The sequence below is a fragment of the Xyrauchen texanus genome, chromosome 16 (genome assembly GCF_025860055.1).
Source record: "Xyrauchen texanus isolate HMW12.3.18 chromosome 16, RBS_HiC_50CHRs, whole genome shotgun sequence".
In the NCBI taxonomy this organism is placed as follows: domain Eukaryota; kingdom Metazoa; phylum Chordata; class Actinopteri; order Cypriniformes; family Catostomidae; genus Xyrauchen; species Xyrauchen texanus.
The window spans coordinates 38,575,407-38,697,302 of record NC_068291.1 but is presented as its reverse complement, the minus strand read 5'-3'; the positions used below and the strand labels follow the sequence as shown (position 1 = coordinate 38,697,302).

The following is a 121,896-nucleotide window of genomic DNA, read 5'->3' as shown; positions in this document are numbered from 1 at the left end:
TGGGGGCTGCCATGTTAGAATCACATGACCAGCTGAATACTACTTGCTTAATCTCAGTAACCGTCCTGTTATTTGACACTTTCACACATTGATTAATGTAATCATGACTGACTGTGAATACTACATTTCTACAATGGCATCTGAAACTGAAAACGATTGATTTTAAATGACGCTGCATCCAGGTGTCAGTGTAAGGCTGAGATTACACAAGTTACTAAGTGCACATTTAAGTCACACTTGCATGATGTAAAATTAAGAGAAAAAAGTTGCAATTGTGAGTTTAAAATATCTTAATTATGAGATATAAAGTCGCAATATCTAGTTTATTTCTCGCAATTGCGACTATCTCTTACAATTTGTACTTTATATCACGTAATTGCGACTATGTTATTCTGCAAATTGCAACTTTTTATCATGCAATTGCGACTTTATATCACACAGTTTCTACTTTATCAGATTTGTGACTTTATCTCTTGCAATTTCTACTTTATTTCTTTACTTTACATTTGAAATAGCGACTATATCTCACAATTGCAACTTACAAAGTCACAGTTGTGCGATATAAAGTCAGAATGACCTCTTTTCTTTTTTTAATCTGTGGTGGGATCTGGCATTCATAGGGATATAAGATCTGAACTGAATGTATCACAGGAAACAAACATCTGATAAAGAAAAAACAATAGATTCAGCACTAGGTTTGTTTAGTTTTTATTGGCATTTTCTTATAGTTTAGATTTAACAAAGACATTTTGCAGATGTACATAAATAAAATGTGTGGCACTATTGTGATGTTACTTCGAACTGAATGCATGTACGGACCATGCCCATGCTGTACAGCAACGTCTACACATCGTGAACGACTTGGGTAATAATAAGTGAAAGTGACACGGCATATACATTTATGACCACTTTAGGTGGAATAATCGGTACTGCACACTGTCTAATGGCAATGGATTACAACATGGCAGGCTAAGATAAGCATCGGTCATGTGATCTCCTGCCTCTCGCTGTCTAATACTTCTCCCATCTCTAGATCAAAATATGAAGCATGGCTTATACTGAGTAAAACACGGAGCATGGTTACATAGATGACTGAAAACCTTTAAGAAATGTCATCCAAAAAATGTGTGTGTGTGTGTGTGTGTGTGTGTATATATATATGTATATAATAAATAAACACTTTAAAAAAAACAAAGAAACCAACAAAAAAAAAACTTTTTGTCCAAAACAACACACGTGAGTTCTAGCCATCACATATGCACTATGTACTGTACATTTAACCATTGGAGAGAAAGATACAGAGTAAATGTGACCATTTACTAGACTATCAGTTAAGACAGACACAGAACAACACTTTCTAGATAGAGTATTAAGAGGGTAATAAGTGCATGTGTGCGAACCGGCTGGGTGGGTATCATGGTAATAGCACATGTGCACTGTTGCAGGTACAGCGGGGGGAAGGGGTCAAAGCATTTTCGCAGAGATTTAGCCACTTCCCAACATCTTTGTGGCACGTTGGTTGGCTTCGTCGATCCTGGTTTTGTTGGAATCAGCCTGAAAGACAAAGATAATGGATTACATTGCTGGTTATTGTGAGTATTTACATTATTACATTGTTTTCATGACAGTTACACATATTTTACTCTCCAATTCTCATTACCGCAGTGGTGAAATAGATGGTCATTTTGATATTCTCATTACTAGATCTTAAAAAATGATACATTATTTAAACTGTAAAGTATATAGTCATTATAGTAGTACTCCCTTGGTATCACCTTTTGTTTTTGCTGATTTTCATTTAAAGAAACTTTTTTTAATGCAGTAAAAAATTATTGTTTCGATGATGAGAATCAACATTGAAAACAAAAGGAATAGTAAAAGTGAAACATCTGGATGTGTTACAGTAAAGAGTATTGGGGGTAAAATGTGCTTAAGTGTCTTGAAAATAATGTCACAATGCAAAAAATCGTAATAGTCCTAAATGTAGGCTTCATTTTCTTTATGCAAAATATAATTTAATATTTCTTTTTTTATAGATTTTTGGCTAAATATGACCAGGACACGCATGTGAGGGTTTGCAGTCAGTGTTGAAGGCTCTTGCATTGAGTAATGATTCAAATTTTTTCCAATTTTAAAAGGCCATGATCCTTACCATATCCATAATCCTGTCGATTTGACGGTTCTGGGTGTCGATCTCATTGCCCATGTCGAGGGCCATGTGGCGTAGGTTACCAATGATACCTCCCACCTGTTCCAGATTCTCATCCATTTCATTCTCCCGTGCGTCATTTGTTACCCTGAGAATAGACAATAAAAATATACAGTCTGGGTTTATTGACAGCACTGATTGAGACTGGCAAAATAATCAGATTTTGACATTAAAGACAACATTTTTCCAAGTAAAACAGGATATTCAATGAGTAATTTGTAGGGAGGGGCTTGAGTTTATCCATTGGGAATTGATTGGATTGTGAAAAGAAAGGAGACAAGTTATAGGAGGGGAGGGGTTAAAAAATTAGATGGATTGGTGACATCACCTGAAAAGTGAAGTCATATCAAAAGAGGAGCAATTCTGATGAAAATGTGGGATTTTTGGCTGCATACACTGATGCACATTAAGAGCATGAACATATATTAAGAAAGTTAATAGGATAAGTTGACTTTAAACTGTCTGATTAGAAAGGGCATTAGCCACATCATGATACAGTGGGCGATTCTGTTTACTCACATTACCACTCCAGTGAATTCTGTCTAGACTAGCATGGCAAAGATATAACTGTCTGAAACCATTAAGTTGCTATGGATTCTAGATGAACATCCCAATGTGTTTGTGAACTGAGAGAGGATATTTTGGGACAGCGGACCCAGAGCTGCTCAGTGGTTTCATGACCATCCGTTATGTGCCTGAAGCTACAGTCTGGCACAAAGTGAACATCCGTCTTCAACAGACAATTATATAGTTCCTCATGACTCACTGACAACTGAAGTGCTCTGCACTTACCACTCGTACACAAGAGAGATAAACAAAATTAAGCTACATTCACAAAGTCAGAGTTTGGACTGACAACTTCATAGAGAGCAACAGTGACCACCCACTTTTTCAGCAGCCTTAGATCTATCTCTTCAGCAGTATATGTAGTTCTTCATCAGGAATTTGGCTATTACAGTTAAGGCGGGTTTTTGACAGTGAAGCAGAAATTAAACAGATTTGTGGCTTCTACAGAAGCATTTATCATCACCTAACAATCTCAGAGGTCACATCTCTGTGACGAAGGGTTTATATGTTATTGTTAAAATCAATTTAGTTTAGTCTTTTCCTCACACAAATCTTCTTTAATGGTGTTTTTTGTTCTTGCTTGACAGTAATCATAATGAACTGTCATTGTATGAAGTATTTTGTGCTGCAGAGAAAAAATAAATAACCTACCTCCTTACCCTAAACCTAAACCTAACTGATAGTGTCATAAAAAGCAATTGCTGAAGCATCCACGTCATTCTTTGGGGTTTCTATGGCACTTTCGGGTCGCGTGTTGACTAGCGTGCTCTTCAGGACTTGTACCCCTGTCCTTTGCATTTCCAGTGCAGCACCATATCAGTACAGCTATCTCGCAATTTGACTACACTCAAAAAAGCTTGTAAAAGTAGTTGGTTTTGTAATGCAAACATTAACAAGTCATGCCTATAGTAAAAGTGTATAAAAAGATAGCATTGTGTGAGTAACAGGGTAAAAAGTGAGTATTTATGAGCTGATAATCTGCCCTTTTATTCATGATTTGTGTGAAAGGAAATAAATGTACTTGTTGTTTTAGCGCATCTAGAGTTCATTTCACTAGGAAACTATCATGATCTGTACAACAAGCCACATAAAAGTTTGTTTGCAATAATTAAGGTATTATAATGTGATTCTATGAGACCAAGTTGTTTATATGCACTGATTTTTTTAGAGTTAACTGACCTGCGGATAAATCCTCCACTAATGGCCATCTGCTCACGTTCATCGACCACACGGGCCGGCTGACTGGACACCACTCCATCCTGGTTATTACCCCAGGACTGTCCACCACCTTTCAGCCTAGACAACCACAGGAAGTGAGAGAGATTGAGAACTGGAATGGAGTTAAGTACCTAAAAGCACTAGACATACACTGAGATGAATGACATACAGATATGTAACACTTAGTAGTCAGGGTTATCTACATGTTTTGGACAAAACCGTAACCATGTCTTGAACATTGGGGGGGACCAAACAATTTTGGGGTGGGGGATCACGGGGGTTTGATGTATCAAATTTAATGGTCCTCTTTGGTCCTTTAATAAAGGTAAAGGTAAAAGTAAAGGCACTGAATGCCATCATTTTATGAATAAAGGCTTTAAATGCGACAACATTTTATTTTGAAAGATACATGTTTTTTTTTTTTTAAGTTTAGACAGTACAAGACAAACACTGTGTTTCAGTCATCTTTTCTTTCTTTTTTTGTGCTGTCTCAACAGTTCATATTGACCACTGCTGTCAAAGTCCAAAGAAAATTTTTAAAACATTATTATTAAAATACCATAAAGTAGTCTATACAGCACAAAGCTGTTGTATGGCCCCAGAAACATTGAATTACACTGCCTGGTTAAAAAAAAAAGTCACCGTTTGGATTTGAATAAGCAGATACTTAAGAGCCTATGATTGGATCATTATTGCAGTGATTAATATGTTTACTGATGCAGCGTGTAGTTTCTCATTTCTTAAACAACCATATCGTAAGATGTAACCCATGGTTGTGGAAAAGATGTTACTGTGTTTCAGAAGGGGCAAATTATTGGCCAACTAAGGAGATTGCTGAAATTACTGGAATTGGGTTAAGAAATGTCCAACTCATTATTAAAACCTGGAAGGATAGTGGCAAACCTTCAGCTTTGCGGAAGAAACAAAATCCTTAATGATCGTGATCGGAGATCACTAAAAGGCTTGACGAGAGTTTACAGGACTGGGACTAAACAGCTGTATGGCCACAAGAAAGCCACTTGTTAGTGAGGCTAATCAGAAAGAACGACTTCATTTTGCATAAAGACTGGAATGTGGAGGAATGGAAAAAGGCCATATGGTCTGATCAGTCCAGATTTACCGTTTTCCAAAGTGACAAGTGAGGGTAAGAAGGGAAGCGTATGAAGAGATGCACCCATCATACATAGTGCCTACTGTACAAGCCTCTGGAGGCAGTGTTATGATCTGGGGTTGTTTTAATTGGTCAGGTCTAGGCTCAGCAGTGTTATGCAGCAATAAAATTAAGTCTGACTACCTGAATGTACTGAATGACCAGGTTATCCCATCAATGGATTTTTTCTTCCCACGTGCATATTCCAGGAAGAAAATGCCAAGATTTATCATGCTCAAATTGTGAAAGAGTGGTTTAGGGAGCACGAGGAATAATTTTCACACATGAATTGGCCACCACAAAATCCTGACCTTAACCCCATTGAAAGTCTTTGGGATGTGCTGGAGACTTTACGAAGTGGTTTGACTCTCCTATCATCAATACAAGATCTCGGCCGAAAAATTATTGAACTCTGGATGGAAATAAATGTTCCATAAGTTTGTCGAAACAATGCCATGACGAATGCGCGCCGTAATCAAAGCTAAATGCGGTCCAATGAAATATTAGAGTATGCAACTTTTTTTTGACCTGGCAGTTCATAGTGCACAAGTCATATGGACTACTATAATGATGTCTTTATAAGACACTTTTATTAATGCTTTATTGTATTTGTCCTTTTTAATCTCTACAGCTCCTGCTCACTATAAACTTTTATTCTATGGAATAGAGCTACATTACTTAAACTGTCTATTTTTATGTTACAAGAAAAAGTAACAGCATAAATGAGTGAGTAAAAGTGCATTAAAATGTTTTAGGTGAACTACTCCTTTAACTGGTGGCTCATTTTTTTTATTTTATTTTTTAGCACAGACCTGACCAGAACATACTCAAAATAAAATGGTCTATTTTAAAAGAAGACTCTAAGGAGATGCTGTTCAAAATTTAGAATGAATAAAAATAGCATGTTTAGTTAGTTACATTTTTCATGACATTAACACTCTTAACCTGAAATGCTTGCTGATGCGTGGTGCTGGAATATAAATAAACCACGTGGTTCCCGCTTAGTTTCTGTCACTAGAGTTCTGCCTTCATCGATTGAATTTAAAAATCACAAATGACATTGACGAGTAGTGTTAGACTTTGTTTAGCACGCTAAAAGATATATATATTTTTTAAACCATTATGTTATTCCTGCAACAACGTAATGATAATTAGACAGCGGTGCATAATGGACTGCATTAGAACGGGGGGGGGGGGTGGACTTGTCCCCGTAAATGTATATTGTGGTTACGGTCCTGGTTTTGGAATTACATGCACTAAATGATTTAAAGTATAAATGAACAAACACAATGTACTTCCTTAGTTTAAGGATCTAACAGACACGTCACGTACAGTGGGGCAAAACAGACAATTACATACACGCTGATGGAGACGTAACAAGATAATTGGAGGAAATCAAAAAGACAATTATAAAGGTGAACAAAGAAAGAGAAGCATCCAGAAATAACATTTTCTCAATCAAGGTACAGATCAGGCCTATTTCAAGCATACAGTATAATGTGAGTTAATTAAACATTTACTGTAGATACAGTTTGTTTGATTTAAAATGAAGTCAATAAACCAACAGAAAAGATTTTATCAAAACACAAGTAACTTGCATTGCATCAGGCAGGAAAGGGGAGTTTAGACTCTCTAAGCAATGCAGTTGCTTTCCTATGGGCAATTACATTGACTTTAACCTTTTATGTAATATAGGGCCTTATATATGGAATAATTTTACTCCATTTTATGGCACTTCCTCTAATGCCACTGCCATTGTGACTACAGGAGCTGGTACAAAATGACCAGAGGCAGTAAGAATCTACCATGACCTTAATCCTTACTGACAGAGGCTATGTTTGGAATAGTATCTTTGCCTGCCACATCTCAAAGACAGCACAATCATGAATCATGCCACACAACTGCTTGTTCAGTCACATGTCATAACTAGATTGGACTACTGTAATGCTCTCATTGCAGGCCACCCTGCATTTGCAATTAGGCCACTGCAAATGATCTTCAATGCAGCAGCACGTCTGGTCTTCAATGAACCAAAGAGAGCGCATGTTACACAACTCCTTGTCTCTCTTCACTGGCTGCCGGTTGATGCACGTATCAAATTCAAGGCTCTGATGCTGGCATACAGAACAGTCACTGGGTCTGCTCCAGCATACCTAAAATCCTTTCTGCAGAGCTACGTTCCCAACAGAAGCCTGCTTCAGCTAATGAGCAAGCATCTTGTTGTACCAACACAAAGCCAAAACACTTTCACAGACTTTCGGTTTCATCATACTACGTTGGTGGAATGACCTTCCCAACTCTATCCGTGAAGCAGACTCACTCTCTATCTTCAAAAAACTGATAAAACACATCTTGTTGCACTTTAATCTGTCTGGGATACTACTATGCTGATGCTAATGAAACTTTGTAATGCAGCACTTTTCGTACTGCTGTCTCCTTAAGATGAATCGCTTATGATGCATTATTCCTCTTTTGTAAGTCACTTAGGAGAAATGTGTCTGCCAAATGAATAAATGTACAATTTATTATATGCTGTATACTGCCTACTATTTAAAAAAAAAAACATATGACAGAACGTATATGCAATAATAACAATTATAAACAGTATTATAGTTATAACAGTAGCACCTTTAATTAAAGTGTGTGTAAAAAGCTGTTAACTTCAGGCAGTCCAAACAAATAATAATCAAGACAAAGATGTTAAAAATCGTGGCTGACATTACTTCTGCTATATTCGTTAAAATGTAAATGGAAGGTCAAGTTGAGCGCATTGTGTTGTGAGATACAGTACTCAGCGCAGTGTTCTCTCTTGTATACTGCATATTTTGTCAAATGTAGTAGGTCATCATATTCAATGCACACACTACAAACAGTATGCATACTGTACACTGCAAAATTGGTAAGAGTATTATGGTAGTATACTATTCTGAACATAGCCAGCAATTCAGGTGTGTATATGTACATATTTAAGTTGTATGTTTCTCTGAATAAAAGATCTAATGTAAACAAAAATTCTTTAAAGGGATAGTTCACCCAAAAATGAAAATCCTCTAATCATTTACTCACTTTCATGCCATCCCAGATATGTATGACTTTCTTTCTTCTGCTGAACACAAACAAAGATTTGTAGGAGAATATTTTAGCTCTGTAGGTCCCTTCAATGCAAGTGAATTGTGACCAGACCTTTGAAGCTCCAGAAATCACATAAAGGCAGCAAAAAAGTAATCCATACTACTCCAGTAGTTTAATATATGTCTTCTGAAGTAATGCAATCACTTTGGGTGAGAAACAGATCAACATTTAAATCCTTATTTACAAAAAATATTCACATTGTATGTTGGTCCATACAATTCAGAATTAACTTGCACTGAATGGACCAACAGAGCTGAAATATTTTTCTAATAATCTTAGTTTGTGTTCTTCAGAAGAAAGACAGTTATACACATCTGGGATGGCATGAGATTGAGTAAACGATGAGAGAATGTTTTTTTTTTTTTTTTTTGGTGAAGTATCCCTTTAAGTGTTGTTTCATTCACCTGTGTATGCTTTTAAAATAAAATAAAAAATGTATATTTAGTGTTGTTCAACCCCAAATACATAAAAGGAATTATAAACTACCCAAAATTTAACATTCATAAATACTTCATCAAACAACTGGCATTTGGCAATTGGCTGTATTAGCACTCTTTTCAGCCAGTGATAGTTGCTCACATGAGTATTTATGCAGTGCCTGCATACCATCAACATAATATTTGCAACTCATGAAACAGAATAAAGAAAACCAATATGTCTCCCCACTTGGATAGTGAAAACTGAATGTGCTTGCTGAAAACATTTCCAATTTCATGATTTAAAGGTGCACTAAGTCATTTTTTTCACTCTGAAAAGATTGAGATAAAGACTCAAGTCATATCAGTGACTTAGAAATTTTAATTGTATTGTACATAAGGCTTAGTCCCTGCTCATGGTTGCATTTTGAGATCACAAGACCAGCTAAATACTACTCACTTCATCTTGGTAACTTCCCTATCAGACCATTTCACTGTGGAATAAATTAATTGCTAACTGAAAACGTTTACTTTTGCATGATGCTGCATCCACACAGGTAGGTGTCAGCAATGCTTGTAAAAGTCAATAGAATGCTCATTGAAGTCTGACTTCCAACGTATAACTATATAACTACAATTTCACTGAGATGTGGTTGTATGATGGGAGAACACAGACAGTGAATGATAAACATTTACTTTAAAGCAAGTAAAATATATCAATTAGCCATTTGAATGCTTCTGAGAATGGGTAGAAGCAGCTCCAGTAGCATTCATGCTAGAACAAATTTCAGTACATTATGACTACAAACCGTTCCCGGCCTGGATTTCTCAGCACGCTTGGATAACTGTAGTCAGTAGAACCATTCTGGTGGAACGTCCATAGTGACATGGCTACTCATAATTGATCACTTGGTCAGTCAGTTAATTCTTATCTTGAGTTCGCAGCACCAAAGTGGCAAAATCAATTGTAACCGTGTCAGTGCGCCCGGATTGGAACAGAGCGGTTCAGTTCTGCAACAAGTTTGTTTGGCCCGATGGTGGAAATTACAATAAGTCATATTCCTATAATACAATGATAATAAGACCAGTTTAGGCAATGTTTGCAGAGATAGATAGATTAAAAAGAGTATACGATCCTCTCGGTTGATGATAGTATACAGTTAGAACAACTGCTATCACTGTATATTATCATTTATCCTCTGCAGTTTAGTTGCTGGGATACATCTTTGTGGCTAATTTAACATCTGCAAAGCTAATAGTAATGTTGCCATTTTTTTGTTCTGTTGGGCAATGGAACGACTTTCTCTGAGATAACGGGACTTTGAATGGAACACAGCATAAAACCACGACAACCCTTACCTGGTTGTTTACTGTAGGAAAACGGATATAAGTCAGTGAAACGTAAACAAAAAAATACTTAGTGCACCTTTAAGGCTGTCAAAGGGACAAAAAAGTCCATAATAAACTCACTTACTGAGCAATTGGCTGTACTACTGTATAACCATTAACGTTGGCCATTTGACAGGCCATTATAACATTTTCAACCATTTTACCAACATGCATTCTCATGTGTTGCCTTTGAGGGAATCCGTTCAAAAAGCCAGCACTGCCAGCCATTTGTAAATAACCTGTGAATTTAGAATCTGTGGTCCACATAGTTATTTAAAAGAGTGAGGAAAGTAGCACATGCATATCAAGCAGGCACTTAACATTTACGAACAACAGTCCTTAACAAACAGATCAGTGAAGCATAGAGCCCAGCATATTTGTGCAATCAGCTGGCAGAGAGCAGGGCCTAAAGCTACAACTATGGGTTAACCAGTGCCGCAGCAGATGGGCTTAGCATGCCTCCAGCTAGCTCTACCACCATCCCCATGCACATAGGAGCAGTCCAGGCAGAGTGGGGAAGTCTATGAAGCGAGCGAGCGAGCAAACGTGCAAACTGGCCATTGTACGCTTCTTATTTGTCAGGTTCAGGCAGGCAAGCAGGCAGGCAACAGGCATCACCTACTTGTTACATGGACATGGACATAGACCACAGAGATTTCCTAGATCCGTCAAATTCTTTTCTGCTTCTTTCATGTCCTTATTGATTTGATCCATTCCCTCTTCGATACGCTCCAGTTGTTCTGATTTAAACATTAATCAATAATGCCCCCAAGAAATAAAGAATGTGGAAAAGGGGAGAGAGAAATAGAGAGAAAGGAAAAGTAAGGAGGAAGAAAGGGACAAAAAGAAAGAGAGAGACTTAAACATTCACAGTGACATGAGACAGTCAGACAGCAGCACACAGGTGACGGCCTCGGCCCTTCACCGGTACCTACTTGTCGCAGGGACATACAAGTCCACAGCATTTGCCTACATCTTTTAAACTTTTCTCAGCCTCCGTCATGTCTTTGTTGATATGGTTCATACCATCTTCAACACGTTCGAGTTGTTCTGGTCAGGACAAAGGGGTGACATCAATGAAATGAGATTTTGCATTCTTGCAGACAAACTGTGATGACAAATGAGATCTAAGCTGTCCAGAAACACATCTACGCAAAACGTGAGACATTTAAAATGATTTGGTAGGGGGATTTGATTAGGTAATGTTGAAAATATAGGACATAGAGTACATATGTAGTGTAAGTGTCTTTTGAACCCAATGCATAGTGTTCAAAGTACCTGTTTCATTTGTGATCTGCTTATCATTGCCAATGTGCTTTGGTTAAGATACAGGCAGCAAAGATATTACAGTATAAGACACAAAGATATTACAGTAAAGATATTTTAAGGGTGCAATACAAGTAAAGCTCTAGATAAATTAAAAAAATCACACAAAATGTATTTTTATAGCAATACACTTACAATGGAAATCTTTAGTGCAGTTTTATTGCACAAGGATAAATGTTAAAATCCCTTATATGTTAAACTTTATACATGTTAACCCAAGACTAGCATGATAAAATCACTTACTAAACATCTCAGTGCAAAGTACTATACAATTTTAACTTGTGCCATAACCACATGCAGCAACACCAGAAAAGAACAAAGAAAAATCATTCTACAACAAATAACACATAACCAAAGGTTCATCCGCATAGAAAAGTAGCACCATCCTTAAACACACATTTTATAAAAATTCTAGCTGCACATTGCTGCTTTTAAACTCTTCAGAATGACTTGCGCCCTGGACTTCCATTGTAAGTGCAACTGTAAACAAGATTGCTTTAACCAACTGAGGAATGCACCATTGTCTTATTGTCTGTGTAATCAAAAGCATTCTGCAGATGCTGTCAATATAGCTTAAATTGTTTTGAACACAGAAAATATTTTCAATATAATGAAATATTGATGCCATTCCTAGGCATTAAGACAACCGATGCCAGGGTTTACAGATTGTAGTTGCTATAAAGGCCTGGCATGACTGGGCAAGGGTTTGTCGTGATTAAGCAACAGAGCTGTACTGAGAGTCTCTCAGAAAATAGAAAAGGTGTGTTTGTGAACATCATGAGCCAATGGCTGAGAGAAAGAGAGAACATCATAAGAAAACGAGTAGAAACAAGAGAAAAATTGAGGGAGAGGAAATATGGGAAAGAATTCTTAGTTATTGGGTTAAATGTCTGCTTCAATGTGGCTAGGGGGGTCAATTAATTACTTGAATAGCATGGTGGATCATTCATGGATTGAAATGAACAATAGTTTGAAGGGAAACGTGCATTTATAGGGCTTTAGAAATTTGCAAAATCCCTGGGGGGTGAAAACCACATATTGGAACTTTATAAAAACACACTCCTGATTTAATCAAAGATATCCTGAAATAGTCAAATCATATGCAAAATGTATTGTTCAAGTAAAAGTCTGTTTATTTGCCCTTCTGATTAAATACAAGCGACATAGTCCAGTATGAGGTTACCACCTTATCTCTACAACAAGCCAAATGGATAATTGGACTTTCCCGCTAATCCCATGAGCAAGAGCTGTGTGACTGAGGAAAGATGGAGGAGCAAGAATGAGTGAAACATTGAGAGACTTGTTTCTTCTTTGGCTGACAGTGGAGTGTCTTCGCTCTTTTGCATCAAAGTGTAAAAACACCAGAACTGATAGTGTGATGTCACACAGAGCATTTGTGACATACGTGATGGATTTAGCAAAACAGTTGTGTAGTTATTTATCTTGAACAGACATTACAGATTAACAGTGCTATGAAATTAGAAAGGGACAGCAAATGGCCCTTAGTGGTTACTCGTTACCACGATAAAAAAACGTTTGTTTCACTATTTGCGAAAAGAGCAGAGTGGAGCAGCATGTGAACAGCATGCAGTGTGTTTGACGGCAACATGAGCACTGACACTCATGAAGTCTACGTCTGACCAGTGAGGCGTGTTTTTATGAAGGATAATATTGAGAAGGTCTGAACTTAAATAAGCATAAGCAAGCTTCCAAATGCACAAATAAGATACAATTTACCCTAGTATATTGCTGTAAAAAAAAACATTCTACACTTCAAATAAATAAGGGTACTGAAATCAGTTTTTGAGTGAATATAAGCTGTGTGAGACTCAATTATCTGGCTTTAAAAAAATAAAAATAAAAAAACATAGATGGGTTGCTTTTTAGAAGATGAAAACTTAATTTGAATTAAATTATTTTGATATTTAAAGTACTTTTAAAACCAGGTACTTTTTTTGTAAATATATTTTTGTGGTATCTGTACTTTTACTCAAGTATGGAAATTAAGTAATTTTTTGACCACTGGCAGGCTCTCAAAGAAACCTTCAGATATTACGAGTTTTCAACACCAAAATATGAATACATGACCTCTCAACACCAATCAGGAGGGCCAGGTGGTAAATGTGTTGGATTTAAGATCCAATAGCTACATGTGGGGTCAACTCTATGTGGGTTCAGACCTCACTCATGGTAACAGAGCTGTGCCACCTGCCTACTTCTAAAGAAGAGCTCTTCCTGAAGAATTTGAGACCCTTGTGGGTTCAAACCCCACTCCTGGTAGTGTAGGTTCTGGATAAAAAAAAAGTGGTAAAGAGTAAAGTGGCTTCTGAGAGGGGGAATGATCTGTTGCTATGCGTCAAGGTACTACCACCAACCAGGATGGCTGAGTGGTTAAGATGTTGGACTTAAGCTCCAATGACCACATTTGCACATGGATTTGAATCCTATTGAGGTAGTGTCAGTTCTGGATTTGAATATATCATAATTGGAAATATGGCAGCAGACTTGTGTAGAGCTCTTCAAGAATTTAAGAGAGTGTGCTAGTGTGTTGAAAACTAATACCTGAAAGCACTATATGCTGACCAGAATGGCTGAGAACTTATGGTGCTGGACTAAAGGTTGAATGGGCACATGATCTTGTGGGTTTGAATCCCACTTCTGGTAGCATAAGTTCTGGATTTGTTGTAAATGAAAAAAACAATAGGAGTAGCATTTCTTTTATAAAAAGGTTAGATATATTCAATCTTCCAACACCAACCAGGATAGCAGAGTGGTTAAAGCATTGAACTTTAAAACCCTTGTGGGTTTGAACCCAACTCCAGGTCCTTTGCTTTGATATCTAAACTGAATTGCTTTGATATCTAAACTGAATTGTCTTTATTCAAATCATCAAATTGGTTCAGATCATCAAATCACCAAACTGGGCTTTTCCCAGTATAAATAAAGATCTCTTTTATCATCTACAGATGAATGCTATTGTTATGACCGTGCTTTAGTGTAAAGTTGCTTGGTGCACTCTTGGCTGATAACCCAAAGGTTGCAGGTTCAAAATGCTTTGATTAATGAGAAACCACCAATGTGCCTTTGAGAAAGACCTTGGGTTCTTCCAGGGGTAGTATCCATTTTTTAAAGGTACTCACTATGGATTAGAAAACAAAAGCTAACTAAAGAATAATGTAACAGTAAGAAGCATTGCTCCCTCAATTTGACTATTAAAGTGAACTGTTAACTTGAAATGCAAAAAGTCTACTGAGCTCTAAGAGAATATTACATGCAGCAATTAGAGCACATCTCTACATATGGGACGTGTTGTTGTTTTGCTCTAAAACTGGAGGCAAGAAAGGTGGCAAGATCATTTAAGGCAGGAAATGTATTGTCCTAAGGCAGTGAGAGGAACACAACATCCATAATTTAAAAGAGGTAGAGGGCTGTATGTTGCCTTGATAGACTAATTAAAATTCTTCTTCCATGTGGATAGGAACTCAAAATATTTTAACTGATGCAAACACTTTACAACTGAAGAAAAGCCTCAAGCATAATAAGGGCTTAAGTTATCAGTATAGATATGACATTATTGCGATTAAAACAAGATGCGTCATTAATAAATCAATTATTGTTTTATTGTTCAATAAAATGGAGGCGTTGTTGTTTGTGGAATGAAGTATGTTTGCCTAATTATCCTAAATTTGTAATAGCAATGAATGTTAATAGCAAAGTCTTTTCCCCAGGGATTGTACACAGATATATTTCATCTGGTGAAGAGGAGAGTAGTTTGTCATTACCAGCAACATCGATCGTTCAATTTACCTCTTACATGACTCTTATTGCTTCACTTTGGACATGACGGCGTGACGTTTATGCTCATAGATAAATATATACATTGTCATTGTGCACGTATTAGTTCAGCACTGTAAGTGGAGTCAATCTGACATAGGTTTATAAACACAAGCTACATCTGTAACCACCAGACCAGTGGTTCTCAACTGGTTTTGCTTCAGAACCCAGATTTTGCAATGGACATCAAGTGGAGACCCAACACAGTACCAGATTACTTTAACATGTTTGGGTGTACAGAGTAATGTCTTTAGTTTTGTTTGATATGCCACTTTAAAAAATCCATTCTTTTGTTTTTATTCAGCGCACTGATAAATATGATGTTGTGATGAGGAGGAGGTCGCGGCAGGGCCGTGATGGAGCATGGCTGGCACTGAATCAGCTAATCAGCAGGAGAGCGAGATAAGGGGCAGCCGGAGATGCCGGTTCGAGAGCGAGAGAGACACACATGACCGCGTTGCATACATGTCTGTTTGTTTATGTTGTTTTAAGATAATTTACAACGTTGACTGTTCAGCCGGTTCCCGCCTCCTCATTGCCTGTCCTTATGCTGTTACAGATGTCCACATATGTGATTTTTGGGACATTATTCTCTCAAAAGTTGAAAAAAACATGTTAGTTATTTTGAATAACTTTAAATATGAATAGATCTGTGGGTCATTTTGCTTCATTTTAGTATAATGTTTTAAATTTTATTTTGTTATCGCTGAACAATTTCACACTGAGAATCAATGGGTTCATTCAAAATCTGAAAAAGTTTGCTTTCCGTGGATTTACAGTTGAAGACAAAATTATTAGCCCCTTATGAAATATTTTGTGATTGCCTGAGGTTGTCTTTCAAAATCTTTGCGTAGTTTTCCTTTTTCATGATTCCTTTGACCCTGATGAGATTCCCAGTTCCAGATGCACTGAAACATCCCCATTTCATTATACTCCCACTGCCATGTCTCACTGTGGGATCGGTGTTATTTGGAGTGCCTCTCCCTTCTTTCTCCAAACATAGGCAACAACTCTATGGCCTAGTTTTGTCTCATCTGACCAAAGGACACGTTTCCAGTATGCATCATTTTTCTCTAGGTTGTCCTTGGCAAACTTCAGTCTAGCTTGGAGATTTCTCTTCTTCAGAAGTGGAGTTTTTCTTGGTCTGCAACCTTTCAATCCATTCCTGTGAAGGGACCTAGTTACTGTCTTCGTTGAGACATCAATCCCAGACTTGGCTAAATCATTCACTAGTGTCTTGGCAGTTGTTCTTGGGTCTTTAGAAACCTCTCTCACCTGTTTTCTTTCCAAGGTTTTTGAAATCTTTTGCTTCCTGCCTCTGCCAGTCTTGTTCTTCACTGTGTGGGTCTCTTCAAACTTCTTGATAATACTTATCACGGCAGTTCTTGACTCCTGAAAATGCTTTGATAAATGTGTATATCCTTCTCCTTATTTGTGAGCATTAACAATTATTTTTCTCAAGTCTAAACAAATTTCTTTTGTCTTTGCCATGATGACGTTTTATATTACATCACTTTGTTTTGCAAGATACTAATCCTCAGTTTGAACTTCAATTTAAAGGCTTGGGGGAAAAATTAGGTTAATTAGGTGAGTTAGGTTAATTAGGCAAGTCATTGGATAACAGTGGTTGGTTCTGTAGCCAATCAAACAGATCATTTCTTAAGGGGGCTAATAATATTGTCCGTAGCAGTTTTTTAAATAATAATTTTATTCCAGGCAAATTGAAATAAATAAGGCTTTCTCCAGAGGAAATATATAATAAGAAATACTGTGTTAAAATCCCCTTGCTCTGTTAAACATCATTTGGGAAATATAAAAAATTTTAAATTTCATAGGGGGGCTAATAATTTAGTCTTCAACTGTATATGGAGTTAGGATGAAAATAAAAGTGCATTTGGAACTGTTCTGAGACCAGTGCAGACAGACAGCTCACTGGAAGTTAAGTTCACTAAATACGAAGCTTTATATGCAGACATAGATAGTCCATTCACTCCTAAAATCTGACCAAAAGTTCAGTTTCAGGCTACAGATGAGGTTTGGACCACTCAGCATATTGGCAGATATGGGATAGTGGGAATCAGTATACATGTAGATTCAGAATTTATAATGCTAAATGTTATTTTATCATGGTTGGCAGTGAGTGGATGATGCTTATAATTAGAATTATTTATCAGCTTTACGGAAAATCAGCCGTAATATCTGTAACGTCTCAAAAAAACATGAATTACCAACACTCCTGGAAACATATGAAATCATTTGATGGAAACAAATCTGACTTCCTTTTATTTGGTATTACTTTACAGTTCAAAACTTATGTGGACATCCATTTTTAGTAAAACTATTTACTCTAGAATACTATATTTCGATTGTTTATTAGGTGCTACTAGTTGCAAATCAAAAAGGGAAATGAAAAATGCAATTCACGCTCGGGTCTCAGGAGGTTATTGTAGTCTGGGTGGTATTTTCTAAAAGTTTTATTAATGGTTTTAGAGGATGAGAGCTTTTGCATTGAATTATTTGAATTCACCATTGTTTTTTTTTCTCCTGCTGTCCACAACCCTATCAGGACAGACCCACCAGTTGAGAACATCTGTTCTAGTCAGTTAATACTGTATCTTAAAGAGTTTAAGTTCATGTAATCAACTAAATATGGCTTACTGCACAACCTTATTAAATAATTCCATCAACTTTTTTCACCGTAACTTACCTCCCTGTTCATCCAGCATAACCAAAGTTCTGATACCAGCATCTTTACTCTATTCCATGAAAGAATGGCAGAGCAAGAAAAGAGAGGAAATAACAAATGAATGAGAAAAGCGTAAATAATTGAGTTACATATTTAGGTCAGACATATAACCTGAGAAAAGAACAGCAGGAAATAAAAGAGAATTTGAGCAGGGAACAAACTATAGCACACAGTATCATCACAACCACTGAAATCCTTCAAAAGTGTGTTTAAATGTTTGGCAGGTTATTATAAAAGGCAACGAGTTGGCACACAGCAGTGAGCTAAAATTAGTTCATAATTGTAAACAGAACTGAAAGGTACTTTAAAGGTATGAGAGCATGTGTGCGTGCAATATGGCAAGCCGTTCTCTAAGGCAAACACAGGTTTTATTGACCTAAATAGAACAGCTGATTATCCTATTCTGATTCCCACATTGTCTCATTATTTTAACTAAGCATGCTTGATCAAGCACTGCTGTGGTAAAACTAATAGTAAAACTAAGTACCTACAGGAATCCATTTATTAGCAATGAAACAAAAATGTTGTTAATTTAGCTAAATACGTTTACTTGTCAGTTAATGCTCAGTAAATGACTTTTAAATGATTAGATATTTTCTTGAATAATACCAGGTAAGTGAATTTACTCCCATTTCATCAAAGTGACATGTGGCATAATGCTGTCTGGAAGCATTTTAAATAATATCGGATGCAAGTACCAGATGTGAAAACATTTGTTAAGCATTACTGAATCTGATTTCAATCCCATAACAGGAAACCTCAGAGTGTCTTGCTATTTCCCCATGTATGATATATATTGGCCTATTTTTTTATATAACCACCAGTCAGTTGACATTAGCAAAGTTCAAAATCCTAATGAGCTGCCAACCTAGACTGTATTTTATTGCATTGCGACAAGCTCTGTAAAAAAAAAAATCTATCCAAGATGGCAGACAGAGTCGAGAGAATTATAAATATATTTAATTCAATACAGAAAAGTATTGATCAAAAATAGTCCCATCTAATTAAATATTACTTTCTTACACAGTATTGCTGTGGTTGCTGCCTATGTGAGCATTCCATATTAGCCACTTATGTGGTTCTATTTTGGTTAGGATGCTACCTTAGAAGGTACCTGTCTATAAAGGCAGTAAATAGCAAGGCATCTCACTAGGCTTTGGAGTGATTGAGTCACTCCATTCCTTTCTTGCTTGTTTTAAAAGGCAATGTGTCATGCCTCCAATTCTGTGACCCTTTAAAGAGTGAAGTTATAATTTGATCTTTATAAAAATCCTAGAATAGTCAGTATGCAATGTGATTTATACTCGTTGTCACAATAAAACTCCAATCAGGTTTCTGGTGTTTATAATGCCATATATCTAACAGCATCTTTTTTTTAAAGAGTGAGTCATCTCCACATGTGGGGTCAGGAGTGTTTGCTCCCTATTAGACACTAGAAAGATTCGTTTTCTCTCCTTTGTCTCAGCGCTGCCCTATCAGTAACACATAGATGGAGTTTTTCTGAAATCATTATTGATTTTTTTTCACAGAGCGGAAACTCTGCTATTTTACTGTCTCCATTTCTGACCTTCAGTAGCCATGAAAACAAGCAGAGCACCAAACTATTTGTAAAAAGGCCTATTTAGATAGACTGTCTATCTCTTGCACCATCCACATACAATCCAGAAGAGATGAGTAAGAAACTATCCTAATGATCAGATCTTTTTATCACTAACTAGAGTTAACCAACCTGGACCAGACTTCATAATGGTCTAAGCTGGTCTTTTCAGCCAGGTTTATTTCATCAGAAATGAGGGTGGAAAATTAACTTTACTGCCCACAGCCACAGTGCTGCATGCCCAATATCGCCAGCCAAATAACTCACTCTATATATAAAATTGAACAAATGCCCAAAGACGTCTACAAAATAAAAAAAATAAAAAAGTGAACAGTTCTCCTTACATTTAAACTGTGTTGCACATTTGTTTCTTCAAGTGCTCATTGTTCATTTTAAGCAACAGCATTTCCTGTCAAATGTCAATCAGAGACATCTTACAGATTGCCTGCCAAAGAGGCTGGCAGATAAGCAAAATTACCCAGAACTGTACAAAAGAACACACATTAAGCTGGTGGCAGGTGTTAATTTCACACCCTGTCTTAAAAGTTATGTTTATGTACTTAAATTCATACAGGGGCACGTTTCCCAAAAGCATTGTTAGCCAACTATGGTCGCAAGTTCCATCGCTACCAACATAGTTTTTACAAATTGGTGTTATACAAAATCGTAGTTCCAACCAACATTCGAAAACAGCATCACAATGTTGAATGGTTGGAACTACAGCTCTTTACCTGTGGTTAGAAGCATAGTTTCTTGTTATTTTGATGTGTGAACATAATTTTACTTCGCTGAGGCTTCTATATCTTCTATTCCATATACCTGTGTTATTCTGTCAAGACTTTGACCAAGTTTACAATCACTTAAGAAAACAACTTATTCCAGGATTTTGTAGAAAATGCATTCAAATGTCACGTAAATGCGAATGCAGACATGGGGTTAAAATGCTGTTAAGAACCACACCACTTATGTCAGAGAACATGTCTTATGTGTCAATGTTAATGCATAAGTGGTGTTTTTGAACAGTGCAAATGTACATATGTGCTCAAATGCGTTGGGGGAACCCCAAAATTTGATGTAAAGGGAAAACCCACTTTTGCAGCCAATGTATATGTCACATTTACATAGTGCACACAGCTTTCAAGCCTTCAGCAACTTTCACGCATTAAACACCTTTCTGGAGAATGTGTTAATGGGCTATTATAATTTAATATCCGCAGAAGTAATTACTCCACTCCCTGCCAAACTTAATTAACGACAGCTCTATATTGTTGAACCAGCGTTGTTTGAACAATGGATGTGCGACAGTTACAACGGTTTCGGGAAACAGTCATGACAAGCAAGTTCATGCTTTTTGTTAGTGTAGCTGTAATATTACCTCTTCCACCAACTGCAGCATACGCCGAGTACTCTCCAAAGACTGTTGAAAGAAAGATAAACATATTATTACCCCAAAAAACCCACAATAGTATGATCAGCCAATCAGTTTTTTTTGTATTATTTGTGGTGTTTGGTTGTCCATATTGCTATTTGATTCATACACTGTAAAACATATTTTTGTATTGATGAAATGGTCAAATGATCATCCTTTAAAACAAGATCAATTTAATTGTGAGGATTGTTTTTAAATAAGATTTTAAGGCTGGTTTTCTGAACACATCTTGAATGAAATGTATTTTTCTTAACTAAAATATTTTTTTTCTTGTTTTAATCATAAATCTAGTCATAAAGACTTATGCTTAAAACAAGAAAATCTGCCAATATGGTAAGAAAAAATAAGAAAATAATGAAGCTATAATTTAGCTACATGTATAAGTGAATGTATCTCGTTTTGACGATGATTAGATATTCTGACTAAAAACATTAAGATGAGATAAGATAACTAATTTATTTTATTATTATTCTTTATTTGTTTATAATTGGAATGCTATTTGAATATTATTTGAATGCTATTTTTTAATTGCACCACAACTGGTACAAGGCCATAATGTTTATATTGTCAGTTCTGACAGCATGTAACAGATGCCCGCCAAGTTCAGACTCGGCTGAATGTACAGCAAAGTCTGTTCCCCCTCCCTTCCTTCCTGCTCCTTCAAAGAAAGCACAAGATAGCATTATCTACTCATGAATATTTAATGCTCCCACATTCCAGTCCAGTGTGTAAATCCGAGCTGAAGAAATATGACTGCACAGCTCCACAGGACACTCAATAGCAGACTGGCATTAAAGATCATTATTATGATCTTGATTTTCTATTTAGAAAGCCATTATCAAAAGTCATTCCATCTATCGTATGGAAACATATACCACCTTGTCATTGTGAGGCCTTGAAGGTGAAGTGTGAATTTCTTTTTCTCCTTTCCCAGTTTAATATGCAGTGACAACTATAAATAAGCAATTCGTAGGTTGACTTCCCCGAAAAGGCTAAACACTGTGGCTCTCAAGCACTTTCAAAACATCGCACTGTTTGTTTGAGCGGCCCAACCATTGCAACATTGGCTCAACCAGTGGACAACTTCTAAAAATCAGTTTAGCATTTGAACAAAAGCCTGAACCTAAGAATTACACTTCCTGCACATTTGTGCAACAGACATAACCTCAAATCGCCCTGGCAGCTCTCTGCAACAACCTTGCTTTGTGGTGGGGCACGTTTCACAAGGACAAGCACAAAATCTAGTTACGGCTGCTTGTGGTGCATACATTACACACTCCACTCTTAGGCAGTATTAAAATGAACAAAATTATTTCAGGATTGATTTGGGTCTAAAAACAGTGCCCTCTTCTTGTGATAGTACAACCCCATAAAAAATGAAGGACCTGTCAAAGTGATGGTTCACCCAAAAATGTTAATTTTTTCATCATTAACTCATTAACACATTTTGTTCCATACTTGTTTGACTTTATGTTTTGTGTGGAACACAAAAGGAGATATGTATGTATGGGAAAAGATGCAATAAAAGTGAATGGTGACTGAGGCTAACATATCGTTTTGTGTTCCATGGAAAAAAAAGCAAGTCATATTGGTTTGGAACAACATTAGGGTGAGTCAATGATGACATAATTAAAAAAATGTTGGTGGAGTATCCCTTTAATAACGGTCCAATATGGTACAGAATTCTGATTTCATGTCAACCACCAATCTCAAGTGAACGCAGGTTAACCCTCCCTGGAGTCATATGTTTGTCAAAGTTCTGATTGTTCTGCAGGAGACCAGTGTGATTAAAGGTCAATCAAAGTCAGTGCAGGACCCCCACTTGGCAGGTGTTGAAAGGGAGGCTATTTCAGTTGGAAATGAGTGCTGTGTGGAGAGCCACTGACTGATTGCCACTGCTTCTTCCTGGTATCCAGGCAGCCTCCCCGGCTCCATGACAAATAGATGAACAGTCTTAATATAGAGTGGCTTCTTCTTACACAAAAAAAATTTATTAAAGGGATAGTTCATTAAAAAAATGTATCATTCTAGAATCCTGTATCATTTACTTCCCCTACTGTTGTTCAAAACCCAACTTACTTTCTTCTGTAGTACACAAAAGCTACATTTTTTAAGAATATCTCAGCTGCTCTTTTTCATATAATGCAATTGAAATGGGTTTGAATGTCAGGATTTTCAATGATAAATAGTTATATTTTGGTATTTTTCTACTCACACAAATCTATCAAGTGACTATGAATATAGCGCATTACTCAAATGGACCACTTATATGATACTTTTCTGTAATTCTAGAACTTGACAGTCCCATTCCTCATTCAATTTCATTATATGAAAAAAAGAGTGGCCAGAATTTTCCACAGAAGAAAGTCATATGGCTTTGGAATGACTTGAGGGTGAGTAAATAATGACATAAATATAATTTTACTTTAATTCGGAGTTCTCTGATGCTCTTTAGATAGCATGATCTGTTTTCTGCTCTCAGTCTGGATGAGTATTAAATCATGGTGTGTTACTCATTTCCTGTTCTTCTCCACGCTGGGACATGTCTATTTATACATAGAAACTGTCGTATTTAGGGTTTATTTTTAGTCCAGTGTTCCCACAGAGGTTGAAGGTGTACTTACCTCATCACCCAGCTGATCAGCCCTGGCCTGCATGTCTGACAGCTCATTGCGCATGTCGGCTTCGTCTGCCATGGCTGCTGATGGAGGGATGAGGTGCTTGCCTCTGAATGGGAAGTGTAGCTCTTACTTTGATGGCTAGAAAAAAAGAGGAACAAAAGTTTGTGTTTGATTTAGGTGATGTCAAAAAAGGCACAACAGAGAAACAAACTCCACACAGGTCAGGTTCAACAGTGCAGAAAAAAAGATATATAAAATATTCCTGAATGAATAAACAGACTCCAAAACCAACAGAGCTGTGCATCAAAGGAGCATCTTTGAGAACAAAAATTGAGCACAATATTGTGGCAGTGGATGTATTCAGACTCATTCTAAGAAACTGACTAATCAGTTCTTGATAAACATCAGTATGAAATTAAATCTTACTACATGTCTCTGGTCTTACTGTGCACAAATCACCAGTGCATGTTATTTCATAGAAAAAAAGTTATTTGTAATAACTGGCTCTGCCTTTAAAATGCCTTTCTTTTTCAGCTAATATCACGAATCTCTCTTATTTTTTTAACTCCTCCCCACCAACCAAGTCCAATATTTCTTTTTGCTGAATGCTGCAAAAGGAAAATCGGTTGCGAACACCATTTCATGTTGACTTTACAAACAGTATCAATGCAACTATACATATCACTTACTAGGGTCTTGGTTCCATACATAAATGCCACATGGTGTACCTTGCAATCATGTATTGTTTTCACTGAAACTCAAGCACAAAGATGAAGGATCCAGGCATGATTTTATAATTGAGTGCGAACGTAGAAAAGCATCGGACACTTTTGTGCAAGTAGTTGTGTAATGCTGGCTGCAGCACCGCAGCGTCTATGCCAAAGATCCTGGCATGATTCCCTTATATTTCTCATCTCCTGGCACAGAAAATCTCCCTACTGTTCCTATGACAGGAACCAATCAGAGTCATGTCAAGAGCTGCTACTTTATCACCATAAAATCTGCATTTTTGTGGAGGGTTTTTTAGGTGTTTCTGTATTTGTATACCTGTATTGTTGCACTATACTGTAGACAATTTCATAATGATATTCATTGGTTTATTAAGTGTCATCTATGTTCACAGAACATCTCTGCTTAGTTGTTAAACTCATTGAAAACAACAGTGGGAGGCACTTCTTTCATAGTGACATAAACTTGGGACCAAGTCATTTGGTGGCTGGGCGCTCCCAGGATGCCCAGAATTAACGAAAAGTTTTTCGATTGTTTCGATTTCTGCAAAAAGATCACACAAAAGAACACACAAATGGACACACTGGATATGTGCAGTAGTAACAACTTTAAGATTTGAAGCATACTTTTTATCAGATGAAGGAAATTTTTGCCAACTGATTGTAAGTTTGCTAGAAAGAGTCTAGCTGGCTAGTCAAGTCTCTAAATGTGACCTTACAGATCGTTCCCATTATAATACTGTAAATGAAGCTGTGCAAGTCACAACACACTGATGGCTTCAATGATTATAATGGTAGCGATCAAATATTCCAGACCTTTTCTGATGAGGAAATAATTGTTAGCAGCTAAACTACAATAAACTACAATCTCTGGTGTAGATGCTCTCAAGTGTCTAAAAGATGATGGTACACAACTGGATAAAGGCTTATTCACACAGAGTTCATTTTTGTGGTGTGAATGTTCGTTCTGAATGAACTTTTGACTCAGAACAATGGATTCCCATGAAGATATTTACAGCGGGTCCAACAAATCATCCGTGACAAACCAAAGATTTTTTGTAAATATTTTTTCACAGAAAGCAGGTGTTTTATCTTAATGTATAATATTTAATATGTGCCATGCCTGTCAAATTTGCATAAAATAGCACGGAGATTCTGCAATTTGTTTGCACTAAGCATGTACTAAATATCCCATAAAATACACTTTACATGCAATATTTTACTATAGACTAATGCTGCTATTTTTATCACAGGGATAATATAACAAAGCATTCCTTTTCGAACCATGCATAAAAAATGCTGAATTCGATACAAATATGCAATTAATTAAATAAAGAAAATACTATGAGCCAGTGTGTTCTTTTATATTATTTTTTATGTTAGAATCAGAATCGGAATGAGCTTTATTGCCGTAAAATTTTTCTCACGTACACCAAGAATTTATTTTGGTTTTAGGAGAAACAAGTGCACACAGAAAATTACAGTGAGACACAAAATATAAAACAATGTAACAGTGTAAATAGACCATCAAATAATAGGACATATAACAGAATGGTACATGTACATGTGCAAGGTAGGGGTATGTACAGCTATTGAATTAAGTATGGGAATTTACATATGTACATGAGATATGTATTTACATTATTGCACTATGGAGGAGTCCTGAGGCAGTTTAATTGTTCATGTGGAAAATGGCCTGAGGGTAAAAAGCTGTTCTTGTACCTGGATGTCTTGGCGCTCAGTGCTCTGTAGCACCAGCTAGAGGGCAACAGTTCAAAGAGTGAGTAGGCTGGGTGAGTGGAGTCCAGAGTGATTTTACCTGCACGTTTCTTTACTCTGGAGACATACAGGTCTTGGAGGGTGGGCAGGGGGGGCACCAATAATCTTCTCAGTATCCTGTCCATTGTAGTTTCCTTCTGTTTGATTTGGTGGATGAACCAAACCAGACAGTTATAGATGTCTACAGGACAGACTCAATGATGGCCGAGTAGAACTGTGTCAGCACAGCTCCTGTGGTAGGTTGGACTTCCTCAGCTGATCAGGCATGATGGTATTGAAGGCTGAACTAAAGTCCACAAATAGGATCCTTGCAAGTCCCAGGACTGTCGAGGTGTTGCACAATATAATGCAGTCACATTTGACAGCATCATCCACAGATCTGTTTGTTCGGTAAGCAAACTGTAGGGGGTCCAGCAGGGGTCCAGTGATGTCCTTCAGGTAGGCCAAAACCAATCTCTCAAATTACTTCATGACCATAGACGTGAGAGCAACTGGTCTGTAGTCTTTAAGTCCTGTGATTTGTTTTTTTTGGGGGGACCAGAATGCCGGTGTAGCGTTTGAAGCAGCAAGGAACTTCACACTGCTCCAGTGACCTATTGAAGATCTGTGTGAAGATGGGGGCAAGTCGGTCAGTGCAGACTTTCAGATAGGCAGGTGAAACCATCTAGGACTGAAGCTTTCCTAGTCTTTTGTTTCCGAAAGACCTGGCACACATCCTCCTCACAGATCATAAGTGCAGATTGAGTAGCAGGAGGGGGGAGGGGGTGGTTCCAGGAGGTGTTAGTGTGTGTGTGTGAAGTGATTATCAGAGTGGGGGAGGGGTGTGAGACTGGGCTTTTCAAACCTGCAGTAAGACACATTCAGTTCATCAGCCATTTCTGTACAGAGCGAGGGGGGGATGTCTTCTACTTTGTGATTCTTTTCAGGCCTTTCCAACCAGATGCAGGATCGTTGTCTGAAATAATTTTTTTTCATATTTTCAGAGTAGCTTCTTTAAGCCACACTGATTTCCTTAGTAAGTGTGTTTCTTGCCTGGTTTTACAATATTTTATACCCACTTCTGTAAGCATCCTCTTTGGCATGACGAAGCTGTCTGAATTTTCCTGTAAACCATGGTTTCTCATTAATAAATGCTAAAAATTTCCTAGTAAGGATCACATATTCTCACAGAAACTGATATATGATGTCACAGTATATGTGAGCTCGTCCAGGTCTGTGACTGTAGCCTCAAAAACACTCAAATCAGTGCAGTCAAAGCAGGCTTGTAGTTCCAGCTCTGCTTCATTAGTCCATCTCTTTATAGTCCTTACTACTGGCTTAGCTATACATAATATTTTATGATATACCTGTAATTCCTAATATACATTATTTCAAAGTTTTATATCACTGAACCTTGTGTTATATTATCCAGGCCAAAATCCAGGCATTATAAAAAGAGAAGTTAGTTTAGGACTGAGAGAATTTATGAGGGACCGACATTATTTTCTAAGGGAGCAAACTATTCACCGTTTGGCGAAATTCGCCATTTTGAATTTAAAATATGTCACGTACAGTACGTGATTCGTAAACAGAGCAGTTTTCAGCAAATCAGGGTTAAGACAAAGAGCTAATGTGTGTATATTGAAAAGGAATTTAATGAGTGGGGGCCCTGGGTAGCTCAATGAGTATTGACGCTGACTACCATCCCAGGAGTAGCAAGTTCGAATCCAGGGTGTGCTGAGTGACTCCAGCCAGGTCATGGGGTAACTGCCTCGTGGTCACGATTAGTGGTTCTCGCTCTCAATGGGGCGCATGGTAAGTTATGCGTCGATCGTGGAGCGTAGCATGAGCCTCCACATGCAGAGTCTCCGCTGTCAGAAACCTCACCACCACGAGGACCTACTAAGTAGTGGGAATTGGGCATTCCAAATTGGGAGAAAAGGGGATTAAAAAAAAGGAATTGAATGAATGTGGTAATCTGTCAGGCTTTTGAAGTTGGTTTTTAGAAAATTCTCTTCACATTGTCTAAGAATATGATCTATATAAAAAAAAAAAAACACAAAGAAAGTAGAGAATTTTTATCACCATCAGATTAGAACTAGAACATGGTAAAAACTTTGACTTGTGACTTATATAGTGCTTTTAGGTTTTGGCAAGGACAGTGTCATATATTCTTAATGCAAATATTATTAGGTAATAGTTAAAAATAAATTTAAGGTTTTCTAAATAATTTCTTTGTCTTTAACTAGTTCTGAATTTTGTACAGCATCTCACAAGAATCTTCTTTTAAAATAGACTGTTTTTATTTTGAGTATGTCCTTGTCAGGTCTGGGCTCAAAAAATGAGCCACCAGTTAAAGGAGTACACCTAAAAAGGAAAATTTTATTTTACTCACTCATTTACTCACCATTATGTTGTTATTATATAGCAAAAAAAAAAAAAAAATGATATTTTAAGCAGATCTATTCCATAGAATAACAGTTTATAGTGAGCAGGAGCTGTCAAGCTTCAAAAAGGACAAATACTATAAAGCACTATAAAAGGTTAAGTATAAAGACATCATAATAGTAGTCCATATGGCAAGTGCTGCATGACTGAAACAGGCAAATTGCTGGCAATCCAGACACAGTGTTTATCTTGTACTGTGTAAACTTTAAAAATCCATGTATCTTTTAAAACCAAAAATTATCAAATTTTAGGCCTATCGTATTTCAAGCCTTTATTCAGAAAATGATTGCATTCAGTGGCTTTACTATTGTAAAGCAGTTCAATGGAAAGGAGGAGGAGAGAACCGGCCTGGCGATATAAACAATATTTTAATGATTAACTTAAACAAAAGACAAAACACACACACGACGGACATGTCCATAAACGATCTCTCTCTCATTGCAGCACCGTCCGCAATCTGCCTTTATCCCTGCCGCTCCGCGTTTGGCCTTTTCCCTCTCATTTAAATTTTACAGTGTTTATTTTTGGGGGGTACTACACTGTTACAGGAAGTACTCCCTATTTAATTTACAATTAAATGGGAGTAATGTTTCCCTCCCCTTGTCCCCTCCCTCATCCAGGTGGTCGTGATCATACCCGGTCCCTTATCAGGCTAATCAAGCCTCCGAGAGGGATAAAGGCCGACTGCAGAGGATTGTGTGGGAGAGAGAGATAGTTTACGGACATGTCCGTCATGTGTGTGTTTGTCTGTTAAGTTTATCATTAAAACTATCTCACCTCCTCCTTTCCATTGACTGCTTTACAATGGGAAATTCATATAATTTTAATATGTCAATATACAGTATTTATGCTAACAGAAATAAAATCATAAATATTAGTTTACAAATATGTTTCCTAGATATCAATCACAGACCATTTAGTTGCTCATTTATTCACTGAATGTCCACCCTGATGCTGCCAATTTAAATGGATGAACATCTGCATTATTTAGTAAATTAGCTTGACCAGTATGACTAATACAATCTTCAATATGTCTATGTAATAATGAAACATGAAGAAACTTGTAAGGTTTTATTTTTCAAAAGTTTCAAAGCCGGAATGTAGGAATGACCCATTTACGATATGCACAGAGTTGCAGTTCTGCCACTCTCTATATGCAGATTACACAGATTACAGTAACAGTAAAGTACAGTCTATAGTAGCAGACATGATAAATTAAATATAAATAAATAGAACTAGAAACAGCATTCCAAAACCATTTCTTTCTTAACCTAATTTTCAAGAACATTTTTCTGGTTGTATGGTGCCGAGAACACAAGTACCAGCCCGTGTAATGTAACTTTAATCATGTGTAAGTTGGCATCAAGTCATGCAAATACATTGCCAGAAATCTGTTGGAATGGCTGCTGGTGCTCCGTCATTAAGCATTTCCTCATGTGCCAACTGGAAAATGTTGTAAACCTCTGGTACGCCATTGTCTCCCTTGCTGCTCTATATCTCTCTTTCTCCACCAATAACAAGAGGTCCAGGGAAAATATGAGTAATTAACTCACCCTTTTCTCTATTATAAGATAATTAAATTAAATGATCACGTTCATTCAGACTGTCAAGCCGATGGTCCAATGATTTCTGGTATGTGGACACACCAATGAGACTGGTCCTTCTCTTGACTTTTAGGAGTCCATTTTCCAGATTCAACTTTGCAGATATTTTTTTAAGATTATGATTTTTGCATGGTGGATGATAAAAGAGGCAAACAAAATCACAGATTTTCATTGAAGAAAGGAACCGAGACATTTCTAGGCACCAGAACATCAAAGACACATGGAGGTGGCTCTTTTGACTTGAGCCAGTAAGAAATCACGTACCAATCAACCAGATTAGTAGGTGATACATCCTTACTTATAATACTTCTTCCAAATAGACTAATGTGCTTTAGGTGTTAATATTAGAAATGTACATGAATTATGAGCAGCAGTGAGCCAAAGTTATAGAATACCTAGCCATTGGTAAACCTACAATCGAGTTACTACAATAAAAGCCAATGCTAATTTAATAAACACTTACTTATTACAATGTTGAGGACACTCAACAATCATCGACAACAACGAAGATTTTCTTTCTATGGATCTCTTGCAGCACTTTTTGCATGTGTTGGTCAAAGACCCGTGGCAGGTGAATCTGTCTCAGACTACTTTCGTTTTCAGGGAGTGTTCCTCCCTTTTTGCAATGCTTCACAAGAAAGGTATGCATCTTCTTCATTTTCTCAAGTGGTATGTCCGTCTCTGCACACTTTGCAACAAAATCCTCTACAAACTCACCTCTTGCATCTATTGATGATGAGGTTGCTTTGATAGAAACCTGGAGGGCTGAGCTACCGGTAGTTGATTTCGCCTTGTTCTCGAGATGGACTCTCGATTTTAGATGGTAGATGGACTTTACGAGTCCAGTCAATAGTATGTTGGCAAAACTTACAGAAAAGCTGTTGGCCAGACTCATAGTAGTCATTGAGATATTGTTCTGCCCGGTACTTGGCAGTTAATTGTGTGCTTCTTAATTTTTTTAGATGCGGTTGTCTTACCGGAGGCAAGTCGTTTAGACATGTTTCTTATAAATGAAAATATGTACATTTCGCAAATATCCGTGTTTAAAAGTAAATTCTGTTTTATATATAGATTCCGTGATTCCGTCCATGTTTTGCGCAACGCGGAAACCATAGGGCCCTAAAGATATAAGTGTCAGACTGAGATTGGCTAATGTGCTAAAGCTAGCGGCAACACATCGCATGCAGCTGAAAAATGGTGAATGCTTCCAAAAAATATAAGTATTTAATTTGGGACAATACTACACGTTGTAAATCCATACACTAGATGGCAAGTGCATAGTGTTTAGTGGGACACAGCTGAACTCTAACTTTTAATTGTAATTAATTTAATGTTATTCATAATAAACATTTTACATTAGAATTACAAGATGTTTTAAAAGGACAGCACTACATTTTCAAGGCAACACATATTCAAAACGAACAATAGATTAGACTTTATAATAATCTTTTTTCAGTCATCCTGGATAAGCTTTCCATATTTTGCTGTGATGTGCCAATGGAGGGGGTCTGATGGTTAATAAGAGAATATAAAATAACGAAGACCTCAAAAGCATGTAAATATTTGCAAATGCTGTATGACAAGACATGTGTCAGAACCATTACAGAAAGGAAATGGGTCAATCTATATATTGCAAAACATATGTCATGAAGATATGATTCCAGTTCTTTCTATAGAGATAGCTGTTATAAATTAATCATTTCCGAGGAACCTCTCACAGCCTCAAAGACAAACTGCCATGTCTCTCACGTTCTTCATCACACCAGAGACCCTCAAAAAGTTGTCAGGACTCCACAATTGCCAATTATCTTTTGTAGACTTAGCAACATAAAATTGAAAACTAACAAAGCAACCTACAGGCTATTGGCCATATAGGAAAACCTCTAACTCTTTTTTTAAACCGTGCTCACTGACAGCTTAAGAATGCAAATTCATAGCATAGAGTATATGAAAACGATTGCTCAAAAACCAATATCTCAATTTAAAAGCGGCCCAAAAGCCTAAAGCAAAGTGCGTCATATTTGTTTTACAAATGTGTGCGGATGTGGAGGTCAAGGCCATGATGTGCTATCAGGACCGGTTTCTTTGTTGCAGAGGCAGAACTGTACCGTTGGGTAAGAGCAGTGAGTTCATAACTATTTTTGCTTCAGTGACTCGCCAGATATTTAATGTTTCATGAGCATAAAACACAGTGTGGAGTGCAAAGCATGAAACATGTATTACACTTTTATTCTTCGTTCTAGTGTAAGTGTAGTGAAATTAGAAAGACGGCTTCGATGGAAAATTAATGTGGACATGTTGTTTGTTGAATCCGTCACAACATCAACGATCGCACACACACACACACACACACACACACACACACACACACACACACACACACACACACACACACACACACACACACACACATGTTGTGTTTCCATGTTTTATGGGGACTTTCCATAGACATAATGGTTTTTATACTGTACAAACTTTATATTCTATCCCCTAAACCTAACCCTACCCCTAAACCTAACCCTCACAGAAAACTTTCTGCATTTTTACATTTTCAAAAAACATAATTTAGTATGATTTATAAGCTGTTTTCCTCATGGGGACCGACAAAATGTCCCCACAAGGTCAAAAATTTCGGGTTTTACTATTCTTATGGGGACATTTGGTCCCCACAAAGTGATAAATACACGCTCACACACACACACACACACACACACACACACACACACACACTGGAATAATTATTGGAATAAACAAGAGCATGGCATTAGCATGCCAAGAAGGTTAGATTCCCAAGGAACACACAAACTGGAAAAAAGTGTACATTGAATGCACTGTAAGTGTCTGCCAAATGTAAATGTGTTAATATAGAATGTGCTGTCACAGGTGTGTGATTATAGAAATCTTTCTAAGGAATCTAATGCAGATTATTCAATCAGATTTGAAGTCACAATGACACAAATGTTCAATGAACAGCTACATTTACTTTAGAATATTTATCAGAATATACAATTATTTCACCAACTGATACAGTTTATGCTGCAGTTGCTAAGCAACATAGCAATACTAGGGGTATTAATGTAGAGTTTGTGGTCACAGATATGTGATTATGCTCTGAATGTGTCTTATTAAAAAATATCAACTTTATAATAGTTAATTTATGTCTATGCATTTGGCTGACACGCTTATCCAAAGCAACTTACAGTGAGTATACATTTATGGTACACATTTGTTTTCAGTCAATGCAATTGGGAATTGTACCCATGATCTTTCCGTGGCTAGCAGCATTCATTTCTTCAAGTATTCCACAAAATTCATTAAGCGATAATATTGAGTGTGGTAGTTCTTCAAAAGTCATATTGAGCGGCTTTTCCTAATTTAAAGTCACAACACTCAAAAATGTATACTGTTCTGAGACTAGTGCAGACTGAAACCACACTGGAGGTTAAGCCATTCGCTAATTAGGGAGCAATGGAGCATCCTATAGCTTTCCTATGCAGCCAAGTGCATTCACTCCTAAAATCCGGTCAAAAGTTCTGTTTCAGGCTGTGGATGATGTTTGGACCACTCAACATGTTTGGTATGGAACAATGGAAATCAGTACATAGAGTAACAATTCTTCAAACAAGATTGTATTTTAACATGATTGGACGTGATTGGATGATGCTGGGCATTACTTTGAATCTGATTTTTTAATACCAATTTCTGATGTATTGTCTTTAATATCTCAAAAACATGAATACCCAACACTCCTGGAAACACAATAAGAAATTTGATTTAAAAAATCATGTAGTGCAATGGAAACTGCGTCTTCTTGAGGTGATAAACAAGAAAATACAGGTCTAGTTAAAATGTTAATCTCAGCGATCTCAGTCTCCCTGTCTGTCTCTTTCTCCATTACTATCTCTTCGAGGCCGACCTAATTCAGTAATTCCATTAATAATGGACTATTTGGCAGATAAGGATCAGGAGCCTGGGCTTTCTTATTGATGAGAATTATTCTCCAGCATTTTCTCTATGATCCACTAGATGTGTAAGGCCATTGTAAATCATTGTTCCTCAAGGACGTGGCTTATCCTATTGACCGGCTGAGTTAATCCACACCCAGAGAAAAACACTACATTGCCACCCAACCATGGTAGCTGTGGGCGGACTTTCATCCTGATGGTCTACAGCTCTGGACCATCCGTGTTTCAGACAGATTTTTGGCAAGAAGTGACTCAATGCTGCATGAGCTTTATTGTAAATTATTATTTTTTTTTTAAGAATATTGAATGGTACCTGAGCAATATGACATGATCATTAATAGTAAGAAAGCTATTTTGGATGGTGCTGTGAATCATTTACTGTAACGCATTGCACTAGCAAACACCAAGGTCATGGGTTCGATTCCCATAGGAAACATATAAATACCTCCGATATCTTGAAAGGGCTACTTTACAAAACTACAAAGCATTTTATAGTAGTTAAAATGTTCATCAGAGACACTTTGCAATTAAGGACATACAATCCTTTATTGAAACCTCTTAATCATTCACAATAAGATATCATATAATAACAAGGATATAGCAGGAAATATTGTGCAATCCATAAGGATGAGGATACTGTGACAATGCATTTGTTTGTATGACCAAACCATGTGCAGTTCATATCTCTGTTTAGCATGCAAAAGATCATTTCGTTCAGCCCTTGGGCCAGTGCTGAGTTGTGCATCCAGCCCTGACAGGAAGGTTAAATACAAGGTTGATATATTGCAACTTTGACAACCTAGAACCAGGTCTGCTGAACTCAGGTTACATAGAAAACAGGAAAAGCAGTCCATGATATACAATGTGTCATCTTGCGAATAATAATTTTGGAGTACATACCTTTTCATATTCTTAAGTGAGAATTAAGGGAACTATCGTATATAGTCATACTGGGCCTCATTCATGAAAATGTCATAAACATATGAATATATTTGGAGTAATTTATGCATAAAATGGACCTTTACGAAAAGGTTTTGTACGATTTTGTACTCCATAGATTTGTTAGTAAAACGTGTGTACGTATGTTAGTGAATTCCAAACATTCATAAAGAGGGGGCGTGTGCACGTTCATTCGCAATTATCATAATCCACACACAAGAAAACACCATATAAGGAAGGCACCAGACTCGCTAGTAAATGCTTTTAACATCCATGTGGAACAGTAATTCAATAGTTTTTTGAATTAAGTGCATTCACATCGTAAAATTTAGATTTTGCAAGCACAATCGCTTTAAAGAAAGTGAGGACCTACTGTCCTTGCATGTTTTTGCTGTCACATGATGCTCTTTTGTGAATCAGAATGTAAAAATGTCCAGTTCACGCCGGGAGGAGGATGTCCACCAACATTAACCTTCTCTGGTTTAGTTTGTAGTGTATAGCCAGCATTATTTGTGAAGCATCTCAGGTAAATTGTGATGGTAACAGTGATATATTTGCAGCTGGAAGAATCTTTAGGGAAATTAACAGAATGCCTGAAGAAGACATTTGACCAAAACACTGTAAGATACTACAGAGGACAAAAAGCTGTTGAGCGGGGTTGTTCACTGTCCTTCTCTGCATATTGCTCCACCGTTTTCTGGTCCTTTCTGTATAACGCGGCAGCTCATTTTTGCTTATTGCGGTCCATCCGTTTCCACGCACGTTTCGCGGCTGACCCACCAGCCTGCTCGGTTCTCCCGATGCCCAGTCCGCCCCTGATCGGCCCAGAAGTGCATCGGCCCACTGGGAAAATGCCCGGTGGGCCGATGCCAGATTATGATGCCAGATTACCAGTCCAGCCCTGGGCTATGGTTTAAAAAAAAAAAGAGCTTTTTTTTAAGGTTAATTTCACTCAATTAATAATTAGTAAATTGTTTCATTCCTTATTTAAATTGACTTCTTTCAAAACATAGCCATGACAATTTGCCTGAAAGAGCACACTTGGATGTCTTGCCCACGATTTACGCAAGAACGGGAGCATGAATCCGAGAATTTATGTCAGAACGGCTTTACGCACAATTTACACAATTTAATTCTAAAACATGTTTTCCAGCTTCAATTGTATTCAATGTGATGGTGACCAAAAATCCGTGAATCTGGAAGATTATTAAAAATAAATACACTAGACCTGAACGAGCATTTGAATAAAAACATGGTTTAAAATTATTTTGAAGCACATCATATCAAAGCCATCTGGATGGAAAAGGACAAATAGTTTTATTTTAGCCTTAAATGACCTTCGGTTCAACACATTAGCAGATTTTGCACATTAATAAGAAATAGCTGTCAAAAAAAGCAACCCTTGAAATGAGATGCTCAATGCTAACAACAGTTCAAAACCACATTAATGACTCCGCTGTGATCGTGAACATAAAATAAGCAGAATAATTTACACTGAGTGCAATGTGACATTTTCACAGTGCATTCTCGAAATATGACAAACAGCAGCCAAGTGGTTCTGACTTTATAAATATTCATGCAATTCTTCAATATAAAATAACTCACATCTACAGAATAAATAAAGCCGAAATATCTGATAAATGTCTTCAAGAAATCATTTACACAGCTCGCACATTCTATTTCAGTGTTTACTGTGTATTTACATAAACAAGTATTTCAAGTAATGAAAATAATCTAAAGACTAATGGAATATTTTGACAAACAGACACAGCAAAATAAAGTGTTACATCTTGACTGTAAATATGAGATTGACCTCCAACCCCCAGAAAGCATAATTCATTTTTCTGAAAATCTGCACGTTGCAAGCAATATCAGGTAAATGCTGACAAAGAAAAGACCAGGTGCTCCTCCATAACACATCCCTCTACAATTCCCAAATGCACATTGCTCGCCAGGATATGTCACTCTGAACAGACAAGAATAGCTTGCAATGAGGAACCACACAATACAAAGGGTGTCTGTGTGTGATGAAGGAGAAACTATTAATTGAACATCCAACACAGTACACCTCTATGACCCCAGTCGTCTACGGACAGATGTTATCATATCTCCCACCACATCTCATAAAGAAAGCAGTGAATAAGTGTTGCAGAATTAAATGTATGTTTAGGATATAGAGAAATAGATGTAAGGGAGATAAATGAGCGTTTCAAGGAATAGACTGTCACACATTGTTATATATCCCCCAAATAATGCAGCTGGGTGGAGATTCGGTCGCTGTCCCCTCCAGAGACCTGCTGTCTGATGTGTCTTAAACTTGTCAGTCTGCATCACACTGGCCAAGCAACACAGGGCTACAGATTAAACCCAACATTCAAAGAGGATTTATGCTCTACTGTCTCTCTTGACCAGCGTTGTCCCATCCCACGAGTAGAATTCACAGTAGAGTATGAGCTCTTATATGTGATTCACAATCAACAAAATCCATACACATAACTTATTCATACATACATGTACAGTATACATTTCTATCTTCTTCTGATGTCCTTTAGATACATTCTTTATGATTATAATTATTTTTATAATTATAATTATTTACAGATTTATGATTCATAAATAATAGCATTTTCAAAACTAACAATATAGTGTCACCAAAATCTTTTCCACAACAGCTAACCACATAACAGTTACATGACCTTAACCTTATACATTATTGATAAAAACATAAGTTTGTATACTTTATATTTGGAAGGATCAGATTAATTGTTTTTCTTGCTTTTATTCAAGGGTCAAAAACTTTTTACTTCTACTAATATTATTATAATTTTATTTCATGTCTATTAGAAATTTCAGTGTGCTATTTGATTGACATTTCTTATAACATGATGAGGAGGAGGGCGTGATGAGCTGAATGGCGGGAGAGCGAGATAAGGGTGCCAGAAGCACTGGTTCGGGAGAGAGAGATGCATGCGGCCACGCTGCATGTTTGTTTGTCTTATGTTGTTTTAAGTATATGTTTCACAATAAAGTTACATTGACTTTTCTGCTGGTTCCAGCCTCCTCCATCATTTATACTGTACTGTTACAGTGTACTTGTTGACCAAGTCGACAAAAGTGTGTCACGGTCCTGTCACCTTGTCAGATTGGGTTTCTGTCTGGCGAGTCTTACTGGGATGTCAGCAGGATCAAATCGCTGCCTCGAACTGGGCATTGGAGATCGCCGAGCTCACATCCTTTGTTCAGCAGTTCTGCTGGCCCATCTCAGGATTCTTTCTTACCGGCTCCGGCAGTTCCTCTGGCTCCTGGAGGCTTTGAAGCCTGATTCCTTTTGCAATGTTTCTTGTTCTTCACATCACAACCCTCTGCTTTCCCGTTGGTGAGTGTGAAGGTGGCTTACATAATCCTGCACCTCTCCGGAAGGGCCGCTGCTTGGGAAACCACCATTTGGGACAATGGAAGTGCTTGCTGCGTGTAGTTTTTTGGCATTTGCCACGGAGCTCTGCTGGGTGTTCGATCCAGTCCTGGTGCGGTGTGATAAACCTGTTACCACCGATGCTGTCAGAGCCTGTTCCTCAGTCTCTGACAGCATCCGTGGCCATGGAGGCCATTCTCCTGCTGCTGCCAGCATCCACGGCCATGAGGGCCGTTCCCCTGCTACTACCAGCGGCCAACGAGCCAGTTTTCAAGCCTGCCAACGAGACCGTTTCTAAAGCCTTGTCCAGTCCAGAGCCAGCACCTGAAGCCTTATCCATCCCAAAGCCAGCGCATGAAGCCTCATCCGTCCCAGAGCCAGTGCCTGAAGCCTCATCTGTCCCAGAGTCAATGCTGGAAGCATCGACGGCAACAGAACCAGCTCCTGAAGCGTCAGCTGATTCATGCAAGCATACATTCACCAATAGCTGTCAGCGCTCCCGGCCATGGAGGCTGTTCCCTAGATGCTGTCAGCAGCACTCCCGGCCACGGAGTCCATTCCCCAGTTTCTGCCAGCTTCCACGGCCACGAGGGCTGTTCCCCTGCCGCTGACAACATCCATGGAGGCCATTTCCCTGCCGCTGCCAGCGACACGGCTACGGAGGTCATTCCCTTGATGTTGTCTGTGCCCATGGCCACAGAGGTCATTCCTCTGTCAATGGCTGTGCTCACAGCCACGGAGGGTGTTCCCTTTTCAATGGCTGTGCCCACAACCACGGATGTTGTTCCCCTGTCACTGCCAGTGCTCACAGCTAAGGAAGCTGTTCCCCAGTCACTGACTGTGCTCACAGCCACGGAGGCTGCTCCCCAGTCACTGCCAGTGCTCACAGCCACGGAGGCTGCTCCCCAGTCACTGCCTTTGTTCACAGCCATGGAGGCTGCTCCCCAGTCACTGCCAGTGCTCACAGCCACGGAGGCTGCTCCCCAGTCACTGCCAGTGCTCACAGCCACGGAGGCTGCTCCCCAGTCACTGCCAGTGCTCACAGCCACGGAGGCTGCTCCCCAGTCACTGCCTTTGTTCACAGCCATGGAGGCTGTCCCCCAGTCACTGCCTGTCCTCACAGCCATGGAGGCTGTCCCCCAGGCCATGTCGGTCTTCACAGCCATTAATCGAAGCTTCTGACCAGTATCTGCCTGATTTTATGCATTGCACTGCTGCCACACGATTGGTTGAATAGAGAATCGCATGAATATGTAGGTGTACAGGTGTTCCTAGTAAAGTGCTCAGTGAGTGTAAATTGTTAGCTATGAAAATGCCCTTAGCAAGACAAAGGAGCCATCTTGTTTAAAAAATTACAAAATGCAATTTTTCCATCACTGTCATTTCCAATTCTATTAAACATAGTACAGAATTTGAGATGTGGTGAAAATTACACTGTGGTGGGAATTTTATAAGGACTTTCAGAAAAACTAATTAAAAAAATTACAAATATAAAAGTGCTAAAAAAAAAAATACAAAAAATTTAATATATATATATATATATATATATATATATATATATATATATATATATATAAATTATGTATTCTACCTCTACTGAAACAACATCTACCTGAATTAAAAACTAAATCTTCCACGTAAATGGGTTCTGGATAAATGCTCTGTAAAAACACTGGGGATTATCTTCCTTTGCGTGATATAAACAGGCTGTGAACCAAGGGCAAAACTTTTTAATAATTTTCCCCAGAAAGCATTCTTTGATTACAGCAGTATGCTATCTTACATGGGCATGAGTCTAATTCTAGCCATGCCTGTTGCTTACTCATGCAGAAGTGCCTTTATGCATGATTAACAGTAGTCTCATGCTACACCAAATGCTTCCTTAATATGCACCATATTCAGATCTCATATTCAGAGAAAAACCACATCACAAGACATTCCAGCTGTGACCTCTGCCACATAAGAGTTCCTAAACTGACACTTCTCCATGTATCAGTAAAATCAAAGGTCTGTCCATTCTTTACCATAAGATGATGTTCCCTCGACATTCATTAGAGAGCAAATCCTCTTCAGTTTAAAGCTCAATATCCATGACAACCAGAGAAGAGGGACAGGTTGAGAGGATAAACAGAATAAAAATCTAAGTTTCAGTAACACAAGGGATCAAATCAAAAGAAACATTAGCTGAGACCCTCAATATAGCACTTATTGAGTTGGCAATCGATATAAAGCTATGAATCAAACTATGAGGTATGACAAATGTACAGAAATGGAAACAGACAAGACAGTCAATATGGTGGGACATCCAAACTGTAAAGACAAGTGTTGGGTAATTTACAAGTTACCAAGCAACCTGAAGCACCATCCAACAATAGAAAACAAATTTGCCTCAACCATCCCTTTTGTTCCAAACCACACAAAGAGAACATCAGTTTGACACAATTGATGTCAAACCTGCACAATGTGTCTTTGAACACACGCATATTTGAATATACATGAACTTAATTTAGATTTGAGTGCTACAGCAGAGAGAAAAGTTTTGTGAAAAATGAAATAATTTTGGACTGTCTCACACAAAGTTATCGTATGACTTGGTAAACAGTGCACAAGCTTTATGAACTATTTTGCTTGCTTGCTTGTGCTTTTTTGGCTGGACTGCCCCTTGTAAGAGTATGCTTTTTCATGGAATACAGCAACAAGAATGTCTACTTTTGTGCTCCACAGAACAACATTCAGGTTTGGAATGACATGAGGGTGAGTATTTTATCACATCATTTTTGTTTTTGTTTTTTGCATTAACTATCCATTTAAAGAATATTGCATCATGGCACCATGGAAGATGGCGTAAAGAGGTGAAAATCAACTCCATCTGAGCTCACAAGGCCCAACAGCATGAGTCCCATTCACATAATAATGAACTGTTAAATCCAGCCTATTACAAAAGCACAGCTCATCAAAATGTAATCAGCCGTTCCGACACCTGCGAGAAGACAACATTTCTTCAAGGGGAGTTGTTAGCATGCGACGGTCGTCTACGAGCATGTGACAGCCGTCTATGAACCTGTCAAAAGAATGACAGGTTCCATTTCTCAAACCGCTGTTTTGACGCTTATGCCATTAGAAAAGGTCAAACACACAGATCAGCTATAGGTGATACCCAAATGTATACATCTATAAAATTGCAGAATATATAGAAAGTTAAACCTGTAACTCCACCCGAGTTGGACAAAATCCAGAAAGGATTTGTTGACCCAAAAATTTAAATGAATCCTCTTTCTATACCGATCTGAAACCATATTACTTTCTTCCTGTTATTCTCAGTCATTATTCACACTTATGGTGACTGGTGACTGAGGCTGTCCTTCTGTCAAACACAACTGCCTTTTTAAAATCAAATTCAGGAACCGAAATGGAATTTAGAAACATTCTCAATTCAATTCAGGATGGTGCACAACTCTGAACTCCAAAGGAGGTATTGTATGTAAGAGTGGCGTGAATTGGCAGTGTTTATTTCCGAACGTCAATAGAATTTCAGTTAAAGGAGATATAATACCTCCATTTGGAAAATTCACTGAAGCACATTAATCATGCTCGGCATCTCACTTGAAAGGCTTGTAGCTGCGTCTAAAAGTAGGACACACAATCACGATCGTAGCCCTGTGAAGCAGAAGATGTCTCGTATCACTGCTCTTCTTTGTTCCAATGGAAGACATTAAAAACAATATTAAAATATAAGTTTTTAATATATGATGTTCCCTTGTGCTCTTTTATCTTACTGATTTGAGTAGAAAAGAGTTGGAATATTAAATATTTCCCATTATGCTTTCCTATCATTAAATTAGAGATCCTATACACAGACTCAGAGCATATACAGGATGGCGAAACCAGTCTGTCTAGCTTTACATGTATGTCAAGAACAGTTGAAATGTCAGAACTGCACACCGTCACATTTGTCTCTGCCCTTTAAGTGAAGACATTTACATTTACATTTATGCATTTGGCAGATGCTTTTATCCAAAGTGACTTACAGAGCCCTTATTACAGGGACAATCCCCCTGGAGCAACCTGGAGTTAAGTGCCTTGCTCAAGGACACAATGGTGGTGACTGTGGGGTTCGAACCAGTGTCCTTCTGATTACCAGATTACCAGTTATGTGCTTAGATCACTACATCACCACCACTCCATTTTACATTATTCGCCAAGAAGTATGAGGTCAAGATTGTTAATGTAATTCTGTTTTTGCGTAGAGGCTCTAAGCTGAACATAGACTTGATGGTTTCCTCTACAAAACCTACAAAGCACTTGGAATAAATAAGGCCAGATTCTGTTGGATGACTGGAAATGGTATTTAATATCATGCATCATATCTAAATATGGTATTCTTGCAAGGCAGCACTGTATTGATCATCTCAAACATTTTATTTATATTTTTGCTTCTGCGCCAATATTTAATGCATTTAATTAATCTCAAACCGCTAAACAAATAGACTAGAATTTTGAGAATAGAATAGAATTTTGATCATTTTAACCTAAGCTGTACAATCTATTCTTGTGTTTTAAATTTGATTTCCTATTGACTTGCATATTTAGACCACGTCCTCAGTAATATTTTTCGGTTGAAACCTAATTTTTCCGTTTTTTAAACGTCATTGTTTTCCAAAGTATGCAGTTTTATAGAGCATTGACGAAAGTCTCCATTTTTGGTGAAGGAAAACGCTGTTCCAATGTAGAATGTAAACAGAAAAATCTAAAAAGTTTCCAACTGAAAATTGTGGACTTAGTCAGAAAGTTAATCTCTAACCAACGATGATGTCATTGTAATATTTACATTCTGAATTGTAATTGGTCTTCTTTCTTGCATACATTTTTTTTACATACTATTTTTGCTAACGAATATTTCAGCGCTGTAGGTCAACACAATGCACGTGAATGGTGATCAGACCTTTGGAGCTCAGAAGAAAGAAAGTCATACACATCTGGAGTGAGCAAATGATGAAAGAATTTTCATTTTTGGGTGAACTATCCCTTTAAGACTCCATCAAATATCGTAAAATGTTGTCGTAAAAGTATGACTTTAGCTTTCAAAGACAAATTAGTAACCATTTGTTCCTTAGGAGATTGTTGAGAAGGTTGTTTGTCACTTGAATTAGTTTGTTTGAACTGACTTTGAGTGTCCTGTGGTTTATTGCATTTGGTCATTGAACATTTAATTCAACTGTACAGTATTTCACAGTAAAAAAAACGATTTGCCACCACAGACTGATCGCTGGACCTTGCCATGCAGCCACCCCTGTGAAAAACTCCTGGCTCTGCCCCTGCATTGTAACTGACCCAGTGATTCGAAAGACTTCACCATCCATTGATTTTCCATACTTAGAGGTATGGCTTCATTTTGAGCAATTCACTAGGAACCATCTGGTCACATATGACCATCTGGTCACATATGACCTTAAAAACCCCCGGGATATTCCTCACACATCCCCACAGGCTTATCTTCATTAAAACCCTGATCTTGGGATCAAGCAGACTCCCTCGAGCAGTTGTAGCCTGCTCTTAACTGAGAAATGTTTTCATCAGAGAGCCTGAAAACAGCATGGTCCTTTGTGTTTCATTGGAGATATTGTATCTGTAAACAAAATCTTTCATGATGTTGCAGTTTTCTTGTTATGTTTGCAGGCAGATTCACGGGAGGAGAATTGGTCCTAAATCAGTGGAAAATGGAAATAACCCAGGGCCATTTGTGCTATGAACTTTCTCTTCTCCTTGGTTATCAGAAATAAAAGTGAGGTAGAAAGGTGAAATAGAGAATAGTTATGTGTTATGATTTTATGTTGGTTGATTCTTTACTATTTATTCTTCTTTTTGCTTTTTTATATGTAAGACATTTATATGTATCAAAAAACTTTAATAAAGGAATGAAAAAAGATGTCAACACTTTGAGTGTACCAAAGGAATTATTCTTAAGAGAATAAGAATTCATATCCATATTTTAAGCTTTAATGAATAAAACCAGAAACACAACAAAAAATCTTCATTAGAGGTAGACTGCTTTATCGTTTTACTGATAATCGAGTGTTTTAAATTGAAGGGGATGCAAAGAAAAAGTGTGGCAATATGGAAACGTCTCCTATCAGCATATACTGTACATCGTGTCTCCAACTTTATATCCTGTGATTAATAATAAACGTCATCTGGTGAAATATTCTGTATATACAAAACCCTTCATCTGGTAAATATATAGGCTATAAAAAGCTTAATTTTGTTAATACTCGAAGTCTCCATCACTTCAAAATAAGAGTCCCTGGTGTTTCTTACGTTTCTGAATTTTTTCCACATTTTTCTGGTTATTATTGGGATATACATCTGGGATTTTTTTATACCCGTAATAGTAAGGACAGACTAAGAAAATTCTTTAACATTCTATAAATCGATTTTCAAAACTACTGGCTAATTAATCGGTTATCTCCTTTCCACCACCTATAGGTCCAGTATAGGTCGCCCTCTAGTCTACATCTAAAATGTATATCTGTATCAACAAATCTGTATAAAAATTTTGATATAAAAATGTGTCAACTTTATGCTCTAAGATATTAACTTTGCATATTATCAAGGATTTTAGGAGCAAAAAAACCGCATACTTTACAATTATAAGTAAGCCATTTGTAGTTCTAAACACTGTGGCGTTATAAAAACACTGGCTTTAAGTATTTATTTATTTATTTATTTGTTTTGGTGTATGGGAATAAACATAAATATACATAGTAATTGTAAATAATATATTAAGATAGGATTAAGATTATATAATTATGAAGCCAGTTTGATGATTATTAACTAGAGGTGGAGAAGGGGTACGATTAAATAAATGTATGCTTCTTACTACTCCTTTTCGGACATGTATAAGTTAATATTTTTTGTTTCTTGCTTATTATTTTTACATGTTCTAAATAAAGTTTTTCATTCATTCATTCATTCATTCATTCATTCATTCATTCAAGTAATGGCTTGAGTTTGGGCTGGAAATATGTGTTTGTTGTTGTATTTGTTCAATCCAGGTTGGTGATGCTAGTGCTGCAGAAATTACACACTTCATCTTTAATTTTAATCGTAACAACCTTGTGGAGCACAAAAGACTAATCTCATTGTACCTGTGCAATGACAGAGTATGACTTGACTCAAACTTCTAAGACTTATTCCCAAATGGCTTCAAGCCAGCATGAAATGACAACACAACATGACACAGTATGAGCAATAATGTTCATACAAGCAGGTGCTTACACATACATCACTGGATGTAACTGATTCTGTTTTACCCCGTGTTTTGCCCCATGACAAGCAGAAGCAGAGCAGATATGATACCGTTACCGAAGAACAAGCCATGAAATGTGCTGTTTTATCAAAAGACCACATGTCATTTTTAAGAAAAAAAGGATAAAAGTCTGCCCTCAGAAAATGTTGCTATTTTGGGTAAATGCCATAGATTACACACATTCAACTGACATAACCCAAAGGTTGCAACGTAATGAAACTCTGAAAATTACTAGTATAAAAAATGCATTTCAATTTCTGAAGAATTATTTAGAAACTTCACAATTATATAATCGTCACATTAGTATCAGAGTGTTGACTGTATAGTGTAGCAGTGCTCAGGAGATTCAAAGCAATCATCTATACCAGGGGGGATTACAGCTTTAAAACAAATGTTTGTGTTCCATTCAGGAAGGGATAAAGCCTAGTGTACTAATCTGATGAAGTGGAGGTAGTTTGTACGAAGCCATCCATTAAAGCCACTAGCTACATTCATTTATGTAGACTGCTAACTTTCTCTCCGGTATGACCCTATGAGAAGGCTGAACATGTTAGTATTACACGCCTAGAATGCAACATGTCACTGTAATGTGCACAGCTCACATGCAAAGAATGAGCAGCATTAGTCATCACAAAAGTACAGAACATAACGTCTAACAGATGATTTCAATGGTAACAGTTTGACATACGGAGCCGTCCACAAGCCCACTAAAGTCATGTGCACCCTCAGGAGTGTGTTATATCATAATCTCTGACTGATGTGATGTTTCTGTACACGTAAAATCAGTGTTGCACAACATGTCATGAACAAATGTATTAATTGGCAGTCTTTTGAAAGGTCTGTTATGCATAATGTCTTAACACAGGCAGACAGAAATTAATTTGGACTTTAAAGGAGAAGTGTGTCATTTTTTTCCAATGTTAAAATATGTTCTCTTTCCCCAGCTTAATATGAAAACACATGGGCAATGGCTCACCCAATTATGTGAGTTTGGGGCGGGGCTATCATATTTGTTGAACCATTGGCAGATGTATTTGGGAAACCGGTGTTGTTCTTCGTTATTTGCAATTCTATTTGGTGCCGTAAGTGGTCCAGAAATTACAAACTTCACCTTTAAAGAAAGAAGTCAAAATATCTTGCATGTCTCATTCAATTCACAGCTCTCAATCACTTCTATATTAGACCATGCTAGCACTATTGATTCATTTTTCTACATTCCTTTTGTAAGGAAAAACAATTATAGATAAAAGCAATGCTGTACCTTGGAACAGCATGCAAATAGGTAGAAGATGTGTTTAAAATATTTTCAGTGCCACCAACTTCAAGCACCTGCAATTTTTTAAAACTTAAGAGTCTATAAATATCTAATGTCTAATCTAAAAATATTGCAATGATACAACACATATCCTCCAATGTGAAAATCGAAGGAATAAACCAAACATGAATCCTGAACAAAGTGACTTGTTCAGTGTTACCAGTCTCAAAGGGATAATCTGTTTTAAGGTAATGCAAAGCAAAAAAACAAATACAAAATCATGCCAACTCTCTGGCTGATGATATAAAGCAGTAAACAGACCTGATGACAAAGAAAACACACCCTGCTCTAGATATGCAGTTACGAGGATCAGCTTGAAGAATTGATGACTGTTGGCTCATTTTCACATGGAGAGGTGTAACAAACTTTTGGCAGCATATAGCAATGCATAGAATAGCCAAAGCTCTAAAAGCTTTAATAGCCAGGACCCTATTTGTTCGACATATTATCAGTGATCTCTGTAAAATATCTGAACATCAAAATGAACATCTAGCCTGCTTATTTCCACGCATCAACATTGTTTAGTTTTTGATTTTGGTTCTCTAATTTAAAGTTAAAACCTGAAACGTGTGTTTGGTAACATGTTTTTGTATTATTGAATGCCAGCCGACTTCCATAAAATGTATCATCTAGCAACAAATTCATCCTATATTCTATCATTAATAGTAAAATGTGTTGCAGGTGTGCAGAATCAATTTGACAAATTCGAAACTGAAAAAGAATAAACAATAATAAATGCATACCAATTCAAAAAGCATTACATTTAAGATTAGCTTATACATACTATACCATCACAGGGTGGGATTATTATTATTTTTTTCTACTTGCCTGATCATAAAATACAGTGCAGAATAACCTTACTTGTTGTTTGAGTAAACATTAATTTCATAGACTAGACTAGATTCACAAATTTGACTTATTTCAATGTGCTCAAAATGTATGTAACTTAGACAAGACATAACTATAATTAATTCCAGAAAGTATTCTTGTTTGTTGAATGCAAGCTTGCTTTTCACAAATGCATTCATTGATTGTTGATCTAACAAGTTCCTTGATGTTGTAGTTTGCGAGATTTACGCACACTCGTCTATTAATCCGAATCCCCTTGACGAGCGCTGTCCGTGGTGCTTAAATACATTTCCACGTTCAGTAGCCTCATATTCGCTCGCAACAACAGGCAAGAACACAGCCCTGATATTTCTCTCTGCAAAGTTCATCGAACACAGAAGCACAAATCTAGCGCGCAAACAAATAAAAACTACAAGCAAAGTGCGCTCTGCGTCTTTAACAGTTTAATCCGACAACAACAATCCCCTCCGCGTTTGAAATGACTTCGGTGATCTTTCTTTACCTTTGAGGACATTTGCAACAGTTTTTAAAGATTGCACACAATTTTATGAAGGAAAACCTGTGAGACATATGCTTCAGAATCTCTTGTAAAAGCTATGAAAACAAAAGCAAAATACCAACCGTGCACTCGATCAACCACGTTGGAGATGTCACTATCGCCTTCAACACTGATTTAGGTCGCTTAGTCCGTGTCCACACAGCGAATGAGTGAAAGAACCTCATCAAAGATGGCGAGCCCCTTTGACGTCATAATCACCCTCAACACTATAGGGCGTGACCATACACCTCTTGATTGAGTGAGTAAGTGAGTGAGTGAGTAAAATATACCCGCCCTTTTCAAAGATGACGAGCCTCCCTGACGTCATAATGATCCTCAACACTAGGGCTTATTTGGGGATTTGTATTTGCACTCAGTGATCCCAGCTACAGCATACAAGTGAAACTCGAAAAATTAGAATATCGTGCAAAAGTTCATTAATTTCAGTAATTCAACTTAAAAGGTGAAACTAATATATTATATAGACTCATTACAAGCAAAGTAAGATATTTCAAGCCTTTATTTGATATCATTTTTATATTGAGATGTATGGACACTGTAGGTCAGGGCTTTTCAGCTACTTTCTTGGGGGGAATAGATGAAAACTTTCAGGGGGGGTCAATTTTTTTTTTAAATATTCATCTTAGCTAGCACTTTCATTGCAAGTAACATGCTACTTAAAAATAGTCACAGGGTATACTGTGTATTGAATTATATTTTGTTAACGTCTGGCCATAAATTCCTTCATAAAATCTGGCTGAAAAATAAACAGGACTTGTACTCTTAACTAACAAATAATTCTTGATCAACTTTACTTTGGGGGGGAAAAAAACTTGAAAAAAGAGCATTTTAAATTGTAATTTTTTTAGGGCTATTGTTTATGAAAACTGAGGTGGAACATTTTAGATCTGCTAAAGCCCTCTCACAATATCAACCTACTTATGAAACCAATGGTCAAATAGAAATGTCATGTTTACATAAGAATGCATTTAAATTAAATATAAATATGCATATAAATTAAATTGTGGATGAACCCACACACCCCTCAGATAAACTCTTCACCATCCTGCCGACTGGCAAAAGGTACCGAAGCATTAGGGCCCTCACGGCCAGACTGTGTAACAGCTTCTTCCCCCAAGCCATCAGATTCCTCAATACTCAGAGACTGGACTGACACACACACACACACACACACACACACACACACACACACACACACACACACACACACACACACACACACACACACACACACAATATGTGTGTGGTCTACCTATCATTATGAGGACTTTCCATAGACATAATGACTTTTATACTGTACAAACTATAGATTCTATCCTCTAAACCTAACACAACCCCTAAACCTAACCCTCACAGAAAACCTTCTGCATTTTTACATTTTCAATAAAACATTGTTTAGTATGATTTTTAAGCGATTTGAATTATGGGGACACTAGAAATGTCCTCATAAGTCACATTTATAGCATAATACCCTTGTAATTACTAATTTGTAACTTACAAAATTGTCCTCGTAAATCACAAAAACACGCACACACACACACACACACACACACACACACACACACACACACACACACACACACACACACACACACACACACACACACACACACGTGTCCTGAGTTGCACTTTAATTTTGTCACTTTATACCTGGCTGCTACCTCAATTAATGAACACTATCTCATAGTATGTTATGTTTACATTTGGCATTTTTAGAAACTGTCATCTTTTTGCACTTCTGTGTACTGGTCGGCACTGCACTGTCTCTTACTGTGCCTATTGTCCTGTTCATTTTTAGTAATTTATTGTACTGTCCTGCACATTTTGCACACACTTTATATAGGTATGTTATTTAGTCTGTGTAGTCTCATGTGGTTCTGTGTTTGTCCTATGTTGTTTTATGTAGCATCATGGTCCTGGTGTAACATTGTCTCATTTCACTGTGTACTGTACTAACTGTATATGGTTGAACGACAATACAAATTGGTGAGCTCATCAATTGATGCCTTGTTTTTATTTCCAAAATCTTTTAAAGAGAGAGAGAGAAAACATATTACGTGTTTGTTTTCTTGCCCCAAGCAGCTTCAACCCCTGATCTTCTAATAGAAGCAAGATCAGATAAAAGCACTTTAGCTACAGAGACTGACTCTCAGATAAGGGGAATGGATCAATAGCGCTTATTTTATTGTTTAATGGCTTTTGGACTTACATTATATAGGTTATTCTTCATTGTTATGTCTGACATTTGTATCTACAGCATTTTTGTGTGTGAGAGAATGTGGTAGACAAGGTTACACAAAGGAGAGTTTGATGAACAGAGAAAAAGAGAGACACCGTAGCAATAGACAACATATTATAACAAAGTGCTTTACTGCATTAAGACATATCAAGACATAAAATCTGGGTACAGAATTCAGACAGATGAAGGTCAAGACAACTCCCCAGATATAAAATACTGTCCAGTGAAGAGGCAAAAAGCTATTAGAGTGAAAAGAGCAACCTTCTTAAAGGAATACTCCAGATTCAATACAAGTTAAGCCCTGCTCATCTGCATGAATGTGTCTTTGGCATGCTGCATGGAGGCATGAGGACTGCAGATGTGGCCAGGGCAATAAATTGCAATGTCCATATTGTGAGACAAAATGAGATGTTAGGCAGAATGTTAGCCTCAGTCACTGTTCACATTCAATATAATAACAAAAAAAATGCAATGAAAGTGAATGGTGACTGAGGCTAACATTCTTGCAATCCAGGAAAGAAAGTAAGTCAGACTGGTTTAGAACAACATAAGGGTGAGTGAAAGATGACAGAATATTCATTCAATATTCAAGTATAATTTTTATAATGGGATGTGGTTTACATACCAAATCAGCTCCTTTTTGTTAGCACCAGCAGTGCAATTGCTAATTAATCCTGAATTCTTTGACACAAGCACACGTTTACACGACCCACACTGTTCCGGTTAAAGCTAATTTATTTTAGCCAAATTTCCTTAAAATGTTCCTGTCAATTAGCACTGCCAGAACCCACCCTCACAACATGTCAAAAAGAGCCCCCAACCTATGAGGCTCATTGTAAATAGGTGGGAAATCTGTCATTAACCTCGTCAATTGCCTACCATCGATGATTGCATGCTGAACTGTGAATACACAGCTAAAACAATATCCCTTCTTTGTGTAGGCTTAATCACACTGCTGCAGATGTAGATAATTATACAGAAGAAAATGAATCTGAAATAGCAAATAGATGTACATTTAAAGAGAACGACCTCTCTAAATACAATATAGCATGCACCTTCATATTCATCTAATATCTCACATACTACAACAGCATAGGACATGTGCTATTGCAATAACAAATCACAGTGTTTTTAGGAAGTTAATGATCCCTCACAAGTACCTGAAGAGGTCAAATAAGATCAACTAGCATTATACGCAGACTATCCATCCATCCATCCATATTCTATAGACGCTTGACCATGATACAATTAAGCAATTGAGGGCATTGTTAGGCACAATATTCACAATACATCACAGCCCAGAGTGCCTTACTGTTATTATTTATAAAATGATAACTAGATATATAAGATATAAAGTACACAATAAATGTTATTTATTGATTAAGTAAATTATGCCTCATTCTTCTGCCAGTATAGTCCCTGACATGTGAACTATAGTTGGCCTCTAAGGATGCTGTGCAGTGATGTCCACAGTATTTAGTTAAACAGGTGCATATTTTAGCATGACTGGAATGCTGTATTGACCTATCAGCATTCAGAACCTAAATTATGTTTTTAATAAATAGATTTTAATGACTGTCACAAAAATTACAGTGTTGTACACTAAAATTCAACTTAATAATGAAACTTGTTTTACCTTCTTAACCTTAATCTCACTCTCATTCTCGACATATTCCTCACCCTTATTTGCAGTACACCCTTGCAGTACACCTTTTTCCTGCCCCATCCTTTAAGGCTTTGTGCTTATTAAACAAACCTGGTGTGTGTTTCATATTGTAGTCAACTCATTATTTGCCCATTATCTGCCCAGATTCTGTCTGAAGAGCAACTATATTTACAACTACTGCAAAACAGCCACCTGAATTATCCTCACATCCCGTTTCAGAGTATGGAATAACATATAGAGTTCCAGCTGACTCTAGTGCATCTTCTTTCACTTAAATATGCTGAGTAAGAGTCCAAGAACAACAATGTGCAGGTGTTCTGAATTTCAGTTTGCCCATTTAACATTAATGAAAGATAAACTGGATTTTTGTTCTAGTGGAGGTAAGTGGTGCTTACCCATGCAAAACTCAAAGCCAAAATCAGTCACTGGTGGGTGCCAGGGGGTAACTATGCAGTAGCTAAGTGGTTTGTAGCACAAATATATGTGGTTGCTGTTGTGGTGGGGTGGGTTACTGTGGAGTATTTTTAAAGGTTTAGTGGACAAAAAAAAAATAATAAAAAATTTTAAATAATATATATATATATATATATATACATACTGGTGGCCAAAAGTTTGGAATAATGTAGAGATTTTGCTGTTTCAGAAGGAAATTGGAACTTTAATTCATGAAAGTGGCATTCAGCTGATCACAAAGTAGGCTATATTCAGGACATTACTGATGTAAAAACAGCACCATCACTATTTGAAAAAAGTATCAAATCTAGACAGGCCCCATTTCCTGCAGCCATCACTGCAACACCTTATCCTTGAGTAATCATGCTAAATTGTTACTAGAAAATCACTTGCATTATATCAAACAGTTGAAAGCTTTTTGGTTCATTAAATCAAGCTTAACATTGTCTTTGTGTTTGTTTTTGAGCTGCCACAGTATGCAATAGACTGGCATGTCTTAAGGTCAATATTAAGTCTGAAAAGAGCAATAAAGAAACGGCTCTCTCTAGAAACTCATCAGTCAATAATTACAATGCTTGAAACTGCCAAAAAAACTGAAGATTTCATACAAAGGTGTACACTAGTCTTCAAAGATAAAGGACAACTGGCTCTAACAAGGACAGAAAGAGATGTGGAAGGCCAGATGTACAACTAAACAAGAGGATAAGTACATCAGAGACTATAGTTTGAGAAATAGATGCTTCACGTGTCCTCAGCTGACAGCTTCATTGAATTCTACCCGCTCAACACCAGTTTCATGTACAACAGTAAAGAGAAGACTCAGGGGTGCCTTATGGGAAGAATTGCAAAGAAAAAGTCACTTTTACAAATAGAAAAGGTTAGATTGGGCAAATAAACACAGACATTGGACAACAGATAATTGGAAAAGAGTGTTATGGATCTTAACCCCATTGAGCTTTTGTGTGATCAGCTAGACTGTAAGGTGTGTGAGAAGTACCCGACAAGACAGCCACATCTATGGCAAGTGCTACAGGAAGTGTGGGGTGAAATGTCACCTGACTATCTGGACAAACTGACAGCTGGAATGCGGAGGATCTACAAAGCTGTCATTGCTGCACGTGGAGGATTTTTTGATGAGAAACAAAGTACGGTCATAAAAAATACATTTGCGCATGGAAGTACTTTCTTACGTGACAGATCGGAATCTGCTTTTGCTAGTTCAAACAAAATTATGCACCAAGCCTCTCAAAAACATCACTTCAGAACTACTAGTATCACAGCTTGGGCTGTTTCTGACAAGTTATTTGAGAAACAAGGATGTGTGTGAGGAGAGAGAGAGAGAGAGAGAGAGAGAGAGAGAGAGAGAGAGAGAGAGAGCTGGAGCGTGCATCACATGTCTCTCCCAAGCAGAGATGCTGTACTGTGTTAGACAGCTATCTGAAGATAATATAATTTTTTGTGAAATTCAACCTATTTTCTCAGTGGAAAAATAGCCATCCAAGCGGGGGTATTCCTCCCTTTTTCAAGGTAGCTGGTGCACTAGAGTCATTCACTATAGAAACCGCAATCTTCTCTGCCATTATGAACAGTACGTCCTCTCCAATGTGGAAAGTCTGGTAAGAGGTAAGCACCTTGAGTTTGTGTTGTTTGTGTATTACACTGTTGTATAATACAGAATAACTTTTCCATCTTATCTTAACTACAGACAGGAAAAGAGTATTACAGAAGCATCCTAACTTGCAAAAAACCTTAAGAAACTGTTCAAACTATAGGACAAACCCACTGGTGTCCTAACTGAAAACTTATTTGAAAACCAACGGTAACAGTCACATTACAATACTGTGTATCATAACTATAGCACTGTCAGAGAACGCCATTACATTTATTAGTGATACAAAACAAACAGCAGCGATGTTTGATGGTGGAAACACTTTTGGAAGACTCAGATGTACTGCGCTATGACAATAAAGCACTAATAAATAATTACAGACTCCCACGAAAATGCAGTTATCAAACTTTTATTTCTGCAGCATTGAAATTAAAAGCACTTTGATTTTGTTTCTCTAATTATATCTGGGCTACTCAACTTTGGAAAGTTCAGGGGCCACAAAGCCGGACCCCTAAAGTCTTGAGAGCCACCCTTTTAATTTTAGTAATTGTTATATATAAGATGTATTTATTAATTTTATAGTAAGAATTTAGTAGTGAGAGTTAATTTTTTTTAAGTGTAACTTGGGAAGGGGTGGGGTGTAACATTTACATTTTATCATGTTTAGTTAATTTTTTTTCAAAGAGGCACTTTCTACTACATTCATTGCATTATGAGAAACAGACATGATCAGTTCTTACAAAAATGAACCATGGTTTACTATAGTAATATTATAGTTACCATGACTATAGTAATTTTTTTTATTTATTTTTTTTGGCAGAAATCATGGTTTTGATACTATTAACATTGAGCTTACTACTAACTTCCCTAAGGGGAAAAAAACACAGTCCTGTGTTACAAACCAGGGCAATGAATCAGAGGATGAGCTGGGCTGGAGCGGGAAGACTCACGGGCCACTTGGTCCCAAGCCAAGTGGGCAGAGACCAGCCGGGGAACTGGAATGAGGCCTCCAAACAAGGAACAGCAGGAACAACTGGACTCCTTAAACAGGACCACTTCATGAATCATTCCACAAGACATTCGGCAACAAACTAGCACAGGACGGAGAACACAGGGAGGTTAAATAGGCAAGGACATGAGGAGGGTAACGAGGGAAGGCATGTGAAACTTGTTACCAGGTAACAAGAGAGCAGGGCCTGGATGCGAGACAGGAGAGCACATGGCAAACAAACCTGACAGAAGCCATGTGCTCACATCAAACACGATGACAAGACAGTAGAGCACATGGCAATGAAACCATCATTGGCCATCTGCTCAAACAAAAAAAAAACAGACAAGACAGGAGCACATGGCAAGGGACCTGAACCCAAAACCATGTGCTCACAAAGACGAGACATGAAGCATGAGTGTCCGGATCCCAACCCAGAAACTAAATTGAACAAGACCGAAGAGTCAGGATCCAGGCAACAGAAGAGTGCCCGGTATGGAAATAACACCCTAAACCGTGTGGTTACACAGAGAAAAGAACATAGGTATCAGGATCCTGTCACCACAATAAACATAACTAAAAAAATGGCATGATCCTTACAGTAATATTGCATTGATTTAATAAACATGGCTTTACTATAGTAATATTGTATTAACAGCTCATGAATAATCAATGGCGTGACGTCTCAACGCCATTATTGCAGGATAAACTATTAATTTTTCTGTTATAACTGTGATCGTGATGATCATGCATATGGTGAGCTATTCAAACGGGTTTGACACAGATTCGCACAGTGATTAAGGGGGCTTTCACACTAGCACTTTTGGTGCACACCCCGGTTCGAATGACGTCAGAGTTCGGTTCGTTTGGATGATGTGAACGCTGTCTTCCGAACTCGGGTGCGCACCTGCGAACCGTACTCGGGTCCGCTTAAAAAGGTGGTCTGGGGTACGGTTCATGTGAACTCCAGTACGGTTCGCTGCTGATATGAACGCAATCGAACCAAACCGCGGAAGTGAACCGCTATTGATGACGTATAATGTGGTCGTCAGTCTCACACGCGTCACTTTCAAAATGAGCGGAAAGAGTTTACTTTCGTGCGTGCGTGTGTGTGTGTGTATACACTTACCTTGACGAAAAGTGGGATTGACGCACACGCACTGCAAGCAGAGAGATGATTTCTGCTTGCCTTCGCAAAAATTGTCTTCGGCGGACAGCCCGCTGTCTTTGAACGATTTCAGTATTTTTGCGGCAGACAGACGCAAGTGTGTTTCTGTATCTTGATGTTGAAAACAAAACCAAAGGTTAAAAAAAAGAAGAACAAATGTGAACCGAGCAAGTCTATTCATTGAATTTTGACGCCTTTTCATTTCGCGCTTATCAAGCAGCACGATTACGCACCAGCTGCAGCTTGATGACGCAAGCGTACCGCGGTTCGGATACAAATATATAATGTGAACACAGTCCATCGGGGGCAGGGGGGAGGGGGGAGCAATCGAACTCGGGTTCGGAACAGGCAATCGAACCAAGTGTGAAAGCCCCCTAAGACTCTCGCATGCATGTGCATGTTTGAATGACAGAGGCAGCGTCTATACTGACCACTGCTATAATGTAATTATATCAGCTATACTAAAATATTCTTTGTTTTTTAATTAATTGGTTACATTCTTGGCAGTGTTTTTCACAATCTATCTCTTCTGCGATTCAGGGATACAGAAAAAGACAGTACATTTTCAAGAAAATGTCAAACCACAAATCATAAACATTTGATATTGAAAAATATATTTTTGATGATGTCAACATAACGCGGGAGGCAAAAAAAAAATGTCTCGAGGGCCGCATCAAAGACTTTCTAGCAAGTCACTGTCCGCCATCTTTGAAACGCACTTAAGAGGCTATTTCCAGTCATGCCAGAGCAACTCTTATTTTTAAATCAAGTTACGATTTGCTTCTGTTATATGAATTTGTGAAAAATCCTAACTTGACTGATCAGATCTTAACTTTCTAGGCTATAATACGCCCTCACATCGCAAGGACAAGCGATGCGTGAACCGAACGTATTTTTTTCACCGTCCATATTGCGCATGCTTAGCTAAATGCCCCCTGAGCAAATAAACTTCACACTTCACCAGGCTTGCAATTGATTTCAGTCCGTCAAACAGCAGCTAAACTCACTCACTCCCCATTGCACTGTCCATCCTGACCCTAATACACTCAGATTAGATCCACGTGCTAATCTTTAAATACATAACCAGATTGTTTTTCACAAATGTGCTCTTTCAATCAAAAAAAAAATTCTCCAGGTAAAATAATAAATTACAACCCATTGCCCCCTACTGGCCAATTTGATTGTTGAAAACATGCCTGTGTACATGGACTTACATGTATATTAAAATGACAGGATCACCTTCACTCTAATTGAAGTGTTACCTTGAAATATGAGACCATTCATATTTTGTCCTATGTTCAGTGGGGGCTGGTGATTTCAAGTCACTGTAGAAGCGTAAAGGAAAACGGCCCATAGAGCAGGTGGTGCTCTCAGTAAGGGGTGTGTATAGCTGTATCCCAAATGGCAATACACTAAGGTGATGACGGTGCATCTGAATGACTGACTACGAAAGATTATTTTTACCCAATGTCAAGAATAGGTATTTATGAGTTTTTGTGGTTCTTCTTTACCCATCTTTCGGATTTGCTCAAGGGATAAAAATTTAACAGTATAGGAAATACAAATTCTTCAGAAATAAAAGAAAGCTCTGAATGGAAAGCGAGTAAAGACTATTGCGCTGAGACATTTCATTTGTTTCTTCCCAGCCGTCCATCCTATTCAGCTCTGAAATGCTCCTTGTAAAGGATATCAAGTCCTTGGGGGTCTTCTGCTTGGCAAAATACTATCTTCAACCCATCTTCCTTCTCAGTGTGATGTGGAGTGTTGGTGAGATTTTTTCCCCACAGCTATAATTCAGAAAACATCCATTCAAAAGCCACATATTAATTCATAATTCTATCAATCTACAGTAGCACCAAAATGTATTTGGACATTGAAGTCACACTTTAAAATGGATGAATGTCACTGCATTAGAAAATAATGCATTAAATCAAGTACCATTTATTTAAGAAGTTAGCACAAACACTTTTCAAGCACAATATTTGACAAAAAGAAGTTTGTTAGGTTTTAAATAATGAAACAATTGATATACTGCTCCAAATGAAGACAACACATGTTTTGGGCACTGTATGGCTATCAAATGTTACTGGAACATATCCATAATGAATATAATTGAAGAAATAAATCACCTTGAGGCCAGTAGGTTAAAAGTTATCACATTGGAAAAAGGTAATTAGTCATTGTTATTTCATACAATGAAATTCATACAATATAAGTGTGGCTTAAACTGGGTCCACACTTGGCTGATCTCTTGCTGTCTTACGATTTTGGGGGCAAAGCTAATGTCAAGTTTGTTGGTGGCACTTTTTAGAGTGAACTTTGGTTTGTTGATTATAATGTTCTCTTTCAAGTCCATTTTGGGAGCAGCTGAAACTGATTGTGCTGGTAACTGAGTGTTCATCTGCAGAAGACAAAGACACTCATTGACCATTCCAGTTAATGCAAAAAGAAAGGGAGAGTTTTTAATCACTTTGACCATCTCTTGTACTGAAGAAGCTGGTTTTGAAGCTGGTTTTGGCTTTCTTTCTTTCCCTTTTCCCTTTTCCATTATATTTACTCTTTGGAAGACTGTCAAACTTGGCATTGACCAAGTCAATAATTCTGCCATCACCATAGCTTATAGCAATGTCCAAGCAAATTTTCTCTGTAACCATAAAACAGTGTACATACCTTTAGTTTATTTTTTATATACATGGGAAAACAATGTAAACAGATTAGATGGTTTAAACCATGTAAGTTTTGTGTCACTACATTCACTGCATTTATTTCTAAACCAATATCAAATCCTCTACCAGTACAGTATCGCTGTTCTTTTCTGCTATGTGATCAATATTTAAGTCCTTTTTTTTTTTTACCCTAAATCTCCACTTTCAATTTCAGATGTAAAGTAAAAAAAAAAAAAAACATCTGTTTCTCACCCACACCTATCATTTCGCTTCTGAAGATATAGATTTAGCCACTGGAGTCATATAGATTGCTTATATAATTTTTTTCTTTATTTGACTTTCGGAGCTTCAAAGGCCTGATCACCATTCACTTGCATTGTATGGACCTACAGAGCTTACCAACTGTTTATGTTCTGCTGAAAAAAGAAAGTCATACACATCGGGGATGGCATGTGGGTGGATCATTTTTGGGTGAATTATCTCTTTAAGGCAGGACTTTCTGTAAAGCTGCTTTCAAACAATATGTAATTGTTCACTGGAACAATATGAAGTCCCATTCTGCATCAAACGCTCAATCATCATTCCTGTCCCAAAGAAACTAAAAATCATAGGACTTGATGTCTACAGACCTTTCGCCCTGACATCTGTGGTCATGAAATCATTTGAGAGACTGGTGTTGGCCCACCTGAAGGACATCACTGGACCCTTTCTAGATCTCCTTCAATTTGCTTATCGAGCAAACAGGTCTGAGGAGGATGCAGTCAACATGGGATTGCGTCATAACCTGCAACATTTGGACAGCCCAGGGACATATGCAAGGCAACATATGCAACATATGCATTTGTGGACTTCAGTTTGGCTTTCAACATCATCATCCCAGCTATACTCCGGACTAAACTACACCAGCTCTCTGTTCCCATGTCTATCTGTCAGTGGATTAATAGCTTTCTATTAATGATGGACAGGCAGCAGTTTGTGAGACAAAGGAAATTCGCTTCCAGCACCTGTACAATCATCACTGGTGCCGCCCAGGGATGTGTGCTATCCCCACTAATCTTCTCCCTCTACACCGAAGTTTGCAGATGACACCACTGTCATTGGCCTAATCTGAGATGACAATGAGTCTGCATACAGAAGGGATGTTGGATCACTGGTGCAGTCAAAACAACCTGGAGCTGAACACGCTCAAAGCAGTGGAGATGATTGTGGACTTTAGGAGGAACACCCCAACACTGACCCCCCTCACCATTCTGAACAGCACTGTGGCAGCATTGGTGTCATTCAGGTTCCTGGGCACTACTGTCTCACAGGACTTGAAGTGGGAGACCCACATTGACTCCATTGTGAAAAAGGCCCAGTAGAGGTTGTACTTCCTTCACCAGTTGAGGAAGTTCAACCTGCCACAGGCACTGCTGATACAGTTGATTCTGTTCTCTGGACTTCAATAACTGTCTGGTTTGGTTCAGTTATGAAATCGGGCATCAGAAGACTACAAAGGACAGTTCGGGCTGCTGAGAGGAATATTGGTTGCCCCCTGCCCTCCCATCAAGAATTATACACTTCCAGAATTATGTAAATGGCTGGTAAAATCACTCTGGACCCCACTCTCCCAGCCCATTACCTTTTTCAACTGTTGCCTTCTGGCCGATGCTTCAGAGCTATGAGCACCAGAACCGTCAGGCACAGGCACAGTTTTTTCCTCAGGCTATCCATCTCATGAACAGCTAAAACTGCCCCATTTTATTTAATTCTTTTTATTACATTTGTAATTATTTTGTGTTATTATCTATGTCTTGTTGCTGTTTTGTATTGTTGTGCACTGGAAGCTTTTGTCACAGAGACAAATTAATTATATGTGTAAGTATACTTGGTAATGAAGCTCATTTTGATTCTAGTAATGTGAAAAGTACTATACTAAGAAACCTGACTTGACTTGAGTATTGTTTACTCATATTGATTCTTTAGCAGATAACTTACTAAATAGAAACTGATTATAAGACAAAGCATCAAATTCATGAATTCATGCATGCATGAATTCATTCAAGTGTCAAATTCTATTAAAATTCTCATACAGTATCACCTTGCTTCCTCTTTGTCTGCCATTTTCATATTGGTATGATTTTTGGCCAAAAGAGCCACAATATTGTGGTAGCCCAAGTGTGCAGCCAGCATCCAGTATGTCAGGATGGGCTCCCAGTGATAGAAGGAATCGCACTATGCCTTCATCATTGGCTACAGAAGCTAAATATAAGGCACTGTGTTCCTGCTTGGGTTCAGCGAGACATAGCAGGTTGGAGAAACCCATGTGAACCATCTTTTTTATTTGTAGTTTGTTCTTCTCTAACATACTGCAGCAGCTTATAGATTTGTAAGACCTCCAGGTTTCCTTCCGCCACCCTGGTCACACCACTATCAGAAGTCATTTCCTCTACTATAAAAAGGGAGACAAAGAATGGGAATGAAAGGTTTACTGTGTTTTCCTGGTATTTAGGACAGCATTTTTACAGTAAATATAACTACAATATTATATTATAGTTACACTTTATAATAATACATAAAAAGTGTAGTTAGCCTAATAACATTAAAACATGATTACAAAAGGCTTAACATAAAGAATATAATTTAATGTACATCCAAAAATGTTGAAATATAGGCCAATTCTTGTTTGAAAATAATGTAATTTCATGAACAACACAAACTTTGAAATGTCTGAATATGCGTCAAAATGTGAATATTATGGCCGCATATTTATGTAGGCTAACAAAATTTTTTATACATTGCAACATAAGACGTATTAAAATTGTACATGTAAACTTTGAATTGTAGTCATTGGGTAAAATTGTGGAAATCTTGTCAGTAAGCAACGGCGTTGAGGGAACTGAGCAACAAATTCAGATTTTTAAAACTGTGAACTGTGTAATATGCCTACTACGGAAGATACGGAAGAGGATTAGGGCCAAGCAATAATAAAAAAATAAAACCATCTCGAGATTAAAGTCATTATAATGCGAGATTAAACTCGTTAAATTTCGAAAAATCGAAATACAATCTTGAGAATAAACTATTAAATATCGAGATTAAAGTCATTATAATGCGAGATTAAACTCGTTAAATTTCGAGAAAAAAGTTGAAATACAATCTTGAGAATAAACTCATTAAATATCGAGAATAAAGTCATTATAATGCGAGATTAAACTTAACGAGTTTTTTTCTCGAAACACAACGACTTTATTCCCGATATTTAATGAGTTTATTCTCAAGATTGTATTTCGACTTTTTTTCTCGAAATTTAACGAGTTTAATCTCGCATTATAATGACTTTAATCTCGATATTTAATTAGTTTATTCTCAAGATTGTATTTCGACTTTTTTCTCGAAATTTAACGAGTTTAATCTCGCATTATAATGACTTTAATCTCGAGATGGTTTTATTTTTTTATTATTACTTGGCCCTAATCCTCTTCCGTAGCTAGACGCTACTTCTAGCTTTTCAAAGCTGAAAATAAATTACTGAAAGCGCTCGAGCCGACACTTTCGACAGAACTCGGTAAAAGTCGGGAATCATCGTGTCTTTGTGTCCTTCCGGCTGTACTCGGTAAAAGCCGGGAAACTTCGTGTCCATGTTTACGTTCTCTCATTCACTATGAATGAAAAAGGTTGCGAAATCACGTTATGACCTTTCCTCCCTGATTCACAGTCCACGCTTTCTCTCTACTGGGCGAATATGGGAGACAAGAAGATACTTAGCATTGGTTTGGTGTGTTTGGATATCATTAATGTTGTGGAAAAATACCCGGAAGAAGATACTGATAACAGGTGGGATCTTAAACTTCTTCACTGTACTGTAAAATATTAGGCTAATGCAGAATTAAGATTTTTGAATGAGTGCCTGATGCTTTTGCATTAGCTTTCCAAAAGCATAAACCGCTTGAACATTTACTGTAGTCTAGATGATCCCACTAGCCTACGTGTTGCAGTTAATTCTGCAGAGGTGTTTTGATTGATGTGCAACTGGATTACAGGTGTTTGTCACAGAGATGGCAGAGGGGAGGAAACGCGTCAAACACGTGCACAATTCTGTCTCTGCTTGGGGCCCCGTGTGCATTTATGGGGTCTTTAGCTCCTGGACCGGTAGCTGAGTAAGTGTTCTCCTTCAGCTTACTTGCTTAATGCAACAGGATCTTCTGAGCTAAGCAGTAAATACGAATCAAGTTGTCAAACATTAAAATGTATCTGCTAGGGGTGGCAGGACATAGGATAGATAGATAAATATATAGATATATGATAGATAAGGAAATATGTAATGCATGTTTAAATATAAATGACATAAAAGGAAAACAATTATATAGAAGTAGGATGTATAGTATACATACTGGATATACTGAATGTGTGTAATTCTGAATACATGATTTCAGGATTTTTTTCATCTTTTTGTTAAGTGGATGCATTCGTTCCTTTATTAACAAAGTATTATTTTGTGTGTGTGTGTATATAACACTGACGGCCAAACGTTTGGAATAATGTACAGATTTTGCTCTTATGGAAAGAAATTGTTACTTTTATTCACCAAAGTGGTATTCAAATGATCACAATGTATAGTCAGGACATTAATAACATGAACCGTTACTATTACAATTTGAAAAAAAAAGTTCAGAACTTCAAAGAGTTCATGTGCTGCAATGACAGCTTTGCAGATCCTTCTAGCTGTCATTTTGTCCAGATACTCAGGTAACATTTCACCCCCACTTCCTGCCGCACTTGCCGTAGATGTGGCTGTCTTATCAGGCACTTCTCACACACCTTACAATCTAGCTGATCTCACAAAAGCTCAATGGGGTTAAGATCCATAACACTCTTTTCCAATTATCAATTATCAAAAGTGGCTTTTTCTTTGCAATTCTTCCCATAAGGCACCCCTGAGTCTTCTCTTTACTGTTGTACATGAAACTGGTGTTGAGCGGGTAGAACATGTGACATGTGAGGTGTCTATTTCTCAAACTAGAGACTCTGATGTACTTATCCTCTTGTTTAGTTGTACATCTGGCCTTCCACATCTCTTTTTATCCTTGTTAGAGCCAGTTGTCCTTTATCTTTGAAGACTGTAGTGTACACCTTTGTATTAAATCGTCAGTTTTTTTTTTTTTTTGGCAATTTCAAGCATTGCATAGCCTTCATTCCTCAAAACAATGATTGATTGACGAGTTTCTAGAGAAAGCCTTTTCTTTTTTGCCATTTTTGACCTAATATTGACCTTAAGACATTACATACTGTGGCAACTCAAAAACAAACACAAAGACAAAGCTTCATTTATCAAACCAAATAGCTTTCAACTGTGTTTGATATAAAGGAAAGTGATTTTCTAGTATCAAAATAACAATTTAGCATGATTACTCAAGGATAAGGTGTTAGAGTGATGGCTGCTGGAAATGGGGCCTGTCTAGATTTGATAAAAAATGACTTACTAAAGTACCAATTTCCTTCCGAAACAGAAAAATCTGTACATTATTCCAAACTTTTGTCCATATATATATATATATATATATATATATATATATATATATATATATATATATATATATATATATACTATTACTTCTGTAAGGTTATTATCAAAGGAAATAGCCTACTCATCTCTTTAATGACGTTCCATGAGTTACACTTCATTTCTTAGTTTACATTACCTACACAGGTATTGTTCTGTATGAGTACTTTGTCTTGAAAATGTGTTCCTCTAGCTTCATCTTGAATGACTTTCAAATGTACAAGATTGACATCTCTCTTCTTCTGGAGCATGCTGAATGCTCCTTTCCAGCCTCTGTAGTTATCAGCAATGTGAAGACAGGAAGCCGCACTATTCTGCACATGAACAGGTTTGTGTGTGAGTTTGTGTGTATTATGAAGCTTTCTCCTAACAGATGCCAAAGTAAGGCTATCACAGATGAGGTGATCATTCTTGATCACTTCAAAATGAGTGGAAATATACTAACCGCCCAAAGGGGTAAAGTTTTTTTTCTTCCTTTAAAGGGTGCATTTGAAGTGCATGCTTCAGCATGGCAGCAGTGTCAGTAGTGCCAGTCAGTAATGCATATGGGTCACTATTATATATGCCTATCTGTTTGCTGTGGTAGTTTCATCGTGGGGGATTTTGCACAGCGTGGGGTGGACATTTCTGGTGTGGCTTGGCAGCAGAGGGGTGAGACCCCATGTGCCTGTTGTGTGGTGTGTCCTGCGACTGGCTCCCGCACTGTCGTGCTCTCAGACACGTAAGAGGAGCATTCAAGGGCACGATAATCACGTGACCATAATTACGCTTTAATATGGAATGCCTGGGTCCACTGCAGGGACTTCATCACTTCCGTTGGGAAGTAAATCAGCTGGGCAACATTTATAAATCTTAAATGCTACTTTACATTGGAATTTGATGCATGGAATAGGCTATGCATGAAATAACAGAACATAGTCCAAGGTCAGAGTTTCATGGGGGGGGCCTGGCAAATATCAAGATCACATTGTTCAATAGAATTTGGGAGAATAATAGAAGTTTCTCTGCAGTGGCACTATGTTAATTTAAGATAATTTAGTCTTAAAAGTAGCTGCCTTTAACAAATCATTACAAGTTGACTTTGCATGCATTAATTGAAATGCTGATTAGTTTTAGTTTTTAATTTGTTATTGTGAATTTTTAATTTTCCAGTTAGATGTCTGTTTGTGCAAGATTGTTTTTTTTGAACCATTTAAAACAACACAACAGTGCACATATAGAAGCTAACAAAGCTTATAGAGTAAAAGTCTCATAATTTTTTCCATAGACTAATTGATTTTCAACGATAACATTTAAACCTTTAAAGACAGACCTACCACGAGCTCCGATGGTATATTCTTCCATTGAAGCATCAGTCTGCGTTATTTCAACTTCACTGTTTAAAAATCATTTGATAGTGGAATTCATGGTAAACAATTACATTATCCTTGGTCCAGCAGAGTAAGCTTCACCAATCAGAGAACCGCAGCCAAACAAGTCCACGAAATGTGCCTCGGAGCGACCGCCAACTCCCATAGCGCACTGTGAATGAAGCAATGGAGTCGGTGTCTCCTCACCCTAATATTTCTATACTTAAAATCAACAACCTAAAATCAATAGTTTAATATATTCCCCAATTTTTTTATTCATTGACTTAATTCACGATGCTTCATGGGACTGAAGTTCATGCCCTCATGAAAGACGGTAAGTACACAGTCTTGTCTTTGTTTGATTTTCAAATGATTTTTTGACTCAAAACAAAATTCATGAAGTTGTGATTTACCTCAGAGCTCTTTTATGAAAGATTTTCTGAAAAGTCTATGGGAAAAATTAATTGGAAAAATACTTCCGGAACCCAAATGGCAGAAAATGTGGGCGGGCATTGTTGCGCTCTATTTGCTCTGTTCAGAGCAAGCTAATAATAAAACACTTATTTTCATCTTGGCCTTTAGTAATATTTCAATAGCTAACCTAGTCACTAAAACCAGCGGCTTGTTAACTTAATCTATAATTGTTATAAAATGTATACAATCTAGCATACTTCCAGTATCAGGCAACAATCCAGGGTTTTTTCCAACAACTAAAGTTAATGACCAATCAATGTTTCAGTTTGTCTGTCAACAATTTTGTTTTTGTAATTACATTGGGTAATGTCAGAATAAAGAATAGTGTTTACAATCTTTCGTGTAAACAAACAGTAATCATTACTTGTTATTTACTGATCATTCTTTTGAACACTGATTGTTGCAGTCTAAAAATACAAGAGCACTTTTGTTAGTCATTCTCTCTGCTTAAACAGAAACTTGCCAGATGTTTCTGTAGAGGACTTTTCAAAGGTGGACCTCAGCCAATACAAGTGGATCCACTGGGAGGTGAGATCGTCTGCCAAAAACCTTCCATTTGCTTCTCAGATACAGTATTGTAACTGTCCAGGTTCACATGAGAACATTGTAACACTATTTAGTTCCTTCTGATCTGTGACACACTAAGTTCTTACCAACTGTTTTATGAATGCATTGCCAGGGCCGTAATGCTGAAGAACAAGTGAAGATGATTGAGAAGGTGAGAGACTATAACAGCAAACAGGAGCAGAAAAACAGAATTACAATCTCTGTGGAAATAGAGAAGACCAGGGAACCCCTCTACCAGCTGTTTCCTCATGGTGATGTGGTATGATTATAGTCAATATGTTTGACTTTTTTTTTTATTTGGACAATTTGCACAATTGGATATTTAAATGTATATTTTGACGTACAATTGGTTTGGGTTGGTAAATTAATAATTAGAATCATATAAAATGCTTTCAAAAGACATTTGAAAATTTAAAGGCACAAAATACAGTGGGGTCCGAAAATCTGGGATTTTAAAATTTTTTAATTTAAACCTGGAAATAAACAAGCTTTTTGCATTTTGTGAACATTAAAAAGATGTAAAACGATGAGGAAATATTTACAATTCGACACTTTCTATGTTACTATTCAAATTTACAAGAAGCAAAATTGAGACCTTTGTACAAAAGTTCAGATTTCTTTGCTTCCATTAAAGCACATAAAATGCTTTTTGGAACGTTCTCAAATCATGCTGGAATTACATGGATTATCATGTTTTGCACAAACTTGTGGAGTCCATGCCAGCTCATGTGCATGCTGTCATTAAAGCAAAAGGCGGACTGCCGCGGACGTAACAATACTACAAAATATATGTACATTTTTCAATTCAGTTTTTTTATTCAAATCGTTTTTCTGATAACACAGAGAAGACGAATTTAAAATATTACATTTGAAAATGCTGCAAAATAAAATAATTTTCACTAGTGGTCTAAGGCTTTTGAACCCGACAATATATGTCTTATAGGTTTAGTGCCATGCTTGAATACTACACCATCAGTTTTTCTGTGTCTGTTTCAATCAGGTCTTTGTTAGTAAGGATGTGGCAAGACACTTTGGGTTTGATTCAGCCTCTGATGCACTGAGGGGCTTCAGTAGTCGTATAAGGAAGGGGTGAGTAAAAGAGGAACAGGAGAAAGAACAAATGCATAATCTGTAAATAATATCCATTTAAACAGTCCACCAGATGTCACTAGAGTTCTAAGAGTTCTAAAAAGAAATGAAAGAAAAACTCTCCTAAGCCTGTGTAATTAATAACACTACTTAAAGGGATAGTTCACCCAAAAATGAAAATTCTATCACTCAACTTCATTTTGTTTTAAACTCGTATATCAAAAGGAGATGCTAGGCAGAAGTTAACTTCAGTCACCATTCAATTTTATTGTTTGGAAAAAAAAGATGCAATGAGAGTAAAAGGTGACTGAGACATACTGCCTAACATCTCCTTTTGTGTTCCATTGAAGAAATTCATACAGGTTTTGTGAGTAAATGGTGACATAATTTTCACTTTTGGGTGAACAGTCCCTTTTAAGAGTATGTTTAAGAGCCATTTCATGTGTTTCAAGTTTAAAGGTTTCAAGTTTAAAAAAAATATATATTTTTAGGGCTACCCTCATTTGTGCCTGGGCAGAAAATGGAGCTGATGCCATGGGTCCTGATGGTGTTGTCACTCATTCAGATGCATTCCCACCCGAGAAGCTGGTAGATACACTTGGAGCAGGAGATACATTTAATGCTTCTGTAATCTATTCACTGTCAAACGGTGAGGATCATTTCTTGATTTTAAATGCAGGAAGTCTAAAGCTTTTGATGGTTCGATTTTGATAACACACCCCTTTAATATTTTACTACGTTATTACCAAATTGTGAGTTTCAAGTGCTATATATAGTGTCAGAAATGTACTTTTTTATTATTAAAAGAAATTCAACTCTTCCTGTTGCCCTGAACCCATAGGATTATCCTTAGTCCCCATTTACTTTCAATGCATTATTTATTTATTTATTTATTTTTTACCCTCTGTGATTGTTTTTCAGAGGCTTTTTTTGCCTTTATGGGTGCATATTGTTGCTCTAACCATAAACAGCATGTCGTCCATAAAATCAAGAAGTAAATTTTTTTTATACTTGTGTAGTATACAAGCTATATAAGTCATATAAGCTACACATTCAACAACACTTGCCTCAAAAACAGTGAATTTAGCTACTGGTTACTACACTGTACACTAACACCCATAAGTAGATAGTTCTTATGTAATAATGAAATATATCAAATGTTTAAACAACAGAGGAATTCACTACAGAGACATTTTTTGCCCACATATTTTAAATATCTAGGGCATTTTTATCACTTTCAGTAGGATTTTCCCCCAAGCCCTAGTTCATTTCTGACCGTGGCTGCACAGTATGATTTCAAGCCTGTTTCATTCTCTCTCTGCAGGGGGCGGCCTACAGGAAGCACTCACATTTGGCTGCCAGATTGCAGGCAAAAAATGCGGTGTCCATGGATATGACGGAATTGTACAGTGAACGCGGTGGAGAGGTGCACATCTGGAATGTACTACAGCCTGTTATGATCTACTGATTGTTTTAAGGCACTAAGCATTGACAACGCAATAGGAAAGTCTTTAAAACACAGATCTACCATAAAACCTATGACCAATTATGACTGAAAGGACTATGGGAAAGATAATTCAAACTAATAATGTTTTCGTATTACTAAGGTTCCTGTGTATTAGCATTAAAATAACAAGAGATAACATATAGCCAAATGCCAAATACATTTTAATGATAGAAAAACATGTATAGATCAAAGCCTTCTGTATTAAAAATGTACTGAAGTGAGGAATTATTGACGACAGGCCGGTGACTTAGTGAAAGTTAATACATATCCGAGGTGGTTATGTGTAAACAAAGAGTAAAGAAGTTATTTGGGACTGTAATGCTGTCAAAAAACTTGGAAATATAATAATTTATCAGTGTTGGGGTATAAGTATTGATGTGTGAACTTAATTTCAAATACTTCAGACAAGTCTATGATTTGTGAATGCAATGTACAATTATTTTAAATCAATACAAATTTTCATAAAGCTGCATTGAAGGGAAAATGAGTAGGTGCAATCAATTTTGCATACATTAGTTGATTTCTTTAGTTTCATATCACTTTGATAATCTATATTAGTTGTTATGAGAACTTGAGGCAAATTGTACCCCGATTTTAAGTGGAAAAGGAGGGAGCAAATGTATTTGTGTTTGTAGAGAAAAAGGAAAGGAAGAGAACATACTCTAAGTGTGTAAGGATGAAAGACAAACAAGATATGTGACATTTTCCACCCAATCTCATTAAGATATCTGGCCAACACTACACTGACTCTACTACCACACCTAGTGTGTAATAACGACACACTGTCTGTCTGTCTGTTTGCAACAATAATGCTGAAAATATCCATTTGGGGTTATATGAGAAAATTAAAATGCATAAGGTAAACATAGAGTCAGGTCCAAAAGTCTTGAGACCACATAAAATATCTGGGATTTTTTCATTTAAACCTAAAAACAGAATTTACAGTAAAAAAAGTTACAGTAGTTTAAATTGTTAAATGATAAAAGTTACTAATATTCTGCACTATTACAATAGTGTGACTATGCTACTACGTACAAAAGGTCAGATTTCTTTGCTTCCTTTGGAGCACACAAGATGCTCTTTAGATCATTCTCCTATTATGCTGGATAACATGGATCATCAGGTTTTGCACAAACTTGTGTAATCTATTCCAGCTCGAGTGCCTGCATGCTGCCATTAAAAGAGGGATATACCAGTAGTAACAAATTCTGCAATTTACATTTTTGCTCAAATTGTTATTTTGTATTAAATTAGAAAAATGCAGTAAGCATTTTAACAAGTTGACTCAGACTTTTGGACTCCACTGCATGCTTGGCATTCCATACATGCTACATCTAGGGTCATTAAAGTAATACATGCAAAAATACAGTATTATTAAGAAACTGGAGGGAAAAAAAAAACCATGAAAACACAAACTCCTCATGCTGGTACAGATGAGACAGATGGGAGGAGGTTCACCCGCCAAAGCTTTGTCTAGACACCGGTGACTTAACAAACAGAAGGCTTTATTCCATAAACTACATCCCAGTATGACTATTGATGGACACCCAGAAATGCTTTTCTTTCCATTTAAATAACAAGCCAGTTTCCAAATGACTTCTCTGGCTTGCAAAGTGGAAAAATTGTATGCATTGTACACACCTCTCCTCAATCACACATTTTCTGTACACATACCTCTAAAAATAATTATTAAAAAAGGGAAACAGTGGGTCTTTTCCATTCAGAAAACATGCTTTCAATCACGTTTTGCTTTGACAAACAATCCGGCAGCTCGTGTGGAGTTTTTCCATGTCGAATAGAAAATAGACACAGATGGCAGCAAAACCTGCAGGTCTTGCACCATCAATCACTGAATGGAATTATATTCAACAGAATCACAGATCTTGAGTGCCAAAAAACTTTCCATTGTGCTTTGGACAATGAACAGTAGTCTGTGTAATGTTTTGCACAGTGCCAGTGTGAAATTTGTTGCTATGTCTTGTTGTTATCCGGTATGCCACCTGATGAAATTGCAAAACCAAGCTCAGAGGAGATTTCATTGTGTAAAATTAAATATCTTTATTTGAAACACGTGTTGCCAACATACTCATTCAAGGTAACAGGTTAAACCATAAGGGGGACCAATAGAATCTCACAATCGGTCTACACCGGACGCGTCCATTGATACGACGCAACGGCTTGACGCTATCTCGATTGAAAGCATCGAAGCAAATGTCCTGAATGATGTGCAGAAAGCACGGACCAATCAGCTGTAAGCACACATAGACTTCAGCAGCTGTTATATGTTTGAATAAGTAGTTAGATCCTAATTTATTTTCAACAGTAATCTAATAGTATAAACATTTACTTACTCTATGATTATTATTGTAATGATGTTGTTGCTAAAACAGAGTATACCTGTACATGTGATTTTAAACAAAAGATTATTTAAATTATTAGATCAGAAACATCACAACTGGCTTTAAAGGTGCTGTTAGTGATTTTAGCTATTCTGGAACATCCACTAGATGTTAAATTAGACACGCCCGCTCTTTCCAATACACCGCCCATATTTTGTATGCAAAGTTATTTTTTGCCAGACAAACTGGAAAATAAAGTGACTGTAGAAGCTCTGTAGCATGTCAGCAACAGCATCCGTTCACTGTCAACGTGTCACGTCGCAACTAACGCTTTCAGTGTAGAACGCTTCGATAATTCTAATGGAAATTATTTGCTTTTGACGCAACCTGCCACTCGTGTCCGGTGTAGACGGCATGTTAAAGCCGGTTTCAAACTCTATACAAATTAAAAATAAAAGTTATGGTTAAATTATTTATGTTGCTGGTGCAGCATTCATTATATGAGCTGGGAAATCTCATAACTAAAATAGTTGAAACAGCACATATACGATAGCAGCCTTAATTTTCAACATTCTTGACCATATGAAGAATAACGTTTTTAAACCTTGTGACGAGGAGGAGGGCGTGACCAGGCTGTGAGGACGAATGCTCTGAATTGTTCTAATCAGCCGAGAGGGGGATAAAGACGAGCCAGAGACGCCAGTTTGAGAGAGAGAGAGAGACACACACGTGGCTTCTGTGTGTCTGTGTGTTTATGTTTAAGTTGATTTACATCATTAAGTTTATGTTGACTATTCTGCTGGTTCCCACCTCCTCCTAGCCCATCCTTTACCCATTATATTGGTGCTGAAATTCAGGAAGTAGGAGGGATGCACTGTCGTGGAGTCCTCGTTGCTGTCGTCTGCCAGGGGAGAAGCCGTGGCCATCAGCCAGGGGACTGAGGAGTTGCTGCCGGATGCCGGGAGTCAGAGGAACTGACCCCTGGAGCCCCTGGAGCCGTTCCGTCCACCAGGGGTCGGAGGACTCGCTGCTGTCCATCAGGCAAAGAGCGGCTGTCTTCGCCAGAGTGCAGAGGAGTGGCTGAGGAGTGGCTGAGGACCAGGCGATGGCGTGTCAGGGGACAGATGAGCAAGTTTTTCTTTCTCTTTCCTCTCTCTCTCTCTCTCTTCTCCTCGTGCTTTCCCTCTCCCCTCTCCCACCCCTTGTCTCTCCCAGGGCTCCAGAGAGGCGGGAAAGACCTGCTGGCAAAAGGACGGGGAAGGGCAACATCTCGAGCAGTGGAGAGGTGTGATGAGGAGGAGGGCGTGAGACACATGTGGCTGCTCTGTTTGTGTCTGTGTGTTTATGTTTATGTGGAGTGGTGGTGGTGTAGTGGTCTAAGCACATAACTGGTTATCTGGTAATCAGAAGGACACTGGTTCAAACCCCACAGCCACCACCATTGTGTCCTTGAGCAAGGCACTTAACTCCAGGTTGCTCCAGGGGGATTGTCCCTGTAATAAGGGCTCTGTAAGTCGCTTTGGATAAAAGCGTCTGCCAAATGCATAAATATAAAAAATATATTATGTTGACTGTTCTGCCAGTTCCCGCCTCCTCCTTGCCCATCCTGAACCCCGTTACAAAGCTTTACATATAAATCATTCCTTTTAACAAGTGGTGTGATATAACACTGTTTCAGACATAAAAAGCCATTTAGTTTTCTAGCAAAGCTGTTTAAAGTTCTTTGGCTGTCGTTCAAGTGAGACCACACAGACAGAATCCATTGATGAAATTCTCTGAATCCTCAGTGTTGTTATTCTTCAAAAACACTTTGTTGAACCACATTAAGGACAGACAGTTTGATAATGATCTCCACTGAACGGGGAATATGAATATGAAACATACAGCAAAATGCAACTGTCCTCCACTCTGATAGAGCTGAGGTTTTTGTCAACACTTCAACAAGTCTCCAAAAGCTCACTACTATTTGGTTAGGTAGCCACTGAGAAAACTGTGTGCCCAAGAAACGGGTGAGAACCAAAGATTTTATTTCAATCACCATGGATAATTTCCTCAGCTTTTTTAGCAGAGCACATGGATTTTTCCAGAAGCACTTAGGGAGTTTGCATGGAAAGTGATGAACTACATCACAATTGTCATGTTGAATCACATATTGAAAGCTTCCTGATATCATTGCTGAACTAAATCAATAAAGTTGGATTAGAGGCATTAGTGTGTTGCGGAAAACTTCTTAACATATTTAGTTAAGTATGAGCATCTTTGGCAAGCATTGTGGTAGAGCAGGATATTATTCCTGGGAAACTTGGCACTTGTAATGTAGAAAACAGCACATACTCTACATTTAAAGACCATCCCCTTAACTCTTAAGGTAACTAAAGTAACCTTGGTACAAAACATAAATGGTAAAACAAGAAAGGTGCACAGAAACTAAACATTCACAGCAAAAAATATGAAAGGTGCACAAATCAAATCAAATCTCCATTCCTGTGCATCCAAAATTCCACACATATGAGCCTTACCTATAACCCTGATTGTGAGTCAAGCACTTTGGCAGAAGAGTACTTTACCATCAGTGGCATACATGGGAAGTCAAACAGACCTCATGGTCATCTTTGGTGCGTGAGAGATGATTCATAACTCATTTCTGTGATTCATATAACATGGCAATATTGCAACAATAACATCATCAACAAAAGTCACACAAACCCGCAGTAGTGTTTGTTACAACACTTCACTAAAACGTTGGGTTAGGATTACATATCAAGGGCAGCAGTTCCTCCATTTGAATGTATATTCTCTGCTCAAGGAGTTCACAGGAGGTCAAATAACATCCGTAAGTTTGAAAAATTTATATAAGGAAAAGCAATGCACCCGTCTGCATTGCTATCCCATGCAGAAATTGTCATTTAAGAGTGTCACTTTCTAGCCCCGTCGTTTTGCTGATCCTCTGATTCTGATAAGCCTCAGTCTCTGTTAGAATCAGTGCCGCTCAAAGGCCCCTAAACATCTTCATATAGAAGCATACCACTAAAGATAGTTAAAGGCTCCACTGAATGGGCCAGTTTGCCCATGACCAGGTCTATGCAGATTGTATCTCCCACCTGAAGGGGTAGGATGATGTTGAAGACAGCCAGAGAACCTGGTGTTGGCTTGGCCTCAGCCATGGGTTTGTTCTCCAGTCCTTCCGGTTGGTAACCCGCTGAGTCTACTCGTGCCATGCCGTAGTTAGACTTGGACAGCACGGCTTCAATCCTCTCATTTTTGTGGCCCGTCAGGATGGCACTAAAGAAATAACGTCCATCGAGTGGTGCAGTAAAGATACCTGTAAATTCAACATAAAGAAGACAAAGATATATTGTTTGCTTTACCATTTCTCCAAAACAGTAGCCCAATGAAGTCTGAAGTATGTGATGTGAGAAAATATTGTACTTGTTGAAAACCAGAGTAAATTATTTTAGCCATTGTTGTTACTATGTCATATATTCGGGTTACAGGACAGTGTCCACGTTGCCTTATTAAGTGTGTCCGGTAATGTATTCGTATTAACGAACGGTCGAGAAGTATGTTCTTCATAAAATGCATTACATACTCTGACAAGGTTATAACAAACACGTAAAAGTGGAAATGAATATACATTCATGTTTACGGCCAGTGGCAAGTTTACCTGTTTGTGGATTATAACGGTCTCCTTCATTTACAAGGGTATTATCAAAAATTATTGTTCCAGATGTAACCATTGGATTTGTGAGAGTGGCTGAGAAGGACAGACGAGGTATGTTTGTGTCTGCACCAGCCATACCTGAAATGAAAGTACTTAAGTCAAAAACAGTATGCTATCAATATGGCAGTCATAAAATGTAGTCTGGCATAAAACATGTTGACCCCAACATTTCCTTATGCTAATTTTACTCACATACACTCATTCCAATACAGACACACTTCACAAACCAGCTTTAGTGATCAGCTAATGACCTTTGGCTTAACTATAGACCCAGTGCCGATGATATGGAGCAATACTCAGTACACTGACTCACGCACAAAAAAGACAATGCACACAAACTTCATTGATTTCTTACCATTCTTGCCTTATTTTGATTAGTGACATCTGTGGTTATCAAAATAATCATAGTGTTTGACTAAGATACATCTCCTTAAATGGATGGTTCCCCCAGAAAATTCTAATTATGTTCTCATACAATTACCCCAATGTTGTTCAATAAAAATGTCACAATGGTGTTGCCATTTATTTTTGTAGTATGGGGAGAAAATGCAGTGAAATTTAATTGTGACTGAGGTAGCCATTTTGCCCCATATGTCCTTTTGTGTTATCTCCAGAAGAAAGTAACATAAGATGCCAGAATTTTTATTTCTGGGTGAATCATTTTAAACAATTTAAAGCAAATTAAAAACATACCTTGCTCTCCTTTGAGACCTAAAATGGGAGAAAATCAAATGTGAGTGACTCCAATATGTAATATACATGTCATTTAATGTAAAATGTGTCATATTTTGCCCCATATCTCATTTTGTGTTCCAGAAGAAAGTAACATAAGTTAGATTTTTTTTTTTATGCCAGAATTTTCATTTCTGGTCAACTATCCCTTTAAACAATTTAAAGCAAATTAAAAACATACCTTGCTCTCCTCTGAGACCTAAAATGGGAGAAAACCAAATGTGAGTGACTCCAATATGTAATGTGCATGTCATTTCATGTCAAATTTGTCATTTACTAAAATGAAATTGAAAGAAGAAAGCAAGTGAGGGGCTATTTTCATCAGCCACAACATTAAAACCACCTGCCTAAAATTGTGTAGGTTCCCTTCGTACCGCAAAAACAGTGCCCACCCGCATCTCAGATTAGCATTCTGCAATGCTATTCTTCTCGCCACAATTGTTCAAAGCAGTTATCTGAATTACCGTAGACTTTGTCACTCAAACCAGCCGATCTGGCACCAACAACCATCCATGTGTTTATCTAGTCAGCCAATCGTGTGGCAGCAGTGCAGAGCATAAATTCAGTTAATTTTCACATCAACCTTCAGAATGGGGAGAAAATTAGATCTCAGTGATTTGGACCATGGTATGATTGTTGGTGCCAGATGGGCTGGTTTGAGTATTTCTGTAACTGCTGATCTCCTGGGATTTTCACACACAACAGTCTCTAGAATTTACAAAAACATCCAGTGAGAGGCAGTTCTGGGGTCGGAAATGCCTTGTTGATGAGAGAGGTCAACAGAGAATGGTCAGACTGGTTTGAACTGACAAAGTCTACAGTAACTCAGATTACCACTCTGTACAATTGTGGTGAGAAGAATAGCATCCCATAATGCTATTCTGAGATGCGATTTGGCACTGTTTGGGTGGCACGAGGGGGACCTACACAATATTAGGCAGCTGGTTTTAATATAGAGGCTGATCGGTGGATATTTAAATAGTTAAGATTTATGGGATGGACAAGGATAAGATGATTTCTCACCTGGAGGTCCTCTTGGCCCCAGTATGCCTGGAACACCTGGTGGTCCATCCCTACCTGGAGGCCCCACTGGACCAGGGAGCCCTTGAGGACCTGGTGGTCCAGGTGAACCTATAATAGGAAGTTAAAAATTAATACAAGTTTATATTTCTTCATATCCATTAAAATAAAGTGAGCTACATTCGTTATTGCTGGTGGGAATTTAGAGAACAAGTTCATACACACTGTCAGGCCACGTCCACACAAATAAATATTTGGTTGAAAAGATATCATCATCAATTCTAAAGTATGTGGTACCAGAATTTTTTTGGAAGTCTCCCTTTTCGGTGGAGGAACACGCTCTTCCAGTGTGAAATCAATTGGTTTTCAACCGAAAACTTGTAAGTATGGATGTGGCCTCAAACTGCTGAATGAAGAATGCAGTCCATGTTTACATGACTTTAGAAATGTTCACAAATAAACTCTGATTTAGACCTTCTACTTTAAACCCTACAAAGTCAAACCTGTCATGTCTTGCTCAGCTAAGTTCTGGAACTCCTTGACGATATGGACCATTGAGGAATTCAGTCTCTTGATGTTGCCATGAATATCATCCAGATGTGTGTTCTGGAGGATTTCAATGAACCCACTGTGTGAAGTCACTGTGTTGTTTAGCCCACTAACACAGTTCCATAGGCCAGACACGTGTTTGTTCAAACCTTCTTTGATCTTCTGCAGACTGTCGGAGACAGAGTCAAGTTGGCCACAAACCAATTCAAGTTTAGAAAGCCTCTTATCCAGACCTTCTTCAGTCCTCTTGCAGTCACCCATCTCCACCACAAAGTTGTTCCCAAAGCGGCGTACATCCCGGTCCACATTGTCAAAGCGTAACCTGCTGTCCTCTATGTGCTCTGTCATTTCCTGCTGGATCTTGTCAATTTCTGTAATAATTTTGTCTTTGGTGTTCCCTAGGTCAGTAATCACACTGTCGTGTTTGTGAACCACATGTTCCAGACCTTTTAGTGTGTCGTTTATGGAGCTGAAGGTTAAGATAACCTCTGACAATTCTCCTTGGATTGACCTGAGGTCCCCGCTATTGCTACTAACGACACTGTGACCATCAAGTGGTTTTTGTGGGTCATCTAGGTGACCCGTTCCTGAATCGGTTCCTGTAGGAGGATTCAATGTGATCTTGCACTGACCACTGCATTTCTCTACCTCCACTTTCAACCGATCCATCTCGTCTTGCAGATTGGAGCACACATCTACACATCCCGTCTGACCAGTGTCAAATTTACCTTTAATGTAGTTAATTTCCTTTTGCCATCTATCCATGGCGTGGTTTGTGATGTTCTTGAGTTTCTTCAGGTCATCTTCCACTGTGCTACAAATGTCACAGTTCTCAATCTCAGTCACAATCCTGTTGAAGTGCTCCCCATTGTCTCCAGTTAGAGCTTTGATCTTGCGAACGTCATGGCTTAGGTTAATCACCCTATCCTCAAGGGAATCACCAGACACTGAGAGATCCTTGAATCTTGTGTCAAACCTCTTGATTTCATCTTCAGTGGCAATGACTCTCCACTCTAAAGACTTCACTGTGTCACCAGGACTTGGACTTCCACCCCCTGGACTTGATCCAGAACTTGAGCCAGAGCAAATGGAGCATTCGCTTAACCTTCTGTCTATATAGGATGTTGTGTTCTCTAGCCGAGACAAGCGCTTATCAAGATCGAACACGGTTTCCTTTACGTTTCCAATATCAAGGTCCATGTCATTAATCCTGTATTCCTGGTCATGAATACGATTATTGAATTCATTGCGAAGATTTCTGAGTTCCTGCTGAAACGAGTCTCGTATGTTAATCTCCATATAAGCACAATTTTCCTCTGTCCTCTGGACAGTGTTATTGAGCTGCCTCTCCAGATCTTGTAGATGATTGGTGAAGATATCTTCCATCACTTTAGGGACTTCTCCTTGTCCACCTATTCCTCCGCCATATGTTCCACCACCTCCAGTTCCTCCAAGTTCTCTGTTCAAACGATCCTGCAGCTTGTCATAGGCCTCTGATGTGGAGCTTATCTTCCTGTCCATATCATTGAGTCTTACTCTGAGGTCTGCCACTGTATCACAGCAGCCTTGAGAGCGGCTAAGTTCTCGGTGTAAACCATCAAGAGTCTGGCGATGACGCTGATCCATGGCACTGATCTGCTTCTCCATAGCCAAGATCCTCTCCTGATCTTGTTGCTGTTGGCGTCTCAGGTCCTCCACCCCAGTTTGACAGGCAGAACAGGACAGCGTCACTCGATGTTCAAGTTCTCGGAGGATTTCCTCCTTCAAGGTGGTGAACCTCTTTCCTACAATTTCTCCATCATCTAGATCATTACCTCCACCCTTTCCATTCACTAGGTGGTTATTGATGCTGACCAGGGTCTTGTCATGGGCTTGAGTCCGGTTGTCCAACTGATCCAGCTTGGTCTGTATGTTATGAATGGTCTCTTTCATTTCTGGCTGTGCTGCATCAGCTGGCGTTTTTTGGCTATTAAAACCAGGTTTGTGCATTTCCTCCTGGAATCTCTCATTCATGCCACGCAGTGTAGACTGCAGGTCATTTAGGTCTTTGGTCAGTCTCTGGATTTTGTCCTCCAATTGTTTCATCTTGTGATTGTCACCTCTCTCTGGGCATAGATCAAACAGCAGTTAATGTTTAAACAGTTAATAGCTAATTAGAGATTAGTAGTAGATTCACAGAACCAAAAGAAACAGTGCAGCCCAGACTCACAATAGAAAATTCGCTCTAGCGAGGTTTTCCTGTGCACCAGTGACAATTTTTAACCTTGTTTCTAAACATTTCATAAAGCCTCAGCTATCTGCTGATGATATCAAATGTTTGAAGGATGCAGAATACGAAAGAAGCTAGACCAACAATATGGTCAGATATTTTTAAAGACAGTACAGTATGAATTACATTTTTTTGATTGGTTGGCACACTCAATTTTAACATGCTAACATACATAATCCAAAATGCAAATTAGCAATCAAGCTCACATACGTCACACAAATCTGCACAAGTCATGTGAAAAGCCACAGTCAAAGTCGTCCGAAGTTAACCAAGGCTTTACAGGCGTAACAGGGTTCGGGGCCATTCAGACAGAATGTGTTCTTGCATTAAAAGAAGCAAGACACAGCACAGCATATGGAACATCGAGATACATCTAAAAAAGTGGTTATTCTGCCTGTTCAGTTGCTAAACAACCATCAAGATGTGGTGCAATGGTGTGACATCTGTCTAGCATGTTTACATAGAATTTGTTTTAAAAAAAACAACACAGACAGATGTAACGTGTTTGGTGTGAACATCCCCTTACAAAACTGGCCATTAATAAATGTTTTCTTGGTGCATGGGAAAGTGTTGCTAGAGTAATCCTTCCATGCGACACTGTGCCACTTATTTTGCTGCATGTGAGAAACTGTTGACTTACCGTTCCCTCCACTCGGTCCATGGCCAGTACCAGTTCCAGTTTGTCCTGGTTGTGAAGGCCTAGGCCAAGGTCTGACTGTTGAGATCTGAGTATCAGATCCCCCGTTCGGTCCATCATTGCAGTCTTCACCACTGAATCCAAGGCAGCATTTCCACTCCATTTCTGTTACCATTTTATATGCCACCTTGTATCTGGGCCTCATGTAGGTCCTATATCTGTAAGACACATGAAAACCACATGAATGAAAGCCTGGAATTTTCTAAGGAAGAACATATCTGGCTATCGTTCAAACACATCTTTTCTTTTTTCTTCATTTTCAGTTCGGAAATACATGGTAATAAGACAACAAATACAAGTCATCATAACATTCTGTCTTCAAATTTTAATTTTTGGAAACATTCTTGAATATATATATATATATATATATATATATATATATATATATATATATATATATACTGTATATTTCTTACTACCTTACAATTTACAATTTTGTATATTGTTTAATATCTGAAATATTAAACAGTCCTCACACTTTGGCCATTTTGGGAACAACTGTGTTTTGCAACATTCTCTATCAGACAAATTTGTTTCTGACAAGTCCCTGTTAGAGTAAGATGCATTCACATAAACATATGCTAGAGATTTTAAACCTGAATTGCATATGGTATAATATGCAAATGCCTAGGAATTGAGGAAGATATATATGTTAGAATAGTTATTCTCTGCATGTGAAGTAACATATATTCTATTTTCATTTACATGTATGATTTTCGCTAGCTGCTGCACAAGCATATGCTGCCCAGCTGTTAAAACTAAAGTGAGTTTTGTTCAATGAGGGGCCTGGCAGCAATATAAAAAACAGTTAACATTTTGTACAGCGTTGTCATGAATTACTTGAATTAAGATTTTTATAAAACAGAGATTTACAAGAGTGGTCTTTGCCTATGCAAAACCTGCAGCCACGATGCTAGGGTGTTTTGGGTGGTTGTCAGCATGTTCATAAGCGGTACAATAATGTGTTCAAAATGTGGCTGTTACCACATTCCAAAGCAGTTGCTAGCATGTTCTGGATGGGTGCTATGTGGTTACTTAATGAAAAAAGCCCACCCCCAGGTCTCGTTAACTTTCTGGTCCCTAGATATAGCTCAGGTCCCTCCTTCAATGTAGGTCTATAGCATTTTTTACCTATTTTAACATCCGCCACATGAAAATTGTCCAATCGCTTAGAAAAGTAATAGAACACCTCTCTTTTTAACCAGCCACAGGATTTGAGTTATCACTTAAGCCTGATGCACAACAAACAAACAAAGTGCGGGAGTTACACATGAATAAAACTTGGGTTAGGTTTTTGTTAAAATTTTACTTGAGAACTATTTTGTGTTGTAATTCAATCCAATAGTCAAGGTCTCCAGATCAATGTGCACAAATATATTGAGTAAAATATTATGATCTAATATTATGATATTATGAATATAAAAAGGGTAAAATAGGAAACAATTTAAACATTTCTATTTTCCCAGGACTATAGGTTACATTTCGTAAGCCAATAAATTCTTGTCTCCACGCTCTATTTGTGCCATGACCTCCGTGAGAATAAAAGAGGAGAAAAGGGGCTCACCGTACTCTATGGGATGAGTGCAAAAATAAGTGGTGGTATTTTAGTAGGTTTTAAGCCTAATTCCTGTGGTGCTCTGGTTGTAGAGCTTGGAATGGCATGCCACCTCATTCCATACATAGTGGTGTGTGTGTGTGTGTATGGAATCTAAAGAAGCTGGATTAAACTTTTCCAGCTGGGAGTGAGTATGTTGCCAGCATTTGGGAACCACTTTGCAACTGCACAAACTTTCTAACCCTGGCGTCCTCAAACTAAATTCTGTTTATTTCTCCATTTGTTTACATTAGGTTTACTATGTAAACAGCACATTTTTAGTATTCTGTTTTGTTTAATGACTCAGGTTTCCAGTAAAATACAGATGTGGTATAGATTCTAGTGTCTATTAACCTGTTAACCTTTGCCAGAGCGCCAGCGCACGGAAGAGTTTTTTCCCCCCACAAGTTTAATGTTTATGAATAGATTTAACGTGAAAGAACATCATTAATCTTGGCAAACTATATATCATTTTAAAGGTGTAAGCCTCAAGCATCGATGATAGAGCTCTGTTTTTCGATGAAAAGCTTATAACGAATGTATTTCTTGCATTTATGTAAGCAGTACAGATCAAAACACACGTAATCAAAAGCGGAGTACATACCAGTAGTGTCGTAATAACGAGCCACACGCGCATCCACTGCTAAAAGTTCCAGATTGAATGGAAAGGTGAGGGTCCACTGAATAACATCCCATAGAGCATTTTTAGTCCAAAGAAACAATAACGTTGTAACATCGATGGTTATTCCTTTGTTTACATCGAGTTTCTTCAGGGTGAAGTATCATACTTGTCGGTTATGCAATAAAATTCTGCATAAAAACAGACTCCGGTAGCCGAGCGTTATATGGGTGTGTTGCTTAGAGTGTAATGAACAAATTAAGACCGCACACACACACACAAATACAAAGATAGGCAATATATAGGTCAAAATATCCAAACACTGCGGTCAGTTTTTTGGCGTCATGATATGCTGATCCTATTATTTTGTCTTTACAACGAAAGCCAATGAAAGAATTGAAATTATATGACTGATAGAAAATGTAGCCAAGCAGTGCACGATTCCAACGATACCGGGAAGTCTAAATTCCTCGCGAACAAGATGTTTTTTATTTATTTGAATCAGCCACTCTCTATTGAGGAGCTAACCTGCGGCGTAGGCTGTGACCACACCCCGTCATTTGACAACAAACAAGCCATAGTAAAAAGACGGTTCCCCAGTCAACATCTGTTTTCGCGTCTTACTTACTGGACGGATTATCTCATCAAATGGATCGTCAAAAGAAGTTTTTTTCTGCTGAAGATGTTTTATTTGAAGATGTTTTATTTTCACTCGAAGCAGCGATGACGAAATTGAGGAGAGTGAAGACAGCGTCGAGGGTGATATGCTTGAGGACGGAAAAGATGGTCCAATTTTACATCGGTGAGTTGCTATGTAACATGCACACATTATACGTGTCTAAACGACTGCCCATCAGTTTGATTGTATGGACGACCTTTAGTATGAATGCTGTCTAAAGGACTGCCCATCAGTTTGATTGTTGATTTATGAATGCTGTCTAAACGACTGCCCATCAGTTTGATTGTTGATTGAATGGCCAGCCACATAAAAACTATACAGAATTATTTACTTGACATGCGGTGCTAATTATCTTTCCATTCTTTCCCATGCAACAGCTGTGTGGATTATTTTATAATTGAAAAAGCATGGACCAGTGTATATGATGACTAAAATAGCTTGCAGTACCCTTCATAACATTTGGTCATTAGGTTGCTTTTTGAGGTATCCAAGGAGACTTCTTGGTACCTGGACATAGTCTTGGAAAAAATATTGCAGAAATCTCATTTTTCATAATATCTTCCTCAAATGTGAAATATAAACTGATGAGACTTGTGGCTTTCAATCAGTTACCTAACTGGATTCCTCCAGGTTTGTTTTCATTTATTTTTTCATAAAATAATGCAATGTTACTTGCAGTACAAATTATCTTCAAGACACTTTAAATTCTATAAATGTTTGTCTGTGTAAGTTTTTTCAACTTTTACATTTGGGTAATAAACTCCAAAGTGTCTTCTTTTTAAATATGTCTAAATTGTGCATGTAGAGCAAATTGTTCAGTAACTACAATTATTTTAGTTTGGGGATGTCATATCTGGGGATGTGCCTCACGCAGGGAAGGGAGAAAGGGAACTGACATAGTCTTGGAAAAAAGCTTGCAGGAACCCCATTTTTCATTATATCTTCCTCAAATTTGAAATATAAACTGATGAGACTTGTGGCTTTCAATCCTTTACCTAATTGGATTCCTCCAGGTCTATTTTTATATATTTGTACATGAAATAATAAAACATTTTTTGAAGTTCACATTATTTATGAGGCACTTCAACTTTTATAACTTTTTATTTGTTTGAGCATTATCAACTCTGATTTATTGTTAGTAGAGTGCCAAGTGTCTTCTTTCCAAAGAGACCTTAATTGTGCCTGTGGTACACTGTTCTCAGGAGCTATATTTATTTTAATTCAGGTATGTCATTTTCAGCTGTGAGCCCCTGAGTGGGGGTGCAGGTTAACAGGTTAATGTTTTGATGATGTGATAGTTTTAACCATCTGTTTCCTGACTAAAGTTGATGTAGCACATATTGGTTCCACTTATTTAGCCTGAACTAAATAAAGGCCTGAAAAACAGACTTGCTTCAGCTTAAAGTTCCCTGACTGATTTGAAGTCTGATACAGGTGCATGCATACACTCACTGAGCACTTTATTAGGAACACTACAGTATGGTCCTATGCGCTCAATGTGGTCTTCTGCTGTTGTAGCCCATCCACCTCAAGGTTCAACGTGTTGTGCATTCTGAGATGCTATTCTGCTGACTACAATTGTACAGAGGGTTATCCGAGTTACCATAGCCTTTCTGTCAGCTCGAACCAGTCTGGTCATTGACCTCTCTCATCAAAAAGGCATATCCGTCTGCAGAACTGCCGCTTACTGGATGTTTTTTGTTTTTGGCACCATCATGAGTAAACTCTAGAGACTGTTGTGTGTGAAAATCCCAGGAGACCAGCAGTCACAAAAATAATTATACCAGCCCGTCTTGCACCAACAATCATACCATGGTAGAAATCACTGTAATCACATTTTTTCCCTATTCTGAAGGTTGATGTGAAAATTAACTGAAGCTCCTGACCTGTATCTGCAAGATTGTATGCATTGGACTGCTGCCACACGATTGGCAGGTAAGATAAGTGCATTAATAAGTAGCTGTACAGGTATTCCTAATAAAGTCCTCAGTGAATGTACTTTACATCAATAAGACAAAAAGCTGAAGAAAAAACTAAACAAAACATGGATGGGCATTTTAACTGGTTCAAAACCAAGGCAAAAGTGGCATGGTAAACTCTCATACAGCTATGGAAACTAATTAAAGGGATAATTAAATTAAAATTCGGTTTTCATGTACTATCATTACTAACCCATTAGTCCAAACCAATATGGCTTTCTTTCTTACATCGTACAAAAAACTCTCATTGCATTTATCCCTCATACATTTAAACTGAATGTTGTCCGAGGCTATCATTCAGGATAAAAAATTTTCTGTTCCACAAAAGTCAGATGGATTTGGAACAACATGATGGTTAGAAAATTATTACTTTAAACTAAATAACATATAGTAGCAAGAAAAAGTATGTGAACCCTTCGGAATATGCTGTTTTTCTGCATTAATTGGTCATAAAATGTAATCACATTTTACGCCATACTTAGTGTTGCACGTTCTTCCCAAACAAGTCAACCTTAGTTTCATCAGTTCACAAAACATTTTCCCAGTAGCATTATGTAGTGTCAAGGTGGTCTTTGGCAAACTTCAGGCATGCAGCAAAGTTTCTGTTGGAAAGCAGTGGCTTCCTTAATGGTGTCCTGCTATGGACACCATGCCTGTTTAATGTTTTCCATATAATAGACTCATGAACAGAGATGTTAACCAGTTTCAATGATTCCTTCAAGTCTTTAGCTGTCACTCTAGGGTTCTTTTTTTTTACCTCATTGAGCATTCTTCAGTGTGCCCTTTGAGTTATCTTGGCTGGACAGCCCCTTCTAGGGAGAGTAGCCATAGTACTAAATCATATCCATTTATAGACAGTTTGTCTAACTGTGGACAGATAAATATCTAAGCTCTTCTAGATAACTTTGTAACCCTTTCTAGCTTTATGCAAAGCAAACATTCTTGATCGTAGGTCTTCTGAGATCACTTTTTTGCAAGCCATGGCCCACGTCAGCAGATGCTTCTTGTGAATAGAAAACTTTTTATGCTTTTTATAAGTCAAAGTAGCTTTAACCTACACCTCCAATCTAGTTTCATTAATTGGATGCCAGGTTTGCCAACTCCTGACTTTAATTTGCTTTTGTTGGCATCTTTAGCCTAGGGGTTCACTTACTTTTTCCACAGCACTGTGAATGTTTAATGGGATGTGTTCAGTAAAGACATTTAATATTATAATAGTTTGTGTGTTGCTACCTTAAGCACACTGTGTTTGTCTATACATGTGACTTTGATGAAGATGAGATCACATTTTATGACCAGTTAATACAGAAAACAAGCTAATTTCAAAGGGCTAACATACTATTTCTTGCCACTGTAAAACAAAAAGTATGCAACATTTAAATACAAAGATTTTCAGATCAAGAGAACACATCCAATATGTATACAAGTTCATACTTACACTACAACACGTGGGCACTGAATGCCCCAGGAACACGGCTGATAATCAGGCTTCACGTAGGTTTCTACCCCATCCTCCACAACGCAGCTCACAGTCTTCGTCACCACATATGCACACCAGTTTCTGTAGAAGAAACCCTTATGGTCAGTATTGTTTCTAATCAAATGTAACATTACAATCAATATCTGTTTAAGTGGTAGTTTTGAAACTACCATATGTGGATGATAAACAAGTCTGTTCAAGCATCTTGTTCAGCATGTACTAAACTAATGCTAAACTATTGCCAGTCTACACAACATTGATAACATGTGAATTGTTGTTAAATATAGAAATACAGAACACTCCAAAAAATATTTATACCTATTTTTAAGATTTATGCATTTCAATATCATCACAAATTTCATTACATTAAATTACATTAATAAAATGTAACAGTTTATTATTTAAATACCAATAAATAAGTCAGTGTTTTTGATAATACAGAAATCTCCACTTTCAATTTCACATTCTTCTTCTTTTGTATTTGGGGACTCGCATTATTTGTGCATCCTATGTCAGCATATACTGGGCAGGGAGGATAATATATAGTAAAAATTGACTTAATATTGATCTGTTTCTCACCAACACCTATTATATTGCTTTGAAAGACAGATTTAACAACTGAGTCTTATGGATTACTTTTATGCTGCCTTTATATGCTTTTTTAACCTTCAAAGTTCTGGCCACCATTCACTTGCATTGTATGAACCTACAGAGCTGCGGCAATGGCGAGTTCGCCGTGCAAGTTGCCAACAATGATGGTCAACAAACAAATTGGTTAAAAACAGCCTTGGTCCCACCTACCAGTTAAAAAAAGCCAATCAACCTTTTGATAAAGACACTGCCTGTCAGTTTACAATAGCGTTTCATTTTGCAGCTAAAGAAGCACAATTTATGATACAAGTTTTGTCACATTATACTGTTGATTTGAAATGTTATTTGTTTATAATCTTGACCTACCATTTTAGAGATTTCCATTGTTCCCCATTCAAGTAGATAGGAGCTGTACTTTTATCCATAGAAAATTATTTCCTACAGGCTGCCCTGAGACATTATGACCGCATTATGACTTTGGCTCAAACAAACAGAGTGCAATTCCATTTGGTCACAAAATAGGCGCAGAAATGACACACCGCACCGGTTGGTTAGGGTTATGTTAAACATAAGTAAAACATTTTTTAGAAGTGCAGTTATTTTACAGGAGCTCATTTGACCTTGAATTAACTCTTTAAAAAAATTAAGAAATATAAAAGATTCTTCTCCTGAGACTTGCAGCTGTTCAGCTTTAACAACATGAACTAATGGAGCTCTCCAAAGATAGTAGCAAATTTAGAGCACATCTTCCCCATATGTCCTGTGTTAGCGTAATTCCACCTCAGTTTGAAAATTCCTTAAGTCCATTGGCCTCATAAATAAGCAGAAAGCTGCAAATAAATGTTCTTTTAATTCTCAAAGCCCCTGTCCCTCACAAACAAATGTCAACATACTTTGGAATCAAGCCATCATGATCTCTACGCTGCATGCTCTGGGAAATTAAACATCTGTTGTGCTTCACAGTGAGATTGGGTTGGTCACTTTACTTCTCATCATTTATGCCATCTTAGATTTCAGTCCTGTTTTGTTTTAGTCTACTAGTAAGGGCAACAAACTGTGCTGGTCTCCAGTGTGTTACACAGATGTGGTTTGTCTTCTGTTGCAATAAAAGATTGCCCTCAGTGCACACTAGATTCATACTTTGTGTCTCTTTAGAATAAACCTACAGACAGGTTCTTGTCAAATGAAGCCTCTGTGACTTAGCACAAGACACCCAATGCATCTGAATCATGTTAAATCAGACATGCATGCATATAGCTGCTCAAAAAATTAATTTTGGTGTCTCTCTATAGTTGAAGTTTCTGTATAGTACCAAACAAATGCTCAGCGGTGACACATCCTTATCCTTATAGGACCCCAGAAAAGAAATGCTTTCAATGGGCACTTTCTAAAAGATTATTGGGGATTTGGGCTTCCTTACATTTCCATAAGGATCAGTGGATCAGGACAAACTCAGGATTTGACATTCATTTTGACATTTCATGGATCACAGAAATTTTTATCACACCTGCTCTAACAAGACCCATTTGCCCCACAGCTTGTGTAGGTTTTACATTTTCATGAAGGAATCTCACAAACACTGATTGCAAACAGCTGTTTTTATTCTATAAAGAGACATAAATGAGGCCAAATATGATCTAACGATGATCAAATATGAACAAGACAACCGTGTAATATCTAACGGGATGAACTGGACCCTGTCTCAAACACAGTGGCACGTACTGGCTCTTTGTGAATGGACATGCGAATAAAATAATGTAATACTTCTAAAATATGTCTTTGCATTTATTATAAAAAAAAAAAACAGCAAGTAACTTGTTCAAACAAAATCAGCTGTTAAAGGAATATCCTGAGGCTCATTACAAATTAAGCTCAATCGACAACATTTGTAGCATAATTTTGTGCATTATGACTGATTAATCAGTGCCGATATTTGTTTTTAGGAACTATGGTTATCAGCAAATATCTGTCGATAGTTTGCGATTTTGTTTTTTGTCGTTTCAGCATTTCACAATAAAAGTCCTTGGTGTTTTTCAGGCTGCTTTTTACTTAAAAGTCCCACGTTACGTATATTATCACATACATAATATTGTATTTTATAAAATTAAGTAATTTTATACAGAACATCAAAGCTCAATCGAAATGCAACACTGGAGTTATTTTTTGTCCAATAAAGGTCTGCTTAACAGAGCATCACATATGTGAGAATTTTCTTAAATATTATACAGTTACTATTGATTTATTATTATTATTGTTAGTAGCAGTAGTATTAGAGTGAACATTTTATAACACTAAAGTAGTGATATATTTCTGTCATAATCTTTTTCATTTAACTGAGCTTTTCTTTTTAAGTGTTTTTGTGTCGTTATGACGATCAATCCGGAAAAGCCGGTAGCTACATGACTCAAAGTGATTATTAAACTGCAAAAGGCTGCTATTTAATTCAATAAATATGTAGACTGTATGTGCCTTGTGCTACAAAGTGAATTTGCGCTCTGTTCACTGTCATCTGCTACAAAGAGAGAGTGTGTGTGTGTGTGTGTGTGTGTGTGTGTGATGCTCATGATTTTGTTTTCTGTGTATGAGCTAAGAAATAGCTTTATAAGGTATGGGCAGCTGGCATCGGCACAACACTGTCCCAACACAATCACAAGCGCTAACATTTGAAGTGCGCAGCACATTCACACTATAATTTACCTAATTAAATCTCATTTTTTGCAGCTAAATAATATCACTAGGTCATAACATGTTTTTATTTTGTGCGCTGAATGTTTGTGGAATGACATTCGTACGTCAGATGGTATTGTTTTTGGTATCAGAGCATTTTCACAAGCACAAGTACATGAGTGCGTTATCGGACCCGATTCCAAATACCAATATCGTATCAGGACATCCCAGTACCACTGCTCTCTACATGCATACTATGCAGACTGCGTAGAGCACCAACTCCCTAGGGGGGCACCATCTTACCCTAGAAGGGCAGGAACACAGAAAATCCACCGGCTGACCTTACTCGCACATTTTACTTTATTCAAGGACCCGAAAGCAGTTGCGGAACACAGATGATCGCTTCAAGCTCATATCACCAGAACCCCTCCCCCCTTCAGTTCCACCTGGAACTCTGCGTAGGGCATCAATTTGGCCAGCAGCGGCCCTGTCCCTAGATACAATAAGGAATGGAAATGAATGGATACCGTCAGTAAACTTTAAAATATTCACTGTTTCAAAAGTATAGCCACAAGACAGAAATAATATGGGTATTAACATGATTTTAGTGTGGTGAAATTGCTTTATGCATATGCAAAGTATTTTTACAAACATCTAGTTATACAAATCACGTAGGCTTTGCGGTTCTGACATCATAAATTCAAGAGGATCACAATCAAAAGTAAAGCATATTTTAGCATTAAAATTAATTATCATCATTCTAGATTGTAATGTGTACACAAAATTATTAACGTTTGGCCTATATACTTGTATATTTACTAAGAATATCCAACTTTTTTTTTGCAGTTTTACAGTTGACAGTCCCCTAAAAGGTCATTATTGTGATAGCCAACCAGCAACCAACCGACACAACTGCATTATGTACTAAAGAGGAAGTTACCCAATCATTAGCTTGAGAAGGAAAAAATACTTAATTTTCCCATGACATGTTCCACGTGGATGCTCTTGGCCATACCACCTGACACCAGCTTTGATTCCACGTGACCATCAGTGACCTATGGTGGATTTCCTGTCTCCCACAGCTGTGCGGTACACTTGCACATATTGCCAGCACAATTTAATGTTTTGGCCTTCCGTACTAAACACAGATGGTGCTAGATCACACTATGACATCATGAAGTAAGCTGTATTGGCTAAATGACAGGATGTTTCCGATGAATCACAAGAGAAAATGTAAGTTTCAAAGAACAGGTTCTATTTGATATGGCCATAACCGATATTAACTTCCACATCTAGGTCCAGTAAAAGCTACCACCTTCCTTAATGGAATAGTTCACCTAAAATGAAAGTTTTGTCATTATTTACTCTTTCTAAATCGGTATGATGTTAGAATCAGATCAGTCAGATTCATAAACAAATCATTTATTCTGATTTGTTAACCAGATCATCTGGTTTATTGAAAAGAACTGGTTTAAAAGATTGATCCATTTACCAAAAAGATTATCAGTGAATAAAAACATAAATTATAGTTTGTTCTTCATTAAAATTATTGTTTAGTTTCAGAAGACTTTTATGGTGCTTTTTTATCATTTTAGGAATTTCACAGAAGTAAAGCCATAGTGGGAAAAGAGCTACGAGAAGATTCTTCAAAAATTCTCCTTTTGTGTTCCACACACATGGATGTAGAACAACATAAGGGTGAGTAAATCATAACAGAATTTTCATTTAGTTTTCATTCCTTAAAGTGGAACACATTAAAGGAATAGTTCACCCAAAAATGAAAATTCTCTCATTATTCACTTACCCTGATACCATCCCAGATGTGTATGACTGTCTTTCTCCAGCAGAACCAGTGGTTCTCCAGTGGTTCACTGTCCTTTTCTGCAGATCGTGGCGGCATTTTGTGGTCCGTTCTGCATAACGTGGTGGCTCGTTTTTGCTTATCGCGGCACATTCGGCACGTTTTGCGGCCGACCCACCAGCCCACTCGGTTCTCCCGCTGGCCAGTCCGCCACTGATCGGCCCCAAATTGCGTCGGCCCACCGGGAAAATGCCCGGTATGCCAGATTGCCAGTCCAGCCCTGGTGCCAGCAATTTGACGGTCCAAAGTCGTATTTAAGCAGTACAAAAGTAATCCACATTACTCCATTCGATCAGTGAATGTCTTTCAAAGCAAATCAATATGTTTGTGTAAAAAATAAATCGCTAATTAAAATGATATTAACTCTTAAATATTGCTTCCTTCCAGCAGCTGATGTGAAGCTGCGTAGGCGAGCTCACGTGAGATTTCGGAAACGGCACTTATTTACATCAGAAGAGCAAATGAGTTCGGCCATTACAAACAGCATCAGAGCTCTGGATGGAAGCGCCGATTCAAAGTTAAAAACGTCTTAATTATCAACTTCTTACACAAACGTTATCAATTCGCTTCAGAAGAGAGTATAGACATGTGGATAACTTTTATGCTGCTTAAATGTGACTTTTAGACCATCAAAGTGCTGGCACCCCTTTACTTGCATTATAAGGACCTGACAGAGCTCTATCTGCTTCTAAACATCTTAATTTGTGTTCTGCTGAAGAAAGACAGACATACACATCTGGGATGGCATCAGGGTAAATTAATAATGAGAGAATTTTCGTTTTTGGCGAACTATTGTTTAAAGGTTTTGATTTCAGTGACCTGTATCTCAATTATGGTCTTAAGTGGTGGACAATCCATTACTCAATATAGAGCCCTCATGATAATATCAAATGTAATGTTAGCTGATTACTGTACGCTAGAAACTTTCTAGGTTTAAAGATTGTGCAGAAGTTGTCAGGCTGTTTCAGCCCACCAGTATTTATTTTTCAAATGTTGATTGGAGCGAACCAGACCACAGTATTTTCAGGCCTCTACGGCCAACCGCGAATGATCTACATTCTTAGCACATTCGTCATGCCGAATTTTCATCTTGGGCTAGTTTTCATCAAACACTCATACAGCTCTTGACTTACTGCAACACTCAACATGTTTTAGCTCCAAAAAGAACAGAAAATATAAGAGAGGACAGAGGAAACAGACAAAAATTGCATTTGGCCATTGTTAAACTTATTTGAACCAATGAGTTCATTCAATATACAAAAAGCCTCCACCCCAAGTCATATTCATAATTTTCCATCACATCATTCTATTTTCCAAAATTATAAATAAAGGACTTTACAGTCATAACAGTCTGCAGGCATTACAGGCTGGGTTCCAGCATTCAAATGTAGTCCTGTAGAAATGACTTAAAATCCTAACGCATGACTTTACTGGTAGCTAAATTGGCTAAGATTATAAGTGTTGACAAAGTGAATCAAATATACAAAATCAAATGCACATTTATGAGTAAAAAAGGATACCCTGCTATTATGAGTGTGTCACCTACTTGGATCTAAAAACTTGGATATGAAGAGTAACGTTATTACTCTATAGCAATACGTAGCTATTTTTGCGTGGCTCGTTGCACATATTGTACATATCAAAGATGAGGTACACTCAACTTTCATTGAATAATGTGTCTTAATATCCTTTCTGTTCTTTACAGTCAGATAAATAAAGTGAATAGAAATATTCATTTTAATCTCATACTGCATGGATATCCCGTACCGACATCTCGTTGAACCCTTAAAGTGACAGTACATTTTCAGCTATTATTTTATTATTATTATTTTCTCCCCTTTTCTCCCCAATTTGGAATACACAATTCCCAATGCACTCTAAGTCATCGTGGTGACGTAGTTACTCTCAGAGCCTCTGCATCTGAGTCCGTCAACCCATGCATCTTATCATGTGGCTTGTTGAGCACATTACCGCGGAGACATAGCACATTTGGAGGCTTAATTCTATTCTTTGCGGCATCCACGCACAACTCACCACGCGCCCCACCAAGAGCAAGAACCACATTATAGCTACCACGAGGAGGTTACCCCATGTGACTCAACCCTCCCTAGCAACCGGGCAAATTTGATTGCTTAGGAGACCTGGCTGGAGTCACTCAGCATGTCCTGCATCTTTACTCGCTGAGCTCCCCAGGCCCCCCCTTTTTAGCGTTTCTTATACAAATGAATGTAAACTCAATGTTGTAACATGTAAATGATTTCAAACAGTGATAGCTCATATCATTATTCTTTATATAATTTAATTAATATATATAATATTTGTTTTTTTACAACGTTACATTTTGATTATAATAATGATGATAAATGGTTAAAATATAAATATTTATTTTCACATACTTTTTTGTTTAGTTCTATTGCTTGTTCTGAACCTGATCAGCCTGAATGTAGCCCACTACTTTTGAAAGCTTATTTGTTTATGGTCTTTTCTTATATAGAAATGTACATGAGGAACTCTTTTATATTGTGTATTAAATAACTTAATTTTTTATGATAAATGACAACAAGCATTTTACTAAATGTTTTTTCAGAGAGAATAAATTATCTGTAATATTTTGTCATTTAAGTGTTATTTTATCGAATCGAGACTATATTGAATTGTGAACCTCATTACGTATATTGAACCGAATCATGAGATAACCATATCGCCCCATCCCTACTAAACACTATTGCTAAATTGCTTGACTTTTTAGCCGATACATTTAAAAGTTTTATTATGTTAATAAATACATTTACAAGCTCATTCAAACACGGTCAAATTGTGAAGTAGCTCAACTCATAAACGTTGCTCTTGCGATGCAAAGGACCAGAGTATGAGTCCAGAAGAGTAGGCGAGTCGACACATGATTCTAAAGTGTCATTGAAGCACAACGAAATGACGTGGTTGCTTCAGTAATTGTGTTTTTCAACTCACATTTGTTTGCTTTTTTATGACACTGATAGTTAGGTTTAAGATTATGAGGTTGGTTGGTTGGTTGGTTGGTTTTGTTGAATTAAAACTTGCTAGACCATTAACTTTAAAAATATATAATTTTATTTTCTTTAAGCGCCACTCGTTGGACACATCGGAACTGCCACAAAGGGACAACATAATATAATTTGGCAAAAATGCCTCCACAGTCACGTAATTGTCAAGCGATCAGGCTCAGTTTTCCCCAAAAAACACCAAACTCTCTCTTTCCATTTCTCTGTCTCTCACACACACTGTTCTCTAATTATCTGTCAGACAAGTGAACTAATCCAATGTAGAGTATCTAGCGTATGGATACAGTCACGCCTTTGTTCTTCACCACTGCTGAAAACAGTCCTTTCCGATAATTTTCTCAGTAAAGACAGTAATTGCTTCTCCCAGGATAGACATTACATCAGATTAATGTAGCGGTTGTGTACAGGAACATTCAAGTGAAAAATGTCAGCCTTCATACACATAATCACATATCCACTCAAGAGATTCACAATACGGACATAAAACTTCATTTAACTGCACGTCTAACTGTCCAGTGACACATTGGTGACACGTGTATGGTGATAAATGTGTATGTTTATATGGGTGTACATGTGTGCTACAAGCTCTTGGTCCATATGACATCACTTCCTGGCCCTTCTCCAGTGAAGCTGGAACAATTAATGGAATACAGTTAGAGTCTAAAATCTAGGGGCAATTTAACATGGAGGAAACTAATTTAACTCTATCATACCAAAATTGTCTAACGCCATTCTCTGAACCAGATCTTATGACTCTTGTATTATGTAATATGTACACTGATGAATATCTTGTTGAAGTCTTTGTCATAGGTGCAATTTGGGGCTGTCGATTGAACACGTTATCTTAGTGTGGTTAGTTATATAAAAAAATGACGCATTAAAAAATTAATGCAATTAATAATGTACCCGGACCGTAATTCATGCTTGTAGTACCATCTATTTTCTCTAGGGGGTAGTAAGTGAAACTCCAGCTGTATAGGCAGCGCAGTGAAGAAATCACACTAACCGACAGAAGATGGCATCATGGCACAATATGAGAACACATTCTTGGGATTAAACGCAGCATGACGGAGCGCAGTTACTAATGCAGCGATTATACTACATCAAACTTGACACAGTGAATCCTTATAATATATACACAAACGAATAAAATTGCAAAATAGATTGCTGTGAACTATAGGCCAATGATAGGCTTATGTTCAGTAATATGGTAATATACTTTTTGTATTGTCTTTTTGGTAACACTTTACAATACAATTCCATTTGTTAACATTAGTTTCTATATTAGGTATCATGCAGAAATATATATATTTTTTTCCGCATTTATTATTCTTTGTTCATGTTAGTTAATAAAAATACAATTGTTCATTACTGCATTAACCAATGTTAACAAACACAACTTTATACAAATGTATTAGTATATGTTGAATTTAACCTGAACTAATGTAAAAGTGTTACTATCTTTTTAATGCTTTACTCATGTGCCACAATAATGTAATGCATTTTAATTATTTGTATGATAATTTTTTAGAATATATTATAACTATTTATAATTATTTAGTCATTATATATTCAATTATTGTTGTTTTAGGGGCTTTCTCGGCAAATATGTATATATTTGGTTAATTGAGATTAATTAATCGGCATATCATGTAATTAATATGATTAAATACGATTGTTAGCCCTATATCAATTTCTTAAACTTACATTTTATGTCACTTTATTCTGTTTATAAGTTATCATTAATAATAAATTACTTCTGGAACCAGACTGTTCCACTCTATAAGCTGCAAAGTTGACCATACTTTATGACAACAGTGAGACATCTTTCTGTTTACGCAAGACTAGGACAAAGCTCATAAATGTACATTAGTTTGTACTAATTTCCTAAACAATATATAAATGCTGCTCTATAGGAACAGTTCTCTTCTGGCCCGATCTTGAAGAGCACCTATTATAGTTTTTCAAATATTACCTTTCATTTAGTGTGTTATATAGCTGTTTGTGAATGTACAAAACGTCTGCAGTTTCAAAAATCAAAGTGCACGACAAATGGAGTTATTGTCTCCCAAAAGAAAGAACCGATTCTGAACACCTGAAACGAGTTGTTAGTAATTCCAGACTTACTTCCTGTACTAACCTACGTAATTTGTAACAAAAAACCCGCCTCTGGTCTTCATTGGCTGCTTGCGAACAGCTTTGACCCGCCCTCAAACACTACACTAAGCGGTAGACCAATCACAACAGACGGGGACATCTGACCAATCAGAACAGAGTAGGCTCTGAGTAAGATGTTTAGAATGAACGCTTTAGAAAGGATCATTGAAGGAGTCGTTTTTGACACTTGGTGAAAAATAGGTAATGCTGCAATTTATATTATGAGCAAATTAAAGTGTTTTTTGACCTTGGATGCATGTAAATCTATTGTATGATACCTTTAAAACTAAATTAGGCACATTTAAAAACCATAATATGTGCTCTTTAAAACATAATACTGAGACTCGTGTCACCTCTAATATTCCTAAATTCTGGGACTTAATGTTTCATATAAGAAAAACTGCTTACTCGAGGTGCAGTTATGCTGGTGCTAATGCAGAGCCAATGTCCCCCACCCTTTATAAAACATCTGAGAAATGACTGTAGGGCTGTGGGTCTCCTCTCCTGCCTGACATACTGAATGATACTGATATGTTTACACAGTAGAAGAGCAAAGGACAATGATAAACACATGTAAAGGCTAGTGGCTACTTACACAGGATGGGTGGCTTCTATTCTCTTAGTGTGAAGTGGTGGTGGTGGCGGCGTAGTGGCTAAAGCACAGGGCTGTTAATCAGAAGGTCGCAGGTTCTAACCCCACAGCCACCACCATTGTGTCCTTGAGCAAGGCACTTAACTCCAGGTTGCTCTGGGGGGATTGTACATGTAATAATTGCACTAAGTCGCTTTGGATAAAAGCGTCTGCCAAATGCATAAATGTAGTGTGTTCACTTGCAGAAGGTAACATCATGCTAGATGCCTGCTCAAAACTAGATGCCTCATGTTTTGCAAGCATGACTGCATTACAACATTATTAACATTACAGGTTACGTGCAGGGGCGTAGATGCTGGGGGTTTGGCAACCCTCAATAATCAAGACTAGCAAGTAGTTTCCGCTCTTTTCCAATCAACGACCAAAATTTAAGTTGTTAGTAACTGAAAATCTTCCCCTCAATTGAAGCTCTGAAATCTCATTTCCATCCATGTTCAGATTTTTTTAAAATTTTTTTAAATAAGACAAATAGTGTGCCAACGCATTGTGCAGCATTTGATGACATTGACAACAAGTGCCATTAGTAATAGATCTTGGAATAACGTCTTAAATTTGTCTGGTTCCTAAAAAAAAAGCTATCGTACAACTTCATGAGACTTTAAAGGGATCGTTCACCCAAAAATGAAAATTCTGTCCTCAATTACTTGCCCTCATGTTGTTCCAAACCTGTATGACTTACTTTCTTCTGTGAAACCCAAAAAGTAAATGTCAGGAAGAATGTAATTCTTAGTCGGTTTATGGAAAAGTCTTGAAGCTTCTTCAAAGATTTCCTTAAGTGTTCCACAGAAAGAAAAATATCTGATTATGGTTTTGGATAATGTTAGAGTTTTTTTTTTGGGAGAACTACTCCCTTTAATAAGGTGCAGAAATGATAATTGTGCTTTGGAATTATACAATGCAATTACACATCCATCAGTATTGTGCCTCTACATACTTGGTTTTGAATGCATAATGAAACACCCTATCAAGCTACACAAATAAAGAAAGAGACAGTGCGTGTGTACAGAGAGCGAGCGTTGAGAAAAACCACAGCAAAAGAGATCAGGAGACACAAATCTCAGCAAAGGAATTATTTTGAGATTGAACTCCATAATAACACTCGATGACATTAAAAACTCCCTCTTATTTTACTAAACACCCGGCCTTTTCACATCCTGAGTGCCACTGCTATAAGGCATCATCATGACCTCTTCTTTTCTACTGTTGCTCTATCTTTCCTTTTTTCTACCACACATCTTACCCTCGAGTGACCCTGCATGCCGCCCATGCATGCACCACACACAGTGGCTTCTGACCTCAGTCTGATCTCAATGCAGGAAGTGGTCTGAGCAGCTGGGCTGTCACTGGCCGTGTTCAAAAGTGTATGAAGGACTCTCTTAAGGAAACTGGTTTCAGAAAGACTTCCAATGCACAATTAATGAGCTAAGACAAATAGATGTGAGGTTTAGAATAACCAAGCATACATTTAGAAACTTCAAAGCGTATTTTCAGAAGAAATGGAGTCGAAAAACATTTATATAGTAATCCACTCCTTTCAACCATTTCATCAGAAACTAGACCAACAAAAAACCAGCACTAACCAGCTAAAAGCCTAGACCACCACGGACCTCTGTATACTGCCTGCGAAGGCAACATTTTTCAGCTTTAGAAAACAGCCACTGTGGCTGTACAGACAGCCTGTTTTTACAGCCTTGCTTATTTGTCTCTCTCCGGGAGGTGACACATCGCCATCTGACTGTCTGTCTCTTCAATCAGCACCATCAGTAGGGTGAGCTGAGGCCGTTTGGCCGGAAGGCACGTCTACGCCCAGTTTATCCCTGCTGCGTCCACACTAAATCACTGATACTGAGATATAATATCAAAACTGATCCACAGGCACAATAGTGATATTGTTGGCCATAGCATGAATGTGCTCCATGTCATTGTTGTTGTTGCCCATAGTTTCAACCTCTGTTTACAAACATCACCGAAACGCAGCCATGGAGTATCTTGTGGAAACAGCGCCTAGTTACAGCAGTTTTAGCAAAAGATGAGGCAGTTCTTTCCAACACAGCAATTTGATATTCAACTACTGCCTGTACACAAACTCACATCTGTTATGCTGCAAGCAAACACTGAGTCTGCATTTGCAACTTTAAAAACTAAAAATTGCAGTAATTTCTCTGAAAATATTTTGACAGAATAAAAAGTTGAGTCATACGCAGCGTAGAACATTTGACAATCTTAAAGGGATAGTTCACCCAAAAATGTTAATTATATCATTGTGGCAGGGCGGAGGGCAGGGCCGGGTGGTGATTCTACACACCCGGTCCCTTATCAGGCTAATCAAGCCTCCGAGAGGGATAAGGGCCGACTGCGGAGGATGGTGCGGGAGGGAGAGATTGTTTACGGGCATGTCCGTCATGTGTGTGTTTGTGTCATTTGTTTAAGTTTTACGTTAAACTATTATTTATAATGTCAAGCTGGTTCTCGCCTCCTCCTTGCCCGTTTATATCCCTTTACAATCATCATTAACCCTCATGTTGTCCAAAACCGGATTACTTTCTTTCGTCCATAAAACACAAAAGAATCTAGCAGAATGTTAGCCTCAGTCACTATTCACTTTCATTGTATGGTAAAAATATGCAATGAGAGTGAATGGTGACTGAGCTAACATTGTGCCTAAAATCTCCTTTGGTGATCCATGGAAAAAATTCTGTCATATGGGTTTAAAATTCTTTAATATCTATACTGTATGTGCTTTAGAAAAAGAAAGAAAAAGTCAAGCTTTTTGAAGACAGAGGCTATTGCATACCCAGTGCATATAGTGGCAGATACTATTTGCACCCCTAATTAAATAACATATAGTATAGGGTCATCACTGCAGCATGTTCATTGTGTTTATTTAGAGTCCTAAAGACACCTTACACCAACCCCTATATCTATAACCTGTCCTTACAAAAAATAATCACCATTTTAATACAGTCAATACATGGTATTTTGTAGTAAAATCAAAATAAACACAAAATTAAACATGGTTACTTTTCTATCAACTCCCCGACCTTCACCATCACCAAATCACTGCGAGGATATCAACCTTTTTATTCATTTTTTAAAATGAATATATGTAGTATTAACTCTTTCGCACGTACATCAAACTAGTGTGATTTCACTAGAATGGGTTCAGACACGTACGATCAAATCAGTGCTTACCAGCAAAAGAGGGACTGAAGCGACTGTCATAATGAGTCATTTCAACATCAGAATATCTTTTTTTGTTATGTTACAAACATTCAAACAATCACTAAATAAAGGTTTAATGCCATTACTGTATGAGCGCACTGTTTTGATGCAGCGATGCGGCCATGATTTCTGACGTCAAAAAAAGAATATACAAACTAATTATTCCACTTGAGCATTCTTCCATTCCGTCCGTTACTCATTCTAACCATCCGGTGCTGGGAAAGTGGAAGGGCTGCATTTTTAGAAGCTTCTATAGCGAACTCAGAATCCGATGCTGCATTGCATGTAAACAATATGGTGGCATGCATATAACCTGCTGTGATATAATCAGTCCTCCAGTGCATCTGCTGTGAAGTGTAAGGTAAGATTTATTTTTTACTAGGTGGTCTTGTCAGTACAGGAGAAACTTAAAAAAAAAGGTTTAAAGGAAATATTAACAGTGGAGAAGCCGATTTGTATGCACGAAAACGCACTTCCACACTGTCATTACACCCCTGCACTGCAGCGACAATAGAAAAAGAAAACACACTTTCTGCAATTTCTGTATTTCTACTTGAAAGGTGCAAAATAGCAGCGCTGTGTTGCAGGTGCTGTTTACACCTAGTGCAAACAGTCGCTCCGTTTGTTTAATCTGAAATACAAAAAAAAGAATGTCAGCAAGTTACTTTTGCAAAGCAATTCTTTCTGAATGTATTATATCTGGATTTAAATAATGTTTTCATAACCTCCTTAAAGCAGAGGTGGAAAAAAATATCACACTGCGCCAGAATAAGCAATGAGACTTCAGCCTTCACAACTTCCAGAAACACCATTAACTGCTGTCCCATTAACTCTCTTATCTGCTCAGGACAAAATTTGGATATTCTTAGCATTCACGTCCCATTTTATTTCACATACTGAATTTTAGATAAGCTGTTCTGTTATGATTACCCTTATAAGTAGTGTTCTAGCAAATGTCAGGTCACTCTTTTACCGTAATGGCCACATATTTGATGATGGAAGCTTGTGGGAAAATGTTTTCACTGTGGTTATACTGTAATGCGCTCCCTTTACAGGAAAGCTGTTTCTGCAGGGGTTTAACCACAGCGGCACATCTGTCTCAGCTAGCTTGGAAAGCCAGTGATGCAAAAGAGGATGTCTTCAAAAGCAGACGTGCCACAGATGTAGCATGCACTTGCCAGGAGAGAAGCCTCCTCTGAATATGTATAGACATTCATGGACTTTTGGGGTTAATCTGTATTTTAGGCACTCAAACAGATGAGATACCCTCAAATTGCAGGGATTGTTAGGCTAAGTTCATCATTTCAGAGGCCATAACTTTTGATTGCTATTGTTACTTAACCTTTAAAAATCTCTAATTTAAAAGGGCACGTGTGTAATTAAAAGGGGTCATGTCATGCATTTTTTATGAATTTATCATTTTACTTGAGAGTCACTTATAATGTTAGTCAAGGTTTTTGCACAAAAAAACAAAACAGTCATAATATTAGTATTAAATGACCTTTATACACCATGTCTCTGGACCTCTTTCTGAAATACTCGGTTTTCTGTGCTGTCCCCTTTAACCCCGTGTAGACATGCGTGGATGTTATATTTTGTTTTCGCTATATGCAACGTGTAATTTAAATGAATTTAAACCAACTGCTCTCAGTTCAGGAGATTCTGTGCTGTCAGTAAAGGGTTTAACTTTCGGCATACGGAGTCATATGAAAAAACAACATGGCACCGACCACAGAAGAGTGTGTCCTTGGCAGAAACGCCAACAAAACTACATCTGCTAAGAAACCTAATTACATTTTTTACATTAAATACTATTTGCCATTTAAAAATATTGAGCGATTTATTGCAAAAATCCACGTTGTTAAAGACTATATACACAATTGTGTATTTTAGCGAATTTTTTCCTTAGAAATCCTATATTTACTGTTCCGGTTGATCGGTGGGAGGGAACCGCCCTTGACTTTTGAGACTGCTTTGTTCGAAAAATTCGAATAAATAATTGTATTGTTACAGTTTTGTTTTGTTTTCTAAGACGGAAATAAATAATTTTTGACAGGAAAATAAGTATTTATAGTGTCAAATTACAGCACTATCAAAATTTGCAATTAATCACGATTAACTACAAAAAAATTATTAATTGCAATGAAAATTTTGAATCTGCTGACCCCTTTAATGTAATTCTGCAATTCTTCCTCCTATTCCAGTTTAATATGCAGAAACAACTATAAGTAAGCCATTTGTAGGTTGACTCCAAGAAAAATTTAAACACTTTGGCTGCTATCGAAACATTGCTCTGTTTGTTTGAGCAACCTAACTAGCAATAGCAACTTTGGCACAACCAATAGGGGTTAGGGTGGGACTAGGGTGGGTCATCCGCGCAGTCTGACTGAAGCAAAGCGGGCACATTTACAAAAGAGAAGTGCTGCTGGCTCATGATGTGCAAATGGCTTGCACGCGCAGCGTGTGTCTCATCACAATTTAATAGTGTTTAGCTTCCCATTCAGCTGATGAAAACATGCTGCGTAATCACGAGGAAGGATTACATCAAGATGTAGATTGGAATGCAGGTGCGGAATTTATATAAATATAGTCTACTCCTCTCTTGCCGTTGCTGGCATGCCAATGATTACTCTTCCGCGTGCCAATGCTGGCACATGTGCCATAGGTTGCCGACCCCTGTATTACACAATAGCCAGCATCTACATGACATTGGGTGATAGCCTAATCAGAAGCCACTTTTCAGATAGTTCTGCGCCCCTGAATTCACGACGGTTATGACTTTTTTCTTTTTTGACTTTTTAATGCCAAAAAGATGGTTCCTGCAATGGTTCTTTGTGTGATCGCCTCATTAATGAAACCCATTGCTTGAAATTGAAATTACAAGTTGTTAATTCACTTTATATTAACTATATTTTTTAAATAGTGATGTGATGGATTCATATGGGAGGGAAACACTTCAGAAGTGGAACCTTGAAACATTCATTTAAAAAAAAAAAGCTCCAGGCCTTGTCACCGCCACGCCAGAGTCAGCTCCAGGCCATGTCACAGCCATGCCTCAGCTTGATCCATGCCATGTCACAGCCACGCCTCAGCCTGCTCTGTGCCATGTCACAACCAAGCTCCAGACTGCTCCATGCCATGTCACAGCCGAACCGCAGTCTGCTCCATGCCATGTCACAAGCAAACCTCTGCTCCACGGTCCAGGCCCACATCTGCGCCACAGTCCCTCACCCCCCTTGCTACAAACTTGCTGGTCAAACTTGCTACCCTATGCATTGGGTTAAAATAACCCAACAATGGGTCGGTGCTATATCAACCCACCATTGGGCTATGTGTTGTGTCATTTTTAACCCAACTGATTTTAGTGAGTAGTATAACAATTTTAAGTGTAGAGAGTTGGTTATATTGAAGAACAATGGAGGTTTCCATGGTGGTCATCGAACAGTCCTTTAACTTATCAGTCATGTGATGAGTTGGGGGTTTATCTGATTACATCAAAGACAAAGGAGTTTTACTATGCTTCCTCCACAGTAAGATTTGCCAGATGTGACAAACTTGCTGGCACCAGTCCAAATTTCTTTATAGTTCAGAGGAATGCCAGTGTAGATTCTGGATTTAAGTCTTTTACTTTATGGTTATGCCACATGACATTTTAAAGTCTTTTTTTGTGGAAAATGCTATAAATGTGTTTATATGTTCTGAAACAAATTGTTAAAACTACATGGACACAACGATTACATTTCTATAAACTGGAAACGTGTTTTAAACTAGATTTTTAAAAGATTTCTTATTTTATCACCTCAGACAACCTTATTTGTCAATGACCCTGGTACTGTACTAGTGCAGTAATTACTTTACTATTGAACTTCCATTATGAAGTACTGTAACCAAGGTTAATAATGCTAAAGCAGGAGAACTCTCATTGTTTGTTCTCTTTTTGTTGACATAATTTATTTTACAGTCAGTTGCTCACATTGTAAATGATTTCCACTGAGGATATGAATAGATTTAACATCCATCTTCACATTATCACAGAAAAACACTTTTCCATGCAGTTTATTTAAGGATGACAAGCACTTTGAAATCTGAGTCATCAAATCAAGTCTGTTAAAGCAATAGTTCCCCAAAATGAAAATTCTGTCATAATTTACTCCCCCTCATGTCATTCCAAACTGTATAACTTTCTTTCTTCTGGGGGAACAAAAAAGAGGAACTTTAAAGGATATCCCATTTGCTGGTTTCATTCCAATGGATTGCTCCAAAGCATAAAAAAAGTCCATGCAACTCGTGCATCATATTTCAAATCTTCTGAAGGGATGCAATAGGTTTTGATGAGAAACAAGCCAAAATGTAAGTTGTTTAACTTTAAAAATCTTGACTTCTGCCATTGCTCTCTTTTGTCTCTTCATAAACGAAAAGTGAAAGCAAAAACAGATACGTTGTCATGTGAACGCGCCAAAACCTATTGTATGTCTTCAGAAGACTTGGAATATGATGCATGTATGGACTACTATTATAACACATTTGGGTAATCTTGAAGCTAAAGTGAGTCACTATAACTGCCATTATATTGTTATCGGAAAAAAGAAAGTCATATGAGTTTGGAACGTCACAGGGGTGAGTAAATAATGACAAAATGTTAATAAATGGGTTGACTATCCCTTTTACTCATTTTACTCCAACATGATGGTAATGGGACTGTTGAGAAACTGTTGTACACAAATGTAAAAATCTATTTTAGCTGGTAAATGTTGCAATTACAAAGAACTGTGTGTCTATAATTGGTTGTTTAACAATTCCAAGTAAAGTGAGCCTTAAAATAATGTTTAGAAATGCCAGTCTATGTAAAGCTACTGCTCAATCACGACTGTGGCAGGGTAACAAAGACAAGTTGGAATATTTTTTCCATGTATATGACCCTCTATTAAACATTCTTTTGAAAATAAAGATAATCTAAATGTAATCTCTGCTATAAAACTATAAAGCTATAAAACTATAAAAGCTAATATGGCTTCTACAATCCCATTCAAGCTTGTTTTCCAGAAGCAATCATTCATGACAGACATTTTGGCTTGTCTGAATATCCACTATTTCTCAACGTTAACTACTTCCCATGTCAAACACAAACTTGTTCACAGGAAGCACTATGCATATTAGAGGTGCTTCCAGAATGAACCATCTACTACAGGAAGTTCCTCTCGGTGTGAAGGGGCCACTGTATGAGCGTGGGCTTCCTGCCTGCGTGTGAGGGTGTGGGGTGGTCTGGATCAGGCCGAAACTGACAGACACAGCCATAGACAGCTCTTGGCTTCACAAGCATTGCCACATCTTTAAAAAGCCCAGGTCAAGGGCCAGGAACTTTCCTTTCACTTTACTTAAGCCCTCTCGAGACACCAGGACAAAGGCCAAAATTCAACAGCTACGATGTACTAAGGATGACTCACCATCAAATAAGACCTGACAGTTTAAAAAGGGACAAACAGTGGCCTCGTCTTTAGCAAGGAACATGGACGGAGAATGGATGAATGAGAGCTAAAGAGCAGTGATTCTCAAATGGTTTTGCTTCAGGACTTAGATTTTACTTTGGACATCAAGTGTCGACCCAACAAAGTTCTGAAAATGGTTTATTTTTTGATTGTGCTGTTTTGTGCATGTTTTCATGGAGTGCATGTAAAGTAACCTGTCCATGTTGACTGGTCACACTGCCTTTAACAGCCACAACAAAGGACAGGGAGAGAATTTATTTTCTGAAATAGTTTTGCATTCATTCACAATATTTTTTCATTCCCTTCCTAAAAATTAACCACGATTTTGTTCCAGTAACCATACAGTAGTTCAACTATGGTATGTAGTAAAACCATAGTAACCACAAACGTTACCATGGTTTGACTGCAGTAACAATATTTTAACCATAATATTTGTAGTAAAACCATAGTAATAATACAGAAAAACTCAAATTAAACTAATTCTGCAGAAAAATGGTACTACAAGGTTTACTATAGTAACACCATGGTTAACTTGTGGTACATGTACCATGTTTTTTATGGTTCCTATGGTAACTACAGCCATGGTAACTGATAACTGCCATGTGATAAGATGCGCAGATTGACGGTCTCAGACATGGAGGCAACTGAGATTCATCCTCCGCCACCCGGATTGAGGCGAGTCACTACGCCACCATGAGGACTGAGAGCGCATTGGGAATTGGGCATTCCAAATTGAATGAGAAAAGGTGAGAAAAATAAGAAGTTATTTTTGCGTCTAGTTTTTAGAGGTATGGGTTTCTAATTCACCCAGATATAACTTTCTATTGTAATAAACCAAAATTGAATCTGTATATCAGTGGAATATGTGGAGAGATGAGAGTAAAGGAAACACAGATATATTTATTCACCACTCTGTATTTGAACTCTGAAGTTGAACTCTCACAAACTCTCCACTCCAGCAGCGGGAATCTGTGTGAGAGCATTGGTGACCAAGATGGCACAGCTCACGGACACACGTCTCCCATCGCGCAACCCAGCCATGGAACACACAGTTTATATAGGGAGGAAACACACTGAATGGCGGTGCTCCCCATTAAAAATCAGCTCACCTGGTCTTCACACATGAGAGCAATTAAGAGAGAGGGAGAAAAAGACAAAACACATGCTCTACATACACACAAACAATACGGCCGAGAAGGCCATCACAATGGCAGATATGTGCTGAGGATTTTCTATTCCACGGAAAAGAGCGTGAGCTGCAGTAAAAACTTCTGATACTAAACGACCGACAACAGCCACAAGGAACATTTATCATAAAATATCATAATCAAAAATCATAATAATTTATCATAAAATAACACATTCCAGCGCCAGATCACCAATCAAAACATACACAGATCAGATGAAATAGAAACTCCAACTCAAGAACTAGAGATGTTTCATCTGGATTATACACACACCTGATGAAAGCTATTTCAGAAAGTGCTGAGGACATATTTCGGCAATATATAGAATAATCATTCAGTGAAGACTTGGAAAAAAAACTGAGACATTAATCTCTTACCTCTTTTTTCTCCATTTATTTGTCCGTATTGTCATATTGTTGTTGTGGTTGAGGAAATAAGCTCAAAAAACCTAAACCTGCCAGTTTCCAAACACTTCACATGTGCTGCAGCAGCAAGTACGCGATTGGCTGCTGCTGTTACCCATCATGTCATTGGCCGCTTCTTTAGCTCATCACGCACTTGACCACTGATATACTTTCACGTGATTGTCTGCCGCTGTAATCAATCACAAGATCAGTTTGTGTAGTCATTTGTGTGTCCGGTGAGAGTTGAGGCATTTCGACATGAATAAACCCCTACACAATGTCAACATTGTATACTTATATTGGGGTGGAAGATAGGGTGGCAATGCCTTTTCTTAGGGTGACATTTGTCACCTTTTGCCAACCCGGTAGATCTGCCCCTACTGTGGAATGACGAGTCACACTGTAAAGTTTAATATTTCAGGGTAAGGGGTGTTAAAATTCCTAACCCTAAATACAAGACTTGAAAGCACCACAAACATTTTTCCAAAGCTCTTTAAAGCCAGTTTTAAAGGGAACAAGAAAAATGCTTCTGAAACGCAACTGGATGGCAAAGGTCAATAGGATCTTGCAAAACAAGCCCATATGCAAAATTAAACTAATAAAAAAGACTAATGAATGAAGTCTTTCATTTACAGCCCCCATTAGTCTTTGGTGTATTGCAAAGAATAGATCAAAGGAACACCAATTTTCCATTATCCAGTTAAGAGGGCTCTTTACTTCTGCCAGTATCTTACGGTCCTTGTGGGCATAGTGATACTAATAGAGATTTGAACACTGTCCCTTTGCAGAGGTGTCCTGCTTGGAAGACAAACTGATAACTGCAAACCTGTATCTGACAGACCACAGTCTTAAACTCAGACAGCATCCCCACAGACCGCCTGATGCGTATTGCACACAAAGCTGTTGAAAACATCACAAATGGTTGTTGGTTGCATTATATATTGGTCACAAAGTTTTTTCCTGCCTTAGTGGGTAGTCCTTACCAGAATATGCTATTATGTGGGCCAGACTTTATGCGAAGGCCAAAATTACCTTTCACTAGACCTTAACATCAGTCGAGGTAAACTAGTCTATTAATAAATCATTTACAATGGAGCCAAACCAAAGTGATACAATTTGTATTATTCTGAGACAGTCCAGATTAATAGTTGCCTCAAGAAACCTACATGCCAGCACAGTTCAGTTGTCTGTCAGCATTAAACATTTTAGGAAATATATGAAAGATAGCGCGTGTGAATGTGGGCATCCAGTCTTCAGGGCATGAACCAAAGCTGGTCTGGCATGACTTCTTGGACAGCAGAGGACACAACATTCAGGCTTGGTCTTTTGGTTTGGCAGTAAAGGGCTCAATTTTAGGGCTGCAAATCAAAAGAGTTTACTTCTTAAGTACAGTGAGACCAAAGCACAACATAAACCACGTCAAGGTCTCTGTCTACTCCCCTAAATCCTTTCAACATTAACAAAAACATAATTCAGACATTAATTCAAAATTGTATGCTTAAAATGTAGATTACAACAAGATGTCTTTTAATCAATAATAAACTCACAATTATCTCTTTAACCAAGATGTTATTGATTGTATAATATTGTAACCTTACATACTTCTGAAAAATGTCATGGGATCTAATCATTTGGTTCAATGGGTTCACTGGGGCAGGATTGTCACTTCAAGAGCGGCTTAAGAATATTTGCATTGCACCTGACCTTTCATGTGCCTTGACTGTCTAGACAGAATTATCAGATATAAAATAGGATCATTATTCATCCAGATAAAAAGGTTAGCAGAAGAGGTTTCCAGGTTTAAATTAAGCTCAATCAACAGCTTTTGTGACATAACAAATAGTTGATTACCACAAAAATGTATTTCGACTAGTCACCTCTTTTCTTAAAAACTAAAAACTAATCAAGGTTACAGTGTGTTACTTCCAATGAAAGTGAATGGGTCCATTTCTGGGGGGTTAAAAGGCAGAAATGTTAAGTTTATGATTATATAATAGCACTTGCATGAGTTTTGCTGTTAAAACGTATGTATTTCATTGTGTTCTATCCATTTAAAATCGTAAAATGAAAGTTTACTTAAAATATTTGTGTTTGTACTACATGAATACTTGTGTGGTGTTAATGTGGCATTGATTGAACAGGCCAAGGGTTTAGCAAACACTGTGCTAACCATAGCATACCCACTGCATTTCGTTGTTTACTGCATTTCATTGTCTTTGTACTCTACACAATGACAATAAAGTTGAATCCAATCTAATCAACATTATGCCATTACTCATTCAGTTGTGCAAGTAAATATTATTACAATGTACTTTTCTTTCAGGAAAACTTAAGACACTAGCAACACATGAGCAGAAATGAGACTTTTGTGAAATATGTGATTTGCTGAAATAAAATGTATTTATAGGCTATTTACGTAAATATGCAAAACTTAAATTGAGAATGAGATTATATTCAAAGCTGATCAACTTTTGCCTTTCACACAGGGATGCAGGGCAAAGTTCATGTCTGATTTAGCCAAACTGGATTTAGTTGGATTTGAGAGAGATCCTTTTCAAAACATCACAATCTGTGAAAGGGTGCTTGTTAAATATGAAATTAGTGTACTGTAAACCAATCATAAGCTAATGGCATATCACCACACATATGACACATGTTGAACTAGGCCTATTTCTAGTTTTGTGTGAATTATTTCTAGATGAATACTCTATTTCAGCTAGTAGCATGTATTTTAGGGGACAAATGTTGTGATTTTATAGTTTTGGCCAAACAACCCCATAGTATGTATGCACCAGATGTTAGGCAACACGAACACAACTCAACATGTGTTATCATCATGACATCATTTAGCGAAGTGTCCAGGAGGAGCTCAGAAAATCTATTACAAAGTAGGGCCGTCTAGCTTTTTTTTAGCGCAAGAACACATTCAGTAACAAGACGATGAAATAGATTGACAGATTTAAAAGTAAAAATAATAGTTCACCTGAGGAGCAGAGTTAGAGTCAAGACCACACCCTTTAAGATCCAGACCAATACCAGACTATTAAAGACCACTGAGTAATGAGACCCAGACCAAGGGCATGTTTATGTGGTCTCGAAAGATCTCAAGATCAAGGCCACAAAATCAAGACTCCAGCTCTGATGAAAGGGTGACATAATCTATAGTTTCAATCAAATGTGAGGTACAAACTTATACTGGAGCATATCAGTACCATGTTTTCTGAATATGGACCAGCATATCCTTTCAAATCATTTTCAAATGACAGTCAATAATGCCACATATTTTGCTCTATTTTCAAAGATGCTGTATGTGCTGGATTTTGTAGACAAACACACCGCAAAAACATCATATTAGGAGGTGTTTTCCAACACGCAAAAACCTGGCAGCACTCCTTGCCAAATGCTTTCAATTCAGAGGAAAGAGGTGATTTAGGTGCTCGCATATTTTGGCAGCTGCAGATCCAGTTCTTGCAAAGTTAATCTTTCGGGATCTTACAGCATAAAATGTCTGCAAAATTTGACACATTCCTTGATACATTTGATTATGGGCTGTGGTTTTCCCTGGAAATGCACATTTCAGACAAGCAGTATGAGTCACAATCTATCAATACATTCATTTAGAATACAAGAAAAACAACAAGCTGAGCCATAGGAGAGAAGATGATTTCTCCACATAATGAGAGAAAGCACACTTTCATGCTTAGATTCGTCTCACACTCAATCTCTCTCTCATTCTCCCTAAAACAAACACACAAAATGCTGAATGCTTTTTACATCTGTTGCAACTAAAAGTTCAAACAGGCTGCTAATCCCCAGTAACTAGACTCAGATTTCTTAAGCAGGCAGTGCATACCTCACTACATACTTCATACCACTGGCATGGTTCTCACATCATGATCATCACTCGCTGTTTACCCCCTCTCTACCTCCAATGGTCTTTCTCATAGCTTTGGCAGACCATTGGAAGAGAAATAATTCTACTATAAGGGAAAATTGGGGCTAGTTTTAACACTTTTACTAAAATAAATATTCTCAGGGTAGATTTATTATTAAAAATATTTTTAATTCTGTTTAGCCAAAAAAGTCTATAGACTTTAAGTCTAAATGGAATATTCCATTTATTATTGCCCAGGATAAAATATACAATTGACCTTTCGTAACATTGCCCCAATACAAATGTGGAGCCTGACCTCATGAAAAAAGTGTCTGTGAAGACATTTGTCCCTTACAAGTGTTGCGGCAGTTTCAAGGTGAATTGTCCACTGAGTGGCGCTAGAAGCAAGTTACATTTTGTCCTAAACAGATGAGGTTATACAGTTAATAATAATACAGTTTTAAATCAACAAAACCTTCCTCCCTACCCTAAACCCATAGTGTCATAAAATAAATTATGAGATGAAAATTGCAATCGCTGAAGCAACCACATAATTGTATGGTGCTTCTATGACACTTTCAATCTAGTCTCATAGAATGAACGTTACTATAACAACATTTTTGCAAACTAAGTTTTATGTGCCACGTTCAGTGTTTTACCACAGTTTCCTTGTGGAAACTGTAATTAACAGGTGCAACAAAAACATTATGTTCACTTTCATACCAATCGCAAGTAACATGGCTGATCATGACTTTATAAACACTTATTTTTTCACAATGTTACTCACACACTTCTGCTATGTTATGATATCAAAAACACTTTTACGGATGTAACCTCCGTTCCCTGATGGAGGGAATGAGACATTGGGTCGAAGAAGCAACACTAGGGGTCTCTCTTGAGCGCTGAATAGGCCTCTGATCTATGAAAAAAGGCCAATGAGAAGTTGGCAGATAGTATTTGCATCCCCGCCCCCGGACATATGGTTATAAAGGTGAGGAAATATGTCGAGTTCATTCAGGATTTTTCTAAGGAGCCGGACATGGTCCGGCCACTACAGTGGCTCGGCTCAGCAATGTGGCCGGGAGGACACATTGTCTCGTTCCCTCCATCAGGGAACGGAGGTTACATCCGTAACCTAGACGTTCCTCATCTGTCGCTCTCTCGACGTTGTGTCGAAGAAGCGACACTAGGGGTCCAATTGAAATCACGCCATGCGCTGAGCCATGTACGTGTACTGCTGACACAAGAGCGGACAGGTCTTTGACGTGCACAGGCGACCAGCTGTGTCAGACAGCACGTACCCTTCCCCAATGCCCCAAAACAGTCATCGGAGTCCTTCTGGTTACCCTAAACAGGGGAACAAGGTGACACTTGACAACCTGGGAACGGGCCAAGCCTGACTGGGCCTCTTTTCTCTCTATGTTTCTCCCCATAGAGCAATAAACGGCCGGGGCCCTTACACGCATCGAGGGAAGGGGGTCTTACCCAGTTTCCTATTCTTTCAGGGGGAAAAGACCCTGCGGAGACCACACCTGCCCTGAAGGTAAGAGTGGTGAATACATCACATGGGTTTTTTAGGCGGCATGTGGAAATGGCGCAGTGGTAGATCCAGCCTCACTAGGAGGGGGGGGTTGCTACAACATGGCGACCGGAGGGCAGCTGGGACTGCCTAAGGGAGACGCGGGTCCACTCGCAAGGGGACCGTACCGTGGAAAATACACAAAGTGGGAGTCCATGTAGGAGTCCACCCTGTGGAGCACCTTATTTCAGTACAGGGTAGATTAAGTACCCGCAGTGGATTGGGTCGGCGAGTTCCTCCGCTGAACTGCGGACCCACAAGGGCTAGGGAGGAATCATCCAGGGATCCGAGGAGTGGGATCTCCTGGGAGAAAAAGCGCACAATTTTACCTCAGTGAGAGAAATGGCACTGGGCTAGGCGCAAGCGATCCACCCGGTCAGTCCTTCAGCGTGTTACCGAGTTCTACCGGCTCGGACCTGAGAAAACACCGGACGAAACTGACTCAACCCGGAGATTGTAGAATCTCGCAAAGGTATTAGGTGTTGGCCAGTACCCAAGATGACGCAACACTCCTCGTTGAGTGCCTGGGTGTGATAGGCCAATGAAATGGCATCCACGTCCCAGTTGGAAAGCCTCTGTTTGGAGACAGCGTTCCCTTTCCGCTGACAAAGCAGACAAAGAGCTGCTCAGAATGTCTAAAGTTCTACGTGTGGTCCAGATAGGTACACAAAGCACGTACCACAGATGACGTTCCTGGACCACGAGCGTGGCCATCGCCTGCCCGAGTGCCTGCGCTGTGCATGCAGAGCGTCAGAGGAAGACAGGACTGGTTGTGACTTTATACCCATATGTCCGGGGGCGGGGTATGCAAATACTGTCTGCCAACTTCTCATTGGCCTTTTTTCATAGATCAGAGGCATATTCGGCGCTCAAGAGAGATCCCTAGTGTCACTTCTTCGACACAACGTCAAGAGAGCGACAGACGGGGAACTATATATTTTAACGCTTTGTATTACAAACACACCTACGTTTACACTCTTATTCCAATGTGCTTAACTTGTGCGGTAGCTCACCTGACAGTGTTGGACTTCGGACACGGAAGACCGAGGTTCGAGACTAGTCAAGAACGTGAGTCGAAAGTGGCATAGAAGCAACACGAAAAGACATGGTTGCTTCAGAAAATTTGCTGTTTATGTCACATTAGCTTTTAAAACACTATCGGTTAGGTTTATGTGTTGGTTTAGGGTAAGAATGTCTGTTTTGTTTACCTCTCATTTGCTTTTAGGATGCTATTGGTTCGATTTAGGTTAAAGTTTTTAGTTAGGAAGGTATGTTTTACTCATTAAAACCTCCATCTAACATTCCCTAAAAACCTTGTCTGATTACGACACCATTTCACTCGCTTTTGCGCCCTTTTACTGGACATTTCACTGGAAATCTGCAGCAAACTTGTAATAAGCACGGAATTTCATTTAGATTTTTTATTTTTTTGCCAAGGTCACTTAATTTTCATGAGATCAGGCTGGACACTTTCGATCCATGTGTTGATTCTGGTGCTCTCCATCCTGTAACTCTGTCTTTTGTATCGCAAGTTCTATTAATTCAGCTATTATGCAATTGGTTTGCTGGTAAATGTAGTTATTTATGTAATGCAAATGTTGAAGTGTCATGTACAAGTCATGCACTATAGTAAAAGTGTTTTGATTCAACAATATAGCATTGTGTGAGGAACAGGGTGAAAAGTAAGTGTATTAAGGGCTAAAGTAATTTTACTTTGAGTTTACAAGAATTACAATTCACAAAAATGCAAGCAGTTGCATTTCAATAATTGGACTTCTGACTCAAAACCTTTTAGTTACTGAGATGTAGCCTTTGTGACAACTAGCTTTTCGTGCACAATGCAAAATTCTAAATTGATTCTTCAATCCCTGTGTGAAAACATGAATCATCTTTGCAACCATTGTTTAGATGGATCTGATCCTGTAAATCATTACAGCATCAGCATTCTCATGAACCCAAAAGCTCTGACCAGCAGCATCTGGCTTGCATGTGTCCATCCACACACAAGAAAGCATTGCCAGTTCAGACAAAGGGGGAAGCCCCGTTCCACTTCCCTGTCACACCCCAACAATCACAGTCAAAACAACGTCAGAGTGGGTGTGTGCAGCTGCAGGCGAGCAGGAGCGTTGACGTTCATTGAAACAGTGTCAAAGTATAAGTGCATTGTAGAAGGTAAAGTGATGGAGGTAGGGGCTTTTAGTGTAATTATTACCAGGGTGGTGACAAACATAACCATGCACTGAAAGTCTTTGGAAATCACAGGGGTCCAACCACACTTATCTGTAAGTAGAACCTTGCATTCAGTAAGTGATAATTAACTGACCGGATGGGCAGCAATGTACCTCATGTCGTTTCACTGTAAAATAAAGGGGGAAATTTCCTTCCAAAGTCTTTCATGTAGTCATTTGTGCCACACATTTTCTTTTTAAAGTTCCCCCAGGCAGGGATGGATTACCGACCAGGGCAATGGGGCCAGTGCCCAGGGCCATTGACTACCAGGGGCCCTTGACTGCCTGGGCTTTGAGGTAGTGTGATCCAGTTTGGTGATTCCCCTGTTCGAAAACCCATCAACAATGACCGGTTTGATGCTGTCTATCCATCCATCCATCCATCCATCCATCCATCCATCCATCCATCCATTTATCTATCTATCTATCCATCCATCCATCCATCCATCCATCCACTAAATTCAGTCAGTCCGTCTGTCGTAATTTTTACATTTAAGTCTCTCAACCCGTATTTCTTTCTCAAATCTTATTAACAGTAAAAGTGCCTAAATTCATTTGAACAAATGAAAGTTTAAATGTGGTTTACCTGTGTCTGCTCGCTGCCCGCGCCCCGTTTAAAGGCTGCGTCTGTGTCTGAGTGCCAGCGTACAGGTTATACCGCTGAGGATACGAGGCACTCCGAACATCTCCAGAGAAAAGCGAAACCAGCATCAATATCAAGGGAACTGCCCCATCCATCACAGCGCGCGTCGATCTCAAAAAATATCTTGCACAATATATCTTATACTGATGAAGTCTCTTTGGTGGGCCTTTATTCCACCAAAATAGTGGTTACACAGTAGTTACAGGAGCTTCTTTGCACTCCCAGAAGTTCGTATTATCGATCCATTACGCGCGTCTCGAGCGCCGTTTCCAGAACTGTCGGATAAATCTCTCAAACTGACGCGTAACTGGGGTTTGCCTCCTCTCGCGCTGATGAAACAACCTACACTCCCTCGATCCTTCTTTTGAATTGTTTGTAATATTTTTCGGTACATCCAAACAAAGCAATCCAAAAGTCTTCCAGAAACCTGGAGGAGTTTTCTTGGTAAGGAGATGTAGTTGGAGTGAGGGGAGCCAGTGCGCACTCTGACGCTCACCAACGTCCTTAACTCTCTCTCTCCTCATCTCCCTCCCCTCAGAAAGATCCTAAAACCCTCCCTTCAGTCCACACATGACAGAATAACGGCCATCTATGTCTAAAATGCCAACATTACCACGTGTGAGAATACCAAACTGATTATGAAACCCCATTGACACGAGGAGCAGTGATTGAAACCATATGGCCGATGTCCCACATCTGATGCGTATTGTGATCACTTTATGTGAGCAAAGAAGCTTTTGTTTTTTGAGAGCCCACTGAGTTTGACTTCGTTGTGCAGTTGTTTTAGTAAAAAAGCATAGTTTTGTTAACGTTAAGATTTCATACAATTAGGCCTACACATGATGAAGTCTACATGGCTGAATCTTATAAAATATGTCTAGAATATTGCAAGGACTTACTATTTCACCCCATAATAAAAATAAATAATTGATAACTTGTAAAATTAGGCTTCTTTTTAGGCATTTTCATGACAATTAAACACTTTTCCCACAAAATCTTCCTTTAAAGGTGCAGTATGTTAGATTCAGAAACCCTCGTTATTAATGACACCTGCGGCCGTTCAGTGAACTGCAGCCATCTACCTGTTGCTCGTGCTCGTGAACACATGCCAAAGGGTCACGAGCATCGACCAAAACAATGACGTTTAACCCACAAAGAGGCTGAACATGATTCACTGGCATCATGGTAACAGATGAGCTAGCATAATTAATGACAAAGTTATGATTGTTTACTTTGATTGTAAACTTTGAGACTGAATATTATATTTGAATATTATATTTGACTCTCCAGTGCTGGAACAGGGCTAAAACAAAGTGTGGATATAGGTCTGTCTATGCGAGACTGTAGTTTGAATTAATCACTTTTCTTTGCATGGTACATTGACTGCATTTATACGATAGCCTATGTCGGCGTTAGCTAGCTAGCGAGCTTTATCAATAGCTGTTTGCTAAATTTGGTGGATGATGACAGTAGCTGTTTGTAAAATAGACTGTACATTATAAATATTTTGACAAATTCTGTATTGATGTGATTCACATCTCAACTGTCCTTTTGATATATCGATGCTCTATTGTTTTATAATAATAGATTGTTTATATTTTCTGTATAACCAAGTTATGTTACACTAATGAATGGGTCTTTTTGCTTTAACTTGAACATTGTCTAGCATTCATTTAATGCATTATTGCTAATAATTACAGATTAACGTTGACATTAACCTGACTTTTAGTATAAAGAGAAGATCGATGAAATTATTTGAAAGTTACTTAGCAGGCAAGATCAATTAAGCTAAATTTGCACAGATCAATCCTTATGCCACTACATTTCACGTGCTTTGCAGTTTTGTAATCGTACCTGTCCAGTAAGAAGAATGCCAATTCAGGGTCGGCTTTGATCCCAAAAACCGAACAAAGGTCCCTCCTGGAATCAAATGCCCTGCCGATGTTCACTCTAGTTTTCGTTCGACTATGATCATGTTTAGAGATAAATTATTATTTGTTATTTTTTGGCTTACTCTGAGTTTGTGTTGGAGTTGGTGTTGTGCTGGGAGCTGGAAGTTTGCTGGATTCCATATCTAAGATAACGTTACCTAGTGTTGCAGACAGTTGTCGCTGTTGAAAAGAGGAAGAGAAGCTACTGTCTTGGGCAAGGCTCTCGGGAGCGCATATAAACGGCATACTTTGGATTTCCCTGGCAAAAGCGACCCGCTCCCTTCGCATGAAAGTCAGTCTACAGGTTTTAATAGGCAACCTAGGAAGTCCGGGAAGGGCTAATTTTTTTAAGTTGCGTTACGAGCCTTTCACACATTGGCAAAATGCAAAATAATGCAACAATAATTATGATTTTTTATGAAGTATTTATAATTATAGTATTTGTTATAATGACTGTAATTTATGCTGATTTAAATAAAAACATTGAATTACAGTATTTTTATCTCAGTAAAAGGCTAGCTAGTTTGGGAAAATATTAAAGAAAATAGTATTGTTTAATTAGCATGATTGAGTTTGATGTATGCAGGTAATATTACAATTTGTGTAAATGAAATGAGATTATTTACATATGCTGATTTATGTTAATTCAAATAAAAAATATTGCATTGCAGTAATTTTTACTGTAATATAGTACTGGGAATTTAATAAGAATAACTCAAAAGTAAAACATTCAGACTTTCCGAATTTTAAGGAAATGTGCTTAATTGTCAGGAAAATAGTGTCACAATGCAAACAATCTTAATGGTCCCCAAAAAAGCTTTATTTTCTTTGTTTCATTTGTTTTTTATTAATATTTGTCCTTTTGTTATGGGGTGAAATGTCACCTGGGCATATTTCGTCCAGGTAGGCAGCACACTAGGTTTTGAGACACTTCATATCCTACATTTTATGTGATTTTCTTACTCCTTGACTTTTTGACTGCAAGATCTTACCGCTTTTCCTGACTCAGCCCCTACGTTTATGCCGATCTAAAGGTTTGTGTGGGCAATTCAAAAATAGTGCTTTAAAAACACATTCACAATAAATGTCAGCCAACTGTGAACAGCCTTTATTTTAAAACAGATCTTGGAATGTTTAAAAAATGTTTCTCACTGGTATCTCTGACAGATCTAACTTTTCTCCTTTGAAGCACTACAGCTGTGAAAAACTATTTGTTACACTTTCCAAAAGTGGGTTGGCTTTGGGGCGAAAAAAGTGAGGAGAAAATAGCAAAGAAGCCTGCTGCTCTTCAATAGAGGAATGTAAACCAAACATCTGTGGTTTAGAAGACAATAGTAAACTACATTCAGGATAAGGGAACTGAATATACCCACATAGATGAGTGAAATGGGTGTCTGTAACTGTATGGGAGAGAGACAGAAAGCTAAAGAGAGAGACATGGGGCAGCACAGCAGGCAGTTTGAAAAGCCTTTCTGCTGCCAATCATTGAGAGGACAGCATAAAGCAGAAAAGTATTGGTAAAATATTTCAGTAATGCCAAGAAATACTGCTCTCCATACCATCACGACCGCCTGAGTTGACCTCAGGCACCAAACAGACGCCCAACTTGACTAATTTACTACCTCCAAACTCAGTCATACATGTTCAGGCAAGAACTCAAGAATGGGAGGTTTATATTAGGTTTTGAGAATCAGCTGTATGTAAGATATTCAGAGATATGCAGAGCCATTGTTACTTTGTAACAAATAGGGCCTGAAACTCTTGCAACATTAATGGAATATTCCAAGTTCAATACAAGTTAAGCTCAATTGACAGCATTTGTGACATATTCTATTTTACAGTGAAGCACTTACAATGAAGTGAATGGGGCTAATTTTAAGTAAACCTTAAAATACCCACTGTTTCAATAGTATAGCCACAAGACATAAATAATGTGTGTTTTAAAATTGTCAAAGATTTTAGTGTTATAAAATCGCTCAATATCCTTTTCTGTGTAAAGTTATATACAATTTCACAACTTCATCATGACAGCATACTGTAACGCAGTAAAACCTAAAATGACTATAAAAACGATGATTTAAACTTAATTTGAAGTTTAAATACAATTAATGTACATTTATAAAAGTATAAGCTTTACATTTCTGACTTAAACCCTCCAAAAATTGGCTCCATTCACTTCCATTGTACAGTAAGTGCCTCACTGTACCACAAAATAATTTTTCTGTGGTTATCAACATTATAATTTTCTTTTCAACAAATGGTCAGTGAAAGTTAGTGCTTAACATTTAGAAATAATCCTGAGATTGAATTTACTCTATATACAGTATTTACAAAAAGACAAAAAACATGGAATTTGTGCCTTTAATAATTTATGAAAAGTTGGAGTAGGATTGTAACATGTGTCCTATTAATGGAAAGAACCCAATGCATCTACTCTTAGCATGAAAAGTAGCTAATTGTTCTACACTTAGCAGACAAATAAGTTCAAATGGTATCAATGCCTTATGCAGCGATACATCTGTTTCACTTTGAATTCACAGTCAGTCTTTTGTGCTGATCTGTCAGAATAATTCAACAGGCTTCTCACCAATAAAAAGCCCCATTGTGCCTCAGGCCGGGTAGCTTCAGCGTGGCAGAAGGTCTTTGATGTTAGAGACAGTCTGTGTCGATAAGGGCAGGCTCAGGTCGTCATATAGCCTGTTTCCAAGTGTAGTAAGGAGGAAGCTCTGGGGTAAGAAATTGTGTGTGGGGGCAGTTCACAGTTAAAGACTATAATTATTAAACAGAAACACATGTTTCTGGGCAAAATTATACTTGCTGAGCTCTTTTATTTTCCCAATAAAAGTGTACAACTGCATGGC

At 37.9% G+C, this 121,896-nt stretch overlaps 3 protein-coding genes across 5 annotated transcripts; 1 reads left to right on the top strand and 2 right to left on the bottom strand.

Annotated features, from left to right (window-relative positions):
- Positions 1-700: 700 nt before the first annotated feature.
- snap25b (synaptosome associated protein 25b) lies at positions 701-48,696 on the bottom strand. 2 transcript variants are annotated; one of them, XM_052145594.1, is made up of 8 exons: positions 48,580-48,696; positions 23,638-23,772; positions 20,960-21,001; positions 17,949-17,997; positions 11,017-11,131; positions 3,956-4,072; positions 2,153-2,297; positions 701-1,554 (listed from the first exon to the last, which is right to left on the bottom strand). In XM_052145594.1, the coding sequence occupies exons 2-8, from the start codon at positions 23,707-23,709 to the stop codon at positions 1,486-1,488; spliced, it is 609 nt and encodes a 202-aa protein (XP_052001554.1). In that variant the 5' UTR covers positions 23,710-23,772; positions 48,580-48,696; the 3' UTR covers positions 701-1,485. The 2 variants fall into 2 exon arrangements, with proteins under 2 accessions (XP_052001554.1, XP_052001553.1); XM_052145593.1 differs by lacking the exon at positions 11,017-11,131 and adding an exon at positions 10,704-10,821.
- A 14,253-nt stretch (positions 48,697-62,949) lies between these two features.
- khk (ketohexokinase) lies at positions 62,950-70,347 on the top strand. Of its 2 annotated transcripts, none has more exons than XM_052145169.1 (8): positions 62,950-63,122; positions 63,329-63,445; positions 65,042-65,176; positions 67,127-67,199; positions 67,351-67,497; positions 68,239-68,327; positions 68,819-68,976; positions 69,652-70,347. In XM_052145169.1, exons 1-8 carry the CDS (start codon positions 63,031-63,033, stop codon positions 69,738-69,740), a joined length of 900 nt encoding a protein of 299 aa, XP_052001129.1. In that variant the 5' UTR covers positions 62,950-63,030; the 3' UTR covers positions 69,741-70,347. The 2 variants fall into 2 exon arrangements, with proteins under 2 accessions (XP_052001129.1, XP_052001128.1); XM_052145168.1 differs by lacking the exon at positions 65,042-65,176 and adding an exon at positions 65,435-65,569 and having other exon boundaries at positions 62,952-63,122; positions 69,652-70,344.
- Positions 70,348-71,890: 1,543 nt separating this feature from the next.
- LOC127656708 (EMILIN-1-like) lies at positions 71,891-117,588 on the bottom strand. The gene is made up of 9 exons (XM_052145167.1): positions 117,048-117,588; positions 87,471-87,593; positions 81,105-81,319; positions 78,150-80,300; positions 77,650-77,757; positions 76,808-76,825; positions 76,588-76,605; positions 75,838-75,972; positions 71,891-75,495 (listed from the first exon to the last, which is right to left on the bottom strand). Exons 1-9 carry the CDS (start codon positions 117,197-117,199, stop codon positions 75,173-75,175), a joined length of 3,243 nt encoding a protein of 1,080 aa, XP_052001127.1. The 5' UTR covers positions 117,200-117,588; the 3' UTR covers positions 71,891-75,172.
- Between the last annotated feature and the right edge of the window lie 4,308 nt (positions 117,589-121,896).

Bases quoted from the DNA above. Each gene is read 5' to 3' on its own strand.
- snap25b (XM_052145593.1), bottom strand. From the start codon at position 23,709: ATGGCAGACGAAGCCGACATGCGCAATGAGCTGTCAGACATGCAGGCC. The intron at 10,822-17,948 runs GTAAGTTACGGT...TGTTTAAATCAG, and splicing joins TATGCTGGATGAACAGGGAG to AACAACTGGAGCGTATCGAA. The intron at 1,555-2,152 runs GTAAGGATCATG...TTTGTCTTTCAG, and splicing joins TCGACAGGATTATGGATATG to GCTGATTCCAACAAAACCAG.
- khk (XM_052145169.1), top strand. From the start codon at position 63,031: ATGGGAGACAAGAAGATACTTAGCATTGGTTTGGTGTGTTTGGATATC. The intron at 67,200-67,350 runs GTGAGATCGTCT...ATGCATTGCCAG, and splicing joins ACAAGTGGATCCACTGGGAG to GGCCGTAATGCTGAAGAACA. The intron at 67,498-68,238 runs GTATGATTATAG...TGTTTCAATCAG, and splicing joins TGTTTCCTCATGGTGATGTG to GTCTTTGTTAGTAAGGATGT.
- LOC127656708 (XM_052145167.1), bottom strand. From the start codon at position 117,199: ATGGATGGGGCAGTTCCCTTGATATTGATGCTGGTTTCGCTTTTCTCT. The intron at 87,594-117,047 runs GTAAACCACATT...TTTCTTCTACAG, and splicing joins CGGGCAGCGAGCAGACACAG to AAACTGGTGTGCATATGTGG. The intron at 75,496-75,837 runs GTAAACTTGCCA...TTGAATTTACAG, and splicing joins CCGTTATAATCCACAAACAG to GTATCTTTACTGCACCACTC.